The sequence below is a fragment of the Hyperoodon ampullatus genome, assembly GCF_949752795.1.
Source record: "Hyperoodon ampullatus genome assembly, chromosome: 6".
Lineage (NCBI taxonomy): Eukaryota > Metazoa > Chordata > Mammalia > Artiodactyla > Ziphiidae > Hyperoodon > Hyperoodon ampullatus.
Window position 1 is genome coordinate 39,146,454 of NC_136919.1, and position 144,179 is coordinate 39,290,632.

Genomic DNA, 144,179 nt, shown 5'->3' on the forward strand with positions numbered 1-144,179 from the left:
GTGTGGTTTGTCTCCTGAGTGGGACTGACACACTAGTAAAATTGAAGTTGTACATGTATAACATATATGACCCTGCAATCACACGTATGTGTGTGTTTGTGTGTGTGAGAGAGACATGCACACGTGTGGGAAAATACAAATACAAGAATATCCATAGCAATGTTGTTTAGCATAATCTAAAACTGAAAACAAATACAATTGTTTGTCAACAGGAGACAGATTGGCTGCAGGATGTGAGAGAAAGAGAGGAGTCAAGGATACCTCTAAGGTTTTTAACCTGAACAACTGGAACATAAGAGTTGCCATGTTCTGGGATAGGGAAGTCTGCAAGGGGAACAAGTTTTGACATTTGCTGGTAATATCAGAAACCAGTACTAGACTTAAGCTTGAGATGACTATTAGGCATTCAAATGGAGGTGTTAAGTAGGCAGTTGGAAATGCAAGTCTGGATGAGCAGCCTGGGTTACCACTGAACTTATACATTTGGGGGTCCTCAGTGCACAGCGTCCTTAAAGTCAAGAGATTGGGTAACATCACCAAATGAGTAAGTGTGGACAGAAGGAGAAGGGGGCCAAAGGATGAACATGGGGGCACTCTTCTCAGATGACTGTCATAGTCTTCTCGCTCCCCCTGCTTCAGTGTCATGACCACTCTCCATCCCCACCTCCAAAAGGTCATCTTCTCTCAGCATCCAGAGTGACTCGGATTAGGTAACACCATTGTCTGAGTCTCTTCAGTGGTTTCCTGTTGCTCATAAAGTCCAAACTCCTCACCAGGAGTATCTGGCTCCTCCCCATGCCTTCACCTTACTTTATTCTTTCTCTCCTTTGTTCTCTACAGACCAGTTCCTCTATGTAGTGCTGTTTATTCCTCAGATACATGTATCTTTCTCATTTCAGGTCACTTGCACTAGCTGTTCCCTCAGCCTGGAGGGGGAAACCTATCTTTGCAGGGCTGTCTCCTTTTCATTCAAATTTCAGTTCAAAATACCACCTCTTCACAGAATTTCTTCCTGTGCTCACTAGTCACTCTAACAAGTCACTCCGTAGCACTTTTTCACGGCACTGATATTTGACATTATCTTATTTATTCACACATTGACTGTGAATCTCAGCTCCCCCATGGCAGTGACTGGCCGTGTTTACTATTATATATTCCCAGCGCCTCAAAGAGTGATGCCACTTGTAGGCAGTCAATAAATATTTGCTGAATAAGTGAATGAATGACTTATAGGATTTTTACATACTTTTAAGTATCTTTTTTAGCTTCCAAATTCAGGGAGGGAATGCTGGGCTGCCATTTTTCTTTGTCCAGGCTTTATCTTTCTTTATGTCCACCTTTTACTTCTTCACCAACTCCCCTGTGTCACAAAAGCCCAACAGTGCTATAAAGATATTAGAAAGAATATTTTATTCCGCAGCCTGTGAATCAGAGGATTGTGTAAAGAAGTTACTCCAATCTGAATGCCTCGACACAGTGACGCGTTGGAATGTGCCCAGTGACTCCAGAAGGGGACTGACTGACACTCCTCCAGAGCAGTCACGCTCACGCCTGGAGGCTGTGAGGGCCCCAACCAGGTCCAAAACAGCATCTGCTGCGGTGCCATCATGGGGGAGGTTCTGGAACAGTTCTTCATTTTTGTAGGGCTGCTGGTGTGCCTGGTCCACCTGGTGAAATGTGTGAGATTCTCCAAATGTATTTTCCTGCACTTCTGGAAAGTTTCGCCAAGGTCTTTCTTGAGGTCAATGGGACAGTGGGCAGGTAAAGAAAGTTTTCCATCTCTTGTTTTTTTGTTGTTCTTGCTTATTATCACTTAGATCTCAAAAGATATATTGCATCTTTTCCTTGTGAGAGCAAAGATGTAATTCCTTTGGGTTATTTTAATTTGGGGGGCTGGAAAGCACGAATGAAATTAGGATTGTCTGAGAAATGAGACGTGGGGCATCAGGATGGTAATTAGGGAACAATGTGACTCAGTCCTTGCCTGTGTGCTTCTCCTCTCATTCTCACTAGTTGGGTTTTCTTATTTTGGGAGTTTCTGATGATACAAATAATAGATGCTGCAGAAAATTATGTATCCTCTTCTCCAGATTTTCAAAAGCCCAGGGTGCTTTCATTTTCTTAAAGGGTGTTTCAACCTTCTGAAGTCCAATAATTTAAATTCATTTTATTAAAAAAAATTTCTCTGAGCCCTTTCAAGAAGTGAGGGTAATACAAAATCAAGGCAATAAAGATCTCTGTGGAGACATGTTTTTTAAATGGTTATATATGGAATCTGGGTCTGGTTTGTGTCCCAAGTAGATTGATTAATTGCTGCCTCCCCATGGGATTTAGCTCCTGGAACTGCCATGCAGAATTTCAGCTCCATACTGAGTTTAAGGTGAAGGACGTGAGGCTATGGTTTCAGCATCTCCTTGAATGAAATGCTAAGTTTGCATTTCAAAGTTGGTGTTATGTGCTGGTGTCAGTCTATCAATAACCAATATTGTGGTCGGGCTGGCCCTTGTGGTTCTTACTGTGATTGCAAGATTGCAAGATAACCATCAGGACACTTTAAAAAAAAATAAAGGTTTATTACTTTCAGGACCTGGAAATTATGTAGGACACCTGGTGCCACATAGCAAGGTCATGGGCGCAAAGAGAGAGAGAGAGAGTGAATGGGCCTGGAGTTCTGCTTTTACTTTATTCTGGGGTGAGGGCCTAGGGTTTCACAGGCTCACTCTTTAATGGTGAATTTAAAACATAAAAGCAGGAATTTAAAGCACAGGAAGAGAAAAAACAAGTGGTCCAAATGGTCAGTTATTGAAATCAATCAAGATTTTTAAAACAAAGGAACCTCATTTGGGGGAGATGGCCTGGCTCTTTACATGATCGTGTGGCCAGCATAGCTTTTATTAGAAATCACCATCTTTAAAGTTGATGCCTCTTTGAAGTTGATGCCTCATTGGCAATCAAAGTCAGGCACTTGTATTACAAAAAAGAAAAAAACAAAAACAAAAACCCAACTGTCAGGTTTTACACTACAGTTGGGCACCAAGAAATCCAATGATTTAAAAAAAAGTAAGAATTTGTGTGGCTTTAGAAATACAATGCCAGGCTAAATAGGAATGATTGTAAACAACCTTATAGGGCTGCCAGATAAAATACAGGATACTCAGTTATATTTGAATTTCAGATAAATAAAGAATAATTTTTGACACCCCCAATATTATGTGGGACATTCTTATACGAAAAAATTATTTGTTGTTTACCTGAAATTCAAGTTTAACTAGGCATCCTGTATCCTTATTTTCCAAAGCTAAAAAAATTGCTATATGAAAATTGTTTGGCATGAAAAAAATGCATTTTTAACTGTTGCTTGTTAATCTGGGGAGAGAGAGAGAGAGAATATGTGTGTGTGAGCACTCCCTCTCAGGGCAGTATGATGTCTCCAGTGAACTTGCTAAGCAGTTTGAACTTGAGTGTTCTGGATCCAAATACTCTGCATCACACAGATCCAAATGCCTGTGCTCTGAGGGGCTTAGAACTCTGCCCATCAGTGTACGGCAAAGCCCTTCTGAGAACACACATTCTAAAAGAAGTGCATATGCGGTCATATGTGGTTGATTTCCTAATTTTGTCACTGGTATTCCTTTTTTTTTTTTTTTTTTTTGGCAATGCTGGGTCTTCCTTGCTGCATGCAGGCTTTCTCTAGTTGCTGCGAGTGGGGGCTACTCTTCGTTGTGGTGCGCAGGCTTCTCATTGTGGTGACTTCTCTTATTGTGGAGCATGGGCTCTAGGCATGAGGGCCTCAGTTGTTGCGGCACGTGGGCTCAGTAGTTGTGGCTCGTGGGCTCTAGAGCGCAGGCTCAGTCGTTGTGGTGCACGGGCTCAGTTGCTCCACAGCATGTGGTATCTTCCTGGACCAGGGCTCGAACTCGTGTCCCCTGCATTGGCAGGTGGATTCTTAACCACTGCTCTACCAGAGAAGTCCCATCACTGATATTCTTAATAGATTTGTGTCTCCAAAGTCAGAGCCTGGGTTCAAATCCTGTAGTCATCATTTTTAGCAGTGTGGCCTTGATTGGGTTAAGAACTTTCTCTCCCTTAGCTTCCTCAAGTATAAACTAAGGAAAATGATGTTCCCTGAATTATAGACTTGTTTTGAATATCAGATGAGACAGTGGCTGTGGGGTTGCCCATCCACATGCTCTTTCTGCATTTCTGTAAGCCAGACACGGAAGAGCTTTATTGGACGTACAATGCCTTTCTCCCTGAATTCCATCAGCCTCATCTGTCACCCTCACCTAGACAAACTGATGCTTTCACATTCCCACCACCCACCATGAAGAAGCTGCTAGTGGAAGCCCTGGTGTTCTGGGGTGTCAGAGCCAGAACCTCATTTCTGGCTTGGAAGCTGTGTTCCGAGGCCTGATCTGGACACTGGGACAGAGGCAGCACTGAAGACTTTGCTGCGCACCGAGGAGGGGGTGGAGGTGGCCAGGAACCTCAGGAGCCAGCTTCCTCCCCTCTTCTCCCTCCTGTCCATCTCACACTGTGTAATTTAACTTGTAAATAATAAGGTCTAAGTGACTAAAAACAAAACCCAAAAATATAGTGCACGGCAAAAAGTAAACACTCAGTAGGTACCAGCCACTTATTGACGTTATCTTGACTATAGTTCAGGCCTTGTACTGGGTGATTTTGAGGATGCCTGTAATGGAGGGGAAGGTGAGGCAGAAGACAACAACCCTGAGCAAAGTAGCTCTACAGAGTAAAACAAGTCATATTCGTGGAGTCACTTAAAAGTACCCAAATAAACAAGTAAAATCACTGGTAATTATTAAAATGAGGGTGCTTCTGCCAGTGTGCTGCCTGAAGCTTTTTCAGCTTGGTCTGCTCTCCCTCTCAAGTAAATTAAATGTATACATAGCTTTTGTACACACTTTTGGAAAGCATGTCCTCCGATTGTTGGTGCAAATGTAAACTGCAGATATGTATATACTGAATTGTACTGTTTTGAAATTGTGACATTCACACGAATGAAGTTTATCCTAGAGCTCAGTCATTAAATATGTATGTGCTGCTGGCTATAAAAGGACTAGAAGGTCCATCTCATTGTTATCTATTAATCAATAGATCCAGTGAGCACAGGTTCTTTAGGTTCCTTCATGTCATTGCGTCCTCTTTTTGTATTTCTGTATTTTCCTCTTTGTTAAGTTCTCTATCTTCAATGGGCTTTGATTGCTGCTGTCCTGTGAGAGTGAGGATAGGAAGTGGGGAGAACTCAACTTTTAATAGGAACCTTGAAATGTCCTTACAGTGATAACTGGGTGTGTGGGTAGAGAGATAATAGCATACACTGCTTGTCCTTGATGAATTAAGGCTTAGAAATACACTGCTTGTCCTTGATGAATTAAGGCTTAGAAACGTCTAAACCCTTATGGGGTCTGAATAAAATGTTCCCTGGCTAATGTTCTTTGTTTCATTTTGGAACATGTTTTTCATAGCCTCACCAACCCTTCCCCCTCAACCCCATCCAAAAAAAAAGAAAAAAAAAGCTTCATTTTGAACATTTAGTGAAGGGAGTCAAGGCTGGAAACTTCACAGTTGAGTGAGTAGGGCTGGAGAGCAGAAAGGCAGTACTTTGGAATATTGTGTCCTAGAGAGTAGGCCTGCAAGAACATGTAGCCAGCAAGAAAGGGGTTTAAAGATTAATTCTATCCTTTAAAACCATTTCTGCTTTTTGCAGTGATCACTGGAGCAGGAGATGGGATTGGGAAAGCTTATTCATTCGAGGTAAGTTGTGTCCTTGGAGACTTTCTCCTCCCCTTTTATTAAACACATCATAGTCACATGACTCCCACCCCAAACACTAGTTTTCTGATTATAAAAGCAGTGGACATTCCCTTATGAAGGAAACTAATTTTTATAAAAAAGGAAATTTAAAAATCATAATGTCACTGCCTGGCTACCTTTTAAAAAAAATACAATGATATTCAAAGGTGGCAGTATCTCCCCTTAGGAGTTGTTTTAGGAATTTATGGGGGCACTGTTATTTTCTAGGGTAATTGTACCATAAGCATTTATATACTTAAAGCAATAAAAAAATTATAAACTACTTTCCTTTTATTTACCCTTTACATTATAGCTAGGGCATATGTTGATTTAAAAATCATTTGTGTAGGTAGGATATATATATATATATATATACAACTTTCACTTCAAGAAGATTAATGGCATTAAAAAATATAATATAAAGAGAGAATCTGATAGGGCTGAGAGTCACTGGAGTGTGATTAGAGTCCTTGAGTGTTTCCTTCCAGGGTTTTTGTTTCTCTGTAGATAGATAGATAGATAGTAGGTAGTTACACTTTTCTAAAAATGTGTTTACAGCATATGTAGTTTTGTATGCCATTATTATTATTACAAGTTCGACATTTTCACTAATGAAGTATTGTTTCCTGGAATTCCTATATATTTTCTTTCTTCCTTGTGCCTATCATACTAACCTATAGAACCATGTAAAATACAGTAGAAGAAATAGAATCCTAGAAATTATGAGAATGGCTGTTAAAAATCAACACCTTAAAAACATAATGAAAATCACTTCAGTTATGAAAACTACATTCAACAATAGTGTAGTACTCATGTGTTTTCTTGTTCCTAAAGGCCTATGTCATGAGAGAGGTCAAACCGTCTTCTGTGAAATGAACATTGCAAGGTATATTGGAGATACCTGATAGAAACTTTTGGTTTTCTTTTTAGTTAACAGAGCTGAACCATACCACTTAAAAGCTCCTAGTGTTGGTCTTTTGGGTCTACCCCCCATCCTCCATGCTCTGAAGATAATTTCTTTGGTACTGACATTCTACTTCAACTCTGTTTTTGTTTTTGTTTTTTTCTTCCAGCTAAAGAGTTCATCTTTGCTCTTATCCTAATTTGTATATAGCAGCTTTCTGATGATCAGTAATGCCCAACACTCAGTAGATGAGTGGTTATATTTGAGTGTTGAGGTTGGAGAGACCATGTGCCAACCCCTTTCCAAAGCCTTGTATCTTCCATACCCCAAATCAGAAGGAAAGCTTTTCTAGCTATTTGTGTTAAAACTATATCACCTCTTATATAACTGTTTTTTCACCTTAGACCAGTTTTCTGGAAAGGGTCTTATCTTTCATCCACAAGACCCAAGGCCTTACCTCTCAGTTCTCTGGAGAACTCAGGTTATTTCTTCATGATTTTCCAGATTCTTTCCTCAAATTCATGCTGACCTGATATACCTGTGGCCCCCTTGATATCTTAAGACTCAGACACTTTTCTTTCTTCTTAGAGGAGACGCATGTGCGGATTCTCCTTAGCAATTCATTTCCTTACTCTTTCCAAAAGCAATGGCCTGGGGGTCAGGAGCTATGAGTTCCAGTCCTCATTCAGACACTAACTGTCTGCAGGTTTTGGACAAGTTACACATCCTTTCTGGGCTTCCAGGTCTTTATGAGCACAAAAGATGTCTCCTAAGAACCTTCAAATTCTAAATTCTATTTCTCTCCTAGACTAATTCTTGCTTTGCTCTTCTTGTAGAATCTTATTCTTTGTTTCCTTTTGTTCTTTTCTAAGGCTGTGTTAAACAATTTTCTGGGATCCCTACCTTTCTTTCATGCAGGATTCCCTCTCTCCCAGAAAGCCTGTTCTTGTCTCCCTGCTAATTGCTGCTTCAAGGAAAGCAGTTCAGAGTCTGGAATGCTATGGATTGTAATGGTTAAGAATTCGAGGTTGGGAATGGATCAGATGTCTGTTCAAACTCTGCCTCCAATATGCTCACTGCAGAATTTCCACATCAATAAACTGGAGGTGATGATAATTCCATCTGGGCTTTTGTAAAAGTTAAATGGGATGAGACAGGCAAAATGCTTTGCATAGAGTAAGCTCTCCAAGTTTAGCCACTATTATTATTGGATATTTAATCTGTGTTTTCTTTCCCATATATTGCTTGTTTTTTCTCTTTTTGAGAAAGAAAATGTGTTGTACTTACCCATATTTTTACTTTGTTGTTCTTTCTTCTTCCCTGATGTTCCAAGATTTTTTCTTTTGTTATTTCCTGTCTGTTTAGAGAAGTTCCCTTAGTTGTTCTTTTACAGTAGCTCTGCGGGTGACAAATTCTCTTTGCTTTCCTTCATCAGAGACTGTCTCCATTTCCCCTTCATTCCTGAAGGATAATTTTGCTGAATATAGGATTTATAGTTGACAATCCTTTCCTTTCAGCACCTGAAAAATGTTGTGCCGCTTCTTTCTCACCTCTATGATTTCTGATGAGTCTGATGTTATTCAAATCATTCTCCCCCATAGGTAAAGTGTTGTTTCTCTTTCACTGCTTTCAAGATTTTTTTCTTTGTGTTCAGTTTTCAGAAGTTTAGTTATGTTTCTTGGTGTGGGTTTCTTTGGGTTTATCTTGTTTGAGATTCACTCAGTCTCTTGAATCTGTAGGTTTATACCTTTTCACAAATTTGGAAATTTTTCATTCATTCTTTCTTCAAATATGCTTTCTGCCTAGCTGCCTAGCCCTCTTCTCTTCTTCTGGGACTCTAATGACACAAATGTAAGACCTTTCTTATAGTCTAGTGGGTCTCTGAGATGCTGTTCATTTTTTTTCAGTGTATTTTTTCTCTGTTTAGATTGGGTAATTCCTGTTGTTTTACCTTTAAGTTCATGGATTCTTTCCTTGGTCTCGCCATTCTGCTATTGAGCCCATCCGTTGAGTTTTTAATTTCACTTTCTGTATTTTTCAGTTCTAAAATTTCCATTTCATTTTTCTTTATATCTTCTATTTCTTTGCTGAAATGTCCTATTTTTCATTTATTTTAATTGTGTTTGCTCTCTGAAGCATTTTTACGATAGCTGCTTTAAAATTCTAGTCAGATAATTCTAACATCTGTGTCATATTGATGTTAGCATTTGTCCATTGTTTTTCTCTTACTCAAATTGAGATCATCCTTATTCTTGGTGTGATGAGGTTTTTTTTTTTAATTGAATCTTGGACATTTTTGGTTTTATGTTATGAGACTCTGGATCATATTTAAATCTTCTGGTTTAGGTCTGTACTGACATTGCTTCAACAGGGGTAGGAGGGGGTGCTTTTTTCTACCAGGTGAGGTAGAAGCCCAGGTTTTCGACTTGGCCTCCTTTGGGGGGTGCTGCCTCTTTGTTACTGCTGGATGGATGTAGGAGTTCTGGCGTCTCATAAGCCACTCTGGATTTATGGGGCAAGAGTGCATCCTTACTGCTCCCCACAAGCAGTACTTGGAGGAGGTGGTCTCACTATCATTGAGGTGATGGTATAAGTCCTGAATCTCCGTTAGGCTTCCTCTGTCATTATCCCAGGGGAAGGAAGAGGGGAGAGAGCAGAAGGGGTGCTCTGGCACTTTCAGGTGGAAGTGGAAGTTCAGGTCTCTGCTGACATGGTGGGTGGGGTGGCTGGGATGAAAGTCCCAGCTCCCTGCTCATCCTTCTCTGATGCCAACCAGGCAGGAGGTTGGAGTCCTTGTTAGGACTCAGCCTCACCAGAGTGGAAGTGTCAGCTCCCCACTCAGCCTTTGGAGGCAGGGGTGGCAATAGGAACATAGATTTTTTTTTTTTTGAGTTGTTTGTCTGGAGTACGACAGTTATTGTCTAAAGTTTTCTGCCTTGCTAGGCTGACATTTTTTGGTTCTTTGGTTAGAGAGAGCAGGCTTTTATTGGGACTTTTTATGTCTGCACTGTTAGTGTTTCTGAATATCCAGCTTCTCCAGCAATAAGTCTGGGATATATGAGGCAAAAAGAAAACCCAGGAAACTCACCACCAGTTTCCTCAGGTCTCAAGGCCCATAGCTGATCTTCTCACTATCTTTTGGAGTCTTCTTGTATTTATTTTATGTATTATGTCCAGGTTGCATGTTTTAGTTGCATTTCATGGTAGAAATAGGGACTTTTACTCCAACTTTCCAGTAGCCTATTCTATATTACATTTTAACCTAATCTGTATTTGTATTTAGAGTGGCAATAGTGACTTTGCCACCTTTTAAAGGAATTTCAAGCATTATTGGAAGCAGGTGAAAAAAATTGTGGCGAGGGATGGGCTGGAGGAGGAGGGACAAGAATGGGCCTGCTCTTCATGCCTCTGAAGCCTATGCTTCACTCTGTATTTCACACCATTTCCATTCTTTTGGCACCTGAATTCAAGCCCTTTCTTTTATTTACTGCCACACAGAAGAAGCCCTGTCTTCCCTGGCATTCCCACCACCTGTTATAGATTAGCAGCAACAAGAACCTTCCTTGACCTAGGCCCTAACACACAGTAGAAGGAAAATGGTCTATTCATCACAGCAGCAGCCATTCTTCTTTAGCACAGTGCCTGGCAGGGAATTCTGGGAGAGGGTGTGCTTCTGGGGCTTAACTCCCTGAAGGGGGTTGGTGGCAAAACCCACGTATGGAGCCTGTCAGCCTGGACATTCTAGAAAGAAGATTGAGCCCTGCTCAAAGGGACAAAGGGAACATGCTGGCCCAGACAACCAAGTGTTCTCCGTGCCCCCCTCCTGGCTCAGACCACTTCACATGAAACCTTTAAAAAGTCTATGGCTCTTGAGAGAAATGGCACAATTCAGGAGAGGCTGGAAGCACACAAGGCAGAGAGCATCCTTTGTGTTGAAAATGCAAATTGTTTTCCATTTAATGGACAATCTCCCCCTCGGGAGGCTGATGAAGTGAATTGTGAGAGGAAGGTGCTTAATTCTTTAGCCATCCTTTGATAGATTCCCAGACTGAAAATGAGGGCTGGAGGTGGGGGTGAGGAATTTTCCAGGAGAGAAAGAGAAGACTTCATGATATCACTAGCCTTAAAATGGGACAGTTCTTATTTTTTTATCTTTTAATTTTCTATTTATTTTTAAAGTTGTAAGATAGACTTTATTTTTTAGAGCAGTTTTAGATTGACCACAAAATCTTGCAGAAGGTACAGCGAGTTCCCATATACCCCTGTCTGCACACACACTCCAGAGTGGGAAGTTTGCTACAGTGAACATACACTGGCATGTCATTATCACCCAGAGTCCATAGTTTACCTTGGGGTTCACTCTTCTTGGTTTAGTTTTTCCGTGGTGGTTGTTTTTCAGAGGAAAGTGTGTTACAGGCCCAGCTGAAGATGAGTTTCTTTTAGGGAACCTGCTTCCCACCTTCTCCTTTGCTCAGTCTGGTCTTAATGAAGCTTTCTTTACCTAGGGTAAGTCAAAATTGACACAAAAGTCTTTGAGACATTTTCTGTGGCTTATTTCTTTTCCATGGCTGTGTTCCAGCCAAAATGTCTGAGTAAACTTCTTTTTATGTCATTTAAAAATATACTAGGAAATCAACTATTTAAAGGAACAACAGATGCAGAGTATCACCCCTAATTACATTCTATATATGTCTAGATATTGATTGATTGTCTTTTTACAAAGTGAAACTTCACTATATAGGTTCCAGGCCAGGGGTGGGACTTGTTATAATACTTTATGGCTGAAGATCAGCTGTTAGACTGAATATAATTTACTTTAAAATACTTCAGCATGCATAATATGATACGCACATGAATCAGTTTTTTATTTTAAACAGCTTGTTGAGATATAATTCATGTACCATAAAATTCACCCGTTTTAAGTGTATGGTACAATGATTTTTAGTAAATTAACCAAGGTGTACTCCGTCGTCACCATCCAGTTTTAGCACATTTCCATCATCCTAATAAGATCCTAATGAGATCACTCACAACTGGTCACAGTTAATCCCCCATTCCCATCCCTAGTCCTAGGCTGCCACTAATCTTTTCTGAACATTTCATATGAATTCCACCACACAATATGTAGCCTTTTGTGCCTGACTTCCTTCATTTAGCACAGGATTGTTGAGGTTCATCCATGTTGTAGCACGTGTCAGTGGTTCTTTCATTTTTATTGCAGAATAATATTCCATCGTATGGATATACCACAATTTGTTTATTCATTTACTAGCTGATGAATGTTTGGGTTGTTCCCATTTTTTGGCTATATAATATGCTGCTGTGAACATTCTTATATGCTTGTTTTCATGGACATATGTTTCCATTTCTCCTTTTTTTTTTGGCTGCATTGGGTCTTCGTTGCTGTGCATGGGTTTCTCTAGTTGTGGCGAGCAGGGCTTACTCTTTGTTGTGGTGCACAGGCTTCTCATTGCCATGGCTTCTCTTGTTGGGGACCGCGGGCTCTAGGCGCACGGGCTTCAGTAGTTGTGGCACACAGGCTCAGTAGTTGTGGTGCATGGGCTTAATTGCTCCACGGCATGTGGGATCTTCCCAGGGCTCGAACCCATGTCCCCTGCATTGGCAGGCAGATTCTTAACCACTGTGCCATCAGGGAAGTCCCTCCATTTCTCTTGGGTAGATTACCTAGGAATGGAAAACACCACCACACCAAGAGGTGGTGTGTGTTGAATTTCTTCTACTTGCCCCTCGGGATTCACCCTCTGCCCTTCTTCACCCTGCTGTATGCCCTAGGAGGCTGCCCTGCACCAAGGGCCTCAGATGGCTTCTGGTTTCAGTGGGGTTTGGTGGGGGTTGGGGGATACTGGCAACAGGTAAGAGAGAGAGAGGAGTGTGAGGTTGGGTTCCTTTCTGCTCTCTCCCTGTGGGCTGGCTGTATCCCTCTGCTGAAGGCCGCACCTCTGTCAGGCAGACCTCTCCACCCTCTGGTTCTGGTAACTGTTCATCCCCAACCCTTTCAGGTTCACAGGTGACAACAGCTCTGCCCTTATTAGCTCCAGAATCTCGTGGGTTCTCTACACATCAGTCACACTTTGTAAATCATCCTTTTATTAAACTCTCTTCTAGTTACCCAATTTGAGTGTGCTGTTTTTGCCAGGACCTTGGCTAAATCCAGGTTTTAGTTAATTTTTAAAGATGCTAAATTAGAGTTCATCTATATCTGTGCTTTAGCTAACTTGACTTTCATTAGAGGGTTTGCCCCTTAGCCTAAGAGAGGTTATAAATAATTTTCCTGAGGAAGTGCCTTCCAAGATATGAGGATTAGCTAGAAATATTGTACAGGCACTTCTGCCCTCCTATGAACAAGGATGTAATATCTGTGAGCATCGCAGAGTGGTGTTCTTGGCCTTTAACCGATTTGGCCCCATGTCCTGCTGATAGTGGAGGATTCTGTCACCCTACCAGCTAGAAGTTTGACTGCACCCTGCCCCCAGAACATTATCATATCTACCTGAGATGAGCCTTCACAGAGTGTCTAAGGGGCAGAAAGCTGGGACTCCACTGAGCTATAAGAATAGGTTCATGCCTAGGGGTAAAACAGGAATAAAGACACAGACCTACTTGAGAATGGACTTGAGGATATGGAGAGGAGGAAGGGTAAGCTGTGACAAAGCGAAAGAGAGGCATGGACATATATACACTACCAAACGTAAGGTAGATAGATAGTGGGAAGCAGCCGCATAGCATAGGGAGATCAGCTCGGTGCTTTGTGACCGCCTGGAGGGGTGGGATAGGGAGGGTGGGAGGGAGGGAGATGCAAGAGGGAGGGGATTTGGGAACAGGTGTATGTGTATGACTGATTCACTTTGTTATAAAGCAGAAACTAATTAAAAAAAAAAGAATAGGTTCATGACTATTTTGATGCCAGCTTACTAATGAATGTTTCTGTTGGTAGGATTTGGTCTGAGGCTTGTTTAAATTTTATAACACACCATCTGCTGGCTGGTTGTTGGGGAGGAGATCTGTAGCCAAAATCTATCTCTAATTACTGGAGGCAACAAGAAAACCCAGTGATTATGAACAACCAAACAGGCTTAGGTCAGAGAAAGACATAATATTTAATGCCTCCCAGGGTTCCAGCCATTCAGGGTTCTAGTCAGCTCTGCCCAGTCCTTAGGAGCATGTGCAGCTGCTCTGGTCTGTACAAAAAGCAGCCCAGCTGGCCCCAAGCAGTGCCAGCCCCTCTGGCCTCCCAGCTCATCTCAGCCCCAGCTAAGCACCATACAGCCCCATACAGCATCTACTCACTTTACATCCCCAATTCTCTTTTAAAAAGCACTGTTACCTAATTTTCCTGTATTTATTTAGCTTCCTTTAGCTTCTTTTTTAAAATTAAACTTTTAATATTGAGATAATTATAGATTCATATGCAGTTGTAAGAAAGAATACAGAGAGATCCCATGTACCCTTTACCCAATCTTGCAAAGCTATTCTACATCACACTCAGGATATCAACATGGATATAGTCAAGATACAGAACGTTTCCATCAACGCAAGGATCCCTTGTGTGGCTGTTTTATAAACACCCCCACCCCCTCCTTCCTTCCTTCCTTCCTTCCTTCCTTTCCTCCTTCTTTCTTTCATTATTTCTTTCTTGACATATAGTTGATTTACAATGTTGTGTTACTTTCTGCTGTTCAGCAAAATGATTCAGTTATACATATATATACATTATTTTTATATTCTTTTCCATTATGGTTTATTACAGGATATTGTTTCCAGTTTTGGGCAATACTTATAAAGCTTCTATAAACATTTGTATATAAGTTTTGTGTGAACATAAGACTATTTTTTCTGGAATAAATGCTCAGGAGTGCAGTTGCTGGCTGGTGTGATAGTTGCATGTTTAGTTTTTTAAGAAACTGCTAAACTGTTTCCCAGATTGTTTGTACCATTCTCACCAGCACTGTATGTGTGGTCCATTTTCTCCACATCTTCACCAGCATTTGGTGTTGCTATGTTTTATTATAGCCATTCTGAGAGCTGTGTAGTAATATCTCATTGGGGTTTTAATTTGCACTTCCCTGATGGCTACTGATGTTTATGTATACATTTTTAATTCAAAGAAGTGTAAGGAAGAAAACAGCAAAAAGGCCATCATCTCTTTGCCCAGATAATTCCTGTTAAAGATAAAGTAATACAGGCATAAAATTAGAAAACTCAAGCAGCACAGAAAAGCATACAAAGGGAAATAAAGACCTCTCCTCCCTCACCCCTGCCCTTACCTGGCCCTTCTCTGTAAAGGTCACCAGTGTTCACAGTGTCTTGAGATTCCTTTCAGAAAAGGTAAAGGAAAACCATGGCTATATTCATACTTACATGTTGACATGGATGTTGATAGTACAGAGTAACTTCAGCGTAGCAATCCAGAGACTTTCCTGATTAGTGGGTGGCTCTGTCCAGTTCCTTCTGTCTTGCTTCTTGTCTATCTTATAAGCCTTTGCGCTACTCTTCAAGGTTGGAGCTGGGTCATAAGCACATCTGTGTCCTGCAGCCCACTGACAGCACTCAGTCCTATGGCCAGACATAGGGCAAGAAAGGCCAGGAGTGTCATCTAGTCACATACCCAGAAAGAAGGAAAGTAATTTATAGTCTCCTAGCAGAATTTACACCTGTATGTTTAGTTTTTGCCCACATGAGCACAGATGGGATCCTGCTTCACACAACCATAAACCCTCTTCTAAACTTTGCTTTGTCCATTAAATAATGTAATATGGAGATCTTGCCACAGCAAAGGCATACAGATGGCCTTCATTCTTTTTAATGGTTTCAGGGTTATCCTATCCCAGGGATGTACTATGTCTCTTTTATCGGCCTCTTAGGGATGGGCAGTAGGGTTACTTTTTGTTTTTGTAGTTACAAATAATGTTTCAAGACACACCCTTGAAGATAAACTTACACATATCCAAGTATACATCCCTAACAGTAAGATTACTGGCTCAATGGGTATGTGCATTTAAATACTGGATACCATTGCCAGATTGTCCTCTATATGATTGAACCAATTTTAACCCATCTTATATTACTATAAATTTTAATACTGATATACATATATATTTAAACATTATAAAACTTACTTTTTGTCACTTTAACATATATAAACATACATTCTTGGCTATTAATGCCTACAGAATGCTAGAAGCAAAATATATGACTAAAGATTATCTGGTTTAATTTCTCCATATCTGGGCAATTCTAGTGCCACCCCCAACGTCTGGGATGGTATGGATGCTACAAGCTCCAGTGTGACAGGCAAGGCAGTTAGAATGCTTCTCAAGACAGCGCTCCTGTCAGTTACAGGTAATGGCACAGTGTGGCCCCTTGGATTAAAATCCCTTGGCTCAGCCCAACCCAAGAAAAACCAACTGCTTTGCTCTATTTTTGAATATTATCACACATTTACTGTCAATATATGATGGTGTCTTATGCCATTTCAGCAAGGAAATTCTTCCTAATGTCTAAATTACTCTAGTCTAAATTACTCCAGCTGCACTCTAAGCTTATTCTCTTTCATCTTCCCTTAAATGAAAGCATCAGCTTTTAATTATTTTTATGTTTCCTTGGATTCGTTGCTTTGTTCCTTTGTGTCTTCACTTCAACCCTATACTTTCTGAACCAGGCTTTAAGTATCCTAAATTCATTATAGTATGTCATGTTTGTATGTGCGCGCACATGTGTGTGTGTGTGTGTGTGTGAGAGAGAGAGAGAGAGAGAGAGAGAGAGAGATGTACCAAACAAGAGTGTACATAATATCTAAGTGTGGTTACAAAAAAAATTAAAATGAGTACAGTATCTCTTATCACCAAGCTTAAAAAATAGGTCATCACCAGTTTCCTTGAAGTTTGTCATATAGGCACATATGTCATGCCTTTGTGTTTCCCCTCCTCACTCCCACAGATGTAAGCCCTATCATGAACGTTGTGTTAATAATTTCCTTACTTTAAAAAAGTTGTTACACATGCGTGTATCCCTCAACATTTGGTTGCATCACTTGTTTTGAACTTAATATAAGTTGATTCATATGTCTTCATGTAATCTGCTTCTTACTGATCAATATTGTGCTTTTGAAATTCATCCATGCTGATGTGTGTAGAACATGGTTCATTCATTTTCAGTATTGTATACTATTCCATTATATAAATTGACCCAATTTAGTTATCCATAGTAATTTAATTCACAATGGCAAAAGATAAACATAGGATATTGGTGGCAGGGACAGCTAAGTTTTCCCTCAAATCCCTATTCTCCCATTGTATAAAGTTGTAGCTAGTAAGTGGCTATCCAGCCAGGGAATTTCCCACACTCCCTTACATATAGCTGGGGCTATGTGACATGTTTCCAATGAAATCAGGCAGAAACGATGTGTGTCATTTCTTGGTCAAGGTGGTGGAGGGAGGGGATATATCTTCTCTACCCTCTTCCGATCCTTGCACTGGCTGGATATCAACAGCCAGGGCAATCTTAGAAACCTAGTGTTGAAGGTGGCAATGCCTTTCTCAGCTGTGGGTCCTGAAGGACTATGTGGAATAGAGTCTGTTATACAAGACAAAAACCAAACTTCATTGCGTGAAGCCACTGAAATTTTGGAGTTATTTGTTACAGCAGCTTAAGTTATCCCAACTAATGCAAACTAACAAGAAATGTCCAAGATTTACATGAAGAAACTTCTAAAAGTTTTAGAAGAATGCGTAAGATTTGAATAAATAGATAGCATATTACGGATGAGATAACTGATTACTGCAAAGATGTGACTTTTCCCTTAAATATCTCTAATTTCAATATAAAACGTTAAAAAATATAATCTTATCATTTACTTGGAAAATTAAACTAAGAAGATAACACAAGAACATTTTGAAAGAAAATCATAAATCATAGAGACTTCCTCTATGAGACACCAGATATCAAAGCCTATTATAAGATTATCAGAAGTGGCACTGGCACAGAAGTTAACAAATAGGCCAGTGGAACAGAACAGATAGATTAGAGACAGGTCCACATACATATGAGAATTTGGCATAAGCATTTCACATCAGGAAAAGATGGACAAATAGAAAAATGTTGCCAAGACAATGAGCCACCCATTTTGAAAAAAATAATGCTAGATGATTTCAACCTCACACTATTCTCAAAAATAAACAACAACAACAAAAATAAAAAAACTACAAGTGTTACAGGAAAATGTATTTATATCCTTGAAGTTAGGGAAAATCATAAAGGAAATTCTAAAAAAAATAAGGAAAATATTCACAAACTTGGTAACATTAAAATTAATATTATGTAATGTATGGAAAGGACACCATAAACAAAGGAGAAAATAATTACTGTATATATAGTAGGCAAATAATTAATACCAAGTATATGTAAAAATAAAGCTCCTACAAACTTATAAGAAAATGACAACCCAACAGTAGATTGGGCAATGGGTATATTCTGGTTATATCCAGACAAAACTATAATTCAGAAAGATAATGTACCTCTATGTTCATAGCAGCACTATTCACAATAGCCAAGACATGGAAACAACCTGAATGTCCATAAACAGATGAATGGTAAAGAAGGTGTGGTACATATATACAATGGAATACTACACAGCCATAAAAAAGAATGAAATAATGCCATTTGCAGCAACATGGATGTGTCTAGAGTTGCAACATACTAAGTGAAGTAAGTCAGAAAATGACAAATATACGATATCACTTGTATGTCTAGAGTTGCAACATACTAAGTGAAGTAAGTCAGAAAATGACAAGTATCATATGATATCACTTGTATGTGGAATTTAAAATATGACACAATGAACCTATCTATGAAGCAGAATCACGGGCATAGAGAACAGACCTGTGGTTGCCAAGGGGGAGGGGGTTAAGAGAGGGATGGATTGGGAGGTTGGGGTTAGCAGATGTATGCTTTTATATACAGAATGGATAAACAAGGTCCTGCTGTATAGTACAGAGAACTATATTCAATATTCTATGATATGTACCATGTCTTCTTTATCCATTCCTCTGTCAATGGGTGTAAATACAATGGAATATTACTCAACCATAAAAAAGAACGAAATAGTGCCATTTGCAGCAACATGGATGGACCTAGAGATTGTCATACTGAGTGAAGTAAGTCTGACAGAGAAAGACAAATATCATATGATATCACTTATATGTGGGATCTAAAAAAAACGGTATGAATGGACTTATTTACAAAGCAGAAATAGAGTCACAGATGTAGAAAACAAACTTATGGCTACCAGGGGAGAAAGGAGGGTGGGGGGGATAAATTGGGAAATTGAGATTGACATACACACATTACTATATATATAAGATAGGTAACTAATAATGACCTACTGTATAGCACAGGGAACTCTACTCAATACTCTGTAATGACCTATATAGAAAAAGAATCTAAAAAAAATAGTGGATATATGTATATGTATAAATGATTCACTTGCTGTACAGCAGAAATAACACAACATTGTAAATCAACTATACTCCCATAAAAATTAAAAAAATAAACATACTGGGAAAATTAAAAAAAGAAGATGCACTTAAAGGTTCATTGATGATGGATGAATAAACAAAATGTGGTGTATGCATACAATGCAGTATTATTCAGCCTTGAAAAGGAAAGAAATTCTGACACATGTTACAACATGGATGAGCCTTGAGGACATTATGCTAAGTGAAATAAACCAGTCACAAAAAGAGAAAAACAAAAAACAAACGAACAAAACATTCTATGATAAGCCATAATGGAAAAGAATATAAAAAGAATTTATATATATATATGTATAACTGAATCACTTTGCTGTACAGCAGAAATTAGCACAATGCTGTAAATCAACTATACTTCAACAAAAAATTTAATAAAAAAGGGTATATGCTGGTAATTCACATATAAACATACAAAAAAAAATCAGTCCCACTGATAGTTGGAAAAGTGCAAAGCAAAACAGTAAAGAGATGTAATTTCTTGACTTTTAGTTTGAAAAATTTGCTAATATAATATATGGGCCAGAGTGTGGAGAAGTAGAAACTGTATTTTTGATGGTACAGTTTGAAGGGAGGATATTTTGCCAATACTGTGAAAATTTAAAAAGCATGTACCTTTTAACACAGCATTTCACTTCTCCTTGGCTATCTACTCTAGGAATTAATTCACTTGTATATACAAAGAGCAGTATTGAAGGGTTTTCACTGTAGCAATATTAGTAATAGGAAAACTTCAAAACAACTTAAATGCTCACCCAAAAGTGAACTATAGAGCACTATGAGGCAATAAAAATGTGGCTCAGCATGGACTGACGTAGAAATAGATACAATACTTAGAGATAAGACACATCATTAAGCTAAAAAGACAAGATTATAATGCCATTTATAAAGTGTGAAAAGAAAGAAATCCCACAAAACAAACTTCCATTTCTGTATGTACTTATAGATACATGTAGATGCAGAGAGAAAGTTAGAAAGGAGGATCAACACCAAACTAAAGACAGCGGGAGCCTAGCGGTGGTGGGGAAATGGAACCGTGGGTGTGGCTTAGTGACAGCTTTTACAGTGAGAATGTGCTTGTGTATTTAATAGTATAATTTAATAAATCAAAATAGAAAAAGATGTAAATGCTGAGGCTTCAGCTCCAGAGATTCTTAATTGGATGGTTTTGGTGGGAATTGGTGTTTATTTTTGACGTCTTCCTGAATGATTCTGATACCACAGGTTTGAATATTGGCTATTGGAGACTATATAGTAAAGTCTTCAATTCAGCTTCTTATGTGTTTTCTATAATATAACTCCTTGTTAAAATCTGGCATAGTGCTTGTTTTGGCAGCATATACACTAAAACTGAAGTGACACAGTGAAGATTAGCATGGGCCCTGTGCGAGGATGACACACAAATTGTGAAACATTCCATAATTGTGAAACATTCCCTATAGGTAAATTTTATGTCATGTGTATTTTACCACAATTTAAAAATATAACAGTTTCATTTAATTAAAACCATAGAGAAGGATTTCAATTAACTGGGCTCTTTGTCACTAACTCAAATGTTGTCTGTCTCTATTTTATTTTATTTTTTAAAATTTTTTTGTCTTTTTTTTAACATCTTTATTGGAGTATAATTGCTTTACAATGGTGTGTTGGTTTCTGCTTTATAACAAAGTGAATCAGTTATACATATACATCTGTTCCCATATCTCTTCCCTCTTGCATCTCCCTTCCTCCCACCCTCCCTATCCCACCCCTCTAGGTGGTCACAAACCACCGAGCTGATCTCCCTGTGCTATGCGGCTGCTTCCCACTAGCTATCTATTTTACGTGTCTCTGTTTAAATGAACATTGGTTTTTCCATTTGTCTTCAGGCAAAGCTCTATCTTTTCTCACCTGTAGCATTTTTGGTGTGAGGAGTCTGGGCCTGTCCATGACAACTCAGCACACTGCGTTTACCTGTCTCCTATGCTATGTTCAAGCACACCACTTCTGCACACTGTCGCTCAGCTCCCATGAGTCGAAGCAGTATCCAATCTGAAGAGAGTTCCTTCTGATCTCAGGGAAGCATCTATTTACCCTCCAGTTTCCTATTCCATTTTCTGTCCTGTTGGGAGCCAGAAAACAGAAAGAAAGGGCTCAGGTCCATGACTGTGCCCAAGTGAATAGAACCACAGGAAGAACGTTCTTGTGAATAGGAAGCAGCTCACAAGTTGCTGCAGAAATAGTTTTTTATTATGGGATGCTACTCTAGACCCTGTTACATAAATTATAGTATAAAATCCTCCAAATTCTGAATTCCACCACACATCTGATCATAGGTGGTTTAGATAGGAGGGCATTCAGATTGTGGATCTGTACAAAAAAGCACTTAGAATAATAGTTCCTGGCACATAATAAACACATGCAAATAAACTACTGTTATGTCACATTTAGCCTGGCCCAGTGTGGCTGTTTTACTCATAACCCACAAACCTTTGTCACATTCTGCATATTTAAACTCAGGAGAAGCAAGCACATCACCCTGTGACCAACTGAGTGATGCCCCAACTCACCTTTAATGTAACAAGCCTTCCCTGTCTGCTTATCATCTCCTTTTTGGTTTTCCTGTCCCTACCCTCAGTTAGCAAGACAGGGACTCAATGTCGTGCTTATCAGCCGGACACCGGAAAAACTACAGGCCATTGCTGCGGAGATTGGTGAGTGACCCCAAGAAATAAGGGAGATGTTTGTGGAGCCCACCAGCCAAGTCTGCTCCTGTCCTGCCCATAGAGACATCTGTCAGCATCCCTACGTCTGCTCTCTGGAGTCTGGGGTACCAGCCTCCTTAAGGGAGCCCAGTTTACAAAGTTAAGTGCAGGATATAAGTGGCTTTAGTTCACTTCAGTTTAGTTCACCAGGGGCTCTTCAGGCTGCATGAAGCAGGGGCAGACTCACGCCACAAATAGGTCTACTCTCTTCTTTGGTCTAGCGTCTCCATATCTAGAATCAGACTCCCTCATCCAGGGGCCTCAGCTGTCTGATTGCTTCTGCTACTCCCTTCAAAAGCAGGATCTGTGTTTGGGACTTGACTTCCCTATGTCTTTGCTGTGCTCCTTGCAGTAGGGTGAGGGACAATGCTTACTGCTAGTTGTTAGATTTAAAAAAAAAGATTTGATCCAGGGCTGCCATGTATGGTTTTGAAAGTTGTACACTATACAACCCCAAGAGACAGCATTTATATTATAAGGCTTTATTATTATGATCCACTCTGACATGTTCTTAGTTAATAATGATCATCATATCCCTTTCTGGGCATTTGCATTTTAATAATAATTACTAATTTAGTAATTGATAAATTCCTTAACTCAAAGGAGTGAGTCTTCAATTATGAAGACTCATGAAGACCATAGCAGGCTATCTGGGGGAGGGCCTTATTTCTCTGGAGAGAATTTGGGCTAAGAGAAGGCCGTGGGAGGTGTGGGGTTGAGCAGTCACAACGAGGAGGCTCAGTGCCCTTGAACCAGTGAATTCTGCTTTTGTTTTCTGTCTGGATATCAGAAATAACTTTGACCCAGGACTAGGACATTCTTCAGTGTTTCCCTTACAGTGCTAAATTGTACTTTTCATCATCCTTTTGAAAAGCAAGTAGTGTCTTTGAACTGCCCCCAAACTTTGCCTTAAGATCACTTGCCCCAGAAATATTGGGTCTAATTCCAGAGCTAAGCAGGCAGCAGTTGGGAGATCTGCCCATTGCTTTTATATCTAAGAGAGAGCTCCTGCACAGGGCAAGTTCACATAAAACAGTGGAAAGAGGATTGAACTTGGAGGGAGCAGAGTTTGGGTGCCCTTGGTCAAGCTAGTACGCTTCTCTGAGCCTTAATTTGCTCCTCTGAAAAATGGAGAAAATACCTACTTTACAAGGTTGTTGAGAGGGTTAAAAAATATATTGTGCATGTAAATGTTTTATAAATGCTAAAGTGTTGGACAAATACAAAGGGTTTCTGAGTGTATGTGACGAGGACCTGACACTCACTGAGCAGAGGCATTGCACTTTGCTCTTACAGCCCTTAGTCCAGGGGTCTGAAACTTGAGCATGCACCACAGTCACCCCGAGCACATGTGAAAACAGATCACCAGGCCAACTCCCAGGGTTTCCCGGTTCAGTAGGTCTGGGGTGGAGCCTGAGATTTTGTGTTTCTAACAAGTTCTCAGTGATGCTGATGCTGTGGTCTGTGGACCTTGCTTTGAGAACCACTGCATTAAATCTGTTATAATGTCTTTGTCACTGTAGTGACTTTTAGAATCACACAGAAACCATCATTCACAAATCTTTTAACACATCCCAGCATTTATCCGAGGCTATTTCCTGTTTCGCGTTAAGGTGATGGGCTTGTGCTCTTAAGTGTCTGTTCAGGTAGTATAGGAGCACTGGGAGAACATGGGCAAAAGGGGGATTTGGATTCCTGTTCATTAAAAAATAACTGTTGTCTCTAATGCAGAGTGGACGATAGGAAGTAGTGTGAAGATTATACAAGCAGATTTTACCAAAGATGACATCTATGAGTATATTAAAGAAAAACTTGAAGACTTAGAAATTGGAATTTTAGGTAAATAAATTACAAAATGCAAAGCTTGTTGTAATAAGTCAGTGAAACAATTATCTTAATGATACTTGATTATTCAATAGTAGCTTAAACTTAACCCATGACTGTAAGCTGTAGCATTAAACCAAATATTAAAGTTCAGTTCTTCAAGAGGAATTACTGGATTAACAAATTTGTATATGACTTTGGAATGTAGCAAATCTACATATTTCAATCTTCCCAACCATATTTCCTAGTATTAAAATATTTTTTGGGCTCCCCTGGTGGCACGGTGGTTGAGAGTCCGCCTGCCGATGCAGGGGACACGGGTTCGTGCCCCGGTCCGGGAAGATCCCACATGCCGCGGAGCGGCTGGGCCCGTGAGCCATGGCCGCTGAGCCTGCACGTCCGGAGCCTGTGCTCCGCAATGGGGAGAGGCCACAACAGTGAGAGGCCCGCGTACCGCAAAAAAAAAAAAAAAAATTTCTTTTTCTTTCACTGAACTGATATCGACATTTGGCAGGAAGAGGGAAACTTTGGCCTAAAGGAATTAGTTTAGCAAACAAACATCGCTGCAATTGATCCATGAAATAGTGAGTCAGTGTGGTTATCTGAGGACTGACTTTCTCATTTGGGAAATGAGATACAATTTTTTTCTGAGATAATTTATAGACAATCTGTTTTGTAACCACATCACAATACCGTGTTTGTATTGTACATATAAAGAAGATTTTGATTTCTAGAATAATTACATTTTTACTAATAAAAGTGTAAAACGTGTTGCAGGAAAACTGGAAAGAACAGATGAGCATGTAAAAGAGCTATGAATTTCTTGAAATCCTGACAGCCTGAGATAGCATCTTGGTATATATCCTTCCAGATACATACACACATATTTTCAAAATCAGGATTAAACTTACGTACTGTTTTGCAACATTAAAAAAAAAAAATCATACATCACTAATGTTCTCCCAGGTTTTTAAAGCTCTGAGCAGTCATAGTTTTGAATGACTCCACTGCATCCCACCACCATGATTCATTTTATGTGCATTATATTATAGGACCACAATTTCTTTCTCTCCAATTTCCTGTTATCAAATGATGTTGCAATGAACAACCTTGTATATAAATCTTTTGTACATGTTTCCTTGGAAAACTTCCCAAGAATTCCTGGGTTGAATATGACAATTTTTAAGGCTTTCAATAGACATTTGCCATGGGCTCTTCTGACATCTTTTTGTTTTGCCTCTTTTGGTCAGTCAACAATGTCGGCATGCTTCCAAACCTTCTCCCGCGTCATTTCCTTAACACACCGGATGACATCCAGGTAGGCCTATACTCTCCTGTGGATGTTTTCCTCTCATGTGGTCCTGAGCCCCCTGGCTGGTTAATCACCAGGGCCGGGAGGGGATAATGGGATTGTATTCTGTATTCCAGGTGGCTGACTGGAGGTCTCCCTTTCTTTTCGCCTGAGTACTTGATACACAGTCAAGGGTACCGCTGTTCATGACTATCTCTAGGATAAGGACATCTTCCCTCTTCTCCACACACCAAAATTTACCTATGCCAGTCTTTCGGGGCTCTGCACTTTCCTTTCTAAGAGGGTAATTCTGCCTAACAAATTCATAGCTTTGTATTCATGGCTTTCTTTGTCTTCCCAGGTAATAAGATTCGTTCCACTTTCAGTGTGATAGAAGCCCCTCGCACAGACTCTGTGGTTGGGGTTGTTGTCAGTTCAGCCAGCTTGACTCGGACCTATGACTGCCCTTGCTGGCCATGAGCAAATTTACTACGCATTTAACAGTCTTCGAAGGCACTATATTTCAACAGTTCCCCAGGCCCTGACCTTTGAAGTAATGGGGTTATAACAATTCTGAACAGGCTAGCATGCTTCTACTCCCCGATCCCACAAGTATTCCTAAGGTTCTGTGTAGGCCCCACGTCTACTGCATGGACAAATAATGCCAGATTGCTTGGACCCTGCTGAACATCCTCACGGGCCACACGTCTAACTCCACGGTCCCTGTTTCCGGCACAAGTTGGTGTCTCTCCATTAAGCAGGTTCCGTTCTTGCTTCTCTTTATTTATGTCTGCATTTGTACTTGTCTATGTGTCTGACCCTCTTTTCCTCTCTGTCTTGGGTGATTCTAGCAGTTTCTTTAACTGCCCTCTGTAGCCCGGAACCTGTATACCTTGTGTTATACAACCATTCACCTTTCTAATCTCTATGCTATTGTCTTCTAGACCACATATACTAACCTCCCTTCCTTCAGCTGGAAATTAACCATCTCCCTTTGAAAAACTGTTTCCGTATTCCTGCCGAAATTTTCAAGGAAACTCTTAATTGACTTCTATTCGAGATCATATTCTTATAGAATCATAGTGTGGATGTCAGATGTTTCCCCATTCTAGTGCATTCTGAATATCAACTAGGAGCCTGATTTGCAGGCTGAGGCAACCACTCAGACACACACTTTTGCCTGCTTCATGGTTGTTTAGCACTGAATACTTTTCAAGAGAATTTCTCAAATGATCTGGCTGATTCATGATTGTGATTATTTATTACAGAGCCTCATCCACTGTAACATCACCTCGGTAGTGAAGGTATGTGATCAATGTATGTGCTCAGTGCATTAAAATGTAGTAGCTGTTGGATTTGGCAACTCAGGAGAATTGGCCCCTTCCCTGTAGATGCAGAATTCTTTAAAATTGAACTGTACTTTAAAATTGAACTGAGAGACCATGTAGTAGCCTTTTAATTGTCTTGTCTGTTTTCATCAAGAAAATACAGTGGATTCACTCTCCCTAGCATCTGAATCCTTTTTCTGCATTCAGTTTTGTCATATGTCAGAACATATTAGGCCTGATGATGATGAAACTTATTCAGGATTCCAAAGCAACTTAAAACAAATTAGTATCTTCTTGTGATTTTAGTCTTTGTAAATAGAGGAAAGCTCACTCAGTTTGGAAAAAGGACAGAGGGTGTGGTTTGGATTTTATAGACTCTTGTTGTTCAAAAACTATTTGTTGAAGTGAAGTTCAAGTTCATATGTATTCTGATCCCAGATCAGTTACTGGACAGCACTGGGCATGCTATTTAGCCCCTTTGAACTTCAGATTCTTCATCTGCTATTAAAAGAGTATTGAACTAATTGATGTGTCAGGTGCCATTCAGCACTCAGGTCCTTTTATTAGAATTAACTGCATACACATTTATAGGCATGAGTACCACAAAGCTATCCTATGCTGTGTCTTTGTGTGAATAAGAAAAAGGGAGACAAATTGTCTGGGCAGACAATTTGGAGAAAGGTGCTGCTTAAGAGTGGACATAGCCCAATGCTTGGTGAGTAGATGATGCTTTTGTGTGAACACAATATTTCCCTTCCCTCTGAATGATGAGAGCCCTCTAAATGGCTTGTGAGTGAACCCTGGGCTTTCAGCCCACACTCACCCCCACAGCTGGGCACCTTGCTCAGTACACAAAATTCACAGCTGTGCCTGGCAGCCCTCATAACCACTCTGGATGGTCCAATGGAACTTCAGCAATGAATCAGATATGACTGATTTCATGGAACTGGGACCCTTATTGGGGAGCAGCAGGGGGCTGTCTCGTCTTCACAGCATGGACTGGCGGGGAGAACTGGTTTCCCAGAGGAAAATAGGTTCCTATCAACACAAAAAGAGGAGATGGATGTTGAACAGACCAAAAAAATTTTTTTTCCTGTGGCTGCAGTTGAGCTGACAAAAATTATTTTCATCATTGGTTGTTTTTTTTTTTTGTAAGTATACTAGTATTTTATAGTTTCCTGCTCAGTTTTTATTGGTACATACATTCTTTTTATGCTGAGCAATCAATGGCTTTTTAAAATCCCCAGCTGATGTAATTGAAGGTTTTATATGTTCCACTGTTGTCTGCAGTCTTACCACTAAAATCTTTCACATTAATGGATACATTGATCTTTCAGTCTTGGTCCATTTGATCACAGGGTTTCCCAAATGTATTTGACAACCCTCTGACTCTTTTAGCAGAGAAATGCTTTGATTTTCAAAAAAATTATTTTATATCTTTGTAGACACTAACTTCCTTAAGTAACAAAGAAAACAAATTGAAGTTTAGCTTCTAAGTATGCAATGCCCAAGTTGGCCACGCTGGTTGGAAGCATGACTAGTATCACTTAATTATTCCAAAGGAACCATCTGGAAACACTAGAGTTCTCTATCAAGGGCAGAGATGGGAGAATGAGTTTGAGGGCAAAGGGAACGTGGGATAAGAGACTAAATACTGGAACCTTTGAGACAGGGACCCACAAAGTCCAGTGTTGTATCTCTAATTGGGATCATTCACCCAGTCAGGCTTTTGGGAGACTGAGAAATGCTGTCCAACAATGCTCCAAGTATATCCTTAATGAAGTTGGGAGAAGCAAGGAAAGGGTGTTGACATGATCTAGTCCTCATCCATCTCTCACCTCCCTCAAAATCCAGGGTTTCAGAAGGCAGTCCAGTCTAGGAAGCTCTCCCTGCCGCTTCTCCAGAGCAGTGAAAACATTATCTGGAGGCTCCCAGGGATGAGCTTAGGGGCCTTCCTAGGAAATGCAGGGCCCCAGACAGCATGAAAAATTAGGCAAACTTGTCTTCTGGTCCCCAGTGTCCTCTATTTCTCTGCCTCTCCCCATCTGTTTGGATCCTCTCTGTCTCAAACCTGCTCCCAAGACAAGGCCTGATTCCACTCAATTGTACTTTCAAGAACATTTCAGTCCATGGGTTTGCCTCTTTCTTAATTCTTAAAATGGGTGCCTTAAAATTTGACATGAAAAGCTTTCTTAATGAAATATTTAAGCTCCAGAACCGTCAGGGAGGACTTCTTCCAGGGACAGTGGGTTGGGGTGGGGAAGGGATTTTTCAACGCTGTTGTAATTCCAACAGACCAGCAGACATGTTGTGTCTAGGGAGCTACTTCACAGACCACCTGCAGGCTGCCAATGAGGCTGCTGTTGAATTGAAGAGATGTCCTTCTCCATCTCATACCTTGTATGTGAGACACTCATGGACACTTGTTAGGTTTCCTGACAGTCCCCTAATTCTAACTCCTGTGTGAGTTTTGTAATGGCCAAACTACTTTTGCCTCTCTCCCAGAATGAAGGGTATCTGGGGAGCCTCAGTGTTGGTCCCACAGACATAAGCCAATTTCCATAGTTTTTCATTCCCTTCATTTTCCAGGAAGACTTCAGTTTTATGAAGAAGAAACCAGAGGCCTCTGAACTGTTTGCCATTTGTCTAAGTTGCCTTTTATGGATTCCAACCAGACTCTAGTGTTGTCAAAATTACTTCCAATGAGTGTCAGCAGATTTTCAAGGCCATCTGAGAGGATGAAGCTGTTTCTCCAGTTTCCTCCAGCACCTACTTCCTAAGTCCCCATGGCACATTGCTACATAGTTCCTTTGTCAGGGCTTAACTTTGCCCTTCTCTTATAGATGACGCAGCTGATTCTGAAACACATGGAATCAAGGTAAGGTCTTTCATTGGAAAAGCCATGGTCTGCCTGGCCTGGCAATCAGCTGACTTGAGGATCAGGGGGATAGGGTTCATCTGCTGCTGCTTTAACAAATGATAAAACTATGATGAAAGGACATGGAGATTATGGTTGGACCAGGCCAGCTTTGCAAGCAGATAAGCATATTTGCAGGTCAAATGTAGCATATACTGGAAGGAGGAAGAGAACAGCAGTTTCAGCAGACATTGTGTTAAAAAAATTAACTCACAGTGAGTATAAAAGAAACTTCAGAAGTTGGCCTGAGACCAAGACCATCTCTTTGTTATTATGCATTTCAGCTCTTATCAGAATGAATACTCCAGTTTTGGGGTAAAAATCACCACCCCATCAGTGTCTCTATTTATTCCATGTTTTAAATCACTCTATTACAATGCCCATTTGGGAGCTGGTTTTTCTCAGGTGGTATTCACTAAAAGCAAATGGTTAATAGTTTTATCTTACCTAGAGAAAGAAGGGGCTTGGCCTTGTATTCCTATTTGCAGTTTCTTGATTTTTCTGGATTGAATCCATCTAGTTGGGAAGGATTAAGGATATTGAATTTCAAAAGGGTAAGTAAGAATCCCAGAGACTTGTGTAGGAGTGCCTGTGTGAGCAGATGATGGACTGTCAAATTCCACCCAAGACAGGATTCTGCATATGACATCTGTCCTGTTGTGGGTCATCTTTATGAGTCAGAAGGGACCTTGAGCTCATGTGGTCACATTTGAGAGAGAAGGATCACTTCCCCCTTGAGTCTTGTCTGAGCTGAGTTGGTTCTTTGCATTTTGGTGGTGGATCTTTGCTGTAGCAGAGCCCCTGTTTCCAGTCACAAGCTCTTGAAGTCAACTGACTGCAGAGTGGCATCACAGTGTGGTGTAGTTCATGACTGAGGTGAAGTTCCACTCACAGTTCTTGAAAGCAGAACACTTAGCACACATGGAAACCTAGAGAGGATGGAAGTTTCCCAGCGTTCACATGAGCCCCTTTATTTTTTTCCTTCTCAAGGTGTAATCAGGCAGCAAAGCAATTGAAACTTTGTTTCTTGCCCTTTAGGCGGAAAGGTCTCATCTTGAACATATCTTCCGGGGCGGCCCTCTTTCCCTGGCCTCTGTACTCCACATATTCGGCTTCCAAGGTGAGTGACAGGTATAGTCCAAGCCTCCTTCTCCTTCTTCCTTTTGTTTTTCCCATTTAGCATTTTCCTTTGGATCATCTGGCAAGGCGATGGACTGATTTGCCTAGAGGCACTCTCTAGCTAGTATCTGGGTGCAAATTGGAAAAAGATGCTGCCCCTGGGCTGATGAAGCCTTACAGCAGCACAGCCGGGCAAGCGCAGCCCCCATGGAATTCCAGCTCCCACTCACTTCCTTGCCTGTGAGCCCTGCGCTCCTCTGGCTAGCAAGTAACATTGTAGTTTCCTTCCATCCCAGAGGCCTCATCAGGTGTCCTCTTGCCCTAGCCATAAAACAAATCTTTGGAACTGTGGGTGCTCTAGACAAGGCAGAGCTTCCCCCGGGAAGGGTATCTATATGCAGTGGCCCTAGGTATGTATTTATTACAAAACTTATGTTCCTTCTCATTGTGGGAGCTCTTCCCAGACCAAGAAATGAAGTTCTAACTCACATCAAGACAAACTGCTGCATTTTAAGGTGAAGAAGATAAGCTCCCTGTGGTGTCCTTTGAAATCTGAGTGAATTGGCTCTGACAGAGAATCAAGTCCTTAGGTGTTTCTCCTTCTTGCTCCAGGCTTTTGTGTGCACATTTTCCAAGGCACTGCAAGCAGAATATAAAGAGAAAGGAATCATTATCCAGGTGAGGTCAACAGTTCTGAGTCCGTGGGAATGGGAACTCTGGATCCTCATGGAGCCTGGGCCACTGCTTCCTGCAGGACAGGCTGTGCATGTGTGACCAGGAGAGGGGGTCTGGCTGACACCATGTGAATTCCTATGACCATAGAGGTGGCAACGGAGCCACCGTGGTTCTGCCTGCTGCTGCCCTCACCATGCTCTGGGTGCTGGAGAAGGAAATGGGGTGGGATGAGTGAGTGCTCAGAAACACTTGCTACCCAATGCTGCATCAGGACAGAAATAGGTTCTTGTCTAAGCATCCTTTACTCTCCGACCTAGAGAGAGGAGACAGGCTCATGTGGGAGGAATTGTGGAGAAGGAACAAAAGAAAACTGGACACTTGGTCCATGTTGGAAGAGGGGAGAGGGTGCTTCACTTGGGGGCTGTTCATCTGTGATGGAACATAGAGATCTCCACTCTTTGGTTCTTGAGCACTTGGGGAAGAGGCGCTCTGCTCTCCATTTCCCCTACAATGGCAGAGTGGTCATGGAGTTGACCTTGTCCTAACTGTAAACAAAGCTGGGTTGTCACTGCTGTCTGTAGGCTGAGCAATAGGACCTGCTTCCTTCAGCAACACAATTAACTCTAAATGGTTTCTGGAACCTGGAATAAACAGTTTACAGAGGTTTTTGGTTAACTGTTTGGGAAGAAGTTCGATGACGTACTATTAGGAATGAAAAAGGCACACTCCGTTATATTTTTAAAATTACTGCTGCACATACTGATTTTCAATTAAAATACCCAGGTGAGAGTATCTCAGTATAAATTAACCAGCAACAGGATGAAGCTTATTCAACAGGCAGATATGAGTTAATAGTAGGAGCTTTGTAAATAACATCAGATTCCCAGTTGTAGTGAGTGATTGTAACAGACTTGTCACTAGACTACAGTCCCATCCTCTGCCCTGCTGAACTAAAGTCTCACCTAAAAGAGACTCTTCCCTTCTATCCATTCTCCAACTCCCAGGTGAGGACGGATTCCTTTTGCAACAGCTCCACCTTATATATGCTAAGTTTTCTGCAGTAAAAAAATAATCCCTAGGGCTTCCCTGGTGGCGCAATGGGTTGAGAGTCCGCCTGCTGATGCAGGGGACACGGGCTCATGCCCCGGTCCAGGAAGATCCCACATGCCGCGGAGCGGCTAGGCCCGTGAGCCATGGCTGCTGAGCCTGCGCGTCCGGAGCCTGTGCTCCGCAACGGGAGAGGCCACAACAGTGAGAGGCCCGCGTACCGCAAAAAAAAAAAAAAAAAAAAAAAAAAAAATCCCTAAAATCTCATTGGCTTAAAACCACAAAGATTTATTTCTCATTCATGCTACACATTCACTGTGAACTGTCAGAGGGGAGTAGCTCACTGTAGTGACGCAGGGACCCAGGCTGATGGAGCAGCCGCCATCTTGGATATTGTCAGTTGACATGTCAAAGAAAAAGTGGCAGAAGAGTAGCCCCCATTCGCTGCAACTAGAGAAAGCCTGTGCACAGCAACAAAGACCTAACGGAGCCAAAAAAAAAGTCACATGTCACTTTTGCTCATACTCATTGGTCAGATCTGGTCACATGGTCCCACCCAACCATAGGGACCCGGGAGGTGCAATTCTATCATGTGTCTGGAAGAAAGAAGAACTAGAAATATTTGGTGAACAACACTAAATATTAGTGTTGAGTATCAAGTCTTAGCATCATCTCGATCTTGATAATTGAGGGCTAGAGATGCTGTAGCTGCTAAGTTAGTGGGTTCTGTGGGGCAGAAGGTGTGGGAGGAGGTGAGGAAGGGGGAGGGAGCCCCTTCCCTCATGCAGAAGCCTCGGAGCTGCTCCAAGTCCTGGAAGAGACGCTGTGACATTCTGAAAACCAGCTGGTCTCTCCAAACACGCATGTAATTGGTGCTGAATAAATATTTGTAAAATTCCTGAGGAAGTATGTACTGTACTCTTGGGTTTGATTTTCAAATCCCAGTGCTGCCATTTATCATCTGAGTGTTTTGGACAGCCTGCTTAAACTCTGTGAGCTTGTTTCCCCATCTGTAAAAAGAGGTTTATAATAGCTGCTTCTCTGGGTTACTGTGAAGATCTAATGAATAAATAAGTATGCAAATTTAACCAATATTTATTGAGCCCTTGTTTTATACATAAAGGTGTTTTGTCAACCAAAACTCACTGTAAGGATGGAAACACTTTTTATTATTTCCCTATCTGAAAACTGGGTTTGAAAATACAAGCTTCTTATATTTTTCTAAGAATACACTTTGAGATCTTTGGAAGAAAAGTGTTATGCAAATTAATAACTGCATTCATTTCCATGAGAACCAATTGAATTGAATTGACTGACATACATTGGATTAAATTATGAAAACGTAATTTCAAGTGTGATGAGGAAAAAAAAAGTGATGTGACAAAAATTTCAAAGGTGATGTGAAGAAAAAGAAAACAAGCATGGATATTTTTTCTTTTCCCTAAAGATGCCAAGGCCTCTGTGTCTGGGAATAAAGTAAGAAACACCATTATGAAACCTCATGCCAGGCCACAGGGTGGTGAGACCACCAGTGGAAACATGGTATTGGGTTTTCAGGGTACAGTGTGCTGTTGTTTATTTTTCTTACCATGACAGGAAAGATTATGAGGTATGTGCCACTCCTGGCTCCTAACCGAAGTGTGAAAGTGGGAATCCAAAGTACCTGAAAATGCTCCAATTTGGTTATATGTGTTAGAAATAAACTTCTGTGATAGGGTTACCAGATAAAACACAGGACATCCAGTTAAATTTGAATTTCAGATAACAAATAATCTTTTGAGAATAAGTATATCCCATGCAATACTTGGGATATAATTAAACTGAAAATTTTTCCATTGTTTATCTTCAAATATAACTGGGTGTCCTGCATTTTCACTTTCTAAGTTGGGGAACCGTGCTGTAAGACAGAGCTCCTCATTCACCCTGTGTGCATTTGAACCACTTGGTGTTGTGTGGCTAAGGCCTCATCCTGAGTTAGTTGCCACGTTAAGCCAGAAACTGGCCTTTTTGATTCCCAGCTCTGTGCTCGTTCTATACCTTTAACTGTTCTATTATCATATAGTATCCTGAGACTTTTTAGGGGGAGAACAGAGTTGAAACATGAAGGGATGGTAAAATGGGTATTAGTTTCTCAGGGCTGGGCAGACTGCTCCCGTGTTACAGTCTTTATTTCCCATTGTAGGTGCTCACCCCATATGCTGTTTCAACCCCGATGACGAAGTATCTAAATACCAACATGATAACCAAGACTGCTGATGAGTTTGTTAAAGAATCACTGAATTATGTCACGATTGGAGACGAAACCTGTGGCTGCCTCGCCCATGAAATCTTGGTAATTGATAACTTCTCCTTTCTTGAAGCAAGAGAGGACAGACAAGCAGGGGGCCCTAGCAGGGCTTAGCCAGCTCTTCCTTGCTGTTGGAGCTTTCAGCCATTCTCGGTCACGCAAGGATAGTGATGCCAGAGGTATGCTGCTGAGGGTAATCCAGCCTGTGAAAAGGTGTATCTAGCAAGGGGAAGGAGAAGCTGAAGCGCTGGGTGCCCAGCCTATAGATAACTCTGAAGTTGGCAAATCTCACCCTTGGCTGCCTCACCTCTGACCTCAGAAAGAAAGGCGGCTCCCAGAGCTTTGTGAAGGTCAGGCCAAAACACAGGGTGCTTCCCTGTAGGGGCTGTCGATGTCCTTGGCCCTCTGTGCCAGTAAATGTTTAACTATCCAGGAAAAAACCAAAAATAAAACAAAACACCTTGATTTGTAGCGTTTGCTGATTTCCATGACTGATGTTAAGCTACCAGTGTGTTGTCACTGCACATGAATTCAGGAGGAGAGCTCACAATTGGCTCTCGTGAGAAAGTACAAGCTGGTTCCTGTACACCACGGACTTCATCAAACATGGAAATAAAGTCTGAAGTATATGGCACGAGGAGTTCTTACCATCCCTGGGCTGCTTTTAGGAAAAAACACAAACGTGAAACAAAGGTAGACTTGAGTTTCACACTAATACTGAAAACAAACAAACAGTGTCAGGGTAGTTCTGTTTCCATCATCACCAAAGAATTTTAGACAGATCTTTACCTTCCCTTCATATGTCAACTTTCTCCTCTGCCTCATATGTTTTTCTACCATGGGAATTAGGCTTCTTTATTTCTCTCTTTCTCTCTCTGATGCTAGAGAGATTCATGGGTCACTGCACTAAATCCTCCCAAAGCATTCAGCTGTCTCCTGGGACTCAGTACTGAGACTCTGGCAAGAGATACTGAATTGTCTTAGCTGATTACTTGCTACTTTTACTGTAGAATCTCAACAATGTGCAGAATCACCATTTGAGCACACAGTGCAAAGTGGACAAGCAGAAAGAATATAAGATCTTTATTTTGCCTATTGCTGATCTGGTTTTTCTTCAGACCACTACTTGCTGCGTGGCACGAAAACAAATTAGTGGAATGTCTAATGAGTTTAAACTTAGCTTGATCTGATAATCTAAACTGTCCATTTAAGAAATATGCTGTCCATTATTTAGAGAAAAATGTTCAGTCTTGCCTGAGTGTCCCTTCTTCTGGCCTCTCTCACTAAAATGACACTGGGGAGAGTCCCTATGATCTCCTGCTGGTCCTTAAGTGTGTGTGGCTGGTGTCCCTAATCTAGCTGATGGTTGCTCACCTTGCTGGTTTATGTCTGTGGGGGGTGTGGGGATAACTCCTTCTGTCCTTTTGGCTAGGCCAATGCATTCCCCAGCAACTGACGGCTGAACATGCCTGAATCTCTGCTACCTCCCTCATCCAGCTAGAGGCCAGCTGTCCATCTGCAGCTTTGGTTCACAGAGGCCCTCTGGCTCTCTACTCTGCATCAGCACCAATTTGAACCTGAGGGATGCTGGAAAACCAAGTCTCAGCACTTACCTCGCCACGCTGAGATAATATTCTGTGGCTGAACTCCAGAAGAGTGGAGGCAATAAACCCTCCTTTGCTGCCATTACTTATTTATCACACTTTCTTATCCTTCATCCCAGGCCCCCAGCCCTCCAGTGTAAGCTCAGAGGACACACATATCAGAGGACACACATCTGGCCACGTCTTCCTCTTTCTCTCTTGTACCTCCCACCATCTTCAGGGCAGAAAATGTACAGGCTTTTTGTATGCTTTCCCAGGGTCACATCTTGTTCATCTCAGAGGGATTTAGGTAGCTCCAGTGGATAAGACATCCTCTCCTCCCCTTAGCAGAACTCTATACTTCTAGTCCTCCAGGATATTGATGTTTTAAATGGAATCCATTAGCATTTAGAAAATGTTTTCTTGAGACAATAGCATGACTTGCAAGACTATTGTCTTGCTACATACATACTTTAATTCAATTCTAGATGTCAAAAGTTGAATTTTTTTTTTTTTTACTTTTCTCTTTGATTTCTTATGTAACAAATGCTAATCTCTACTGGTCAACAGATGCCAAAAACAGTAGGAAAAAGTCTTTGTGCCGGGTGAAGCAAAAGAGAAAACAAAGGAAAACACATAAATCATTAAAACCATTAAAACCAATTTTGAATTTGCCAGGGTTTAGAAAGATCGTTGAATCTAAAGTTATGGGTAATCGAGTGGAATCAACCAGTAAACAAGCAAGTCTTCCATTTCAAAGAGGTGAGGCAAAGACAGGATGCTCTCTACCCTCAAGGAGTTTTGGGGCAGCAGTTGAGGTGGGACTGGAGCCTCTACCTAAGAATCCGTGTGGAACTTGGGGCTTCATAGTTACCTCATTTGATTCTCCTAAACATCTTGTGAGACAGAACATTTGGCTCCCCTTTTACATTGAGGAAACCAAAGCTCAGAGCTGGATCAGATCAGATGAAGCTCAGATGGATCAGATGGCCCAAGACCACCTGGCTGGTAAAGGTGATGCAAGGGTTTAAGTCCATTTTTGCCTGATGCCAAACCTTTTCTGTTTCCTTCTACATGGCGTCTCCAGGTTGGAAGAAGGTAGATAAAGATGGGGATGGGAGAGGGGGCCTTTTAAAACATTTTCGGGGGACCTGGGGTTTCAGTTAATTTTATTTATGGCTGACTTCAGTACGCCAAAACATTTAGTTCAAGACAAAGCTAATGGAAGGGCTCGACTTTGATGTGAAATTAAAAAAGCTCTGTCTGGGAGAAAAAGGAAGTTCTTGAAGATGTTGCATTGATTCATAGACTTGGCCAGTGGAAGAAGAGCTCTACTTTGGCTCCCAGGAACCACCTTTAGTTTCCTGCTTTGGGATACCTCAGAGGACTGCAAAAATCTGAAGGTTCAAGCTGCCTACAAGGCTCAGGTTTTCCTCTAGTTGAACTTCTGTTGTTTTGTAGGTAGATTGAGGAATGTTGGATTAACCGGATCACACTGTGGACAAAATGATTACTTCTGGGGGCCTGGACCTGCCTTATAGGACACAAGTGTAATTTGAGGGCAAGAACCTTCCAAGGCCTGTACCTCTTGCCTGAAAAGCATTAGGTATTTGTGCCTCAACTTGAGGCTTCCCCGCCTTTTCAAAGCAAATACTCCATGATGATAATTTACACCTTGCTATGACTCATTTCCATTCATTAACTCTTTAAAAGAATTTTTTTCTTCCAGTTTTATTGAGATATAATTGACATACAGCATTCTAGAAGTTTAAGGTGTACATCAAAATGATGTGACTTACATGAAATGATTACCACAATAAGTTTAGTGAACATTCATCATCTCATATGGATACAAAGTTAAGGAAATAAAAAATTTTTTTTCGTTTGATGAGACCTCTTAGGATTTACTCTCTTAACAACTTTCGTATATAACATACAACAGTGTTAACTGTATTTATCATGTTGTACACTGCTTCCCTAGTACCTTTTTATCTTTTAACTGGAAGTTTGTACCTTTTGACTGCCTTCATTCACTTCCCACTCCCCCAATGACCCACGCCATACCCTCATCTTTGGTAACCACAAATCTGATCTCTTTTTCTATGTGTTTGTTTGTTTGTTTTTGAAGAATAATTGACTTACAATTTTATGTTAGTTCCTGTTACACAACATAGTGATTAGATACTTCTGTACATTTTAACATGATCACCATGATAAGTCTAAATTTGATTTCTCACCCATACAAAGATATTACATAATTATTGACTATATTCCCCACACTGTACATTTCATGCCTGTGACTCAATTGTTTTGCAACTGTAAGTTTGTACCTCTTAATCTCCCTTGTCTATTTCTCGCCTCCCCACACCATCCTCCCCTCTGACAACCACTGTTTGTTCTCTGGATCTATGTTTATGTTTTGTTATGTTTGTTCATTTGTTTTGTTTTTTAGATTCCACATATAAGTGAAATCATACAGTATTTGTCTTCCTGTCTGACTTATTTTACATAGCATAATACCCTTTAGGTCCACCTATATTGCCACAAATAGCAAAATTTCATTCATTTTTATGGCTGGGTAATATTATATATATTATACATAAATTATTACATATACTAATTATTAATATACAAATTATTACAATTAATTATAAATTATATTACATATATATATCACATCTTCTTTATCCATTCATCTATGGATGGGCACTTGGGTTGCTACCATATCTTGGTTACTGTAATGGTACTGCAATGAACATAAGGGTGCATATATCTTTTCAAATTAGTGTTTTCATTTTCTTCAGATAAATACCCAGGAATGGAATGGCTGGATGGTTTGGTAGTTCTATTTTTAATTTTTTGAGGACTCTCCATACTGTTTTCTATAGCATATGAGTGTTCCCGGTTCTCCACATCCTTGTCAGCTCTTGTTACTTGTTTTTTTCATAATAGTCATTCTGACAAGTGTGAGCTGCTATCTCATTGTGGTTTTGATTTGCATTTCCCTGATGATTGGTGACGCTGAGCATCTTTTCATGTGCCTGTTGGACATCTGTATGTCTTCTTCGGGAAAATGTCTATTTGAATCCTCTGCCCATTTTTTTCTTTTTAATTTTTAATTTTTTATTAATTAATTTTTTATTGGAGTATAGCTGATTTACAATGTTGTGTTAGTTTTTGTTGTACAGCAAAGTGAGTCAGTTATACATACACATATATCCACTCTTTTTTAGATCCTATTCCCATATAGATCATTACAGAGTATTGAATAGGGTTCCCTGGGCTATTCAGTAGGTTCTCATTAGTTATCTATTCTATATATAGTAGTGTGTATATGTCAATTCCAATCTCCCAATTTATTTCTCCCCTTATTATTGCCCCTGGTAACCACAAGTTTTTTTTTTTTTAACACCTGTGACTCAACTTCTGTTTTGTAAATAGGTTCGTTTGTACCATTTCTTTAGATTCCACATATAAGTGATATCCTATGATATTTATCTTTCTCTGACTGACTTCACTCAGTATGACAATCTCTAGGTCCATCCAGGTCACTGCAAATGGCATTATTTCATTCTTTTATATGGCTGAGTAATATTCCATTGTATGTATGTACCACATCTTCTTTATCCATTCCTCTGTTGAGGCATTTAGGTTGCTTCCATGTCCTGGCTTCTGCCCATTTTAAAATCAAGTTGTTTGGTTTTTTGATGTCAAGTTGTATGTGTTCTTTGTGTATTTTGGATGTCAACCCCTTATCAGATAAATCTTTTGGAACTATCTTCTCCCATTCAGTAGGTGACCTTTTTGCTTTGTTGATAGTTTCCTTAGCTGTGCAAAACTTTTTAGTTTGATGTAGTCCCATTTGTTTATTTTTGCTTTTGTTTCCCTTGCCTGTGCAAAAGTATTATTAAGACTGATGTCAAAGAGCATATTGCCTATGTTTTCTCCTAGAAATTTTATGGTTTCAGGTCTTACATTTAAGTCTTTAATCCACTTTGAATTTAATTTTGTGCGTGATGTGAGAAAGTAGTTCAGTTTGATTCTTTTGCATGTAGTTGTCCAGTTTTCCCAACCCCATTTATTGAAGAGGTTGTCTTTTCTTCATTGTATATTCTTTTCTCCTTTGTTGTAGATTTATTGCACATATAAGTGTCAGTTCATTTCTCAGTTCTCTATTCTGTTCCATTGATCTATGTGTCTGTTTTTGTGACAGTACCATGCTGTTTTGATTATAGTAGCTTTATAGTATAGTTTGAAATTAGGTAGCATGATACTTCTAGCTTTGTTCTTCTTTTTCAAAATTGTTTTGGCTATTCAAGATCTTTTTTGTTTCCATGAAAATTTTAGAATTATTTGTTCTACTTCTTTGAAAAAATGCCATTGGTATTTTGATAGAGATTGCACTGAACCTGTAGATTGTTTGGGTAGTATGGTCACTTTAACAATGTTAATTCTTCCAATCCATGAGCATGTTATATCTTTCCATCTCTTTGTGTCATCTTCAATTTCTTTCATTAGTGTCCTAGTTTTCTGAGTACAGAAATACCTTAGTTAAAAGGTATTTTATTTATTTTTTTGATGTGATGGTAAATGGGATTGTTTTCCTAATTTATCATTCTGATAGTTTGTTGCTAGTGTATAGAAATAAAAGATTTTTCTTGTATTCTTTTTCATAGTATTTCTGTATATTAATTTTGTATCCTGAAACTTTACTGGATTCATTGGTGAGTTCTAGTAGCTTGCCTGGATCTCTTTAGAATTTGCTATGTATAGTATCATGTCATCTGCAAACAGTGATAGTTTTACTTCATCCTTTCCAACTTGGATTCCTGTTGATTCTTTTTCTTATCTGATTGCTGTGGCTAGGACTTCCACTAATATGTTGAATAAAAGTGATGAGAATGGACATCCTTTTCTTGTTCTGACCTTAGAGGAAATGCTTTCAGATTTTCCTCATTGAGTATGATGTTAGCTGTGGCCTTGTCATATATGGCCTTTATTATGTTGAGGTATGTTCCCTTTATACCCACTTTGTTGAGAGGTTTTATCATAAATGGATGTTAAATTTTGTCTAAAGCATTTTCCACATCTATTGAGATGATTATATGATTTTATTCTTGAATTTGTTAATATGGTGTATCACATTGATTGATTTGTGGATATTGAACCATCCTAGCATCCCCGGGATAAATCCCATTTGATCATGATTGTATAATCTTTTTAATGTATTGCTGAATTTGCTAATATTTTGTTGAGACATTTTGTATCTATGTTCATCAGTGATATTAGCCTGTAATTTTCTTTTTTGTGCGTGATATCTTTGTCTGGTTTTGGTATCAGAGTGATGCTGGCCTCATAGAATGAGTTTGGAAGTGCTCCCTCCTCTGCAATTTTTTTTTGGAATAGTTGGAGAAGGATAGGTGTTAATTCTCTAAATGTTTGGTAGAATTCACTTGTGAAGCCATCTTGTCCTGGACCTTTGTTTATTGGGAATTTTTATTTTTTAATTAAAAAAATTTTATTGAAGTATAGTTGATTTACAATGTTGTATTAATTTCTGGTTTATAGCAAAGTGATTCAGTTTTATACATATGTATTCAGTTATATATATATATATACATATATATATATACATATATATTCTTTTTCATAGTCTTCTCCATTATGGTTTATCACAAGGTATTGAATATAGTTCCCTGTGCTATACAGTAGGACCTTATTATTTATCTATTTCGCATATAGTAGTTTGTATCTGCTAATCCCAAACTTCTAATTTATCTCCCTCCCCCTTGCTATCCCCTTTGGTAACCATAAGTTTGTTTTCTACATCTGTGAGTTTATTTTTATTTTGTAAATAAGTTCATTTTTTTCACTTTTCTAAGATTCCACATATAAGTGATATCATATGGTATTTGTCTTTCTCTGTCTGACTTACTTCTCTTAGTAGGATAATCTGTAGGTCCATTCATGTTGCTGCAGATGGCATTATTTCTTTTTTTTTATGGCTGAGTTATACACACACACACACACACACACACACACACATATACCACATCCTCTTTACCTATTCATCTGTCAATAGACATTTAGGTGCTTCCATATCTTGGCTATTGTAAATAGTGATAACTGTGAACATTGGGGTGTATGTATCTTTTCAAATTAAAGTTTTCTCCAGATATATTCCCATGAGTGGAATTGCTGGATCATAGGGTAACTCTATTTTTAGTTTTTTAAAGACAATCCATACTGTTTTCCATAGTGGCTGCACCAATTTACATTCCTACCCACAGTGTAGGAAGGTTCCCTTTTCTCCACACCCTCTCCAGTATTTATTATTTGTAGACCTTTTAATGATGGCCATTCTGATTGGTGTGAGGTGATACCTCATTGTAGTTTTGATTTGCATTTCTCTAATAATTAGTGATGTTGAGCATCTTTGGCCATCTGTATATCTTCTTTGGAAAAATGTCTATTTAGGTCTTCTGCCTATTTTTTGATTGGGCTTTTTTTTTTTGTTATTGAGTTATATGAGCTGTTTGTGTATTTTGGAAATAAAGCCCTTATTGGTTGCATTGTTTGAAAATATTTTCTCCCAGTTCATAGGTTGTCTTTTTGTTTTGTTTATGGTTTCCTTTGCTGTGCAAAACCTTATACATTTGATTAGGTCCCATTTATTTATTTTTGCTTTTATTTCTATTGCCTTGGGAGATATTGGGAATTTTTTGATTACTGATTCAACTTCATTATGGAAATTGGTCTGTTTATATTTTCTATTTCTTCCTGGTTCAGTCTTGGGAGATTGTACATTTCTAGTAATTTGTCCAATTCTTCTTGGTTGTTAATTTTATTGGCATATAATTGTTCATAGTAATATCTTATGATCTTTTGTATTTCTGAGGTGTTGGTTGTAACTTTTCCTTTTTCATTTCTGATTTTATTGATTTGGGTTCTCTCTTTTTTTCTTGATGAGTGTGGCTAAAGTTTTATCAATTTTATCTTTTGAAAGAAACAGATCTTACTTTCACTGATATTTTCTGTTGGTTTAAAAATTTTTTTAGTCTCTATTTCATTTATGTCTGCTCTGATCTTTATTATTTCTTTCCTTATAGTAACTTTGGGTTTTGGTTGTTCTCTTTTTTCAGTTCCATAGGTGTAAGGTTAGATTATTTATTTGAGATTTTCCTTGTTTCCTGAGGTAGGCTTGTATCACTATAAACTTCCCCATTAGAACTGCTTTTGTTGTGTCTCATAGATTATGCATCATTCTGTTTTTGTTTTCATTTGTCTCCAGGCAGTTTTTGATTTCTTCAGTGACCCACTAGTTTTTTAGTGACATATTGTTTAGCCTCCACGTGTTTGTGTTTCTTGCAGTATTTTCTTGTTGATTACTAGTCTTATAGTGTTGTGGTTGGAAAATATGCTTACTATGACTTCAGTCTTCTTAAATTTCCTGAGACTTGTTTTGTGGCCTAGCATGTAATCTATCCTGAAGAATGTTCCATGTGCAGTTGAAAAGAATGTGTATTTTGCTGCTTTGGGAGGGAATGTTCTATATATACATATTAAGTTCATCTGTTCTACTGTGTCATTTAAGGCCTGTGTTTCCTTGTTGATTTTCTGTCTGGATGGCCTGTCCATTGATGTAAGTGTGTTGTTAAGTTCCCCTACTATTATTGTGTTACTGTCAATTTCTGCCTTTATGTCTGTTAATATTTATGTACATATGTGCTCCTATGTAAGGTGCACATATATTTACAATAGTTATATCTTCTTCTTGGATTGATCTCTTGATTATTATATAATGTTCTACTTTTTCTCTTATTACAGTCTCTGTTTTAAAGTGTATTTTTCCTTTTTTTTTTTAAATTGGAGTATAGTTGTTTTACAACATTGTGTATTTTTTCTGATGTATGTTTTGTACCCTGGCTTTCTTTTGATTTCCATTTGCACGGAATATCTTTTTCCATTCCCTCACTTTCAGTCTGTATGTGTCTTTAATTAATTAATTAATTTGTCTGCACTGTGTGGCTTGTAGGATCCTAGTTCCCCAACCAGGGATTGAACCTAGGCCCGTGGCAGTGAAAGTGCTGAGTCCTAACCACTGGCCCACCAAGGAATTCCGTGTATGTGTCTTTAGATCTGAAGTGAGTCTCTTGTAGGCAGCATATATACTGGGCTTGTTTTTGTATCCTTTCAGCCACTCTATGTGTTTTGATTGGAGCATTTAATCCATTTACATTTCAAGTAATTATTGATATGTATGTTCTTTTTGCCATTTTGTTAATTGTAATTGAGTTGTTTTTGTAGTTCTTTATTGTTCCTTCCTACTTCTTTTTCTTGCTTTCCTTGTGATTTGATGATTATCTTTAGTGTTATATTTTGATTCCTTTTTCTTTTGTGTGAACATATCTATTATAGGTTTTTGGTTTGTGGTTACCATGAGGTTTATATATAGCAATCTCTATATATCCATGATTGTTTTAAATTAATGATCTATTAAGTTTGAACACATTTTAACAATCCTGTATTTTTACTCCCTGCTCTTCATATTTACTGTTTTTGACATTATAATTTTCATCTTTTTGTTCTGTTTATCCCTTAACTGCTTATTGTGGATATAGATGATTTTACTACTTTTGTTTTTTAACCTTCCTCCTGTCTTTATATTTGGCTTATTTACTACCTTTACTCTATGTTTGACTTTACTGATGAGATTTTTTCCTTTCATACTTTTCATATTTCTATTTGTGGCCTTTTCTTTTCTGCCTAGGGAAGAAGTCCCTTTAACATTTCTTGTAAAGCTGGTTTCATGGTGTTGAACTCTTAGATTTTGCTTGTCTGTAAAACCTTTTTACTCACCTTCAAATCTGAATGAAAACCTTGCCAGGTAGAGTATTCTTCATTGTAGGTTTTTCCCTTTCTTCACTTTCAATACACTGTGCCACTCTCTTCTGGCCTGCAGAAAAGTCAGCTGTTAGTCTTTTGGGAGTCCCCTTCTATGTAACTGTTGCCTTTCCTTTGTGGCTTTTAATATTCTCTCTTTATTTTTACTATTTTAATTACCATGTGTCTTGGTGTGGTCCTCTTTGTGTTCATCATGTTTGGGACTCTCTGTGCTTCCTGGACCTGGATATCTGTTTCCTTTCCCAGATCAGGGAAGTTTTCAGCTCTTATGTCTTCAAATATCTTCTCTGTTCCCTTCTCTTTCTCTTCTCCTGCTGTGACCCTTGTGATGCTAATGTTAGTACTCTTGATGTCACAGAGGTCTCTTAAACTGTTCTCATTTTTAAAAATTCTTTTTTCTTTTTTCTGTTCAGCTTCAGTAATTTCCACTACTATGTCATCCAGTTTGCTGATACATTTTTCTGTATCATCTAATCTACTGATTCCTTCTACTGTATTTTTATTACAGTCATTGTATTCTTTAGCGCTGTTTGGTTCTTTATATTTTCTAACTCTTTTTAAAAAAACTTCGAACTTCTCACTCATTCATCTTACACCATTCTTCTCCTGAGTTCTTTGAGCATCTTTCTGATCATTACCTTGAACTCTTTATCAGATAGATTGCTTATCTCCACTTCACTTAGTTCTTTTTCTGGGGTTTTATCTTGTTGCTTCATTTGGAACATATTCCTCTGTTGCCTTATTGTGCCTAATTTACTGTTTTTATTTCTGTGTATCTGGTAGGATGGTTACATTTCCTGATCTTGGAGAAGTGGTCTTTTGTGGGAGATGTCCTATGTATCCCAGAAGTGTACTCCCCTCTGGTCAACAGAGCTATATGCTCTAGGAGTGCCCCCATGTGGACTGTGCAGGCTCTTCTGTCATGGCGGGCTGATTACTGTGGGTGGTCTGGTAGGCTAGGTTGGCCTCCAGTTCTGTCTTTTGCGGAGGCTACTGACCACTGGTGGGTGGGACTGGGTCTTTAGGTGGCTGGCTATGGAGCCCCAGGGGGTCCTGGGGCTAGTGCTGGCTCACTGGTGTGTGGGACAGACTTCAGGGTGGCTGGTTACAAGGCTTGGGATCCCGAATCTAGTGTTGACCTACTAGAGGGTGGGGGTGGTTCCTCACATGGCCGGCTGCTGAGTCTGTGGTGTCCCAAAGCTGGTGTCAACCCTCTGGTGAGTGGAGCCTGATCCCAGGGCAGCTGTGAGGCCTAAGGTGTCTCAGCACTGGTGTTAGTCTGCTGATGGGTGGGCTAGGTCCTGACATGTCAGGCTGTGGGACTGTCATGTTCTTGGAACTGGTGTCTGTCTGCTGGTAGGTAAGACTGAGTTCTGGGGCTAGTGACATCTCACTGGTGGGCAGAACCAGGTCTTGGGGTCTTTGGCTGCAGGGCCCATGGGTCCTGGAACCGGTGTTGGCTTGCTGGTGTTCAGGGCTGGGGCCCAGTGTGTCCTGGAGATAGTGACAGCCCCCTGGTGAGCAGAGCCTGGTTCCAGTGTCTCTGGCTGCAAGGCCCTGGGAGTCCTGGAGTTGGTGTTGGCCTGCTGGTGGGCAGGTTTGGACCTGACAGCTGGCTGTGGGACCTTGGAGGTCCTGGGGCCAGTGCCTGTACCCTGGTGGTTGGGCTTTTGCCTTGGTTCCCAGAGTGTGTGAGATTTTGTGTGTGCCCTTTAAAAGTGGAGTTTCTATATCCTAATGCCCTCTGACTCTACTGAAAATAAGCCAACTGACTTTCAAAGCCAAACGTTCTGGGGCCTCATCTTCCTGGAGCAGGACCCTCAGGCTGGGGAGCCCAATGTGGGGCTCAGACCCCTTGCTCCTTGGGGAGAACCTCTGCACTTGTAATTATCTTCCCATTTGTGGGTCTCCTGCCTAGGGGAATAGGTCTTGACTATACCACATTCCTCTTACTCATCTCTTTGTGGTTCCTTCTTTATATCTTTAGTTGTAGGAGATCTTTTCTGCTAGACTTCAGGTCTCTCTCATCAGTAGTTGTTCTGTAAATAGTTGTAATTTTGGTGTTCCTGTGAGAGGAGGGGAGCTCAGCATCTTCCTGCTCCACCATCTTGGCCACTCTCCTGTTCATTCACTCTTTTATGCATTCAGGTATTTGCTTAGTGCCTACTATGCCTCAGGCATTGTGCCAGGTGATGGAAAGCATTTCTGATTCTTTTCCTGGAATCTCATTTTAGTAGAATCTTGCTAGAAAGAATATGAAGACACTGGGAGATCAAGCCCCAGAAAGAGAAAGTGCTCACTAAGAGAAAGAAGAAAGGGAAGGTGTTACTATGTACAGAGTTCTCTTAATTTAGAAATACCTCACGACTGTTCTGACAAGTGACTGCTTTGACTGTTCTGACGTCCCTGAGAAAACCCTGTTTGCTGAGAAAATGTCACAAGACATTTAAACTTTAACAACTACTTAAAAGATTTGGGACTTAACTTCAGTCATCAGATACACATTTTTAAAGATGATGAATATAAATTGAGATGTTTTCTTGCAAATTCCTTGCTCTTCTTTTCTCCCAACTTCCTTGCTCTTCTTTTCTCCCAGACACTTATGTTTTTGTCTATTAAAGGCAAGCATTCTGAGCCTGATCCCATCATGGGCCTTCTACAGCAGCATGTTTCAGAAGATGCTCCTGACTCGCTACATGGACTACCTCAAGCAGAATGCCAACATCAGATAGTCCTGGTGGGCTGATGTGCCACCCAACATTGCCTTCTTCACCAAGTTCTACGTTGGCCACAGAGGACCCAGGAACAGACCAGTACCTGTCACCTCCCTGAAGCTGGAGGGCCCATGTCACAGATCCAGTACTTAAAATTCAACTTTGTTTTGCAATTTTACTCAAGTCTGGAGATCTTCGGGAGAGCTGTGATGTAAAAACATGTGTTGTGCAATGGGATTTTAATAGTTAGAGAAGGTGAGGGTGTCTATAGGTAAAGCTGGAAAATTTTCTGTATGGGATTATAATATAATGTAGTGAGAAGAAAGCCTCTGATTCTTTGAATATTGGGAACAATTATACCTAATAATCTACTTTTTTAGCTATATTAAAGAAATGTCTGAAATTACTAAACTTTATCAAGACAGCTGTAGTCCTAGGGCACTCACTGGTTCTCAAACTGGCTTCCTCAGAGACCCAGGAAACTGTCTAGGAGAAGGGGTGGGGGCAACAGCTACATCAGGACAGTTTCTGGGGACCCCTCATTTCAACTAATGCAGCACCAGATTTATCTATTTCAATTTTATTTGGGGTTCTATGGAAGACTGTGTTTATAAAAATAAAAACAGAAAATATGTTGCTAAAAGTAGTTTAAAAAACCATTGATCGGGCTTCCCTGGTGGTGCAGTGGTTGAGAGTCTGCCTGCCGATGCAGGGGATACAGGTTCGTGCCCCGATCCGGGAGGATCCCGCATGCCGTGGAGCAGCTGGGCCCGTGAGCCATGGCTGCTGAGCCTGCACGTCTGGAGCCTGTGCTCTGCAACGGGAGAGGCCACAGCAGTGAGAGGCCCGCGTACCGCAAAAACAAACAAACAAACAAACAGCAACAACAAAAAAAACCATTGCGCTAATACAGGAGTTGGTATCTGTAGAAGTGAGTTTTTACAGGTCTCCAGCCCTTGGGTTGCTGGACTGAGGGCTTTAATTGTTAATGCATATGAGGTCGTGTATTAGGGAACTACTATCCTTCGACTCTTGAGGGAGTTGGGGGAGGATCATGCCAGCTGGTGACCCTGCATTGTCTGGCACTGGTCAAGAATGCTTCCCCAAGACATCATCGTGTTCTAGGCACTGCCAGTGCTTGGTGGCATTTATCTTTTCTGAGGATGTCATTTGCATTTATGGTGTGAGCAAAGATTATGTGCTGCTGCTCCAGTTTTAAAAGGATTCTGGGAGATTTGGTTGGAATTTATGGGACATTTTGATGTTCTGTAGGAAAGCAGAGGATAGAACATTTAAAACCTTGGTAAGCTTAGAAAGTGGACTATATTATCATAGCTCTTATTAGACCTTCTCTGAGGAAAAGACTGGGAAAATTTATCCATTTTAAAGTATAGATATCTACTTATATTTTCTCAGTTATGGGTAACAATAACAACTATAATACAGGATGCTTTTATGTACTGATTATTAACCTGGTGTCTTTCAGTCCTAAGCTCCACCTTTTATACTCTGATCTATGGTGATGGTCTGGGGAAGCTTCAAACTCGAGTCCTAAGACATTCACACCAGCTGGCTTTGGGTTAGATTCTGCCTAGGGGAGGCAAATTTGGGAAAGTAAAAGGAGGTAGAAGGGGCTGGGAAATTTCTTCGTGTTTGTACTTCTGTTGCCATCACTCTGGAGAGAGAACAGCTTTAGCCAGACTCAGCACCAATCAAGAGGCAGCCTGTAAGGATCTGAGCACCAGCCCCACAAAGCCCTCTTTAGGTATCTGAGCATTACCATGCAGGGGTCCCCCTCTAAGCATCCAGTTCCCAGAAGCTCCACCTCCTTTTTGTTCCACTAGTCCTGCAGTTACTGATATCTGGGTTACTTAGTATCCTCTTTTTGCTCTTTCAGCCTTTCAACTTTGGTGTTACCAATTCCCTCTCTTAAATTCCCTCTGTTTGAAATACCTAGTGTGCTTTTGTTTTGTTTTTGTTTTTTGTGACTGGACGTAACTGAGCCTGGACCTGACATAATCTGTCACATTGATTATCTTGCTCGATCTCTGAAGCAGGCTGGATGGGTGGAATCTCCGTTTTACAATGAAGAGTCAAAAACTCCTTATCAGTCAGTATCCCAAGAGGAAACAAAAGGCATGTTTGAGCAATTAGAGGAATTAATTGCAAATGTGTGGGAAGGGTGTAGGTAGGTCATCAGAGCTAGTGATAGAGGGGTGCTTTTACTACCCCAAGGCCTGAAGGGGCTGGGAAAGGACCAAATACTAGGAGAGAGAGAGAGAGAAAGGGAACTGTGTAAGAAGCACTGCCTCAGAGGAACTGCAACCTTTGGCTGAGAGATGCTGCCAGGCGGTGGCCACTCCATAGAGAGGCAGAGGGGAATTGCGATACTGTGGTTTAGAATGAGAAATATATATTTCATTTTCATTCCCATTCTTTGGAATTTCCTAAGTGATAAGAGCAAAAAATGTGTCCATTTTTATTCATAATGAGCCCCTTTCAACTGCACTTGAGTTTAAGTTAATGAGGTGGCTTTTAGAAAGCCCCTAAAGATGACAGTTGGTTGCCAGGGGAACCAATCATGTGATTAGTGTTGGAACTTTTAGCCCCACTCTTCAACCTTTGGGGAGGGAAGAAGGGTGGAGATTGAGTTCAATCACCAATGGCCAATGATTTAATCAATCATGCCTATCACGAAGCCTCCATAAAATAGGAACTATAACTATGGGGCTTAGAGAACTTCTGGGTTAGTGAACATGTGGAGGTGCTGGGAAGGTGTTGTGCCCACAGAGGGCATGGAAGCTCTACACCCCTTCCCACATACTTTAACCTATGCTGCTCTTTCCTCTGGCTGTTCTTGAGTTGTATTCCTTTATACATAAACTGGAAATCTAGTAAGTAAACTGGTTTCCTCAGTTCTGTGAGCCATTCTAGCAAATGACCAAACCTGAGGAGGGATTGTGGGAACTTCTGATTTACAGCCAGTTGGTCAGAAGCCCAGATAACAGCCTGGACTTGCAATTGACATATGAAGTGGGAGCAGTCTTGAGGGACTGAGCCCTTAACCTGTGGGATCTGATGCTATCTTCAGGTAGATAGTGTCAGAATTGAGTTGAATTGTAAGACATCCAGCAGGTGGCCAAGAATTGCTTGCTGTGGGAAAATCTCCCTGCACAGTTGGTGATCAGAATTACTTGAGAGTAGAGAGAGCGTTGAGTGGAAAAACAGGGGTGTTTTACCTTTACTGGAATGATACCCAAACTTCATTCTCCTGCTGTCTTCCTGGCCTCCTGCTGGTGCCTCCCATTGGTCACATCCAACTGGAAGCTCACTGATGTAAATCATAAGGTTAATCTCCTGAGATACCAAGTTTGGGGTGGGAATGGGGAAGGGTAGAGGCTGGATCTGGAGAAAACGGATGCAACATAAGCCCCACATATTAGGTGATTTGTCCAAGTCGTACCATTAATAGTTGGTAGCACCTGGATTGGGACATTGGGTTTCTTTCTTACCACACTTCACTCTATGTTTCAAAAGGGGTAAAACTTTAAGCCAAAAGAGTAAGTATCTCATTGTGGAATTTATGGTATCAGCAAAGTGGGGGGTATTTTACAGACATTAAAGGCTAATCTACTTAAACGTGAGACAATCATGTTTGCTTGCTGTACCAGTTATTACTTCTGTGTAATAAGTGATGACCAACTTAGTAGCATAAAATGACAACAATTTTCTTGTGCTTACAGATTTTGTGGGTCAGAAAGGGCACAGTGGGAAGGTTTGTTTTGCTCCATGATACCTGGGGGCTCAGCTGGGAAGACTCAATGACTGGAAATAATTCAGCTTCCGGAGCTAGAATCATCTGAAGGGTTGCTTAGTTACGTGTCTGGCAATTGATGGGAGTTGCTGCCTGGGACCCCAGATGGGGCTGCAGGATAGAAACCTACACATGGCTTCTCTAAATGCAGCTTGGTTTTCCTCACAGCATGGTGGCTGGGTTCCAAGAATGAGCATTCCAAAGAAAACTAGGAGGAAGCCATACTGTTTATATGACATAACCTTGGAAGTCACATGGCATCATTTGAAAGCCCTCCCAGATTCAATGGGAGGGAACACAAACCCCACCTCTTGATGGGAGAAGTATCACATGTAATAGGAAATATTGTTGTGACCATCTCTGGAAAATACAACGAGCCACACTAATTAATCTTGTTTGTCCTGGCCTATATCAATTATGGAGAGTTACTTGGCATTTCAACTATTGATGGAGCAACTTATAAAAGTGTAGATATTGTGTTTCAAAACATTTACTTCAATCCCTGGTAAATTTGCCTTTGGGGAAGAACTTCTACAACCAGCAGCTTAGGTGAGAACAGGAATGCAGTTCAGCTAATAAAACCTGGGGCAGATGTTAGAGATAAATTTTTGGTTGTGTGATATAGGGGTTTTTCCAATGTATTAATCCTGGGTAGATTTGAATGATTGATTATCTAACAAGCTTTTTGAGGGTCTTTAAGAGAGCATTTCCTCATAGGAAAAGCCCTAAGATGTTGGACTGGATGAAATGAGGGTAGAAAAATTCTGTATTTTAAGATCTTTATTCCCATCACCACTAGCACTAGATAATAACTAACATTTGTTGAGTACTAATAATGTGTCAGGGACTATGTAAGTCCTTCCTATATAATAACTTAGGAAGTAGGTAGGTAATCATATTATTATTGCCTTCATTTTACAGATGAGGAAACTGAAGCACAGAAAAGTTGAGTAACTCATACCGATTCACCTGACTAGTGAGTGACAGAGCTGGGATATGACATGCGTCCTCTTCCAGCATCTGTAGGCTAAAGCACTATAGTATAGCCCTAACTGTCTGGATAAGGTTCTTTAATTGGGAGTAATGGCAAGGGGTGAACACTATTGCCCCCAACTTTGTATTTTTCACTTTCACATGTCCTGGAGAGAGGAGAAGAATTGGGCTTTGCAACCAGGACCACGTGTCTCGATTTCAACACTGACCATTTTCCAAATTTACCATCATCTGGGAATCATTTGGGAACAGCGAGGCTTGCCAAACTTCACAGAACTTTTGTTTCTGCTGAGGAGTACTGAGCTCTTGTTTCTTGCCTGATTCTCTTCTTTTTGTTTGGAGGTCTTGGGAGCCTGAGGCACAGCATCAGCAGCTGGTCATTCTTCCAGCCTTCCATCTGTATTACCTCCCTGGATGCCAAAGGCGGAAGAATCCCTCTGACAACACTTGGAGCAGGAAAATGAGGTGATTATGGGCTGCTGCTCTGAAAAAGTTGGGAGCTGTTGCTGGGGCAGTTCCCTGAGGTATCATCCATTTCTTGTTCTTGTGGGATGGGAACCAGAACGCCCCACTTCAAAAAGACTTTTTTAGCCAGAGCTTGCCAGAGAAAGCTGAAGACGGTCATCCCAAGGTCAGCATGATTTTAATCATGTTTGTCTGCTTCCGATGCCAAAAAAGATGATTATTCTCATTGTAGTTTATCCACTGTGCTTAGGGCACAGTCTGTTTTAACTTGTGACTGCCCTCTAATGGTCTAGGACAGAGATTGTTGGGTTTTTTCTTTATAATCCTATAGGACTTTTAGAACAGAATTCAATTTGGGGAAAGAAATCTCTCGAATTATTTTTAGTTCTTTTTTTTTAAAATTAAGGTATACTTGACATATAACATAATATTAGTTTCAAGTGTACAACATAATTCGATACATGTATATAAAATGATCAGCACAATAAGTTTAGTTAACATTCATCATCACACATGTTTACAAAATTTTTTTCTTGTGATGAGAACATTTAAGATCTACTCTCTTAACCCCTTTCAAATATAAAACACAGTATTGTTACCTTTAGTCACCATGCTGCACATTATATCACCAGGACTTGCTTATTTCATAACCTTTTGACCACCCCCACCCCCCCACCACCCCACACCATGCCTCTGCTAACCATCAGTCTGCTCTCTGTATCTATGAATTTGGGTTTTTAAAAAAGAGTCCACATGTACAGGAGATCATACTGTATTTATCTTTTCTGTCTGACTTGTTTGTCTTAGCATAATGTCCTCAAGGTCCAGCCTTCAATTCTTTCTTATTTTGAGCTACTTTTGTGAGTGTGTGTGTTTGTGTATCTGTGTACGGCATCATCAAGAGAGAAAGAGGAGGAGAGAAGAGGAGAGGAACTGTTTCAGTTTCACACACTCTGACAAGATGGCCAACAATGGGCCAAGGCACTTAGCCTCTCCAGTAAAATTACCTCAGCAGTAAAATTAGAAGATTTTATCACATGATCTATAATTTTCAATTCAGCTCTTATAGTCTATGCATCTCAAGTAAGTTTTGCAAATAAACTTTCTTTCTCAATCCTTAAAAAATAATTTTCCTGATTATAAAATACATGTAGTGTAGGAAATATAGAAACTATAGAAGAAAGAGAAGAAAACAAAAACCACCATTTATCCCACCACCCAATATTAGCCATTCTTCATTGATTATGGATTTTCTTTTATAAATTTTCTCTGTGTGTGTGTCTAAGTGCAGATTTTATATTCTGCCTCTCCCCTTAAGATTATAGCATGAGATTTCTTTGTGTTAATCATTATTCAGAAAATGATTTACATTGGTTACTTAAATGACTCAATATCGTTTATTTTACCTTTTTTTTTTTTTTTTTTGCTTTGCATTTAGGTATTTTCTTATTTTTAAAATCTTGAAAATAACTTACACCAATATACATCCTTTTTTTTTCTTCTTTTTTTTTTTTTTTTTTTTTTTTGTGGTATGCAGGCCTCTCACTGCTGTGGCCTCTCCCATTGCGGCATGTGGGATCTTCCTGGACCAGGGCATGAACCGGTATCCCCTGCATCAGCAGGCGGACTCTCAACCACTGTGCCACCAGTGAAACCCCACCAATATACATCCTTTATATGCATCTTTTTTACAGTTGTTGATGTTGATGTTTTGAGTATTTTTATAATGGCTTTACTAATTCACATACTATACAATTCACCCATTTAAAGCATACACTTTGATTGTTTTTAGTATATTCAAAAAGTTGTGCAGCCATTGGCACAATTAATTTTAGAACAATTTTTTTACATTTCATCACCCCACATAGGAACGCCATGCCCATCAGCCGTCGCTCCCCATTCCACACGCCCCCTCCCCAGCACCACACAACCACTAATCTACTTTCTGTCTCTATGGATTTGCCTATTTTGGACTTTTAGTATAACTGGAGTCATATAATATGTGGGTTTTTTTATTGGCTTCTTTCACTTAGCATAATGTTTTCAAGGTTTATCCATGTTGTAGCAGATATCAGTACTTCATTACTTTTTAGTGCTGAATAATATTCTATTGTATGAATAATATCACATTTTGTCAGTTGATCAGTTGATGGACATTTAGGTTATTTCTACTTTTTAGCTATTATAAATAATGATACTATGAACATTTGCGTACAAATTTTTGTGTGGACATATATTTTCATTTATCTTGGGTATATACTTAGGAGTGGAATTGCTGGGTGGTGTGGTAACTCTATGTTTGAACTTTTGAGGAACTGCCACACTGTTTTCCAAAGTGGTGATACCATTTTTACATTACCACCAGCAGTGTATGAGGGTTCCAATTCCTCTACATCCTCACCAGCACTTGTTATTGTCTATCTTTTAAATTATAGCCATCCTAGTGGATATGAAGTGATACCTCACTGTGGTTTTGATTTTCATTTCCTTGGTGGCTAATGATGTTGAGAATATTTCTAAGTCCTTATTGACTATTCATTTTCTTTGGAGAAATATATACTCAGATTGCCCTTTTTTTAAAATTTAACATATTTATTGGAGTATAATTGCTTTACAATGGTGTGTTAGTTTCTGCTTTATAACAAAGTGAATCAGTTATACATATACATATATCCCCATATCTCTTCCCTCTTGCGTCTCCCTCCCTCCCACCCACCCTATCCCACCCCTCTAGGTGGTCACAAAGCACGGAGCTGATCTCCCTGTGCTATGCGGCTGCTTCCCACAAGCTATCTATTTTACATTTGGTAGTGTATATATGTCCATGCCACTCTCTCACTTTGTCCCAGCCTACCTTACCCCCTCCCTGTGTCCTCAAGTTCATTCTCTAGTAGGTCTGCGTCTTTACTCCCATCTTGCCCCTAGGTTCTTCATGACCATTTTTTTTTTAGATTCCATACATATGTGTTAGCATACGGTATTTGTTTTTCTCCTTCTGACTTACTTCACTCTATATGACAGACTCTAGGTCCATCCAACTCACTACAAATAACTCAAATTTCATTTCTTTTTTTTTTTTTTTTCTTTTTTTATTAGTTTCTGCTTTATAACAAAGTGAATCAGTCATACATATACATCTGTTCCCACATCCCCTCCCTCATGCATCTCCCTCCCTCCCACCCTCCCCATCCCACCCCTCCAGGCGGTCACAAAGCACCGAGCTGATCTCCCTGTGCTCTGTGGCTGCTTCCCACTATCTATCTACCTTACGTTTGGTAGTGTATATATGTCCATGCCTCTCTTTCCCTTTGTCACACCTTACCCTTCCCCTTCCCCATATCCTCAAGTCCATTCTCAAGTAGGTCTGTGTCTTTATTCCCGTTTTACCCCTAGGTTCTTCATGACATTTGTTTTTTTTTAAATTCCATATATATGTGTTAGCATACGGTATTTGTCTTTCTCTTTCTGACTTACTTCACTCTGTATGACAGACTCTAGGTCTATCCACCTCATTACAAATAGCTCAGTTTCGTTTCTTTTTATGGCTGAGTAATATTCCATTGTATATACGTGCCACATCTTCTTTATCCATTCATCAGTTGATGGACACCTAGGTTGCTTCCATGTCCTGGCTATGGTAAATAAACCTGCAATGAACATTGTGGTACATGACTCTTTTTGAATTCTGGTTTTCTCAGGGTACAGCCCCAGTAGTGGGATTGCCGGGTCTTATGGTAGTTCTATTTTTAGTTTTTTAAGGAACCTCCATACTCCTCTCAATAGTGGCTGTATCAATTTACATTCCCACCAACAGTACAAGAGGGTTCCCTTTTCTCCACACCCTCTCCAGCATTTACTGTTTGTAGATATTTTGATGATGGCCATTCTGACTGGTGTGAGATGATATCACATTGTAGTTTTGATTTGCATTTCTCTAATGATTAATGATGTTGAGCATTCTTTCATGTGTTTGCTGGCAATCTGTATATCTTCTTTGGAGAAATGTATATTTAGGTGTTCTGCCCATTTTGGGATTGGGTTGTTTGTTTTTTTGATATTGAGCTGCATGAGCTGCTTGTAAATTTTGGAGATTAATCCTTTGTCAGTTGCTTCATTTGCAAATATTTTCTCCCATTCTGAGGGTTGTCTTTTGGTCTTATTTATGGTTCCCTTTGCTGTACAAAAGCTTTTAAGTTTCATTAGGTCCCATTTGTTTATTTGTGTTTTTATTTCCACTTCTCTAGGAGGTGGGTCAAAAAGGATTTATGTCATAGAGTGTTCTGCCTATGTTTTCCTCTAAGAGTTTGATAGCGTCTGGCCTTACATTTAGGCATTTAATCCATTTTGAGTTTATTTTTGTGTATGGTGTTAGGCAGTGTTCTAATTTCATTCTTTTACATGAAGCTGCCCAGTTTTCACAGCACCACTTATTAAAGAGGTTGTCTGGGCTTCCCTGGTGGCGCAGTGGTTGAGAGTCCGCCTGCGGATGCAGGGGACATGGGTTCATGTCCCGGTCCGGGAAGATCCCACATGCTGTGGAGCGGCTGGGCCCGTGAGCCATGGCCGCTGAGCCTGCGCATCTGGAGCCTGTGCTCCACAATGGGAGAGGCCACAACAGTGAGAGGCCCGCGTACTGCAAAAAAAAAGAGGCTGTCTTTTCTCCATTGTATATTTTGCCTCCTTTATCAAAGGTAAGTTGATCATATGTGCGTGGGTTTATCTCTGGGATTTCTATCCTGTTCCATTGATCTATATTTCTGTTTTTGTGCCAGTACCATACTGTCTTGGTTACTGTAGCTTTGTAGTATAGTCTGAAGTCAGGGAGCCTGATTCTTCCAGCTCCGTTTTTCTTTCTCAAGATTGCTTTGGCTATTCGGGGTCTTTTGTGTTTCCATACAAATTGTGAAATTTTTTGTTCTAGTTCTGTGAAAAATGCCAGTGGTAGTTTGATAGGGATTGCATTGAATCTGTAGATTGCTTTGGGTAGTAGAGTCATTTTCATAATGTTGATTATTCCAATCCAAGAACATGGTATATCTCTCCATCTGTTGGTATCGTCTTTAATTTCTTTCATTATTGTCTTATAGTTTTCTGCATACAGGTCTTTTGTCTCCCTAGGTATGTTTATTCCTAGGTATTTTATTCTTTTTGTTACAATGGTAGATGGGAGTGTTTTCTTAATTTCACTATCAGATTTTTCATCATTAGTGTATAGGAATGCAAGAGATTTCTGTGCATTGATTTTGTATCCTGCTACGTTACCAAATTCATTCATTAGCTCTAGTAGCTTTCTGGTAGCATCTTTAGGATTCTCCATGTATAGTATCATGTCATCTGCAAACAGTGACAGCTTTACTTCTTCTTTTCTGATTTGGATTCCTTTTATTTCTTTTTCTTCTCTGATTGATGTGGCTAAAACTTCCAAAACTATGTTGAATAATAGTGGTGAGAGGGGGCAACCTTGTCTTGTTCATGATCTTAGTGGAAATGGTTTCAGCTGTTCACCATTGAGGACGATGCTGGCTGTGGGTTTGTCATATATGGCCTTTATTATATTGAGGTAAGTTCCCTCTCTGCCTACTTTCTGGAAGTTTTTTTTTTATCACAAATGGGAGATGAATTTTGTCAAAAGCTTTCTCTGCATCTATTGAGATGATCATATGGTTTTTCTCCTTCAATTTGTTAATATAGTGTATCACATTGATTGATTTTCATATTTGAAGAATCCTTGCATTCCTGGGATAAACCCCACTTGATCATGGTGTATGATCCTTTTAATGTGCTGTTGGATTCTGTTTGCTAGTATTTTGTTGAGGATTGTTGCATCTATATTCATCAGAGATATTGGCCTGTAGTTTTCTTTCCTTGTGATATCTTTTTTTTTTTTTTTTTTTCTGTACATGGGCCTCTTGCTGTTGTGGCCTCTCATGTTGTGGAGCACAGGCTCCGGACGCACAGGCTCAGTGGCCATGGCTCATGGGCCCAGCCACTCCACCACTCCACGGCATGTGGGATCTTCCTGGACCAGGGCACGAACCCGTATCCCCTGCATCGGCAGGCGGACTCTCAAACACTGTGCCACAAGAGAAGCCCTCCTTGTGACATCTTTGTCTGGTTTTGGTATCAGGGTGATTGTGGCCCCATAGAATTAGTTTGGGAGTGTTTGTCCCTCTGCTATATTTTGGAAGAGTTGGAGAAGAATAGGTGTTAGCTCTTCTCTATATGTTTGATAGAATTTGCCTGTGAAGGCATCTAGTCTTTGGGTTTTGTTTGTTGGAAGACTTAATCACAGTTTCAATTTTAGTGCTTGTGATTGGTCTGTTCATATTTTCTATTTCATCCTGGTTCAGTCTCAGAAGGTTGTGTATTTCTAAGAATTTGTCCATTTCTTCCAGGTTGTCCATTTTATTGGCATAGAGTTGCTTGTAGTAATCTCTCATGATTCTTTGTATTTCTGCAGTATCAGTTGTTAATTCTCCTTTTTCATTTCTAATTCTATTGATTTGAGTCTTCTCCCATTTTTTTCTTGATGAGTCTGGCTAATTGTTTATCAAGTTTTTTTTTTCTTCTCAAAGAACCAGCTTTTAGTTTTATTGATCTTTGCTATTGTTTCCTTAATTTCTTTTTCATTTATTTGTGATCTGATCTTTATAATTTCTTTCCTTCTTCTAACTTTGGGTTTTGTTTTTTTTTTTTGTGGTACGTGGGCCTCTCACTGTTGCGGCCTCTCCCGTTGCAGAGCACAGGCCCTGGACACAAAGGCCCAGCGGCCATGGCTCACAGATCCAGCCGCTCCGTGGCATGTGGGATCTTCCCGGACCAGGGCACGAACCCGTGTCCCCCGCATCGGCAGGCGGACCCTCAACCACTGTGCCACCAGGGAAGCCCTAACTTTGGGTTTTTTTGATCTTCTTTCTCTAATTGTTTTAGGTGTAAGTTTAGGTTGTTTATTTGAGATGTTTCTTGTTTATTGAGGTAGGATTGTATTGCTATAAACTTCCCTCTTAGAACTGCTTTTGCTGCATCCCATAAGTTTTGGGTCATCGTGTTTTCATTGTCATTTGTTTCTAGGTTTTTTAAAATTTCCTCTTTGATTTCATCAGTGATCTCTTGGTTATTAAGTAGTATATTGTTTAGCCTCCATGTGTATGTATATTTTACAGATTTTTTCCTGTAACTGATATCTAGTCTTATAGTGTTGTGGTCAGAAAAGATACTTGATCCAATTTCAATTTTCTTAAATTTACCAAGCCTTGATTTGTGAACCAAGATATGATCTATCTTGGAGATTGTTCCATGAGCACTTGAGAAGAAAGTGTATTTTGTTGTTTTGGGATGGAATGTCCTATAAATATTAATTAAGTCCATATTGTTTAATGTATCATTTAAAGACTGTGTTTCCTTATTTATTTTCATTTTGGATGATCTGTCCATTGGTGAAGGTGGGGTGTTAAAGTCCCCTAATATGATTGTTTTACTGTCAATTTCCCCTTTTATGCCTGTTAGTATTTGCCTCATGTATTGAGGTGCTCCTATGTTGGGTGTATAAATATTTACAATTGTTATATCTTCTTCTTGGATTGATCCCTTGATCATTATGTAGTGTCCTTCTTTGTCTCTTGTAATAGTCTTTGTTTTAAAGTCTATTTTGTGTAATGTGAGAATAGCTACTCCAGGTTTCTTTTGATTTCCATTTGTATGGAATATCTTTTTCCATCCCCTCACTTTCAGTCTGTATGTGTCCCTAGGTCTGAAATGGGTCTCTTGTTGACAGCATATATATGGGTCTTGTTTTTGTATCCATTCAGCCAGTCTATGTCTTTGGTTGGAACATTTAATCCATTTACATTTAAGGTCATTATTGATATGTATGTTCCTATTACCATTTTCTTAATTATTTTGGGTTTGTTTTTGTAGGTCTTTTCCTTCTATTGTGTCTCCTGTCTAGAGAAGTTCCTTTAGCATTTGTTGTAAAGGTGGTTTGGTGGTGCTGAATTCTCTTAGCTTTTGCTTATCTGTAAAGGTTTTAATTTCTCCATCAAATCTGAATGAGATCCCTGCTGGGTAGAGTATTCTTGAGTGTAGATTTTTCCCTTTTATCACTTTAAATATGTCCTGCCACTCCCTTCTGGCTTGCAGAGTTTCTGCTGAAATATCAGCTGTTAACCTTATGGGGATTCCCTTTTATGTTATTTGTTGTTTTTCCCTTCCTGTTTTTAATATTTTTTCTTTGTATTTAATTTCTGATAGTTTGATTAGTATGTGTCTTGTCGTGTTTCTCCTTGGATTTATCCTGTATGGGATTTTCTGTGCTTCCTGGGCTCAATTAACTATTTCTTTTCCCATATTAGGGAAGTTTTTAACTATAATCTTTTCAAATATTTTCTCAGTCCCTTTCTTTTTCTCTTCTTCTTCTCGGACCCCTATCATTCGAATGTTGGTGTATTTAATGTTGTCCCAGAGGTCTCTGTGACTGTCCTCAATTCTTTTCATTCTTTTATCTTTATTCTGCTCTGCAATAGTTATTTCCAGTATTTTATCTTCCAGGTCACTTATCCGTTCTTCTCCCTCAGTTATTCTGCTATTCATCCCTTCTAGAGAATTTTTAATTTCATTTATTGCATTTTTCATCATTGTTTGTTTGCTCTTTAGTTCTTCTAGGTGCTTGTTAAACGTTTCTTGTATTTTTTCCATTCTGTTTCCAAGATTTGGATCATGTTTACCATCATTATTCTGAATTCTTTTTCAGGTAGACTGCCTATTTCCTCTTCATTTGTTAGGTCTGGTGTGTTTTTGCCTTGCTCCTTCATCTGCTGTGTGTTTCTCTGTCTTCTTGTTTTGCTTAACTTACTGAGTTTTGGGTCTCCTTTTCATAGGCTCCAGGTTCATAGTTCTTGGTGTTTTTGGTGTCTACCCTCAGTGGCTAAGGTTGGTTCAGTGGGTTGTGTAGGTTTCCTGGTGGAGGGGACTAGTGCCTGTGCTCTGGTGGATGAGGCTGGATCTTGTCTTTCTGGTGGGCAGGTCCACATCTTGTGGTGTGTTTTGGGGTGTCTGTGACCTTATAATGATTTTAGGCAAACTCTCTGCTAATGGGTGGGGTTGTGTTCCTGTGTTGCTAGTTGTTTGGCATTGGGTGTCCAGCACTGAATCTTGCTGGTCATTGAGTGGAGCTGGGTCTTGGTGTTGAGATGGAGATCTCCTGTAGATTTTCGCCATTTGATATTACATGTATCTCTGAGGTCTCTAGTGGACCTATGTCCTGAATTTGGCCCTTCCACCTCAGAGGCACAGCCCTGAGACCTAGGTGGAGTACCAAGATCCTGTCATCCACACAGCTCAGAATAAAAGGGAGAAAAAATGAAAGAAAGAATGAAAAAGATAAAATAAAATGAAATAAAGTTATTAAAATAAAAAATAATTATTAAAAAAAATTAAAAGTAATGAAAAAGAAAAAAGAAAGAAAGAAGAGAGCAACCAAGCCAAAAAACAAATCCACCAATGATAACAAGTGCTAAAAACTATACTAAGAAAAAGAGAAAGAAAAAAAAACGGACCGACAGAACCCTCGGACAAATGGTAAAAGCAAAGCTATACAGACAAAATCACACACAGAAGCATACACATACACACTCACAAAAAGAGAAAAAGGGAAGAAAAAAAATATATATATATCATTGTTCCCAGAGTCCACCTCCTCAATTTGGGATGATTCGTTGTCTATTCAGGTATTCCACAAATGCAGGGTACCTCAAGTTGACTTTGGGGATTTAATCCGCTGCTTCTGAGGCTGCTGGGAGAGATTTCCCTTTCTCTGTTCACACAGCTCCTGGGGTTCAGCTTTGGATTTGGCCCCACCTCTGCATGTAGGTCACCTGAGGGCGTCTCTTCTTCGCTCAGACAGGACGGGGTTAAAGGAGCCACTGATTCGGGGGCTCTGGCTCACTCAGGCCAGGGGGAGGGAGGGGTATGGATGTGGGGCGAGCCTGCAGCGGCAGAGGCCAGTGGGACGTTGTACCAGCCTGAGGAACGCTGTGTGTTCTCCCGGGGAAATTGTCCCTGGATCACGGGACCCTGTCAGTGGTGGGCTGCACTGGCTCCCATCAGGGGAGGTGTGGTTAGTGACCTGTGCTTGCACACAGGCTTCTTGGTGGCAGCAGCAGCAGCCTTAGCATCTCATGCCCGTCACTGGGGTCTGCGCTGATAGCTGCGGCTTGCACCAGTCTCTGGAGCTCCTTTAAGTGGCGCTCTTAATCCCCTCTCCTCGTGCCCCAGGAAACAAAGAGGCAAGAAAAAGTCTCTTGCCTCTTTGGCAGTTCCAGACCTTTTCCTGGACTCCCTCCCAGCTAGCTGTGGTGCAGTAGTCCCCTTCAGGCTGTGTCCACGCAGCCAACCCCAGTCCTCTCCCAGGGATCCGACCAAAGCACGAGCCTCAATGAGGTTGTCTTTTTTATTCATGTGTGTATAACTGTACTGATTATTTTTTTGAAGTAGGGTTTCTGGAGGAAAAGGTCTAACCATTAAAAGAACTCCTAATGCTTATTTCCAAGTCATTTGTAGAAAAGTTGTATAAATTTATACCTCCATCTTTAGCAGTGGTTGTCAACCGTGGGTGTGATTTTCTCCCCAGGGACTTTTTGCAATATTTGGAGACATTTTTGGTTGCCTGAAGTCAGGGAAGGAGGATACCCCTGCTATATCTCATGAGTAGAAGCCAGGGGTGCTTCTAAGCATCCTAAGCGTGCACAGTATAGCCCCTTCCCTCCACCCAAGACAGAGTTACCTGGCCCCAAATGTCAATAGTGCTGATGCTGAGGAGCTCTGATTTTTGGTTTATGAGGTTGTCTATCTCATTGTACCCAGGTTCCTGCCAGCTTATTACTACTCTATTTCTAAGGTGTCCAAGACGGTGGCTGAATCTCCAGCCATCACATCCACACTTAGGTAGCAAAATGGAAGAAAGGGATGACAAAAAAGGAATAAGTGTATGCCAGTTTTGTTTTAAGGAATATTCCTAGAAGCTGTCACATGATATATTCTTTTCTTTCTCATGGGCAGACCTTAGTTTCAGGGCCACACTTATCTGCAAGAAAGGCTGACATTCTGTGTCACCACATGAAAATCTCAAGACTTGTATTACTGTGAAAAAACGGTAACCAAAATGGAGAGACAACAGCAGTCTGTGCACAGTTTTTGCCCTCTTTTTACAGGTAAGGATATGGAAGCTTAGGGACATACATAAATGTCAGACCTGAGATTTGACCCTAGCTCTGTCTGATAACAAAATTCATGTTTTTTTTTTTCTGTTATATCATATCACCTTTCACTTAAAGTTTTAATGATGTATCAAGAGATGAATCAATTATAAAACAAGGCAGATATTTTTAAAGTGTTAGAATATGGGTCAGAGAACAGTAGGCCCCCAGTTCTGGCTGTGATTTTAAAAGCTCCCCTGTGCCAACCTCATGCCAGTGCTGTGACTCAGCCTTTGGAGAGAGCACATAGGAATCTGTGCAGCAGAGGCCCCCGTCTGGGGCAGGGAGTTGGGCAGCTCATCAAAAAAGTTGGTTAAACCTGGGAATCCTGGAGGATAACACATATCTTAAACATTTTAACTTAAAAAATTATTATGGAAAATTCCAAACACACACAAAAGCAATCACAATAGTTTAAGGCACCCTCATTATACTTTTCAACAGTTATCAACATCTTGCTTCATCTATAACTTCATTTTCTTCCCAGCCCCTACTTGAGTTTTAAAATTCCATTTTCTTTAGGTTAAATTTACATAATTAAAATATATAAATCTTAACTGTACAATTTTGAAAATGGCAGGTGTGTGATCCACAATCTTATCAAGATATCAAACATTTTCATTACCCCAGAAAGTTTCCTGAATTCCATCACTATAGATTAGTTTTGCCCGTGGTAGAATTTTATATAAGTGAAATCATACAGTCTGGGTTCTTTTGTGTCTGGCTTCTTTAACTCAGTATCATGTCTGTGAGGTTCACCCGTGTTATCTCACTCACTCCTTTTTACTTTTGAGTATTATTTCACGTAGGAACTTATCACAATTTGTTTATCCACTCTTCTCTTGACAGACATTTGGCTTTCCAGTTTGGGTTATCATGACAAATGCTGCTATGAACATCTTTGCCTAAGTATTTTTGTGAACATATGTTTTCATTTCTCTTAAGTTTATATCCAGGAGTGAATTTATTGGGTCAAAGGGCTGCCATATTAAACATTTTATTTTAACTTAAAACATATAAAAGTGTATTTCTTTGCCAATCTTTTGATGTAGGGCCAAGTCCTTTCTTTTAAATATGGGTCCACTGATTGGAATTGCAACTTTACTTTCTTACATAAATCACACAATATAATGCGTCAATTACAGCATATATATTTTATTTCTTTAAAGGGAAATGAGAACTTGACATTTAAAAGCAATCTGAATGCAGAATCCTTTTGGAGTTTCAAAATCCCCCCAACGATATTTTACAGTTATCTTGTCCGCAACGAATTCTACTGTAGTAATTTTTACTGATTTCCTCTTATTGAGTCTTTTCAAAGCATTAACATATTCATATAATAATTCATAATAATAATAATGCTCTTTCTTTTTATACCAAGATTTTGTTGGTTTATATAATTTTTAATTCAATTGCATAATTATAATAATAAATATAACTGACATAAACAGGTTTGGGAACAACACAATGCGTCTTCATAAGCACTAAACTCAACTGGTAGGAAGAAATGAAAGGGTACATAGCAGAGAGGAGCTTTATACCTGGTAGTAAATGTTTAGTAAGCATGCTTACTGATTTGCAGTCAGTATGTTTTTCAGAGAGAACTAAGAGTACCCGTTTGCTCTGGTTACTATTGCTGTGTAATGAATACCCCAAAACTTAGCATAAAACTATTATGCTTGTGGATTTTGCAGGTTTTGAATTCAGACAGGATATAGTGGAAAAGACGGTATCTGCTTCAAGATGCATGAAGCCTCACCTGGGCGGTTTGATGGATGGAAGTGACAGCGTCTAGCAATTGGCTGGGACCTCAGCTGGGGCTGTAAGTTGAAGCCTCCCCATGTGGCTTGAGCTTCCTCACAGCACAGAGATCTTGCTTGGCAACTTAGGGTTTCAACAGTGTCCCAGTGAATTTGTAGAAAATGCATTGTTTTTTGTTTTCGTGTTTTTCGACCTAGTGTAGAGTTACTTTTGTTCATTACAAATAGATGATATTGAACACCTCTTTATGGACTTTTTTGACCATCTATATATCTTCTTTGGTGAAGTGTCTGTTCCAGTCTTTTACCCATTTTCTAATTGGATTTTTTTCTTATTATAGAATCTAGAGAGTTTTCTATGTAGTCTGTGTGCAAGTCTGATATTTGCAGCTGTGACTTGCAACCCCGTTCCCCAAGTCTGTGTCTTGTCTTTTAATCCTCTTAACAGGGTCTTTTGCAGAGCAAGTATTTTTAGTTTTGGTGAAGTCCAATGGATCAAAAAAAATTCAAAAATGTGAATTGTGCCTTTGGTGTCATATCTAAAAATTTTATGCCTAATCCTAGGTCACAAACATTTTATCCTGTTTTCCTTTAGGAGTTTTGCAGTTTTACATCTCAATTTATGATCTATTTTCAGTTAATTTTTGTATGATGTGTGAAATTTAGGTTGAAATTCATGTTTTTGCCTATGAATGTCCTATTGTTCAAAAACCATTTGTTGAAAAGACCCTTTTCTATTGAGTTGCTATTGCATCTTTGTCAAAAATAAGTTTACCATCCTTCTGTGGATCTATTTCTGAAAATTCTATTCTGTTTCATTGATTTATGGGTCTATGCCTCTGCCAATACCACATTATTTTTGTTGCTATAGCCATAGTAAGTCTTTTTTTTTTTCTTTTCTTTTTTTGTCTGTGGCGTGCAGGCTTCTCTCTAGTTGTGGCTTGCAGATTTTTCTCCCCCTAGATGTGGCACGCAGGCTCCAGGTTGTATGGGCTCTGTCGTTTGTGGCACACGGGCTCTCTCCTTGAGGCGCGCGAGCTCAGTAGTTGTGGCGTGCGGGCTTAGTTGCCCCGAGGCATGTGGGATCTTAGTTCCCTGACCAGGGATCGAACCCACGTCCCCTGCATTGGAAAGTGGATTCTTTACCACTGGACTACCAGGGAAGTCCCCATAGTAAGTCTTAAAATCAGGTAATACTTAAAAAAATCATTTTAGTGATTTAGTTAATTTGCCTTTTCATATAAATTTTAGATTTAGCTTGTCTGTATCTACAAAGAATCCTGTTAGGATTTTTTAATAGGAATTGTGTTAAACTTGTAGATCAGTTTAAGAATTTACATCTTTACTGAGTTGAGTCTTAATAATCTATGAACATGTTATGTCTTTCCAATTATTTAGATCTTCTTTGATTTCTTTCATTACAGTTTTGCAGTTATCAGCATACAGACCCTGTACATTTTTTTTTTTAGATTTATACCTAACTCTCTCCTTTCTCTTTTCCCTCCACCAGTTATAAATGGTATTATGCTTTAATTTGTTTCCAATCATCCATTGCTAGTATAGAGAAATGCAATTAAGTTTTGTGTGCTGATCTTGTATCCTGCGGATTTGCTAAAGCCACTTATTGGTACTAATAATGTTTTTGTAGATTCTTTGGTATTTTCTACAAAGACAGTCATGTCATTTGGAAATAACAGTTTTATTTCTTCTTTTCTAGTCTAGTCTAGTATGACTTTCTTTTTCTTGCATTATTATACTGTCTAGGACTTCTGATACTATACTGAATAGGAGTGATGAAAGCAGACATCCTTGCCTTGTTCCTGATCTTAGGTGGAAACATTCAGTCTTTATCATTAAGTAAAATGTTAGCTGTGGATATATAACATCTCTTCTAATGCCTGCATAATATTCTGGTACATTTAGCCAATGCTTCTTTTGGCATTTAGCTTGTTTTTTATTTTTTGCTATTATAAACAATATTTCAATAAATACTTACTGCAAAAGCTTTATGCATTTCATAGTTGCACCCTCCTAAATGTCCACACTCTCTATTTTCCTCCTTTTACTATGGATGAAAGGTCCCTGCTCTTATCCAAGACCACTGGTCCTCTGGTTTCCATCCCACCTTTCCTATAATTATCTCCACTCCTTTCTTTACCATCAGTTAATCTCCCACTCCTGGATCACTCTCATCAGTGTACAAACAAGCTCTAGCATATGCCATTAAAAAATATTTCTTCCTTGTCTCTATGTCATCCTTTGGCTGCTGCCTGCTCTCTCTGTCCCCTTTCACAGAGCTTCTCAAAAGAGTTTTCCTTTGTCACTGTCTCCACTTCCTCACCTCACATTTTCCCTTCAACCCATTCCAATCAGCCTTTGCTCTCACCTCTCCAATGAGACTATGCTTGTCAAGGACAGTATTGACCCTTATGTTGCTAATCAGTTTCTGGTTCTTATTGTGATTGTCACCCATATACTCTTCTCGGAACACTTTCTTTATGTGACTTCATGACACCACACCCTAGTTTTCTTTTACCTCACTGGTTGCTCCAGCACATGTCTGCTAATTAATCCTCCCACCAACCATGGCATCAGGATTGTGTTAATTTAGTAAAATGAACCTGGAAAATTTTCATTTGTTTTTAGCCTACAGAACAGTTTAAAAACCAAAGGCATTTTCAATTCCTTGAAGGTTTGAAAGAACTTGCCTCTGAAACTGTCTGGGCCAGCATATTTTTTTTGGAGATGATTCTTAGCTAATAACACTCAGCTTGTTCTATAACTATTGACTCATCGACATTTTCCTCTTTTTCTTTTGCCCGATTGTTCCCTGCTTGTTCGATAATGACTTAAAACGTGGACTACTAGATTAGAAGATTTTATTTATTATTTTTACATTTAATAGTCCCTATTCTTTTAATTCTAATTTAATTTATTTCAGATAGGTCTAGAGGATGTTGTTCTATAAGGAGAATGAGGACATTTGTAAGGTTAAGCAGTGAATTTGTCCCACACAGACTGTAGAATTAAGGGAAATAAGACAGTTGAAGCATCTCCGTGGTCTTCTTCTCTCCTCTCCCACCTGGCACAAGTTGCAGAATTGTTCAAAGTGACCCTAAGACTCTGCTCTGCTTTGCCTGGACAATGAGCTCTCTGGGATCTCTCCTCTCCTGGCAGCAGGTGCTGCATCAGACTTAGTCTCCCACAGGATCCTTAGCCTCTTCCCCTCTACCGGTTGGAATGGCTACAACTTCCCAAGGTCCCTAGGTGTTGGGCAGTTGGCTTTCCCATATAACTCTGGCACCCAGATCCATACTGGTGCCCAGGTTGTTTGCACATCCCTTCGTTGAGCTGGTTCCTCTTGTGCTTTCCCTATAACACAGGGCAACGAGGTGGGAGACCTTCCCCTGGAATGCAAACCCACACCATGTCTCCAGCAGACAGCATGGCCCTGGAACCCACCTCATGGGAACAATGCTGCTCTTTCCTATTGAGTTTCCTCAGCGGTATGGGCTCAGTTGTGTCTTCCACATTTCACGTGTGGAAGTCTTAATCCCTAGGAACTCAGAATGTGACTAGAGATAAAATCTTTAAAGAGGTGATTAAATTAAAATGAGGCCGTTATGGTAGGTCTTAATCCAGTCTGACTGCTGTCCTTATAGGAAGAGGAAATTTGGACACACAGAGACCCCAGGGGTACTCACAAAGAGGGAATGACCATGTGAGGACACAGGGAGAAGGTGGCCATCTTCAAGCCAAGGAGAGAGGCCTCGGTAGAAAACAAACCTGCTAACACCTTGATCTTGGACTTCTAGCTTCCAGAACTATGAGAAATAAATTTCTGTTGTTAGTTGCCCAGTAGGTGGTATTTTGTTATGGCAGCTGAGGAGACTAAGACACCCAGTAAAGCCTTTTCCTTAGCCCATAGTATAGGGTGTGTGGAATTTATTCTAACCCTGGTGCTTGACAGGTTGGTAGTGTCTGAAATGGGCCAGATTTGCATGACCTGAACCTAAACTTCTGCCTACTCCCACAGTAATGAAGCAAAACCGCTGATGCATATCAAGAGTTGTCAATAGAAGATGTCAATATTATGAAGGTAGGAGGAATAGCTGAGGGAGAGGGAGCTGCCACACTAATAGCATCAGTACTTTAAGGCAGCCAGCCCAAAAGGTCTCATATTAAATTTATAGATAAGAAAACTGAAGCAACAGAAGTTAAGCAGACAGCCAACGTTCTACTCTAAGTGTTAGAACCGAGACCGGAACTATTACAGCATGGTCTTGAATATGAAGGTGCTTTACTGAACACTCCCAGTAGGATCACATGTGCATGCTGGGAAGTTTACTATAGCTGAGAAAGATCTATAGAGATCTAGTCATTACCCGCCCTGCTGGCCAATGGGTGCATGTTCAACAAGACTAAGAGATAATATGGGCAGGGTCCCAACATGAACTAGCTGGGGAAGGATGTTTTATTTCCCAGATGACTTATGGTCATGAACCACTGTGCAGTGAGTATGGGTAGCAGTGTCAATCAGTGGCCAAGGCATGAGTTGATTCCTAAAGAGAAGAAAGGACTTTGTGGCTGAGAATTTCTATTTAAGAGAAAGGCACTGGATGCACCATTATACTTAGATTGTATGTCCCTGGGGTGGTTCAGGATGTGGATAGATGGCGTTTTTGAAAGGTTCACTTTCCCACACTGCCTTCTACTGTTTCCCTGTTTGGTGTTGCTTGTCAGGGAATGTGACTGTTGATTGTCCCCAGACACTTCTGAGAATTCCTGGGTGTGGACGACGGTGCTGGGTGTCAACGTTGGGATCTGCCCTGTCCTCTTTGGTCCACCTAAATCATTTGTTTCCAAACCTGACTCTGCACTAGAGTCATTAGGACAAGTTGGAAAAGTGAGATTTGCAGGCTCTACTCCTGACTACCCGAATTAGCCTGTCTCTAAGGGGTACAGTCCAGGGATATGACATTTGTTGCTGTTCTTTAAAATAGCTTTATTGAGTTAAAATTGACGTACAATAAACTTGTTCATATTAAAAGTGTGTAATTTGAAACTGTCACCACAATCAACCACAACCACCACAATATTGATTGCCACCTGTTAAACTGTTGTTTTAGGCCACCCAGTCTGTGGTATTTTGTTATGGCCATTCTAACAAACTAGGCCCCTCAAATTCCTTGTGCCCTTTGTAATCCACCCCTCCTGCCCCATCCAACCCAGGAAACCATTGATCTGCCTTGTCACTATAGATTAATTTGCATTTCCTAGAAATTTATAGAGATGGAATCATACAGTATATATTCTTTTTTGGTCTGGCTTCTTCCACTCAACTATTTTGAAATTCATCCACGTTGCTATGTGTATAGATCATTCGTTTTTGCTGCTGAGTAGTATTCCAGGGATTGACTGTACAACATTTTATTTATTCATTCACCTGTTGATGGGCATTTGGCTTGTTTCCAGTTCGGGGCTATTACAAATGTAGGTGTTATGACCATTTATGTTCAAGTCTCTGTATGGACATATATTTTCATTTCTCTTGGGTAGGCTTGGGTAGCCTAGGTGTAGAGGGGCTGGATCATATGTTAGGTATATGTTTAATTTTTTAAGAAACTGCCAAACTGTTTTCCAAAGTGGCTACACCATTTTATATTCCCACCATCAATGTGTGAAAGGCCAGCCACTTCACATTCTTGCAGGATCTGAGTTTTTTACTAACCCCTTCTTCCCCCAGCAATTGTGAAGCAGCAGGCCCTCTACCACCCGAGACCATTCTTTGGCCACTAGATCCAGGCAGTGTTTCTAGGGACCCCATCAGCTGGGAGGAGGCGGGAAGGGTTTGGACATAGAGTGAAGTGTCTCAGGCTGAGACATGATGAAACATCACATTACACACGAGCTGTAAGCTACTCTAAGACCCTGCTGTTTTCTCGTCGGACATCTCTAACATCTATGCCAGTAGAAATCCTAACATCAAAGCCTATCTCAAATTCTCTCTCTCTTCTCACTCAGAACCTTCTTATCGCTTGACACCTCTTCTATATGATGCCACACAAAAATATAAGGTTTAGAGGTAGGTACGTGTGAATTTTAAATAGTATCTAGTTTCTCATACTCAGTTATCAGCAAAATGAAGATAAGAAGACGTGGCAGTAGGATTGTTGAGAAATAATGCAGCCAGGTGAAGCCTCCAGAACCTGGTTCATCACAGGCAGCCAACAAATGCCATCTCTTTCCTCTTTTCTACTCTAGACATTTATACACTTGGCTTTTTTCCCCTCAAGGGCAGAAACTGAGTCCACTCAACTTTTTTATATACATAAGACTTTGTGTTCCCACAACATGTGCTCCATAAACATGTGCTAGTTGGAGGAATATATCTGAGGAAACTGCCTGGTCTTTCTCTCTTGGCAAGGACATTTTGGGTAACATTCGTTTGGGGGCCATTAGAGTCACCGAATGGGGTCTGCCCTCCTGGGAGTCGCAGTGTCGTGACCCTGACCCTACTCTGGAGGCTTTGTCATCTTGCTGAGTTTTTCTTTTCTTTTTTTCATTCAATCAACAAGTATTTATTGTGTCTAATATATACCTGGCAGTAAGCAAGGCACTGGAGATCCAGTGTAAGTTGTTCTGGAGCTGATGGTCCAATAGAGGAGACAGACAACCAAATCACTACAGAAACTAAGGTAGAATTACAGCTATGACAAGCACCGCAGAGAAGAGGGCCCGGTGCTGTGAAAGTCTCCTGGAGATTTCTGCTAGTCAAGGAGGTTGAGAAGCAGGACTGGGACTAGAGCGAGGCAAGTGAGGCGCCCAGGGTACAGAGTGTAAGGAGTCCCCACTCTCAGTCGTGGCCTCACCGGCCTCTGCTCCAGGTGCTTCTTTCACATCTAGTTGGAAGTAAAGGCCAGCCACTGTTTGGGCACAGAAGAGCTTGCTGATTTTCTTTATGTGTGTGTGTGTGAGCGGAAAAGATATGGAAAGAATGGGATTTAGAAAAACTTCTTGATGAATCGGAATCTTTTATCCGCGGTGAATACATGCAAACTGCAAGGGGCCGAGGGTTCAGGTCTGGTTCTGGGGGGCTGAGAAGCTGGGGCTGAGAAGCTGGGTCTGTCCTCTCACCTCCCTGGCGGGGCTGAGAACGCACCTGGCTGAGCTCTCTGAGGCGCTGCTCCTCTAGGGGGCGCCGGAAGGCAGGCCCGCCCCGCTCCCCGCTATCAAAGCTTCCCCTCTGCCCACCGCGCTTTCTGTTCCCAGGAAGGTGTCTGTCTCTCCGAGGCTCACAGAACTTTCGTGAGGTGCAGCGGAGCCCCATCTTTCACAGTCATGAAGCTTTGCTCTCAGGGTGCCTTTGTAGCTCCTGGAACTCAATGAAAATCAAAGTAAAAAGCTTACAACGTTAACATCCAAGAAAGGGGTGAGGCCTTCACCCTCCGCACCTTCTACCTGAGTCTTGGCCCAAGTCACCCCACTGTTTGGCTCGTGGTCCTGCAGAAAGGCACAAGCATATTTTATGCAAGGTCACACTATTTCTCTGGTCCTAGATGTGGTCCATCTGTAGGCTGGTCAGTGAGGCCAGTGGCCTGGCTCTAAAAGATGAGAGGGGCTAAACACATTTCTCTTTCGGGAGTGTGGGGATTGTACACGGAGAGGCTGAGGATAGTGGCAGTGTTTTGTTATGTGTGAATGTGAACGGGATAGGATACTTTGAACTGAGACACAGCTTCTATAAGCCAGAAGCCAGGAGCACAACAAAGCAGTGAGTCAGGTGGAGGAGGGCCACTTGGCAGAGGCCATGCTGTGGTACAGGCCCCAGTGAAGTGGACTCTCAACAGAGGCTAGGCCTCCACTGCAGCTGAAGGACCGGGTCTGTCCTTGGATTTCACCAGCGCCCACTGCAGTGCTACAGCACAAAACCCCACCCTGTCCAGGAGCCTCATGGAGGTGAGTAGAGAGACCTTACAGCCAAAAGATTCCTGGTGAGCCTGAGAGCTGGAGTTGGAGAAGTGTTTTGTTGAAAATCCCTTTGAAACTGGACAGTTACTATCTTGCTGTGTGTGTGGAGCGGTAAAGCTGATACCAGACACATTACCTTATGTAATCTTTACAACGACACTGTGATGCAAACAGCACAGCTTTAACTTATTTTCCTCCCTTTTCAGAGAACAGAGAATTCCAGCACCTTGTCCAGAGTTCTAGAGCCAGACTTAAGCCTATGGCTTTAAATCCCCATTTGGAATGTTCTTTCTAGCTCCAGGTTGACCAGTTGCCCATACACCAATCTTAGTTGTGATATAAGCAAGCTATGGTTACAGTTTAACTTCCATACCTTAACGAGGCTGAGGCAAGGAGCGAGAGGCCACGGTGGGCATGCTGGCCCCGAGGGTTGTGCCCAGAGCCACCGCACGAGGGCACTGTGTCTCCACGCTAGCGCCCCAGCGGCCGCCTCTCAGAGGCGGCTCACTGGCAATAGAGACTTCTTCAGCTTCAGCGTTCATTCAATTCTTTCTCAGGATGATTGCAAGGTATTGGAATGGGTTTGATTCATTGGTACATCTTCCAGAAGTTAAAAACAGAAGAAAACAAAACACCTCTGGGCTGCATAATGAGGGCCCCCAATTAAAGTGGGGGAGAGCAGCATCTTGTGTCTGTTGTGATCATGGAATCTGTTTGCCCTTACTGATCCAGCTGGGGTCTGTCTGTCCAGGGTCCCACCTAGATGTCAAGCTCCAGCTTCTGCTTAAAGCGGGACCAGGCACAGACTTGATAGTGTTTCAATATAACACTTCCCTGGGACAACTACAATGTGGTCAGCCTGACCTGGAAAACCATTCGTGGTTGATATGGAGAATTTGGTCCCCAGGCAATCAGTCCTCTGTTCTATAGCAAGCAGCGTCAGAGGTCAGTGGCCACTGAGCAGGCTGCAGCATCCACCCAGGCCTGGTGGGCATTGCCCAAAGGCTGGCAAAGGAAAGGTTCTCCCAGGTCCACTCTGCACTGGACTTGATGAGAGAGATGCAGGTTTAGGCCACTGGTTAGTTTTTGTAGCTTATCTTTCTACTAAAAGTGATGTGGGGATTTTGTTCAGTTTCCCGAACAGATCCAAACAGAATGCCATCCCTGTAAATCAGAAGGAGACTCTGGCTGTGACCTCCTGGCCTCTCTGGGAAGGGGCGCCAGCAGTGCCCCCACTCTGGCGGGCACCCCGCTGAAGGGCTGCTCATACCCAGGGGGGAGCACCAGCTGCAGCTTTTGACTTGAAAGAAACTTGCTCTGCTCTGGCTTATGTCGGACAGAGCTCTGGAAGGGCTGGCCTCCTCTCAGCTAGCTGGGCGGCCAGCGGCTGACGAAGATGACCTGCAGGCCTTATCAGCACTTATCTCTCAGTAAAGCCCCTCAGAGCCAGCTTTGTGTGTGTCTGGCACTCTGACAGCTCCGGAGAGCAGGGTGGGGCTTTTGTTCCTTGTTCTTCCCCAGCTGTTGGGAACTTTGCTGACAGCAAAAATCTATCCCATGGGTTCATAGCACAGGCTATGAATATCGACACATTTTCTTTCTGAAAAGTTCTTAAAAAATTTTTTTAAAGTTAATGCGCATTTTATTTTTTAACTTACTATTTTGAATTAAGTTTGGGCTTATAAAACAGTGGAAAAATGATACAATGTGTTCCCTTCACCCCCTCAATAATAGCATTTGAGAGTGAGTTGCAGACACGATGCCCCTTTACCTCTCAATGCTTCAGTCTGTACTACCTAAAATTATGACCAATCTAAAGATCAAATCGAGAAGTTAACACTGATACAGTACTATTATTTCATCTACAGACCTTATTCATATTTCCCCCATTGCCCCACTGATGTCCTTTTCTGGATCACACCTTGGGTTAGCTGTTGGGTCTCTAGTTTCCTCTAATCTGGAATAGGTCCTCAATCTGGCTTTATCTGTTATGACCTAGACATTTCTGAAGAATATAGCCCAGTTATTTTGTAGGAAGTCCCTGAATTTGGGCTGCTTGACATCCTTTCATGATTAGACAGGGTGGGATCCCACAGGACTCTACCCAGGGCATCCCATCAGGAGGCAGATAAGGTCTGTTTGTGCCATTACTAGAGCAGTTACTTTATCACCTGATTAAGTGGTGTCTGCCAGGTTTCTCCACTGTAAAGTTATGGTTTCCCCTTCATAATTAATAAGTATCTTAGGGATATCCTGTTTTTCATATACATTGTACATTTTAGATAATTTGAAAAGGAGACGCGGGGGGAAATCCCTCACAGGTCCCCACACAGAGCTCACCACTATTTTCCTGTTGAGTGTTTACTCTTCTTGCTTTCACTGGTGTCTCTGCTGCCAATCCTCTAATCCAGCCAGAAGTGGTGGATTCCTGTGGCTGATGAGCTCATGTGCCCTGGCCCGGGACCCTGGTCCCATTCCTCTGTGGGCATTTGGAGACTACCTGAAACAGAGGTGTGATTCTATTGAAGTTTTAGGTCTGGCAGTGGGAAGAGGAGATGTTTTAAGTGGGTGAAGCTTTTTGTTCCTCCAGAACTGGGGCATCCTTCCAGGTGGAGAATGAAGGCAGCCACTCAGGCGATCTGGGCCCTCATCACTTGAGGACTACAGAGGGCTTGGAGTTGGCCTTGTGTCCAGGGGAAGGTGGCCAACAGCAGGTGAGCACTAAGCACAGTGGAAGGTTGGAGCACAGTCCCATGGGGAAATTCGGGACACTCACATTTCAGAATTAGCCAACCCAGGGTGCAAGGGAGCCAGGGGACTGACGTGTCAAACATAAGAGTAACTAACTTAGGATCATTAGTGGAGGTGGCAGGGTTCTATTAATTCCCCAGGCCTTCCTGCCTGCTGTAGGCACATGGCAGGGTGACTTCTAAGGTTCTGGAGGAAAAGACTCAAGCCAGAGATGCAGATACTGGCAGTGGGAAGCCAGAGACCCTAGGGATGTGGCTGGGGCAGTGAGATGTATATTGTTTACCAGCACGTCCAGTGAGCTCTATGTCCAAAGTATATCCTTGTCCACTCATTTCTCTCTAGTTCAACTGCTATGAGGGCCACTAGCCTAGCCCAAGGCTCTGTCCCTGCAGTAATCTCTTAATGAGCCTCACTCCCATGGATCATTCTCCACACAGTAGCCAAAATAATGTTTTTGTTTGTTTGTTTGCTTGTTTTTTTGGCTGTGCCGCACAGCTTGTGGGATCTTAGTTCCCCAGCCAGGGATCAAACACAGGCCCTTACCATATGACCCAGCAATCCCACTACTGGGCATATACACAGAGAACACCATAATTCAAAAAGACACATGCTCCCCAATGTTCATTGCAGCACTATTTACAATAACCAGGTCATGGAAGCAACCTAAATGCCCATCCACAGACGAATGGATAAAGAAGATGTGGTACACATATACAATGGAATATTACTCAGCCATAAAAAGGAATGAACTTGGGTCATTTGTAGAGACATGGATGCATCTAGAGACTGTCATACAGAGTGAAGTAAGTCAGAAAGAGAAAAACAAATATCATATATTAACGCATATATGTGCGACCTAGAAAATGGTACAGATGATCTGGTTTGCAGAGCAGAAATTGAGACACGGAAGTAGAGAACAAACATATGGACGCCAAGGGGGGAAAGCGGCGGCGTGGGTGGTGGTGGTGTGATGAATTTGGAAATTGGCATCGACATGTATACACTAATATGTATAAAATGGGTGACTAATAAGAAAAAAAATAAAAAATAAACATAAACAAACAAACAAACAAAAACACAAGCCCCTGGCAGTGAAAGGCCAGAATCCTAACCACTGGACCGCCAGGGAATTCCCCCAAAATGATTTTCTAAGAATATGGTTCAGACTAGCTATTTCCTTGCTTGAAACCCTCTGCCAGCTTTCCATGGGATCAGGGTGAAGTCCAAGGCTTTGTCCTAGTCTTTTGTCCCTGTATGATCTGCCACATTTGACTGTACTTTCAATGCAAGAAACTTGGGAGTGTTTGGATACCATTGTACAGAGAAGGAAAGGAAATACAAGTTTACTGAACATGTGCTAGTGCCAATGCCCAAGCTGTGTTTTCACATGTATACATCTATTTAATATTGAATCTTGTTCTCCTGCCACACCTCCCTCATTCACCCCCATCCAGGGCACTGGCCTCTTTTATGTTTCTTGGACCTCCTAAACTTGTCCCTACCTCAGGGCCTTTGTACCTGCTTACTGTTCTGCCTGGAGTCCTCCTGCCTTAGATTTTTGCATTCAGGTCTCACCTGAGAGGTTAGCAAACCTAGCATAGATTCCCTCAGTTGGGGGAAGCGTTAGAGTGATGGGCCAGGAGCTCAGCCTGGGTAGAGAAATCAGTTAACGAGAGGTGAAGGGGCAGGGTATGGAGTACACAGTCGCTTCAGCAGTGGGGAGGTAGAGGGCCCTGAGCTGCAAGGGGACGTCTGGAAGAGACCAGGGAGCCCTGCTTGGTTCTGAGAGGTCGAGGGGTAGTGGTGCCATGGGTGGTTGACTTGAGTGCTGGTGAAAATTGTCGGGGTCAAGAAAATAGAGGGACTATGAGCCAGACCTCACGAAGAGAAAATGGTTATTCAGAAAAGAGTGTCAGTATCTTGAGGAAGATAAAATGGTTTTTGATCACCATTAGCCAAGCTGGTCAGATTAGCAAAAAACTCATTAGTTTCCATGTAATGAACTTTGGCCAGATTAATCTTGAGGGTATCATGAATGAGGGGAGCCTTCCAGGTCTTGGGGCACTAAGAGCAGGCTCTGGCAGGTTACTTAAAGAAAGGAGGTGGGTCGATCATTCACGGAGCAGCAGAGGATGCTGGCTGTTGGAAATATAAGGAACGTGGCAGCTTCTCTCATGATTCAGGTGGGAGTGAAAACAGCAGGGGAACAAAGAAAGGGACAGAAGAACCTCCCAAAGCACATCTTTAATTTTCCAGCAATTTTAAATTTCAGGGAATCAAGCTACCTGTCGACCAGTGTGAATCTGTGTGTTAGGGACAATTCCCTGTTCTAATGCTCTGTTCTTTTTTTGGCTCAGATGTTCTCAGGTCTTGGTGTGGTTGGATGTGGTCCATGTGGCTCTTCTGTAATAGACCTTGTAGGCTCTAAACGAAAGCCTGGAAACTTTTGTTTCTGCTGCCTCTCACTCATGATGCCTTTGTCCTGGTGTGCTTGGTTATTTTTTACTGTGTTACTTTTTGCCCTTAGAAAAGTATCTGTGGGAATTCTTTGAGGCCTAGAATGAGGGAGTTTCATCAGAGACCATCTGTACTTTTCTCTGCCATCTGAGGCCACTCCATCTGGAGCACTTTTTAAAAATTAATTAATTAATTAATTATTTTTGGGCTGTGTTGGGTCTTTGTTGCTGTGTACAAGCTTTCTTTAGCTGCAGCAAGCAGGGGCTACTCTTTGTTGCAGTGCCCAGGCTTCTCATTGCGGTGGCTTCTCTTGTTGTGGAGCACGGGCTCTAGGAGCATGGGCTTCAGCAGTTGTGGCGCGTGGGCTCAGTAGTTGTGGTGCACTGGCTTAGTTGCTCCGCAACATGTGGCATCTTCCCGGACCAGGGCTCGAACCCGTGTCCCCTGTATTGGCAGGAGGATTCTTAACCACTGCGCCACCAGGGAAGTCCCTGGAGCACTTTTAACTAAATTCACAGCTTGACGTTTTACATGTTTGGCTGCAAACACTGCTGAGGGCAGGCTTGTTGGTACAACTTCTCCATGATGGTTCTCCCTCCCCCTGCTCTGCTCAGCACAGAGGCAACTTTTCTTTGATGGGAGAGGAATGGGGCAGCCTCATGGGTTACACTTTTATACCAGACTTCCCACCTTGGGTGGTTCCTAGGTGTCATCTTCTTCCCCAGTGCTTCCTGGGGCTGTAAAAATTGGAGCTCAAATGTGCCAGTTCAGCAAATGCCCCCAAAGCCAAGAGCTTCAAATCACAGCTCTCTCTTGGGTTTCTGGTTTCATTTAGATTTAGCCTGATAATGATCAATTCTTTGATGCTTTTAAAAGGTAAAACAGTCTTCAGCATTTTGGGATGTTTTCAGGGTGTCTGTGTGTGTGTGGGGTGGTTTAAATACTAGCCAGCCATAGTACCAGAAGTCTTAGCAACTCCACCTTGAGACCTTCATGCTGTTCACCTTTTACCCCTGGGTCTTGCACTCTATCAGTAGTGTGGGCAGTGGCTATGAAGCAAAATTATGCTGCCCCAAATGGATTTAGCCTTCTACCTTCCACATCTTGATGCCTTTCACGGTAACCCATGAGCTGAGTGATTCCTAAGTGCTCAGCAGTTTGGGGCAACCAATGTGTTGGGCCTGGTAGTTGTGGGAAACAGCTTTCTTTTCCCTCCACCCCCAACCCTGAGATGTTGTAAGTGGCTTGTTTGACACCCAAGGGGCTTCCACTCTAGGGATTTTATACAAAGCTCAAGACAGACAATGTTCGTTTCCTGGGGCATGAGACAGGCTCTAAACAGAGGACTTTATACTCCAAGGTTTTAAACAAAGATTCCGTAAAGCATCTTTCCATCAATCTTACTTTAAAACAGATTTAAAGAACTTACTCAGCTCATCCCCAGAAAGGAGGATTTCATTTTATTATTACTGTTTTGTGCCTGTCACAATTATTCCTGGAGCCATTGGGTGGTGATGGGTCCTTTATGTTTTGTATGTTTGTGTGTGTGCATGAGTGTGTCTGTTATAGATAATGGAAGACTCAGAATTTCCCTGTCCATTTGATTTCTCACCATAGTCCCTGGTTAGACAAATTCTTTAGTCTTTGGTAGATGATGAACAAAATTTAGGACTCAGAAGTGCCCTACTAATTACTGAGTGAATTTTGAATGATTCACTTAGCTTTTCTGTAAATTGAGAGGATTAACACACACCTCTCTGGGTTGTTGTAGGTATAATGAGATAGAGTATGTGGAAGGACTCTGATGCTCTCTGCCCTATGTTGTTGCCATTTTGACTGACTGTATTTCTGCCTGTACCAAGCATCTTCTGTGTTAGGTTCTCTGTTCTAGGTTCAGGGCATTCTGAGCTGAGTGGGAGATTGTTTTATATGTCAGGACACAGGTCAGCCCAGTGTGTTATAAGGCCTTGTAGTGTGGCATGGGTACAGCGTCTTCAAACCATGTAAGGTTTGACAATACAACTTCTCACAATGATCATTAGACTTCAGGAAAACTCATAGACAATAAGAAGATAATAATACATTGCATTTGTTTAATATTTTAAAATTTTAATAGTATTGGATTTTAACTCAGTAGATTCTCATATTAGTCCTGAGTGATGGGCAGGGAACTGTATCTCCATTTTACAAGCAAGGAAACTGAAATTCAGAGGAAACCAGGGATTTATGTGACAAGTGATCACCCAGGCCTGTAACTCAAGTTTTAAGTACTTCCCAAGAGAGACTGCTGGTGTACCAGTGAACATGCTATCCTGGGTTAGCCTGGCGATCCAGTGTCATTTCTAACAAGAATATCAAGTATTCTTTGATGAAAGAATGTGACAGTTTTCTTCTGCCATGTTAGCCATGAAAGCTTAATGGCCCTTTCACTGTAGTCTCGCGGAGTCCATCTTTGGTTCTTCGGAGTTGGTGTAGTTGAGGATGCTGTTCATTACGTGGGGTCTCCATGAAAACTCAATGCATGAGCAGTCATTATTCTCCTGACTATGGGCAGAGGCTGATAATTTAACTTTCTCAAGGTAGATTCTGTCATGGTGGGTGCTCATATTTGAATAAGTGAACTAGTTTCCCCATTTGTATTGACTACTAGAAAACTCAAGCCAGTTTTAAGGTCCACCCATCAAGAATGTAGGACTCAATACATGATGGTATGCGCTCTTATACTGGTTCCACTTTACACGTCTACTCTGACTTTTCCCTTTTCTTTCCTATACTCTTGTAATGTGTGTTAGTTATAATATTAGTTGTATTATAATGGTTAATTATATTTTATTCCCCCTAATAAACCACCTAAAAAACTTTTAGAAACAAGTTAAAGAATGACTGCCTAAATAAGGAAATAAATAGGGTTAGAATATATGGTACAAGACATAGATGTTAGAAGAATTTGAGAACAAATGTTATTATGAGCTGAACCAGTCACTGAATACTTCATGAGGACAGTGATATTTGAGGTCAAATTAATTCAGTAAATATGGAAGTGATACCAAGTGAAGAAAGCAATGTGACCAAAAGAATGAAGTTGGGAATGGGTGTGGCATTTGCTTAGAGTTAAAAGTCTGTATGACTAGATAGTGGGAAACAAGAGTGGGTATATAAGTGGGGCCAGTTGATGGATAAAAGCTGTGTAGAGAACTTGAATTTGATTTTAAAAACAAAGGTGTCTTATTAGACATGGTGAATTTGGCCATATGCGTTTATCTCCTATCCCTTCAAAAAACTCACCAAGGTGACAAAAAAGGAAATACAACCTACAAGGGTCAACATAAGAGGAGAAGAGAGATTTGGGGAAATCTTTGAAAGACAGAGACCTGCTAGAGAAGTAATAACAGACAGAACAGGACCCAAAATATCCATTCTAAGCGTCAGCAGAGGGGAGACAGGTGAGAAGAGAGCTTACGTATCACCCAGAATCTGTCAGGTCTCAAAGGCATCAGGAACTGTGGAAGGTGAGAAGCCAAAAGCTAAGGGTTGATAGAGGTCTGGATGAAGTTGCCCATACACCCAGCACATATGGAGGCTTATTTGTAGAGACATTGAGCCAGATCATCTCTGGGGTAGAAGACACCAGGCACAGCAGAGAAGAGAAGAAGGGGCAGATGTGGGTTGAAAATGGGAGGATATGGTGAAGGCCTTCATACAGAGAGGTGGGAGCTCCAGATTTCTTAACCTTCTTTGTTCTCAGAACATGAGAAAACAGACACAAACCACTCGCTCTGGCCGATCACAGGCAAGAGACTAAAGGAGCCTTCTCTTAGGAAACCAAATGGCCTCAGACAAAAGAGCTCCCAATACTGACATGAAGGATTGCCATCAAAAACGTGGGCTTGTCACCTAATGACCCAAAGGGAGCTCCACCAGTTGAGATGCTCTGGCCTCACAAAAAGCTTTCAGTCAGATTTTAACACCTAATTTTAAATATAAGCAAATAGCCCTGGATCATCAGACATTTAAGGAATATCGCTGACATAACAGAGGCAGAATCAAGGAACCTAGAGGAAAGAGAGAAAATGCACAGGACACAAGAAAACTTAAGAAAAAACCCACCAAAAATCCTAGGAAAAAAGTAATACAATATGTCATAAACCAAGTATAGGACTCTTTTTAAAAGAAACAATACAAAAACCAGACAATAAGAAGAACTTCTGAAACTTAACCAAAAAAGCAAAAATATTAATAGAAAAGTTAAACTAGAAAATAAATGTCCCAAAAGGAAGAACAAAGAAACAGAGGTGGAAAAAAAGAAGATAAAATATAAGAAACTTAGGAGGATCCATCAATGGTGTTAAAAAAATGAAGAAGACAAAGATGGAACCTGAAAAAGAAGAAATAAAAAATAAAAAGACATTTTATCAGAATTTATGGATGAATCTCTAGAGCTACACTGTCCAATATGGTTACTGTTAACCACCAAGGCTAAGTAAATTAAAATTCATTGAAATGAAATAAAATTAGGATTTCTGTTCCTCTTTCACACTGGCAACATTTTGAGTGCTCAATGGCCCCGTGTGGCTAATGGCTGCCCTATTGTACAGTACAGGTTTCCATCACTGTGGTAAGTTGTATCAGATGGTGCTGCTCTAGACTAGGCATCCAGCTCAATGAATGAGAAAACACTTACTCTAGGTTTTATTGCATAATTTCCTCTAACTCCAGGGATAGAGATAATATATGAGGCCCTCTGAGGGTGAGGGCCCCTTCTGGCTGCTGATTTACCTAGCCCCATCTGACCACACCAGCCACAGGAGAGGGAAGTGTGAAAGCTCTTTTCCCTGGCTTAGTTACATCCTCTCATAAAAGGCTTCACATTTAAGGAGAAAAGGAGCTCAGAGCTCACCCAACCCTCTCTAGGGGCCAGGCAATGCTGATGAGCATGTGACATACCTCGTGCTGTTTTTCTGTCATTCTAAGCCCAAGAAGTTGGTTTTTCTGTGCTCATTTTCATTAAAAGAGAAGGAAAATTAAGTAACCTGCCCGAGGTCACACAGCTAGGCCTTCTGCTTCTAGGATCTTCTACCCTAACCATTGGACTCAACTGCTGCCTGTAGGCTGTGTCTTGGGGTGGAGGTGGAGGGGTGTCTTTTTTTTTTTTTTTTTTTTCGGTACGCGGGCCTCTCACCGCTGTGGCCTCTCCCGTCGCGGAGCACAGCCGCCGGATGCACAGGCCCAGTGGCCATGGCTCATGGGCCCAGCTGCTCCATGGCACGTGGGATCCTCCCGGACCGGGGCACAAACCCTCATCCCCTGCATCGGCAGGCGGACTCCCAACCACTGTGCCACCAGGGAAGCCCCAGAGGGGTGTCTTTGATTTGACCTTTGACTTATTACAAGTTTTCCTAGTGAGGGGGATAAGAGCATAATAAAAGCAGAAGCCTCAAAGGAATGACCCTTCCCCATGCATAAATGTCAGACTTGCAGTTCTAGAGCATTTAAGGAAAGATTTCCCTAGTAATGCCTCAAGGCACAAACTACAGGTTGTACCTAATCCAAGTGACTCCCCAAACCAGGTCCTATCATAGGGGTGCCTCCTACTGGCCCCACTCGTGGTTCTGTCCCTCAGCAAAGCAAATGAGGGCCCTGAGGGAGAGTGGGGACCCCGAGGGAGGGGTAGAAATGATGACTCCTGCTTTAAACTCACAAAACCTCACTGCTTTCACTACCAAGGGTGCAGAGGGAAGAATTAAGGCCTGAGACCCCTTTCAGTAAAATCTACAAAGGAGGCCCCAGCTGTGGCATACAGCAATACAGCAAGCCTTGTGGGAGGCTTCGACTTTTTTTTTTTTTTTTTTTTTTTGCTGTACGTGGGCCTCTCACTGCCGTGGCCTCTCCCGTTGCGGAGCACAGGCTCCGGACACACAGGCTCCGCGGCCATGGCTCGCGGGCCCAGCCGCTCCGCGGCATGTGGGATCTTCCGGGATCGGGGCACGAACCCGCGTCCCCTGCATCGGCAGGCGGACTCTCAACCACTGCGCCACCAGGGAAGCCCCAAGGCTTCGACTTTTTAAAACCTGTCTGTACCTGTTCTGGTACTTGCCCTGAGTATTTCAGAAGTTCCTTCCTTCTCTTTCCCTTCATTTATTTGTGCTTCAGTCCAAGGTGTTTCACAGTGTGGTGATAGTGCACACTTTTTCTTTACAATCTACTCCTTTTTATATGCTTATTAACTCATTTCAAAGACAGCATTAGATTTTGATATCGGTACATTTTTTTTTCTGCTATAAAATTGAGGCTTATTCATGGGCAAACTAACAAGACTACAGGAGCAGTTCCAAGTTGAGGAGGCAGGAGGGGGTGTGGGGTTGTGTCTGGGGTGAGGATGGGAGTGGGAGGGCACACGATGGCCTCAGATGCCGATACTGGGAGGGGAGGAAAGGAAAAAGAGAAAAAAAAGAAAAAAACAAGAAAGAAGAAAAAGATTGTGCCGCCAGATGATAGTTTTGTGGCAAGGCAAACATCTCCCTACTCCAGAGCCACTTGCCACTCGTATGGGCCATCCTTGCCTCTGTCACAGAATGCTGTCATTGGGGGTAGAGACGTCCTAGGTATCCTGGGCTGGCATCTGAAACACATTGTAAGAACCCTGTCCTTGTGGCAGAGGGAGTGTTGCCATTTGACACACGTAACCATATGTGTTTGTGTAAACAGCACGAGTGCCCCCAATTCATGTGACTTTCACCTGTGAGAAGCGCACAGTTGTTAGCTGAACACTAAACCAGATGTGGGGTTTTCAGAGCCTCTTTTAGATGGGGGTGAGCCCACTCTTTTGTTAACTGACAACACAATGGAAAATGTGAAGTTCAGTTCTGAGAGCCAACTCGGGCATCTCAAGGGAACAGCTCATGAGAAAGATGTTTGGCTTTTTAGCAGCCAAACTGGAAATGTCCTTGTAACCAAATGGGAAGCATCCTGGCTGCAGGCAAGTCTCTGTGTTCTCAGCCAGGGCTCTGGGGTATGCAGGTAATCCTCACACCAGAAAGACACACCGATAAGCTTGGAACTGATTCAGAGGAGCAGAATTCTTTTTCTTCATTAACCAAAATAGACACTATTGTTAAAGTTTGATTTTTACCAATCCATTGCCAGAAAGATTAGATCACACACCAAGATGAAAGTTTTGGAGATATAGCCAGATGACAAAAAAAGCTTGCAGGTGTGTAAGGCAGAGAGATGTTTAAATAACCCACTAGTACATTTTGTCCAACCCCCTCTCCTTGCCCTAAATTGCCATCTCATACCCTTACACCACGATACCATTTGTGGGGAGATTTGAGACTATTTTGTCTGGGTCTACAACTTTTATTTATTTCTGTCACAAACACAATGCTTCTTAAGCGACCTTCTTGTGGTTCCAGGCCTGGTGCTCTTCTAAGTTGTGAAAACCTAATGTGCAATTGGCTTTAATTAAATCGCCTCCTCCAGTTTTCCCTCTAAATTTTGTTGCTGCAGAGGAATTTTTCCCACTGCCAATTGAAACTTCTGATACCTCACAGGTGTGTGAAGGGCATGGTGGTGGTGTGGGCTAGAGAGCGTATCAGGATACACTAGGTTTTGCTGTACAAACAGACCCCAACTCTCAGTGGTTTAAAAAACCCACATCATAGGGCTTCCCTGGTGGCGCAGTGGTTGAGAATCTGCCTGCCAATGCAGGGGACACGGGTTCGAGCCCTGGTCCTGGGAAGATCCCACATGCCGCGGAGCAACTGGGCCCGTAAGCCACAACTACTGAGCCTGCGCGTCTGGAGCCTGTGTTCCGCAACAAGAGAGGCCGCGATAGTGTGAGGCCAATGCACCGCGATGAAGAGTGGCCCCCGCTTGCCACAACTAGAGAAAGCCCTCGCACAGAAACGAAGACCCAACATAGCCATAAAAACACAAATAAATTAATTTAAAAAAACCCCACATCATAGTGTTATTATGGGTTGGCTGCCACTTGACTCCATGTTAGCTGCACTCTGGGATTCGGGCTTAAGGATCATCTGTGTCTGGAACTTGCCAGTGTGGCAGAAGGAGAAGAGATACAATCAACCACATATGGCTTAGAATGCTTCTGCCTGGAGCCAGCACATTTCAGTTCTGCCTGCATTTCATTGACCAAAGAGGGTCACTTGGCCATTCTTGCATTCTATGGGAAGGGAATATCTAACTCTTCCTGGAGGAGGGTCACTGTAGGGGAAACCAGAATACTCCATGGAGTCAGCAGGGGCTGGTACTGAAAAGGGGCTTTCTGTCCTTTCTTGGTCTGAGGCCTGAAATTACTGTGTATCTAGGTATACACATTTTCAGGAAAAGCCTAAAGTTGATTATTCCATTGCAGGAGGTGCCCTGCAAACCTGACATTACTGTTCCCTGAAGGATCATTTGGAGCAGGGGTAATGTGTGAAGAACATTTTCTTTCAGTTCCACCATTGTCGTTGAAGCTGAGCCACTCATAAAAGTCCCAGCTCAGGCCTAGGCCTGCTCAGCCTGGGCCAAGCCACACTCTCCTCCCAGCCCTGGAGAGCCTGCCTGCATACCCTGGGTGGCCCAGACCTCTGGAGGCACCTCCCTCAGGAGAGCAGGGCCCCTCCATCCCATCTGGACCCCAGAGCACAACCGTCTTGGCCGAGGCTGCCCAGAGTGTCTGTCAAACTCAAGAATATTCTTTTAATCCTGAATTACCATGTAGGGCTGGCAGGGTTCCCTCTGCCTGACAGATGGGGAACACATGCCTCGGGCAGCCCAGCTCTCCACATCAATCTCTCTCTGCTGGCTTTCAGCACATCCTTTCAGCCAAAGCCTCTTTCTAGCTAGCTCACGGTTGTAATGCAGAGTATCTTCTGAGGGCTGGGGGTGGGGTGGGGCAGGAGGGTGGAGAGGTTTTTTGGAGGGGGGGTAGGAAGTTTGGGTGCTGCTATCGGATACTGTTAGGTAGATAATCAGATTTTCCTCTGGCCAGATCTGGCTGGTTGTCTGCTGATTGGCCACTGTAACAGCTCCTGTGTGGGCAGAAGGGCCTGCAAATCATGCCAGCAACTGGGAACCATTTTGGGTTTGTAAGATCAGACCCTTCCCATTATCACTAGGCTTTTCTTCTACTTTGGATTTCAAAAGCAATCTTTTTTCACATCCCTTTAAGAAGCTTCAAGCATGTTGGAAAAGACAGCTTGTAACATTTCTCAATGATTGGGTAAGAGAGAGGGGGATTTCTGTGAGCCTGTTCAGTAGGGCAGTAGAGCAGCAAGCTCAGTTGTGGGCAGGGCATCTGGATAAGGTCCTAGCGTCTGAGCCCCCAAACTGTTCCCACTCATTCCCACGGCCAGAAGGACCATCTGCACTAGCAACTTCCAGGTAACTATCTCCAGGTCAGACGTTTCCACAGAACTCCAGCTCCACTCTTGCGTGGCTAACTGCCTTCAGGATGTCTTCATTTGGATGTCTCATGAGCATCTCAAACTTCCCATATTGAAATCCAAAGTCATGATTTTTATCTTGAAACTCGTTTCTCCACCAGTTTTCATGATCTCAGTAAAGCTTGCCACCTTCTTCCTCTGCTCAGGCTGAAAGCTGAGAGTCGGTCTCGGTTTCCTCCTTTTCTCTCCTCAACCTACCTTACCCTTCACACATCTGTTTCACCAGTGAATGCTTTCCAGTCTGCCTCCAAGATATATCTTGAGTCTATTCACTTCTCTTTACCTTCATGGTTGCCAGTCATGTGAGCCTTCATCCCTTCACCTCAGACCATTACAATAGTCCTCACTTCTGCTCTTGTCCCATCCCCACCCTGTCCAGGTTTATTTTCCATGCAGTAGCCATTGGGATCTTCCAACATGAACTAGGCCATTTCAGCATTGGTCTAGGAGCCCTTAGAATGACTGAAGAGGCAACCCTTCTCTGTGGCATGCATGACCTGGTCCTTGGCTCTCATCTCCACCCCATGTTGAGCTGCTGAACCCTCCCACCCTTTTTTTATATATCATCCCAACAATACTGGCTTCTTGCAGTTTGTTGCTCTTGCCCAAACTCTGTCTGGCCCCAGGGATTTTGCACACACTTTCTCTAGTGCCTGGAATGCTCTTGCTAGCTCTCCACTTGATCAACTCTTTTTGGCCATTTAGGTCTTAGCTCAAAAGTTTGTCACTTGGGAGAGGCAGCCAAGATGACAGAGTAAAAGGACCCTAAGCTCACCTCCTCTCAAGAGCACACCAAACTCACAACAATCTGCAGAACAACCATCATTAAAAAGACTGAAACCTACCAGAAAAGATCTTCTACAGCTAAAGACATGAAGAAGGAACCACAAGACTGGTATGAGGGCTGGACTCATGATATAATGAAATCCCATACTCCCCCAAGTGGGTGACCCACAAACTGGGGAATAAATATATTACAGAGTTTCTCCCAAAGGAGTGAGAGTTCTGAGACCCACGTCAGGCCCCCAGGCTGGGAGTACAGCATCAGGAAGAGGAGACCCCAGAGCATTTGGCTTTGAGGGCCAGTAGAATTGATTGCAGGAGCTCAACAGGACTGGGGAAAATAGAGACTCCACTCTTAAAGGTTGCATACAAAATCTCACATGCACTAGGACCAAGGACAAAAAGCAGTAATTTGATAGGAGCTTGGGCCAGACATAGCTACTGGTCTTGGAGTGTTTCCTGGGGAGGTAGGGAGTGGCTCTGGCTCACCCTGGGGACATAGACACTGATGACATATATCAGGGAGCATTCATCTGTGTGAGCTCTCCTGGAGGCTCACATCTTGACACCAAGACCTGTAGGCTCCAGTACTGGGATGCCAAACAACAAATTGGGCAGGGACACAGCACTACCCATCAGCAGACAGACTGTCTAAAGATTTCCTGAGCCCACAGCTACCTCTAGACATGTCCCTAAACACGGCCTTGCCCATCAGAGGGCCAAGACCCAGCTCCACCAACCAGGGGGCAGGCACTGGCTCCTCCTGCCAGGATGCCTGCAAAAGCCTCTAGACCAGTCTCACCCACCAGGTGGCAGACACCAGAAGCAAGAAAACTACAGTCTCACAGTCTGCAGACTGAGTCCGCAAAGGCAGGCCAGACTCTACCCTGGGATCAGCTGGCCCCTGGCTCTTGGGTGATGAGAGGGGAGTGCACTGCTGGGACACACAGAACATTTCCTACAGAAGGCCAATCCTCCAAGGTTGAGAAACGTAACTAACCTACCTGATATGTAAAAATGCAAAGAGCAATTTAGACAAAATGAGGCAACAGAGGAATATGTTTCAGATGAAGGAACAAGATAAAACCCTAGAAGAAGAACTAAGTGATGTGGAGATAGGCAATCTACCTGAGAAGGAGTTCAGAGTAATGATCATAAAGATGATCAAAGAACTCGGGAGGAGAATGAATGTACAGAGGGAGAAATTAGAAATTTTTAACAATGAATTAGCAAATATAAAAAAACAATCAAACAGAGTTGAAGAATACAACAACTGAAATGAAAAATACACTACAAGGAATCAATAATAGACTAAGTGAGGCAGAAGAATGAATCAGTGAGCTGGAAGACAGAGTAGTGGAAATCACTGTTGCCCAACAGAAAAAAGAAAAAAGAATGAGAAGAAATGAGGACAGTTTAAGAGACCTCTGGGACACCACTGAGCACACTAATATTTGCATTGTAGGGGTCCCAGCAGGAGAGAGAGAGAAAGGGCCTGAGAAAATATTTGAGGAGATAATAGCTGAAAAGTTAGCTAACCTGGGAAAGGAAGCAGTCACCCAAGTCCAGGAAGTGCAGAGTCCCATACAAGATTAACCCAAAGGGGAATACACTGAGACACATTGCAATCAAAATGACAAAAATTAAAGGTAAAAAAGAGAATTAAAGATAAACAGAGAATACTAAATCAACAAGGGTAAAGCAAAAATTAACATACAAGGGAACTCCCAAATGGCTAGCACATGATTTTTTTAGCAGAAACTCTGCAGGCCAGAAGGGAGTGGCAAGATATATTTAAAGTGAGGAGGAGATTGGGCGGTTGGTGCAGCAGATGCTGAATGACTTTGGGCCATAGTGCTACATTGCCAACCTGGGCCATGGACTTTACCCTGACAGGGACCCAGAACATGTGGGAGCCTTTGTGGATGCTGTGCACAAACACGTACGCCTGCTTCGACAGAAAGAGAAAAACCTGTAACCAAGAATACTCTACACAATGAGGCTCTTGTTCAGATTTGATGGAGAAATCGAAAGCTTTACAGAGAAGCAAAAAAAAAAAGGAAAAAAGAAAAAAAGCTAAAACTATTCAGCACCTCCAAACCAGCTTTACAACAAATGCTAAAAGAACTTCTATAGGTGGAAAAGAAAAGGCCACAACTAGAAACAAGAAAATTACAAAATGAAAAAGCTCACTGGTAAAGGCAAGCATACAATAAAGGTAGGACATCATCCACACACTAAGCTAGTAGGGAGGCTAAAAGACAAAAGTAGTAAAATAATTTGTATCCACAATAAGCAGTTAAGGGATACTCAGAACATTTAGATGTAAAATATGATATGAAAAACAGTAGTCATGAGGTTAGGAGAGTACAAATGCAGGGTATCTAAAATGCATTTGAAATTAAGAGATTAGCAACTTAAAACAAGCATATATATATATATATATATATATATAGAGAGAGAGAGAGAGAGAGACAGAGAGAGAGAGAGACAGAGAGAGAGAGAGAGAGGGACTGCTATACAAAAACCTCATGGTAACTGCAAACCAAAAATCTGTGATAGATATACACACAAAAAATAAAAAGGAATCCAAACATAACACTAAAGATAGTCATCAAATCACAAGGGAAGAGAATAAAAGAAGAAAGAGGGGAAAAAGACCTACAAAAAAAAGTGTAAAACAATTAATAAAATGACAATAAGAACATACATATCGATAATTACCTTAAATGTAAATAGAATAAATGCTCCAACCAAAAGACATAGACTGGCTGAATGGATACAAAAATAAGACCTGTATGTATGCTGCCTACAAGAGAGTCACTTCAGATCTAGAGACACAAACATACTGAAAGTGAGGGAATGGAAAAAGTTATTCCACACAAATGGAAATCAAAAGAAAGCTGAAGTAGCAATACTCATATCAGATAAAATAGACTTTAAAATAAAGACTGTTACAGGAGACAAAGAAGCACACTACATAATGATCAAAAGATCAATCCAAGAAGACGATATAAAAATTGTAAATGTGTATGTGCCCAACATAGGAGCAACTCAATATACAAGGCAAATGTTAACAGACATAAAAGGAGAAATGGACAGTAACACAATAATTGTGGGGGACTTTAACACCCCACTTACATTAATGGGCAGATCATCCAGACAGAAAATCAATAAGGAAACACAGGCCTTAAATGACACATTAGACCAGATGGACTTAATTGATATTTATAGAGCAATCCATCCAAAAGCAGCAGAATACACATTCTTGTCAAGTGCACATGGAACATTCTCCAGGATAGATCACATGCTGGGCCACAAAACAAGCTTTGGTAAATTTAAGAAAACTGAAATCATATGAAGCATCTTTACTGACCTCAATGCTATGAGACTAGAAATCAATTACAAGGAAAAAACTGCAAATCCACAAACATGTGGAGGTTAAACAATATTCTACTAAACAACCAATGGATCACTGAAGAAATCAAAGAGGAAATAAAAAAATACCTAGAGACAAATGAAAACATGATGATCCAAAACTTATGGGATGCAGCAAAAGCAGTTCTAAGAGGGAAGTTTATAGCGATACAAGCTTACTTCAGGAAACAAGAAAAACCTCAAATAAACAACCCTACCTTACACCTAAAGCAATTAGAGAAAGAAGATCTAACAAAACCCAAAGTTAGTAGAAGGAAAGAAATCATAAAGAGCAGAGCAGAAATAAATGAAATAGAAATGAAAAAAAAAATAGAAAAGGTCAATGAAACTAAAAAGCTGGTTCTTTGAAAAGATAAACAAAACTGATAAACCTTTAGCCAGACTCATCAAGAAAAAAGAGAGAGGGCCCAAATCAATAAACTTTGAAATGAAACAGGAGAAGTTACAACTGACACCACAGAAATAAAAAAGGTCATAAGAGGCTACTATGATCAACTACACGCCAACAAAATGGAAAACCTAGAAGAAATGGACAAATTCTTAGAGAGGTACAATCTCCCAAGACTGAACCAGGAAGAAATAGAAAATGTAAACAGATCAATTACCAGTACTGAAATTGAATCAGTAATTTTAAAACATCCAACAAACAAAAGTCCAGGACCAGATGGCTTCACAGGTGAATTCTACCAAACATTTAGAGAAGAGTTACTACCTATCCTTCTGAAACTATTCCAAAAAATTGCAGAGGAACTCATTCTATGAGGCCACCATCACCCTGATACCAAAACCAGTCAAAGATGTAACAAAAATATTTGTGAATCAATCAATGTGATACACTGCATTAACAAATTGAAAAATAAAAACCATATGATCACCTCAATAGATGCAGAAAAAGCTTTTGATAAAATTCAACATCCAGTTATGATAAAAACCCTTCAGAAAGTGGACATCACAGAGAGAAAATACCTGAACATAATAAAGGCCATATATGACAAACCCACAGCTAATATAACACTCAGTGGTGAAAAGCTGAAAGCATTTCCTCTAAGATCAGGAATAAGACAAGTATGCCCACTCTCACCACTTTTATTCAACATAGTTTTGGAAATCCTAGTCACAGGAATCAGAAAAGAAAAAGAAATAAAAGGAATCCAGATTGGAAAAGAAGAAGTAAAACTGTCACTATTTGCAGATGACATGATTCTATATACAGAAAATCCTAAAGACATTACCAGAAAACTATTAGATCTCATCAATGAATTCAGTAAAGTTGCTGGATACAAAATTAATATACAGAAATCTGTTGTATTTCTGTACACTAACAACAAAATATCCGAAAGAGAAATTAAGGAAACAATTCCATTTACCATCACATCAAAAAGAATAAAATACCTCAGAATAAACCTACCTAAGGAGGCAAAAGACCTGTACTCTGAAAACTATGACACTGATGAAAGAAATTGAAGATGACACAAACAGATGGAAAGATATATGTGTTCTTGGACTGGAAGAATCAATACTGTTAAAATGACCATATTATGCAAGACAATCTACAGATTCAATGCAATCCCTATCAAATGGTATTTTTCACAGAACTAGAATAAAACATCTTAAAATTTGTATGGAAATACAAAAGACTCCAAGTTGCCAAGACAACCTTGAGAAAGAGGAACAGAGCCAGAGGAATCATGCTCCCTGACTTCAGACTTTACTACAAAGCTACAATAATCAAAACAGTATGGTTCTGGCACAAAAACAGACCTGTAGATCAATGGAACAAGATAGAAAGCCCAGAAATAAGCTCATGCACTTACGGTCAATTAATCTATGACAAAGGAGGCAAGAATATACAATGGAAAAAAGACAGTTTCTTCAATAAGTGGTGCTGGGAAAACTGAATAGCTACATGTAAAAGAATAAAATTAGAATTTCTCTAACAGCGTATACAAAAATAAACTCAAAATGGATTAAAGACCTTAGTGTAAGACCGGATACTGTAAAACTCCTAGAGGAAAACATAGGCAGTACACTTTTTGACATAAATTGCAGAAATACTTTTTTGGATCTTTCTCCTAGAGTAATAGAAATAAAAATAAAGAAATGGGACCTAATTAAACTTAAAAGCTTTTGCACTGCAAAGGAAACCATAAACAAAACAAAAAGGTAATATATGGGCTGGGAGAAAACATTTGCAAATGATGCTACAAACAAGAGATCAATTTCCAAAATATACAAACAACTCATACAGCTTAATATCAAAAAAACAAACAACCTAATCAGAAAATGGGCAGAAGACCTAAATAGATATTTCTCCAAAGAAGACATACAGATTGCCAACAGGCTCATGGAAAGATGATCAATATTGCTAATTACTAGAAAAATGCAAACCAAAACTACAGTGAGGTATCACCTCACACCAGTCAGAATGGCCATCAATAAAATGTCTACAAATAATAAATGCTGGAGAGGGTGTGGAGAAAAGGGAACCCTCCTACACTGTTGGTGGGAATGTAAATTGGTACAACCACTATGGAGAACAGTATGGGGTTTTTTAAAAAAGCTAAAAATAGTTACCATATGATCCTGTAATCCAACTCCTGGGGGCATATATATGGAGGAAACTCTAATTTGAAAAGATACACATGCCCCTATGTTCATAGCAGCACAATTTATAATAGCCAAGACATGGAAGCAACCTAAATGTCCATCGACAGATGAATAGATAAATATGTGGTATATATATCTACAATGGAATATTAGTCAGCCATAAAAAGAATGAAATATTGCCATTTGCAGAAACATGGATGGACCTAGAGAATATCATACTAAGTGAAGTCAGACAAAAACAAATACCATATGATATCACTTGTATGTGGAATCTAAATAAAATGAAACAATTGAACTTATTTATGAAACAGAAATAGACTCACAGACATAGAAAACAAACTTATGGTTACCAAAGGGGATAGTGGTGGGGAGGGAGATAAATTAGGAATTTGGGATTAACATATATACACTACTATATATGAAATAGATAACCAACAAGGACCTATATTTTATAGCACAGGGAACTATATTTGATATCTTGTAATAACCTATAATGGAAAATAATCTGAAAAAGAATAGATACTTATATATGTATAAATGAATCACTTTGTTGAGCACTTAAAACCAGCCCAACATTGTAAATTAACTCTACTTCAATTTTAAAAATGGCTAATAAAAAATATAAAAGCTGGTACAAGGTAATATTGGATTAGTTACCAGATAAATGGCACATAAAATAAATGGTCAGGGGTCAAAGAGGAGAGAGGTCATTTAAAAAAAAAGTTTGTATTTTGAGGGAGATATGGAGATGACTCTGGAGGGGGTGATTGGAGGCTAAGTGCCAGGCAAGTATTTATAGAAAGGCTGCATACTGGGGGTGGCCTGGCTAAAGTGGCCCTATTAAGTATTAGCAGGGCATGTTAGATTGCAGACATAGTCCAGGCCAGTGGACCAGTTTGAATGGTGATGCAGTAATCCAGGTGAGAGTTTAAAAAGAGCCTGACTGGGGAGGTGGCCTAACTTCAGCAGAGTAACAGGGGACTAATTGCGGGTAGGTGGTGGGTATTGGTCCATCTGTGATTGCTGACAAAAAATTATCTGAGAACCTGTGTCTGAGGTAAAGGGAAACTCTTGTACTAATTGGTTTTCTTTTCTGAATCCCTCACTGAACAACCACCCTGGGGGCCGTGGGGTGGCTGGCATTTCCCATTTATATGATTCTAAGGGATCATTTTGCATCTATGGTTCTTGTTGGCTGCACAGCCTGCCTTGTCTGGGATTTGGGGTAAATTACCATTGCTTAAGTTAAGCAACTCTGGTGTCTTGCACATGTGCTTGAAGAAAAGGAATCTTCAAGGGTGGAAAGTGGCCAAGTCCCCTGCAAGGAAGGGCTGCAAGATTCCCATGAATATTGTTTGGGACACCCACTGGACAATTCAGGGAGCCTGTGTTCCCAGGGGCACCCTTGGTGAAACATCCTGGGACCATCTGTCTGACACTGCAGCCAAATAAAAAGCTTCCAGAAATCGTGTGCATCATTGCTTACCAAAAATAGTAATGGTGGGAAGAAAACCTAAGGCAAGGACCAGCCCTCCTTCGTGTGCTTTTGCACACCATGTATTTAAAGTCTGTTTCCATGTTGTTGATTGACACTGAATTTTGCATTTAGTGATTTCCCTCATTGTAAAGGCTTGTCTCAACTCAGTGCATTGACTGCCCTTTGTGTCCGTGGTTTGCCCACTGTCTGGATGAGTAACAAGCTACTCCAGGTTAGTGCAGAGGCAAAAGTCTTACTTATTTTCTCCCTTAGCTTGAATCAATTTACTAAGGAGAGAGTTTCACTACTTTATAATTCTTCATTCACTCTTGAGCATGCAAAGCCATGTTTAGTGGGAAATGAAAAGAAAATGATAGTTTTGAGGACTAGACCTGAGGCCTCTAACAAGAGATAGAGATATAGGGATGGACAAGGAGTCCCCGGCTGCTGTCTGGATCACAATCCACTTAAATGGTTATAGAAATGCAGAGTTTAGGGCATTTTAACTCTTATGATGCTTAGACATGAAAAGAAACCACAATTAGATACTATGAAAAAACTAGGCACAGTGGTACTTTCTACAGATAATTTTTGTAGACAGTGAATGAGTTATTATTCCAGAGGACATGCCCAAACCCTGAGTAAATTCACATTTGAGCAGATCATTTTATTTTATATAATGCAAGCTAAGATTTGCCCCCAAGAAGATCAAAGGAAGGAGGCTGGGGTCGATCCATTTGTGGTATCATACTCTCTCATCTTGTGGCTCATTCTGTTGAGATTTGGAGATAATGTGGGGGATGTAGGGTTTTGAATGAGATTTACTTTGTAGATTCCACCCCCCCAACACACACACACACATACACACATTTTAACCTTTGTATGAAGCTCAGAAAATATTCATGAGTTTTTTCAAGGGCTTAAAATATTTTATCTATACTTTTCCTCTATCTCTATTTTTTTTAATTGAAGTATAATTGATTTAATAGGTAATAAGTATAATATAAAAAATGCACTGTTTAAAAGGGTATACAATGAAGAGCTCTCCTAACCCTGTACCCTAACCAACCTCTGTTATCAGTTGCTTTTATCTCCTCCAAGAGATGACCCCCACACAGACATATGTGCGTGTGTGTGTGAATATATGTGTCTCTATATGTGCTAAAGAATGTAGCTAGTAGCATGCTATAGCCACTGTTCTGCACTTTTCATTGTTTACCTAAACATATTTCTTTGGGATTGAAATTGAACTATTAAATAAATGAGCCCAACTAGGAAACTCTCTTCTGTGAACTACGTTACTAGTAGCAGCTAGTAAGGGCGTGGTTTACTCTGCATGTTACATATTTCAGTTGCTGAAGGCAAAGAACTGTTATGTGCATATTTCCCAACTTTCTTTTAGCTTTTTTCTTCAGCTTCTGTCTGTTATTACCTTCCATGTTCCTGTGTTTTTCAATGTCTCTCATCTTTCCTTCTTTATGCTCCCATGGCTATTTGGCTTCTCCCTCTTTCTCTCTTGCATACACTCTATCTTTATTTCATCTTGGCCCCCTAAAAGCTGTTCTTGCTCCCTCTGACATGTTCTCATTTCTTTCTGGTGATCTTCCTTCTCCGTAAAGATTTAGTCCAGCTTTGCATGAGGCAGCCCCTTCATGTCAGTGATTGACACAAGATGCTCTTTTTGGCAACTGAAGGTCTTTCCTTTTGGTAAAATATATTAATCCAAGAGGGTTCTGCTTGGAACTGATGTTGTTTCTGGTGTGTAGCGAAAGGTTGCTCATCCTTGCAGCTTTCCAGCTGTGTGGAGCGGAAAGAGGTTGAAATGACTTATCCAGCATGTCAGAAAGGGAGTTAGCGATTGAGAACAGTATTTGTCACCATCCTGTCCCCCTTATGCCAACAACAAGCAATGGTCTGTGAGAGACAGAGAGACAGAGAGAAGGGAAAAGCAAATAGAGGAGGAAAAAGCAGGGAAGATGAGAGACGCTGAAAAAACATGAGAAAATGGATGCTAGTAATAGAAGGAAGCTTCTGCAGGAAGGTCCAGCAGGCAGGAAGAGGTCGCTGCAAGTGGAGATGACTCAGCATACTCCGCGTTTAGGCCTTGAGCAGAAAGGATTTGCCCTCACTGTCCTTGCAGACAAGTGGAGGAGGCCAGCTGGTGGAAAGTGGCGCAAGTGGGAGAAGCAGGACCCTGGGGCGGGAGGAAAGTCGGAGGGGGTGATTCTATAATATTGAAGGCAGGGCACTGTACTTGCTGCTCTACTCAGGATCTTCCAGAAGGCAAGAGGTGCTGGGTGGATGTGGATACTTCTTCTCCCCTTGGGTGTAGCCAGGAGAGAAACCAAGGTGTTCCACAGAAGTGGTTTGGGCACAACATTCAGGCTTTGCTCAAAGGTCTCCTCCTCACTAAGGTCTTCCCTAACCACCCTGCTCCCCACACCAATATTCCTGACCCAGTCACACCCACTCAGCATTGTTTTTCTCCTTAGCACTTGTTACCTGCTAACATGCTATTTTCCTTGCTATTTTATTTTATTTTGTAGAACTTTTCATTTTCCCCCATTAGAATATAAACTCCACCAGGGCAAAGCTTTTAGTCTGTTTTAGTCTTTTTTTTTTTTCTAATTCCCATTTTGTTCACTGCAGCACCCCTAGTGCTCAGGACATGGCCTGCACAGAGCAGGTACTCATTAAGCATTTGTTGAATGAATGAACAGACAGTTAATATGAGGACACTTTGCGATATAACCAGGGCAGGGACAGCATATTCCCCTAGCAAAATTATGCCAGGCTTATTATGACATAGGAAATATGGCTAACATCACATTAATGAAGGAGCATGAATCTCTAGTACAGATTAGAAAGGAGCATCTTAAGAATGAAATCAATCCTCCCTGAAGCATGACATGTTTGCTTTTGGAAGTTTTGAGAGCAAACCAGCTGCAACTGAATGGAAGCTGCTGGCCATTCCCCTGGGCTTGTTCCCCTACCCAGAGCTGTATCCGAGGTGCCTCAAGGCCTGGGACTTCCTCACCATAAGGGAGGGATGACTCTTCTCAGGGAAGAAGAGAGAATGGGGCAGGGAGTGGGGAACAGCTCAGAAGTTCTGCCTTCCTCCCAGGAGTGAAGCCTAAGGGGGCGACCCCCACCTGATCACACCCACTGTACTCACCACTCCTGTGTGGCCTTGGGCAAAAGCCTTCTTGAGAGCAGACTTCCTCAGAGGAAAGCATTCTGGGTCACAAGTTTGATTTTCTCATCTTCCTCCCAGACCCATGACAGTCTTCATATTCTGTTTACTTCGGGCACCGCAGCCTCCTCAGTCATGCTCAACCTCCAAGGCTCCAAGCCTTCTCTCCCCCACACTCTGGGGGGCTCTTGGTCTGGGATGATCTGATCCTCCCACATCCCCAGTCCCCTCCGAATGCTGTCCTGGCATCTGGCCTTTGGGGGTGCCAGCTTACCACAGAGTGCTGGGTGTCACACTTGTTGTGCTGGAGCAGCTTTTCTCCTATATTCTGGGCCCTCAGGGCAAGAGGTGGAGCTTGTGGCCTCCTTATTCCCTGTTTCTGCCTCTCGGATGTCTCTGTCCCTCTTCCTGCCAAAATCCCTGCTGCTTTGAAGATCAAGCCTCGCAGTTATGTCTCCTCTGGCTCCTCCTTACAGGGATGTTGGGATTCCTGGTACTGGCCTTCTGGTTCCTCCTGCGTACAGATGGGGGCCCATAATCTTCTCTTTCACCTCAGCTCATGCTCTTTCTCAGGGACTTCAATATCCACATAGATGACTCATCTGACCCCTTGGCTATTTGTCCTGACACTTCACTGCTAATGAGCCTTTCTTTACCTCCACTTTAACCATCCACTCCCAAGGTCACACCCTGGGGTCTTGTCCTTTGCAGAAGCTGTTTTGTCCAAATCTCATTTTCAAACTTCCCATTCTCTGACAAGCATTCCCTATTGTTCTAGTCTTCTTGCTGCTAAAATATCTCCTTCTCACAAGACTTCTAATCCATCACACCATATACTTTCTACCTAAAGTCTGCTCACAGGCTTTACTTAACTCACTACCTACTTAGATTTCATGGTTATATGTGTAGTCATTCCCTTGCTCTGTGATAGCATCCCTTTGGAATGCTCTGAGAGACAGATTGTATTTTCCAATCCAAATAGCCCTTCCACATGCTCTCCTGTAATGTGACCTTGTCATTGCCAGTTGAGAGCTGGAATCTAATTCCTTGCCCTTGAATCTAGACTGGCTCATGACTTGATTGTAACTGAAAGGCTGCAGTAGAAATACTGAGTAAATTCCAAAAGTAGCTTAGAAATGGCCATGCAGCTGCCCCATGGTTCTTTTGGGATCCTCACTTTGAGGAAGCCAGCCAACCAAATAAGGAGTCCAATTACCCTAAAACCTCCATGCTGGAAAGACCATCTATGGCTCTTGAATCAGCAGTCCCTGTAGACCCAGCCTTCCAGATACCCCCACCAAGGTGCCAGACATTTGAGTGAAGTGGTCATGGATGCTCCAGACCAGCCTATTTGCCAGCTGAGTACCACTGAGTGACCTCTGTCATGCCCTGAGGAGCAGAAGAATCATCCATCTGAGCCCTGCTTGAATTCCTGACTGTGAAACACAAAAAAATGATTGTCCTTTTAAGCCACTAGGCTTTGCAAGATTTTTCATGCAGTAATTATAACAAGCTTGAAAACTGCAGGCTTGGTTAAACCCAATCATATGCCTCCTGTGTTCCTATACCTGAGCCGCTGGAGAAAATTACAAAGTAGGGATGATTGGCTTCACTTTAAGCATCAAATGGACACCATGTTTCACCATGCTCCCAAGCTCTAGTGAGCTTGTCCCTCCCAGAGCCATCAGTTCCATACATTCCTTCTTGCTTCAAATCTCTTCCACTTCCTTCTTCTTCCCCAAATCATCAGAGGAGAGATGTCAAAGAGGCAGCTGGATATATGAGTCTGGACTTTAGGGGAAGGGTTGGGGATAGAGATAAAAATTTGAGAGTCATCAGGGTATAAGTGACATTTGAAATTACAAAACTGGATGATATCACCAGACGAGAGAGTGGATGGGTAAGAGAAGGGAGTCCAGCTCTCCAACATTTAGAGATCCAGTAGAGGAGGTCAGCAAAATGGACTGAGAAAGATGGCCACAGGGGTTAGAGTAAAACTAAGAGAGGGTAGTGTTCTAAAGATGGAGAGACGAGAACTTTTTCACAAGGCAAGTCCCGAGTAGGTGAAAAGAGATAAGGGAAAGAATGGAAATGGAGGGATTGGTCTTTGACATCTGGAGCTTCCTGCATGGCCATGGGAAGTGACAGGGAGGTGTGTACAGATGCTTCTGGATTCTAGATTAGATGGTGGGAAGGTGAGAGCGCTCCCAATTCATCTGTTTAATTTCTGTGAAAGGATCCATGTTTAATAGAAATTTCAGCCCTAATATGTTTAAAACACAATTCCTTCCTCACCTCCAGTCCCTCTCCTACCTCAGCCTTTCTCAGCTTAGTTAATGGTACCACCATCCACCCAGCTGCTTTGACTAGAAGCACTTGTTTCCTCACTCTCACTCACACCACTTATTCAATCCAACAGCAAGTCCTTCTGGCTCTATCATACAAATATGCCTCACATCTGATCCCTCCCCACTGTTTCTGTCACCCTTGTTCAAGCCTCCCTTGTCTATCACCTGATTACTGCTCTTGCTTATCTCTCTTCCTTCTCCAAATCCATTATCCACAGTGCTCTTAAAAGGGAGAAATTTAAAAACCATAATTCATATTTAACAGCCTCCACTTAAAACCCTCCAGTGGTTTCCATCACACAAAATAAAATCCCAACTCCATGGGCATGAATAGGCATTGGTTTTAGATTTGGTAAATAGATGACTCAGCAGGAGAAGTAGGAGGCTGAGACCCTGATAATCACCTCCCCAGAATGGATAGGTCTTAAAATCCAGGTTACAATTGGAGTTGTTTTTGAAGTTGTGGCTATAGTTTAGGGCTGTTCCAGCCACATGAATGAGGTCTTGTAAGACAATGGGACAGGCTCACACTGAGAAAATAGTCCTATGGCCTAGTAGTAAGGCTATCACCTACCTCCTCCCATCATCAGGCCTATGTGCTCACCAGCATAGGCCACGGAGTCTCTGGCAGGATAAACTATATTTAAATTTCAAAATGTAGGCTCCCCACTAGGCTTCCACTGATACCACCCTAGCTGGGGAGTGTTGCCTTGTTACTGCTCTCCACATAGCCTCCACTGACCATTGGGGCCATGACCTTGTAACTGCTGAGCGGTGGTGAAAGCCCTGACTCTCCACTGGGCCTCCAGATACTACCCCAGTGAGGAGGGTTACTGCCGGTGGGGGCTGAAGTCTAGGCTCCCCACATGGTTTCCACTGACAGGGTAGATGGTATGGGGGTGTAGGAGAGGGGCTTGTTACAACCCAGTAGGTTGAAAGTCTGGACTCCCCTCTTGGCCTTGTCTGACATCCCCCTGGTGACAAGGTTGGGCACCTTGTTACAGTTTGGTGGGGATGGAAGTCTAGGCTATTCAGCCTTAGCTGGCAGAGGTGTTAGGGGGTCTCGTTTTTTTCTGTGGTGTTGGCTGGAGGAGAGCCATTGTTGTCTAAAAGTTCTGTCTTTGTGGGCTGCCCCTTCTGGTCCTTTGACTAAAGACAGAAGACTTGCAGATTGTTTTTGTATGTGCCCATTAGCATTTTTGGATTGGAAAAAAATGCAGATATCCACTACAAAATTAAAAACTTGCTGATGATGGAGGCAGAAGCTCAGACACGGACATTTTCAAAATAGTTTTAACCCTTACCTAAAGGTATTGAAAAAGAAGTATATTAGAGGCCCTGAAAGATACTTAAGTATAAGAACAGAAGACTGCCCTAATTATCCATGGGTATTCAGAAAGTTTTGATGAATTTGATGTGTAGGGTATCTACACAACAGGGCTCCCAGTTTGCGATCATGGCAGTAGGATTCTGACCACAGATTAATTTTGAGAGGAGCAAGACTGTAAAAGGAAACTTCCAAGGACCTTCCAGGGATGTCTTAGAGTAAGTTGTTGTGCTGCTGAGCAAGTGATGCTCAAAGAAGAGGACACTGAGTTTAGCAGCAGTTCTAAAATTTTAAAAACATGTATGAAAATCAAAAAACAAAAAACACCACCAGTTATATGCTAAGGCAGTTGCCCAATTCCACCAACCGCGTTTTGCCTCAGAATATTCCAACCACACTCCTGTTACCTATTAAGCCTCTGTGTCCTCAAGACACAGAGGATACTCCCTCAACAGAGAAGCCTCTGCATGGCTGTGGTCTCCCAGTCATTCCCCAAGTTAGCACTTCTTTCTTGAGTTCGCAGCTGGCTGTCCAGCTGTTGAAGCTTCACTTGGGGATTATAAGTATTTCTTTTTATAGGCTCAGACTGTTGGGTGGTACGAACTCTTTGCCTCACCAAATCATATGAACCCTTTTAGCTTTAATTTTTAAAATCAGATAAGTGGAAATCCTCGAGTCAAGAAATTGACAGTAAATATAATATATTTTCCCCACCCTGAGGATGAATTCTGGGAGGCTGGCTATTTAAAGATAGATTTTGGGGTCTTTGGAGCTGTCAACATGAACCTGTTATTTAAAGACAATCTCTTCTGATTGGACTTGAAATTTTTAATGGACCTTAAATTTTACTAAGGCTATTTGTCCAGTTGTGCCTAAAACCTACTGGACTAATCCCAGGTAGCGATCATGGCAATTCCAGGATGATGGTCCAAGTGCCCACCTTCTAGCAGGTCCAGTAGCAATGTTCTCAAGGGGACTTAGTCTAGCCAAGGAGGTAGGACCTCATCATATAAAAATCTGAATGACAATAAAAGATTTAAATAATTTGAAACCAATGGGTGCCACATGATTAATCAAACAATGACTTGTACATATCATGCTTAGCAGAAAGGACAGAACTCTTTCCCGTCCTGAGGGGTTGGAGTTTGAGCTAGTTCAGGGAGAAAACAAAGGTGGGATTTGGAAATGTGGAATAGCCAGAGGAGTCAGCCCTAGGTATGCAGGAGGCATATTCCCAGCAGGGGCAAAAACATAGATGTTGGGACCCACATGGGGCCTTCTCAGGCAGTGAGAAGACCAGTCTAGCTTGGGCAAAGGGTCAGCTAAACTGAGCGAAGGAGAGATTTTTATCAGTGTAGGATGGGGGCTTGGTTGTGAAAGGCTTTGAAAATCAGGTTAATAATCAGTTGATACTTATTGATCACATCCCAGGTGCCACAAAATATTCTAAGACTTTTACATGTGTTTTAATTCTCCTATTATTATTATTGTTATTGTCAACACCAATGTATAGCTGAGAAAACTGAAAAACAGGGAAGTTAAATGACTTTCCTAGTTGGAGTAAGTGTGAGAAACAGGTGTGAACAGAATCCAGCTCTGCTCTACTGCCTCTTGTTACCACTGAGCAGTTTAACCAGCCCTCTTGGCGATAGGGACCCATTGACCAATTTGGTGCACAGGTTCTCAGCAAAGGCCACATTCACTATTAGATTACGGTGCATATTCACCTTGGAGTGCTATTGGATGCCCAGACTTTTCCTGGGACTGCATTTGCATCTTGTTCCTGTGGGACCACCGAAAGGCATTACCAAATCACTCGGATATCTGAGTCCAGGCATCGCAGGAAGGGTGAGATGGGATGACCAATTCCCTACAAGTGATTTTGGAGGTGGAGGGCTCTGATCCATTTGTGCAGAATCTCACATTGAGCCCAAAGGAGACTGTGTCCTGCCATTGGAGTTGAGAAGTCAGTCAGGGGAATACAATTCATTTATTCTTTCCTTTATTCACTCAACCACTACTAGTTAAGTGCTGTCCAAGTGTCAGGAACTGAGCTGGGTGTAACAAATATAGGCAATCCAGTCTTATGTAGATTAACATTAATTAATGAGATAATCTTAGATGTCTGCATGAAGTCAATAGAATAGAGTGATGAATAAGGAATAAAATAGCTGATGGGGAAAGGCCTGAATTCATGACATGTGGGATGGACCTAAAAGATTCAAAGTGGACAGCCATGTGAAGAGTGGGAGGAAGACATTCTCAGCAGAGGCAACAGAAAGTACAAAGACCCTGAGGGGAGAATGAGCCTGGTGAGGCGGAGAAAAGAAAGGCCAGTGTGACTGGAGAGGACAATTGAGGAAGAGCTTGAAGAGAAATGAAGGCTTGGAGAAGTGGCAGGTTCAGGCCAGCTAGGGCCTTTAGAGTCTGCAGTAAGGAGTTTAAATTTTATTCTGTGTGTGATGAGAAGTCACTGAAGTTAATAAAGAAGACTCATTTCATTAACATGTGTCTGGAGAGGTTTGAACAAGTTTTGTCAAATTGCCCTTCTGAAGAAGAGCTTGGCCCAGGTCACTGGTGACACATACCTGCTGTTACAGTTAATGGTTGGGTGGGAGGTGAGCACACTCCCATGAGATGTCCTCTAAGGTGGGAGAGAGGGTGGGTAGTCCTGGACTCTCTAGGTACTGAGAAGACCAGAGAAACCAGAATTCTGAGGAAGCAGCTCTCAGGAATAGCAGAAGAGGCCTCCCGTAGGTTTTGGGCATACCTCACATAGAGAGGTGGGATCTGTGTCCCCGTCCCTTGAATCTTGGCATGTTTGTGACTGTTTGGGCCAATAGAATGTGGTAGAGCGATGCTATGAGACTTCTGAAGCTGGGTCATAAAAAGCAATACATAAAAAATGTTCTTGGAGGCCTGAGCTGTCATGCAGGGAGTCCAGCTTTCTTTAGTTCCAGCCCACAGGGGCCATATGGTGACAGTCTCAGGTGAGTCCAGCCTTCCAATCATCCCTGCCAAGGTGCAGGGCATGACAGTAAAGCTGTCTGCCAGCTGAATACCATTGAGTGACCTTCGTGGCTGCGTTATGAGACTGAAGAATCGATCTTCTGAGCCCTGCACAAATTCCTGGCAATAAAACCTTACCCATAAAATCATGTGATGCAATAAAATGGTTGTTGTTGTAAGCCACTAAGACTTGGGATAGTTGGTTAAGGAGCAGTAGTAAGGATCGTATGAGGACAAGAAAGAAGAGCCAGACCTTGGGGTGCCAGGCATTCAGTCTGCAGAAGGCCGGGTTCTTCAACCATGGCTGACATGTGGGTTTTACCAGTCCCCAGGGGAGGCCAGAGACGTGCCCAATGTCCAGTGGCTATTCAGGAGGGACCTCATACACATCTTTTTTAGGATCATTTCCTCAGGGACTTGCCATGAAAACACAGCTCACTGTGTTTAAAAAAATCCTCAGCTACCTTTGGAGGCTAATGCCTTAGGCCACAAATCAAAAACAGCAGACTACTAACTCCAGAGCTGCTGAAAGGCCTCAGTTCTGGCTTCTGTGTCATCTTGGTTTTGAGAACGGAATCCATTCTGAGACAAATATGGGCATTGTTTCCAAATAAAAGAAATCAAGATTCATAGTCTTTCTTCATAATTAAAGTTTCTGAAAAGAAAAACTGTGTTGGTCTCAGGTCTCTGGGTTGGTAGGGTCACCTCTGGTTTGGCTTCTTTTCTGTGTGTCACAAAATGAATTTATAAATGAGTGCTTAAGAAAAGCCCAAAACAAAAGAGAAAAACTTCTTTGGAAAAATGATAGTGAGAATGGAGCTTTCTTGCTCTGGAGCAAACTTCTTATGAGGATTCCATGTGGCTATCCCTAGTCGCAAGGTGAATTGGGTTTTCTTTATTTCATTTATGTTTTATAAATGGTTCTTATTGGCCATGGGGCCTTATGCTCATTTCCAAAGGTGAGGAGCCTGAGGACAAAGGCAGGATGACTGACTTAAAGTCAGAGGTAAACTGTGTCCACACAGTTCTTCCCCCGGTAATTGGTTAAGAACCACAGGAGATATAATTCAGCCCGTCTCAGACCCTGAGTTCCATAGTCACTGTAGGTCACTCCACCATATTTCTAACAAGAATGAGGTAGTACCAACAGGTAAAAACTAACAATGGGAATGCAGATTTCCACTCTGTAGAAGTCATTGTCTATACTTTGGTCTTTTTACATTTAATCTCTCTTGCACACTATTTCTTACTGTTGAATACTTTTGAGAACATATTTCAGTTATGTCTATTAAATTAGCTTTTCAAGAACATTCATATATATATATATACACACACACACACACACACATATATATATACACACACACACATATGTGCATGTATTCCTATCTAATTTTTATCTAAATTTTATGTTGTTCACCGATTCTAACTTGGAATCATTTATTTAATAGTTAATCATTTATTTAATAGCAAGTGTCTACACTATGAGGATTCTTTGTAATTAAAAAAGATGAAACTAATAACACGGGTTTCCTATTTCTTGAGTCCATGCTTATCATACTCCCTTAGGGGATTACAGTTATTATCAACATGTGGATGCAAATAGTTTTAATGTAGGCAGAACATCTTAGTTAAAAGAATAATTCTGGACACTGAAAAACAGAAAAATCAACAGAATGTTAATTGTTCTTATGTACTGAGACTTAAATTGTTAATCTTCTTGTGATTCATATAATTCCATGAATCAGAAACCCAAACTCAGAGATGGAAATCTAATTTACAAAATGTTCTTCTTTAAGGATTTTATATGAGGAGATAATGGATCTTTCCTCTTTCCTGCAAAAACTTAATGAAACAAAAATTTAAATTAAAAATACTAAGTATTTGAAAATCAATTTACTTAGAACAGTTGTGCTGAGAGTTAACACACATCCTGAGTAATTTGCCTTCATTTTCATGTTTTAATATTTTGGTTCTCTGGGTCACAATTGTGAGAATCCATCCTTTTTTCATTTGCCTTCCCATTCCTGATGCTCCATCACAATGCCACTACCTTGTACACAGTCTCACCAGAAATGCAGTATTTGATGTACCTTTTTATGAAGCCACCTGGAACCTGCTTTTGCGGAAGGGTCAGCATTCCCTTCCCTGGACAGGCGAAGCTGCTGCACGTAAAGGTTAAACGTATTGGACAGATTCAGCCAGGCTGCTGCCTCCTAAGCTCCGCATGTTGTTTCGTTTATTATTTCTCTTTATTGCCTCTGTGCTGGCAATAAAGTTAGGTTATAAAATTAGAGTGCGGTCACCACGTCCGGTTTCCCAGATTTCCATGTCATCTTGGGAAGCCCCAAAGTTCCTCATCGGTGCCACTGGGTGTTTTCATCTGTCTTAATTGAAGGTTGTGGAGATTGACAGAGCATAATTTTTAAAAAACGGGGACAGGGAAGCAAAGCTAAAGTTGATTTTTTGGAGCAAACTTGTGCCTCGTATGAAATAAAGATTAGTTATTCAAAGCAAATTCGCCACCTTGAAGGCCCTTCTCTTGCATGAGGACCATGTAGGTCGCAGGCAGCCCCAGGAACCCCCAGCAAAGTCCACACAGAAAGAGCCCACGACCAGCGGGGTGACCACCCACAGAACCCAGGGGAGTGCCAGTCTGCTGGCCGCCCTGAGAGCGCGTGCGCGGGAAGCTCAGGTTCTGGAAGGGTGGCCAACCATCTCTGTCCCAGCACAGCCTCCCCAAGCCTTCAGCTAACCTGCCGGTCATTTGACTTTTGTCTCCACTGCCACTCCTTTCTAAGTGACAAGGAGTGGCTCTCTTTGAAGAGGGGAAACTCAAGGAGGTCTAAACACAAAAACTATCCTCAGAGAAGTTTTCTTTGCTTTCTTTCTTCTAAAGCACGGAATCGATTTAAAAAGGAAAAGGAAAAACAAACAAGCAAACACTCCCCGTGCCCCTGCAAATATTCTCGCGAGACACACAATCTAAAAAATATATGTTTTCTTGCGAGGAAAATAGCTAATGGTATTGATAACTACCTTTGGATGAGGCCTACTTGTATTTGATCTCCTGTGATTTTTACAACCACTCCATGAGGTAGGAACTGCAATATCCCCACGCTACACAGAAGAGGATCTGGACCTACTCACCCAAAGTACACAGCTGCTGACTCCAGCCTGGGTCTGGCTGACCCTGGAGCTCACGCCCATGACCCTCAAGCAGTATTTTGCCCTTGAACTTAATGCTCCTGGCTGGGCGACCATAGCTGCCTCCAGGGAGGAGCTCCCCCAGGGCAGTGGTTCTTAATGGGGAGCGAGTTTACCCCCTAGGGGACATTTCGCAACGTCTGGAGACATTTTTGATTGCTGAAACTTGCAACTGGCCAGGGATGCAACTCGACATCCCATACTTCAAAGGATAGCTTCCACAACAAAGAATTATCTGGCTGAAAATGTCAAGTGTCCAGGTGGAGAAACCCTGCCATAGATGCTTCCTTCTATTTTGTGACATTTAAGTTTAATGTGGTTTACTATGTTGTGAATAATTGGAAAGAGAGGAAACTGTAGGGTGAAAATGAAACTGTTCCCATAAATCGTCACCCATGGCAATATCAGCCCATGCCTTTATGCGCAAAATGATTCAGAAATCACACCAAAGCCACAATATTTTCTCCTTAAAACTTGGGCAAGATGTGCACACCTATGAGACTCAGTGTAATGGACAATTGATGGTTGCCGTCCTGCTATTGTTGAATCCATTCTTTGCTCCCTCTTTGGCACAGCTGCATCTGGATCTCCAGGGGATTCTGAAGAGCCAATGTCACCCCAGATCCTGGGGTGGAGATTGTTGCTGAGAGGTGGGCATGTGACCAAAGCAGAGAGAACATCTGGCTGTTTTCTGGGAATCCTGGGACAGAGCTCTCCTCCTAAGGGTGATTGGAGTGAGAGTCGGAGGTCAGGAACAGCTCTGGCCATTTTTCTACCACGAGGGAAGTTCTGGCACGGGTGACAGTCCTGTAGCTGGCTGGTACCCGTGGTAACCAGTGGCTCATCTTTGTCAGTAGCAGCCTGCTTCCTTCTCAACCTCCAAGCCTTCGCTTAAGCAGTTCCCTCCGCCTGGAATAGCCTCCCAGGGCTGTTTCCTGACCTCCTTCAAAGCTCAGCCCCATAGCTTCTCCTCGATGAAGGCTTCCTTGAATACTCTAAATCTGAGTCTGTTTATTGACTGTGAGAGATGAGTTATGTTGTGTATTTTCATGATCTACCCAAATAGATTATAAGCCCCTGGAAGGCAGGCTTGTGTCCTATATTTCTCTATATTCTGTGCTTATTGTCTAACAGGCCTGAGGGCTGCAGACAGAGAGCCACACAGGCTGTGTGACTTGAGGTCCCATTTTGCCTGGCTTTGTTTGGAAGATGAGAACAGACAGGTGGTTGGGGGAGACAGGCTTTGTGATGCTACACTTCTAAGTCCCCTCTGCCAACCCGGGACCCACACGTTTGTGTGATACTCACGTCCTCAAATGGGTCTTGCCGGCTCAGCCTATTGCCTCTGTCCTCTTTTCTCCTCCCTCCTTTATGATCATTTCTTATGCTTCATCTGCTCCCCCACTTCTCAGCTAGGGAACAGCCAGCTAGTTTTTCACTTCCTGTGCCTCTTTTCCTCACCTGAACCTGGCTTATAGGGAAGTTATGAGGCTTAATGGAGCCGTCCCATGCACTGTGTGTACTCATTGAATAGTAGGTGTTATGAAGAGCCACAGGGTGGGTGAATGCAGAGGAAGAAAGGGAAACAAGCAGTTTTATCAGCTACTTATGCAGTTTGTCAGAGTTGGGGGTGTCTTTTTTTTTTTCTTCAATTTTCTATTTTATTAAAGTAGAGTTAACAAGTTTTGAGTTTTCTACCTAGGAAAAGACTGGTCAACTTTGGCTGCTTCATAAAAAAGTTATCATTCAAAAAAACAAATAAAAATCCATAGTTGCCTTTGCGACTTAAAAGAAACAAACAACTATTTTAAAAGTTACCAAAACTCCAACCATATCTGAGACCATTATAAATTTCACACAGTAGACTTACCACACATATTACATTTTCAAATTCTAACATAGCAAAACATAAACACATAATTTGGCTACATCTAATTATTTCAGAAAAGTTCAAAAAGTAACAAAGTTATGACTATAAAACTTTGGTAGTTCTTTTCTTTACAAAGTAAAAAACCTTAAATTTTTTATAAAGGAACACAAAACAATCCTTAAATTTCTTATAAATAGCTCTCAAGACATATATTACCCATCTGCTGCAAGCTTTCTTTACATGACAGAATTTCCCAGGATACTTCACCACAAAGGATTATTTTCAAGAATTCTTCCAACATTTTACTCACATAAATATGATTAAACACCTGCAGAAGTAGATGTGGATAAATGCATTATTTTTTTTAACATCTTTATTGGAGTATAATTGCTTTACAATGGTGTGTTAGTTTCTGCTGTATAACAAAGTGAATCAGCTATACATATACATATATCCCCATATCTCCTCCTTCTTTGATCTCCCTCACACCTTACCTATCCCACCCCTCTAGGTGGGCACAAAACACTGAGCTGATCTCCCTGTGCTATGTGGCTGCATCCCACTAGCTATCTATTTTGCATTTGGTAGTGTATATGAGTCCATAACACTCTCTCACTTCATCCCAGCATACCCTTCCCTCTCCCTGTGTCCTCAAGTTCATTCTCTACATCTGCGACTTTATTTCTGTCCTGTCCCTAGGTTATTCAGAACAATTTTTTTTTAAGATTCCATATATATGTGTTAGCATATGGTATTTGTTTTCCTCTTTATGACTCACTTCACTCTGTATGACAGATTCTAGGTCCATCTACCTCACTACAAATAACAGTTTCATTTCTTTTTATGACTGAGTAATATTCCATTGCATATATGGGCCACATTTTCTTTATCCGTTCATCTGTCTGTGGACACTTAGGTTGCTTCCATGTCCTGGCTATTGTAAAGAGAGCTGCAATGAACGTTGTGATACATGACTCCTTTTGAATTATGGTTTTCTCATGGTATATGCCCAGTAGTGGGATTGCTGGGGCATATGGTAGTTCTATTTTTAGTTTTTTAAGGAACCTCCATACTGTTCTCCATAGTGACTGTATCAATTTACATTCCCATCCAACAGTACAAGAGGGTTCCCTTTTCTCCACACCCTCTCCGGCATTTATTGTTTCTAGATTTTTTGATGATGGCCAATCTGACTGGTGTGAAGTGATACCTCATTGTAGTTTTGATTTGCATTTCTCTAATGATTAGTGATGTTGAGCATCCTTTCATGTGTTTGTTGGCTACATGGTATATCTTTGGAGAAATGTCTATTTAGGTCTTCCACCCATTTTTGGATTGGGATTTTTTTTTTTTTTTTTTTTTTTTGATATTGAGCTGCATGAGCTGCTTGAAAATTTTGGAGATAAATCCTTTGTCAGTTGTTTCATTTGCAAATATTTTCTCCCATTCTGAGGGTTGTCTTTTCGTCTTGTTTATGGTTTCCTTTGCTGTTCAAAAGCTTAGAAGTTTCATTATATCCCATTTGTTTATTTTTGTTTTTATTTCCACTTCTCTAGGAGGTGGGTCAAAAAGGATCTTGCTGTGATTTATGTCATAGAGTGTCCTGCCTATGTTATCCTCTAAGAATTTGATAGTGTCTGACCTTACATTTAGCTCTTTAATCTATTTTGAGTTATTTTTGTATATGATGTTAGGGAGTGTTCTACTTTCATCCTTTTATATGTACTTGTCCAGTTTTCCCAGCACCACATATTGAAGAAGTTGCCTCTTCTCCATTGTATGTTCTTGCCTCCTTTATGAAAGACATGGTGACCATATGTGCATGGGCTTACCTCTGGAGTTTCTATCCTGTTCAATTGATCTATATTCCGATTGTTGTGCCAGTACCATACTGCTCTGATTACTGTAGCTTTGTAGTATAGTCTGAAGTCAGGGAGCCTGATTCCTGCAGCTCCGTTTTTCCTTCTCAAGATTGCTTTGGCTATTTGGGGTCTTTTGTGTTTCCATACAAATTGTGCAGTTTTTTGTTCCGGTTCTGTGAATAATGCCAGTGGTAGTTTGTTAGGGATTGCATTGAATCTGTAGATTGTTTTGGGTAGTATAGTCATTTTCACAATGTTGATTCTTCCAATACAAGAACATGGTATGTCTCTCCATCTGTTTGTATTGTCTTAAATTTCTTTCACCAGAGTCTTATAGTTTTCTGCATACAGGTCTTTTGTCTCCTTCTGTAAGTTTATTCCTAAGTGTTTTATTCTTTTTGTTGCAATGGTCAATGGGAGTGTTTCCTTAATTTCTCTTTCAGATTTTTTGCTGTTACTGTGTACGAACGCAAGAGATTTCTGTGCATTAATTTTGTATCCTGCTACTTTACCAAATTCATTGATTACCTCAGGTAGTTTTCTGGTAGCATCTTTAGGATTCTCTATGTATAGTATCGTGTCATCTGCAAACAGTGAAGCTATACTTCTTCTTTTCTGATTTGGATTCCTTTGATTTCTTTTTCTTCTCTGATTGCTGTGACTAAAACTTCCAAAACTCTGTTGAATAATAGTGGTGAGAGTCGACAACCTTGTCTTGTTCCTGATCTTAGAAAAAATGGTTTCAGTTTTTCACCATTGAGAATGATGTTGGCTGTAGATTTGTCATATATAGCCTTTATTATATTGAGGTAAGTTCTCTCTGTGCCTACTTTCTGGAGGGTTTTTTATCATAAATTGGTGTTGAATTTTGTCAAAAGCTTTTTCTGCATCTATTGAGATGATCATAGGATTTTGCTCCTTCAGTTTGTTAGTATGGTTTATCACATTGATTGATTTGCATATGTTGAAAAATCCTTGCATTCCTGTGTAAACCCCATTTGATCATGGTGTATGATCCTTTTAATGCGGTGGTGGATTCTGTTTGCTAGTATTTTGTTGAGGATTTTTGCATCCATGTTCATCAGTGATATTGGCCTGTAGTTTTCTTTCTTTATGACATCTTTATCTGGTTTTGGTATCAGAGTGATGGTGGCCTTGTAGAATGAGTTTGGGAGTGTTCCTCCCTCTGCTAAATTTTGGAAGAGTTTGAGAAGGATAGATGTTAGCTCTTCTCCAAATGTTTGATGGAACTCACCTGTGAAGCCGTCTGGTCCTGGGCTTTTGTTTGTTGGAAGATTTTTAATCATAGTCTCCATTCCAGTGCTTGTGATTGGTCTGTTTATATTTTCTATTTCTTCCTGGTTCGGTCTCAGAAGGTTGTGCATTTCTAAGAATTTGTCCATTTCTTCCAGGTTGTCCATTTTATTGGCATATAGTTGCTTGTAGTAATCTCTCATGATCCTTTGTATTTCTACAGTGTCAGTTGTTACTTCCTTCTCATTTCTAATTCTGTTGATTTGAGTCTTCTCCCTTTTTTTCTTGATGAATCTGGCTGATGGTTTATCAATTTTGTTTATCTTCTAAAGAGCCAGCTTTTAGTTTTATTGATCTTTGCTGTTGTTTCCTTCATTTCTTTTTCATTTATTTCTGATCTGAATTTTATGATTTCTTTCCTTCTGCTGACCATGGGTTTTTTGTTCTTCTTTCTCTTATTGCTTTAGGTGTAAGGTTAGATTTTTTCTTTGAGATGTTTCTTGTTTCTTGAAGTAGGATTGTATTATTATAAACTTCCCTCTTAGAACTGCTTTTGCTGCATCCCATAGGTTTTGGGTCATCGTGTTTTCATTGTCATTTGTTTCTAGGTATTTTTTGATTTCTTCTTTGAGTTCTTCAGTGAACCCTTGGTTATTCAGTAGTGTATTGTTTAACCTCCATGCTTTTTATTTTTTACAGATTTTTTCCTGTAATTGATATCTAGTCTCATAGTGTTGTTGTCGGAAAAGATACTTGATACGATTTCAATTTTCTTAAATTTACCAAGGCTTGATTTGTGACACAAGATATGATCTATCCTGGAGAATCTTCCATAAGCACTTGAGAAGAAAGTGTATTCTGTTGTTTTTGGATGGAATGTCCTATAAATATCAATTAAGTCCATCTTGCTTAATGTACCATTAAAATATTGGGCTTCCTTATTTATTTTCATTTAAGATGATCTGTCCATTGGTGAAAGTGGGGTGTTAAAGTCCCCTACTATGAGTGTGTTACTGTCGATTTCCCCTTTTATGGCTGTTAGCATGCATTTGCCTTAAGTATTGAGGTGCTCCTATGTTGGGTGCATAAATATTTACAGTTGTTATATCTTCTTCTTGGATTGATCCCTTGATCGTTATGTAGTGTCCCTCTTTGTCTCTTGTAATAGTCTTTATTTTAAAGTCTATTTTGTCTGACATGAGAATTGCTACCACAGCTTTTTTGGATTTCCATTTGCATGGAATATCTTTTTCCATCCCTTCACTTTCAGTCTGTATGTGTCTCTAGGTCTGAAGTGGGTCTCTTGTAGACAGCATATATATGGGTCTTGTTTTTGTATCCATTCAGCCAGTCTATATCTTTTGGTTGGAGCATTTACTCCATTTATATTTAAGGTATTTATTGATATGTATGTTCCTTTTACCATTTTCTTAATTGTTTTGGGTTTGTTATTGTAGGCCTTTTCCTTCTCTTGTGTTTCCTGATATAAGGGATTGGGCTCCTTTAATTCTGAGGAAAACACTACTGGTTTTTCAAATCATTTTCCAAAAAGAACTTAAATGAGGAAAAATAATATTTAGTTCCCACAACAAGAGATGTGGAAAAGCTACCAGGACTGTCACATACTGTGGGGGCACTCAGAATTGCCTCTGTTTCTGGGGCCCGAGTCTTGGGAAGACTAACTTCAGACACGATTCCGATCCTTAAATGCAATTCCACTCTCTCCCTCTCCCCTCTCTTTAAAATTATCTTCAAGTAAACTAGCTCAATTATTTTTTTCTTTTTCTTAATTTTTTTTTGAGAATATGAAAGATGACTGTCTAGCACAGGGAATTCTACTCTGTAATGACCTATATGGGAAAAGAATCTAAAAAATAGTGGATATATGTATATGTATAGCTGACTCACTTTGCTGTACACCTGAAACTAACACAACATTGTAAAGCAACTATAAACCAATAAAAAAACAACAAAAAAACCCCCAAAACTAAATACATATGTATAAATAAATAAAACACACACACACACACACACACACACACACACACAGAATATGAAAGATGATGAGAAAGCCTCTTAGAACAGACCTTAATCTGAGGGAGAATTACTGAACTTAGCTTCCTCACTTCATAAAAAAACCTTGAAGGAAACTGCCCTTGTTAAAATTCCTTTTGTTAAAAACCTGTGAAGTCAAAAATGTTGTTGAACAATAGTTTTTCACACAGAAGGGAGCTTCTGTCTGTAGTTCCCCTCTGAGCCCTGCTGTTCCCTCAGGAACAATCAGGGCCGAATGAGGGCTCTGCTGCTGGTCCCCTCTGTTGCATGTCCTCTCCGACTTCCCATTTGGTCTCAACACTATTATCTCCCTCTTTGTCCTTTCATTTTTCCTGTCCATTAGGAAGGCTATGGGAAAAGTGACTTTTATAACTTCTAGTTAAGACATCTCTTTTGAGGCAAATGTTGTCAGTGCTGTGATTGGAGTTTTATCTAAACTCCGATACTTTGCTTGAGAACATTGACTGAGATCTACATCAGAAATATATAGGTACAGTGTTTGTTTCGTTTCATTTATTTACTTTCAGAACACTGCTATGAATTCCTAAAAGGAAATGAAAGGTTTTCAGTAATTAGAACTTGAAAGGAATAGGTCCCTGTCGGTAGGAAATTTCAGGTGGCATTAGTTTGTGTCATCCTTCCTTCCTTCCTCCCTCCCTGTGGAGACTGTGGCCTCCAACTTGGCCCATTTGACAACCTCAGTTACAGTGGTCCTGCTCGGCTGAGAGGTCAAAGGTGAAAAAGATTCAGTCCCTGCCTTCAAGAAGTATTCAACAGTTATTTTTGCAGGCTGGATGCTGGTCGTAGGTACTTGCTAGTATCCTGTGTGCTAAATGCTCTCCCTGTCATGTCCATTTTTCTGATAATATTTAGTGCATTCTGACGAACCTCCAACAAACTACACCTGTGTCTAAGAGCTCGTTTCCTACCAACACTGTCTCCCACTGCACAAGACCATGCAGCCTGCCTGTGGCCCACAAGATGTACCACAGAATGAATACTCCCTGGAGTGGCCGTCAGCCATGAACCTAGGGAGAAGTGTATAAGTCCCCCTGGGGGATGACTCTGAGGTACGGGGTGCCCAATTTCTTAGGGCTGCCCACAGGCTTAAGTTTCAGTTGCCCACTGGGAGTGGCAGCTGGCTTGATGGAACACCCTTTAATGTCCTCCCCATGTCCCTTCAGCACTCTCTTGCCAGAGTCCCAGTGCCTCCACTTGAGTCCTTTCTCCAGATCAGTTTCTGGGGGAACTGAGAAGTCACCTGGATGTAGCTGGTCACAAAAGTGAATGATATTGGGCATCAAAGAAGGGGGATGTATAAGTATGTTTGGAACATAAATTTTGCTGTTTATGTATTTTGACTTACAAAAACAAAATTTCCCTCAAATGCTCTTTATTCTACTAGGATTTCCCATATGCAGTCAGGAGATCTTGGACTCTCAGGATGTGTGAAAGCATGTGGGTGGAGAGGAAACTCGATGGCAGAATTTTCTGGAATGTGTCAGCTCTGGGAAGGGTATATAATAAAATATAATTACCTGTGGATCTATTTATTTTCATATATATATGTGTGTGTATATATATATATATATTTTTAAATCTTTATTGCAGTATAATTGCTTTACAATGGTGTGTTAGTTTCTGCTTTATAACAAAGTGAATCAGTTATACATATATATATGTTCCCATATCTCTTCCCTCTTGCACCTCCCTCCCTCCCACCTTCCCTATCCCACCCCTCTAGGTGGCCACAAAGCACCGTGCTGATCTCCCTATGCTATGCGGCTGCTTCTCACTAGCTATCTATTTTACGTTTGGTAGTGTATATATGTCCATGCCACTCTCTCACTTTGTCACAGCTTACCCTTGCCCATCCCCATATCCTCAAGTCCATTCTCTAGTAGGTCTGTGTCTTTATTCCCGTCTTACCCCTAGGTTCTTCAGGACCTTTTTTTTTTTCTTAGATTCCATATATATGTGTTAGCATACGGTATTTGTTTTTCTCCTTCTGACTTACTTCACTCTGTATGAGAGACTCTAGGTCCATCCACCTCACTACAAATATCTCAATTTCGTTTCTTTTTATGGCTGAGTAATATTCCATTGTATATATGTGCCACATCTTCTTTATCCATTCATCCGATGATGGACACTTAGGTTGTTTCCATGTCCTGGCTATTGTAAATAGAGCTGCAATGAACATTTTGGTACATGACTCTTTTTGAATTATGGTTTTCTCAGGGTATATGCCCAGTAGTGGGATTGTTGGGTCGTATGGTAGTTCTATTTTTAGTTTTTTAAGGAACCTCCATACTGTTCTCCATAGTGGCTGTATCAATTTACATTCCCACCAACAGTGCAAGAGTGTTCCCTTTTCTCCACACCCACTCCAGCATTTATTGTTTCTAGATATTTTGATGATGGCCATTCTGACCAGTGTGAGATGATATCTGATTGTAGTTTTGATTTGCATTTCTCTAATGATTAATGATGTTGAGCATTCTTTTTTGTGTTTGTTGGCAATCTGTATATCTTCTTTGGAGAAATGTCTATTTAGATCTTCTGCCCATTTGTGGATTGGGTTGCTTGTTTTTTTGTTATTGAGCTGCATGTGCTGCTTGTAAATCTTGGAGATTAATCCTTTGTCAGTTGTTTCATTTGCAAATATTTTCTCCCATTCTGAGGGTTGTCTTTTGGTCTTGTATATGGTTTCCTTTGCAGTGCAAAAGCTTTTAAGTTTCATTAGGTCCCATTTGTTTATTTTTGTTTTTATTTCCATTTCTCTAGGAGGTGGGTCAAAAAGGATTTATGTCATAGAGTGTCCTGCCTCTGTTATCCTCTAAGAGTTTGATAGTGTCTGACCTTACATTTAGGTCTTTAATCCATTTTGAGTTTATTTTTGTGTATGGTGTTAGGGAGTGTTCTAATTTCATACTTTTACATGTACCTATCCAGTTTTCCCAGCAACACTTATTGAAGAGGTTGTCTTTTCTCCACTGTATATTCTTGCCTCCTTTACAAAGATAAGGTGACCATATGTGTGTGGCTTTATTCTGGGCTTTCTATCCGGTTCCATTGATCTATATTTCTGTTTTTGAGCCAGTACCATACTGTCTTGATTACTGTAGCTTTGAAGTATAGTCTGAAGTCAGGGAACCTGGTTCTTCCAGCTCCGTTTTTCTTTTTCAAGATTGCTTTGGCTATTCAGGGTCTTTCGTGTTTCCATACAAATTGTGAAATTTTTTGTTCTAGTTTTGTGAAATATGCCAGTGGTAATTTGATAGGGATTGCATTGAATCTGTAGATTGCTTTGGGTAGTAGAGTCATTTTCACAATGTTGATTCTTCCAATCCAAGAACATGGTATATCTGTCCATCTATTTGTATCATCTTTAATTACCTTCATCAGTGTCTTATAATTTTCTGCATACAGGTCTTTTGTCTCCTTAGGTAGGTTTATTCCTAGATATTTTATTCTTTTTGTTGCAATGGTAAATGGGAGTGTTTTCTTGATTTCACTTTCAGATTTTCATCATTAGTGTATAGGAATGCCAGAGATTTGTGTGCATTAATTTTATATCCTGCTACTTTACCAAATTCATTGATTAGCTCTAGTAGTTTTCTGGTAGCATCTTTAGGATTCTCTATGTAGAATATCATGTCATCTGCAAACAGTGACAGCTTTACTTCTTCTATTCCGATTTGGATTCCTTTTATTTCTTTTTCTTCTCTAATTGCTGTGGCTAAAACTTCCAAAACTATGTTGAATAATAGTGGTGACAGTGGGCAACCTTGTCTTGTTCCTGATCTTAGTGGAAATGTTTTCAGTTTTTCACCATTGAGGATGATGTTGGCTGTGGGTTTGTCATATATGGCCTTTATTATGTTGAGGAAAGTTCCCTGTATGCCTACTTTCTGCAGAGGTTTTATCATAAATGGGTGTTGAATTTTGTCGAAAGCTTTCTCTGCATCTATTGAGATGATCATATGGTTTTTCTTCTTCAGTTTTTTAATATGGTGTATCACGTTGATTGATTTGCGTATATTGAAGAATCCTTGCATTCCTGGAATAAACCCCACTTGATCATGGTGTATGATCCTTTTAATGTGCTGTTGGATTCTGTTTGCTAGTATTTTGTTGAGGATTTTTGCATCTATGCTCATCAGTGATATTGGCCTGTAGTTTTCTTTCTTTGTGACATCCTTGTCTGGTTTTGGTATCAGTGTGATGGTGGCCTCGTAGAATGAGTTTGGGAGTGTTCCTCCCTCTGCTATATTTTGGAAAAGTTTGAGAAGGATAGGTGTTAGCTCTTCTCTAAATGTTTAATAGAATTCGCCTGTGAAGCCATCTGGTCCTGGGCTTTTGTTTGTTGGAAGATTTTTAATCACAGTTTCAATATCAGTACTTGTATTTGGTCTGTTCATATTTTCTATTTCTTCCTGGTTCAGTCTCGGCACGTTCTGCATTTCTAAGAATTTGTCCATTTCTTCCAGGTTGTCCATTTTATTGGCATAGAGTTGCTTGTAGTAATCTCTCATGACCCTTTGTATTTCTGCAGTGTCAGTTGTTACATCTCTTTTTTCATTTCTAATTCTATTGATTTGAGTCTTCTCCCTTTTTTTCTTGATGAGTCTGGCTAATGGCTTACCATTTTTTTAATCTTGTCAAAGAACCACCTTTTAGTTTTATTGATCTTTGCTATCATTTCCTTCATTTCTTTTTCATTTATTTCTGATCTGCTCTTTATGATTTCCTTCCTTCTGCTAACTTTGGGGGTTTTTTGTTCTTCTTTCTCTAGTTGCTTTAGGTGCAAGATTAGGTTGTTTATTTGAGATGTTTCCTGTTTTTAAGGTAGGATTGTATTGCTATAAACTTCCCTCTTAGAACTGCTTTTGCTGCATCCCATAGGTTTTGGCTTACCGTGTCTCCATTGTCATTTGTTTCTAGGTATTTTTTGATTTCCTCTTTGATTTCTTCAGTGATCCTTGGTTATTAAGTAGTGAATTGTTTAGCCTCCATGTGTTTGTATTTTTTACAGACCTTTTCCTGTAATTGATATCTAGTATCATAGCGTTGTGGTCGGAAAAGATACTTGATACTATTTCAATTTTCTTAAATTTACTAAGGCTTGATTTGTGACCCAAGATATGATCTATTCTGGAGAGTGTTCCATGAGCACTTAAGAAAAATGTGTATTCTGTTGTTTTTGGATGTGAATGTCCTATAAATAACAATTATGTCCATCTTGTTTAATGTATCATTTAAAGCTTGTGTTTCCTTATTTATTTTCATTTTGGATGATCTGTCCATCGGTTAAAGTGGGGTGTTAAAGTCCCCTACTATGAGTGTGTTACAGTCGATTTCCCCTTTTATGGCTGTTAGTATTTGCCTTATGTATTGACGTGCTCCTATGTTGGGTGCATAAATATTTACAATTGTTGTATCTTCTTCTTGGATTGATCCCTTGATCATTATGTAGTGTCCTTCATTGTCTATTGTAATAGTCTTTATTTTAAAGTCTATTTTGTCTGATATGAGAATTGCTACTCCAGGTTTCTTTTGATTTCCATTTGCATGGAATATCTTTTTCCATCCCCTAACTTTCAGTCTGTATGTGTCCCTAGGTCTGAAGTGGGTCTCTTGTGGACAGCATATTTATGGTCTTGTTTTTTTATCCATTCATCCAGTCTGTGTCTTTTGGTGAGAGCATGTAATCCATTTACGTTTAAGGTAATTATTGATATGTATGTTCCTATTCCCATTTTCTTAATTGTTTTGTGTTTGTTATTGTAGGTCTTTTCCTTATGTTGTGTTTCTTGCTAGAGAAGTTCCTTTAGCATTTGTTGTAAAGCTGGTTTGGTAGTGCTGAACTCTCTCATTTTTTGCTTGTCTGTAAACGTTTTAATTTCTCCATGAAACCTGAATGAGATCCTTGCTGGGTAGAGTAATCTTGGTTGTAGGTTTTTCTCCTTCATCACTTTAAATATTTCCTGCCACTCCCTTCTGGCTTGCAGAGTTTCTGCTGAAATATCAGCTGTTAACCTTCTGGGGATTCCCTTGTATGTTATTTGTTGTTTTCCCCTTGCTGCTTTTTTTTTTTTTTTTTGCTGTACATGGGCCTCCCACTGTTGTGGCCTCTCCTGTTGCAGAGCACAGGCTCCGGACACGCAGGCTCAGCGGCCATGGCTCACGGGCCCATCCGCTCTGCGCCATGTGGGATCTTCCCGGACCGGGGCACGAAACCGCGTCCCCTGCATCGGCAGGCGGACTCTCAACCCCTGCGCCACCAGGGAAGCCCTCCCTTGCTGCTTTTAATATGTTTTCTTTGTATTTAATTATTGATAGTTTGATTAATATGTGTCTCGGAGTGTTTCTCCTTGGATTTATCCTGTATGAGACTCTGTGCTTCCTGGACCTGATTAACTATTTCCTTTCCCATATTAGAGAAGTTTTCAACTATAAACTCTTCAAACATTTTCTCAGTTCCTTTCTTTTTCTCTTCTTCTGGGACCCCTATAATTCGAATGTTGGTGCATTTAATGTTGTCCCAGAGGTCTCTGAGACTGTCCTCAGTTCTTTTCATTCTTTTTTCTTTATTCTGCTCTGCAGTAGTTATTTCCACTATTTTATCTTCCAGGTCTCTTATCCGTTCTTCTGCCTCAGTTATTCTGCTATCGATCTCTTCTAGAGTATTTTTAATTTCATTTATTGTGTTGTTCATCATTGCTTGTTTCCTCTTTAGTTCTTCTAGGCCCTTGTTAAATGTTTCTTGCATTTTCTCTGTTCTATTTCCAAGATTTTGGATCATCTTTACTATCAGTATTCTGAATTCTTTTTCAGGTAGACTGCCTATTTCCTCTTCATTTGTTAGATCTGGTGTGTTTTTACCTTGCTCCTTCATGTGCTGTGTGTTTTTCTGTCTTCTCATTTTGCTTATCTTACTGTGTTTGGGGTCTCCTTTTTGCAGGCTACAGGTTCATAGTTCCCGTTGTTTTTGCTGTCTTTCCCCAGTGGCTAAGGTTGGTTCAGTGTGTTGTGTAGGCTTCTTGGTGGAGGGGACTAGTGCCTGGGTTGTGGTGGATGAGGCTGGATCTTGTCTTTCTGGTGGGAAGGTCCACGTCCGGTGGTGTGTTTTGGGGTGTCTGTGGCCTTATTATGATTTTAGGCAGCCTCTGTGCTAATGGGTGGGGTTGTGTTCCTGTCATGCTAGTTGTTTGGCATAGGGTGTCCTGCACTGTAGCTTGCTGGTTGTTGATTGGAGCTTGGTCTTGGCGTTGAGATGGAGATCTCTGGGAGATTTTCGCCGTTTGATATTACATGGAGCTGGGAGGTCTCTTGTGGGCCAGTGTCCTGAAGTTGGCTCTCCCACGTCAGAGGCACAGCACTGACTCCTGGCTGGAGCACCAAGAGCCTTTCATCCACACGGCTCAGAATAAAAGGGAGAAAAAAAGAAAGAAAGAAAGAAAGAAAGAAAGAAAGAAAGGTGATAAAATAAAATAAAATAAAGTAAGGTAAAATAAAATAACGTTATTAAAATATAAAATAATTATTAAGAAAAAAATTTTTAAGTAAAAAAACCCCCCAAAAACAAAAACGGATGGACAGAACCCTAGGACAAATGGTGAAAACAAAGCTATACAGACAAAATCTCACACAGAAGCATATACATACATGCTCACAGAAAGAGGAAAAGTGGAAAAAATAATATATCTTGCTCCCAAAGTCCACCTCCTCAATTTGGGATGATTCGTTGTCTATTCAGGTATTCCACAGATGCAGGGTCCATCAAGTTGATTGTGGAGATTTAATCCGCTGATCCTGAGGCTGCTGGGAGGGATTTCCCTTTCTCTTCTTTGTTGGCACATCTCCCGGGGTTCAGCTTTGGATTTGGCCTCGCCTCTGCGTGTAGGTCACCTGAGGGCATCTGTTCTTTGCTCAGACAGGACAGGGTTCAAGGAGCAGCTGATTCGGGGGCTCTGGCTCACTCAGGCCGGGGGGAAGGAGGGGTATGGATGCGGGGCGAGCCTGCGGCGGCAGAGGCCGGCGTGACGTCGCACCAGCCTGAGGCGCTCCGTGCGTCTCCCGGGGATGTTGTCCCTGGATCACGGGACCCTGGCAGTGGCAGGTTGCAGAAACTCCCGGGAGGGGAGGTGTGGATAGTGACCTGTGCTCGCACACAGGCTTCTTGGTGGCGGCAGCAGCAGCCTTAGCGTCTCATGCCCGTCTGTGGGGTCCGCGCTGATAGTCACGGCTCGCGCCTGTCTCTGGAGCTCCTTTAAGCAGCGCTCTTAATCCCCTCTCTTCGCAAACCAGGAAACAAAGAGGGAAGAAAAAGTCTCTTGCCTCTTCGGCAGCTCCAGACTTTTTCCCAGACTCCCTCCCGGCCAGCCGTGGCGCACTAGCCCCCTTCAGGCTGTGTTCACGCCGCCAACCCCAGTCCTCTCCCTGCGATCCCACCGAAGCCCGAGCCTCACCTTCCAGCCCCGATCCGTCCTGGCGGGTGAGCAGACAAGCCTCTCGGGGTGTTGAGTGGAGGTCGGCACGGATCCTCTGTGCAGGAATCTCTCCGCTTTGCCCTCCGCACCCCTGTGGCTGCGCTCTCCTCCGTGGCTCCAAAGCTTCCCCCTCCGCCACCCGGAGTCTCCGCCCGCGAAGGGGCTTCTTAGTGTGTGGAAACCTTTCCTCCTTCACAGCTCCCTCCCACTGGTGCAGGTCCGTCCCTATTCTTTTGTCTCTGTTTTTTCTTTTATCTTTTGCCCTACCCAGGTACGTGGGGAGTTTCTTGCCTTTTGGGAGGTCTGAGGTGTTCTGTCAGCGTTCAGTAGGTGTTCTGTAGGAGTTGTTCCACGTGTAGGTGTATTTCTGATGTATCTGTGGGGAGGGAGGTGATCTCCGCGTCTTACTCTTCCGCCATCTTCCTCAAGTCCCATGTACGATGATTCCGGCCCGTGGTCCCCAGGACTGTCGCGGCTTTGGCCGCCGGGGGCCCTCCAGAGCCGGCAGCCTCAGTGAGGCCGCCCTCCCCTCGGGCTCCGGGGCAGTTCTGTGACGGCGGAGGGAAGAGACCCCGAGCCGGGAGTTCCAGCTCTGTGGAAACGCGGGCTCGGTTCTCCAGATATATTTTTAGGGTTAGAAAAAAATATAGCACTCACCTAGCCTTGTTTTAATGCCCTCCTTTCCCTCTCCCAATTTTCCCCTGCCTCTAGCAGGTTCTGAAGTTTTGGATTTGATTCCAGTATCCCATGTTTTATCCTCTTTCCTTCGTATACCATTGAGATGTCCAGAAGTTTGAAAATATTAGTGTTCAAAGCACATCTCCCATCCTGTCTCTTGTAGCTGGAAGTTACCCCATGGGTCTGTGTTGAACCATGTATCCCAGTTAGGGATTTGAAAAGATGGTCATCGTATCCACTGGACCCTGCACTCACTCCCAGTGACTCTGGGAAATGGTGAGGGGAGGAGGTGGTGGGAGGAGGTGATACCACCAGCTGGTACAAGGAGAGGCCTGAGGCTGAGCTGCAGTCAGTCCATAAGCCTCTCCAATATCAGTGTGGCAAACGTGCGGCTTCTCCTCTCCTTTTCTACACACCCCTTGGGATGCGCCTAAGTTTTATTTTCCTAGGAAGGCTTTTTATAACCTCATTAACGTGATTGACTGCATATAATTGTGTGAGTGTGTCTGTGTGTGTACGTAGTATGTACGTGTATGTAGGTGCACACACACAATGGCCTCACCCGTGGCTTTGGAAGAATGATGCCACCACTATGGAGTCCAGTGCTCATGGGTGGGATGGAGAACTCTGGATGGATTTTCAGGACACCTGTGTTCTACTTAGTTCCTCCTTTGCCATCAACTTGTTTTGTGCAAATCACTGTGTCACCTCCAGTATCCTCTTTGATAAAGTTCAGAAGCTGGTCAAAATTATATCTGTGGCTCTTTCCTCTTGAAAACTTTAAAAGGGGCTATTTACAAAGATGTGGGCACACTGTAGGGAAACCACAAGGCATAGTGCAGGACTGAGCCTGGTAATGGAGACCTGATGTAAGAGGCTAGGACCTGGTACAAGAAACTAGAGTGCTAAAGAGGGGCCCTTCCTGACAGGAGGCTTCAGCTGTGGGGAGTAGACAGCCTGAAGCAACCCCATTGGGGGAAGGGGAGAAGGTGAGAATATATGCCAAAGCTCACTCTCTTCCCTCCTGCCAGTCCCTCTGGGGCTCCCCATTACCCAAACCCAACAGGAACTCTAAATCTTGTGTTGCCACAGGTCAGCCTCCAATGGAGGAGGCGCAGTGGAAGGGCTTGTGCCCAGCGCGCCTGTCACTTACTATCTATAAGTCCACTGGGAACTCAAGGTTGTTTTAGCTTCCTCACCAGACTCTGCTCACCGCCCTCCCACCCTTTTTTTTTTTCCTATCCAGAATAAAGAAGATCTGACTTCAGACAAATAGATCAATTTTAAGGTCCTCACTTTTGTATCCTCCTATATGCATGTACTCCTGTTAATAATCCACAGCTAATCAGGCTTCAGAATGTATTGATTCTGCATCTCATCCCTCGTTTTGGTCCCCACACCTAGGCCCCTAACTCAGATTCCCCTGACCTCTTCCTTTTACTGTGGCAAGAGCCTCCTAATTAACTTTTTTGATTCTGCTTCTGGAATCAAATTCTAAAGGCAGAACTCTAATCCTTTTCCTGTTCAAAACTGTTCCATGGGCCCTCTTGTCTGAGACTATCATCTGAAGTCCTGAGCATGGCCTCTGATATCCTATGATCTGGATGAGATTCCTCCTTTCAGTCTTATCCTTGGGCCCCCCTTATGGCCCTGTGTTCCTGCAAACCAAACTGTCCTGCAGCCAGTCCTGTCTCCATGAGGATAATCCCCAGTTATGGAGCACGTAGTGTGTGTCGGGAGTTCTCCTAGGTACCTCACCTACACCATTTCACTTATTCCTCACAGACATCCAATTAACAGTCCCCTCCTGCTGCCTAAATATAACAAATTTAACACAAGAATTTATAGGGAGCTCAGAAGTTTAGAAAGGGAAATCCCAGGTGCTAGAAGCAAAGCCAAAGTGGTGAGCAGGATCTAAATTCTGGGTCAGTGAGAGGACTGGAACCAAGAATGCTCCATAGTGGGGAGGGCCTTAGGTCCAGGCAGGGTTGGGAGCTGGAAGTGAGCCCCCTGCACAAAGCCAGACATCTCTAAGGATTGTCCTCCACCACTAGAGAAAAACTCTATTCCCTGGTTGAGGGCTGTGACAAGGAAAGGTTGCTCATTCAAGACGGGGGAGTAAAAAGAACCTTTGGCAAAAATTTAAATTCCAGTCTCCCCCTGCCTGTCCTGTTGGGCGTCCACATTATTCATGCACTGTGGGAATCCTGAACCCCTAAGTTAATATAAAATGTAGGCTAGACATGTACAACTGCATCATGTTTTTAACAGAGGCAGTCGTTCTCCTACTGAAAAATTCTTTCTGAAGATGATCCCTCACAAGAAACTTCCAGTTGCAGCAGAAAACAAGCACTCAGTGAAATAGTGTACAGAGGCAACCCCTAAAGATTTCACACCCTAACAATGCAAATAGTAGGACATTTTGAGCACCTGGCTAAGGGAGATGAGAGCAGTAACGACCCTGAATAAGGCAAAACTGAGGTTTTTATTTAAAAAATCACAGAAAAATTTAGAAAAAGAACCAAATAAAAATTCCAGAAATGAAAAAATGTGGTATTCATATAAGGATAAGGATTAAACAGGAGGCCAATCTCAGTTGTGAGGTAATAAATTAGAAGGCAGATCTGGGAAAATCATTTAAACCTCACAATAGCACTTCAAGGTAGGCGATTGTTTTTCCTTGTTAACACAGGAAGAGTTAAGAAACTTCATCAGGAGAGCCTGTCTTTGAACTCAGGTCTGTCTTATCCAGCAATATGCTGGGGCTGGTTTGTACCACCTGTGAGAGCCCTTTGTATGTATCTCTTCCCAACTCCACTTTCAGTGACATAACCTTAGTAGCTTGAAATTGACCATGGTGAGAGTATTTATGCCACAGAAATTGCCAAATACTACAATCGGGGCTTTTTTTTCCCTTAGAGAGTCTGTGGTTAAACATTTACCAGCATACCACTGGTCTGACCCGTGCTCACACTTTAAATTGGGAATCACAAGGTAATCTCCCACAGGGGACTCACGGGACCCATAATGGATGAGGTTGGCTGAGTGGGCTCACAGTGTGGGCTGTGTGACCTTTCTAAAGTGAGCAACTGCTGCAAAGCTTTTGGTATTATGTGAGCTGTGGACCCAGTGTTAACATCTTCTGATTTCTTTAAAAGCAGCTGCAAAATCCAGAATTTTACGTGAAATCTCAATTTTATGTGAAATCTCAATTTTATTTATTTATTTATTAGCATGATTTTTTTAAAATATATTTTATTGATTGATTGATTGATTGATTGACTGTCGGGTCTTAGTTGCGGCATGTGGGATATTTCATTGCAGCACGCAGACTCTTCGTTTCGGTGCGCGGGCTTCTCTCTAGTTGTGGCACGTGGGCTCCAGAGTGTGTGGCCTCAGTAGTTTCAGCACGGGTTTAGTTGCCCCGCGGAATGTGGGATCTTAGTTTCCTGACCAGGCACCAGGGAAGTCCCTGAAATCTCAATTTTTAAATGCTGGCAACAGATTCGAAACATTTTTAAAACATTGCTCAGGTCAAAAAATAAAATAAAACCCACATCTGCTGACTGAATTTGGCCATGGGCTGCCAGTTTGTAATATCTAGTTTTAACCAATAAACTCCATTGCTTTGTGTTATTGTTCCTTTCTCTAAACGCCCTCCTATTTGTCAAAATCCAGCTTAAATGACAGCTTCTCCATGTTTCATCCCTGAGCCGTCCATCTAAAAGTTGTCTTCTGAACACTAAAAAGATGGTTCTGAACACATAAGTATCTTCTTTAAGGGAAATGTATGTGTTATAAGTATTTTCCCTTAAAGAAAATAGTTATGTGTTTGATATTATTTGTGCACACATTTTTCTTCTCTGGTAGTTTGTAACTTCCCTGAAGATCAAGATCTATGTCTTGGTCATCTTTGTTTCCCTGGAAATGTTCAGCTAGTCTCTTGTATATAGTAGACATTCAGTAAGTATTTGGTAAAATTTAAAACCGGAAAATCAGTGCATGTTTATTTGAATCACATTTTATACTTGCCTTCAGAATTGTGACTTGTGTGTTTAACCAGGAAGACTAGGAATTTAGATAGGAAATTTCAAAGCCATTTTGATAGCACAGAGGATGGTTATCATTCCTAGTTTATGAGACATGCTCACGGGAAACTTTTATTTTCCTGTCTGTGTTGATGCACATGAATGGGTGTTTCTGCACTAAGCTCTGTGATTCAAAGAGAGGACTTACCATAGTCATGGTTGACTGAGATGTTAAAATATAGAGCATTTTCCTATTTAATTAAACTTTTTTCCTTAATCAAAATGAAACTTATTAAGACCAAAAACATAATGTTTACTAATATTTGTACTTAAAAGAATTTTCAAGGCTTTTAAATTTTAAAGTATAATGTATTACAGAGCAAAATTGAAAGGAATACAAGTACTTTGGTGCAAAACTCAAATTAAAATTTGAGAGTTACTACTTTCCCCCTTCACTTTCCTATGTTGTTTAAAATAAAGACTTTTTAGTTCTTTCTCTCACTTTCAATGCAATAGATTCATAAAGCTTGCAGCTCTTCATCTCTTAAAGTTCCCTTGGGATCTTCAAATGTCTTTAGATAATCTTTCCTTGACTGCTTGCTGCTAATTTTAGAAAAGAACTAATTAGTTATCTCTAAGTTCCAAGAATTACAAGGGTTCCTTTTCTTTCCTAGCTACATACCCTCTGTTTCCTTCTATAGTATTGTTTTCTAAGCAGGAAAAATAGAGCCTCCTGCTCTCAACTGGTTTCTGTTTTCTGTTAAAGAGCTTGTAATTAGGAAAACCTCAACCTTATCAGTACTCTATGTTAAAAATAGATTTAAACAAAATAGTAAAATGATATTAAAAGCAGAGCCAAAAGTTTTCTCTTCCCATTAATGCTTAACTTTATTATTTGCATCCTTTGGGACAAGGTGGTAAAAATGAAAGTATAGGCTGGTCATTCTTTTCAAACTTACTCACAAGTGTATTTTAAACATTGGGTGTACTTTGAGCTATTACACAATTTTTTAAATTGTAAAAATTTAGTCTGAAAATGGCATAGAAATAATCTATAAGTGTTGTTTAAATATAGGTTGACTTTTCTTCTCATAGTTCAGAAGTTTTTCACTATGCTAGCCACTCAACTTATCCTATTTCTAAAGCTTTGGAGAGTCACGTGCATTGTGCACAATTTTGTAAAAATAGGTAATGCATTCATTCAACAAATATATGTTGAGGATCTGCTCTGTGCAGGCACTAGCTACACAAGGATGAATGAAACAGACAGGCCTAAGCCCTACCCTGTGCTGTCAACAGCGTGTGGCCACGCAGGGACTGAGCCTACAATGTGGACACTCACTACCACATTCTAACTTCAATTGTTAAATAGCTTTGAGGTATAATGCATTTGCTTTCAATTGCCAGTGAGAGCTGATTGCCATCACAGCCAAGACCTAAGTTATTAAAGTTTGACAGGAAACTTCATCATCAGTGTCAGTTCACCCTGTCGGCTGAGGTCCCCAGTCTCTGCTCTTTACCCGTTATTTTCTGCTGCACGATATTGGACTGATCATCCATAAAACAAACAGACAAACACTGGGTGTGTGTGTTGGAGGCAAACCTGTCACCCCAATGGGGATGATTACCTTTTGCCTTTGCTCCTCTTAGGTAAGCACCTTGAACTAGAAGTTTGGGAAGTTTCCTTCATCAAGGCTAGAATTAATTATTTTTAAAAAATGTAAGTTAAATGATGAATTTTGTTGTCATTTATGTCATTATTGCCCACCCCCTCATGTACCTTCTCACTATTTAATATTGTCTTTCAGGACAGTCATTGTGTATACATAGCTCCAGAAAGTCAGACTGCAGTTGGGGAGGGACAGCCTTAGATGAACTGAATCCCATCCCCTCCTTTGACTGCTAAGGGATCTGAGGCTCAGACAGGTGAAATGGATTCCCAAGGGCACAAAGCTGGTCATGGAGCAGGATCCTACCTCTTGGTCTACATAAGAAGAATGATGCTCTCAATATCCCGATCCCATATTTTATGGTTCCTTATCATGTTACTCTATTACAGTTATAGTTGTAGAATATTAACTTCACTATGCAATATGTTTACCAAATATGAAAGTTTCAGGTTTTATTCCATGAAGGACACTTTTCTGCTCAGCTCGTGACTGGTTTTGAGTTGGCTTATCTTAATGGACAATGCTAGCCATTTGAGCATTAACCAAAAGAGGTATTCTGTTTACAGCAGTTGATTTTTCAGAGATCAAAGGAAAAGGGAAAACAAAAGGAGCTTGGAGTTAGGACATATTGTTTCTCACCTATGATCTGTGAGATAGCTGATCTAGGGCCATTACATCTCTTGCTTTTGTTCCACTGAGGAAATAGTGGTCACATGGCTTACAGGAAGTGGCTGGAAGTAGAACTTCCCAGATTCTGGGAAAGGGAATTTGTATATACCAGATGGGTAATAAGTCAGTTCTTCTCCTACCTATTAAGTTGAACCACATGAAATTGTCCATATTGCAGCACTTTTGATCTACAAAAATGGTAATTTTTTATGACTTAATCTAATACAATTTTTTTTCTCCTTTCCCCTCTTATCCTTCCAAGCCCTTGCATGTATTTTTCCTCGGCCTGGTGTAGGATCAGTTCTTTGACTTACTATCAAACTTGCACTTATTCTCTCCTCTTGTCATTAAAGACTTTCAGGCTCAGATTTGTTCCTTGAAAGGCACAACTGGATTCAACCTAGGTTGAACTGGTTAGAAAATCAATAGCTCAGTGCTATTTCATCACTGGAAATGGTTCAGCCCAATAATTGGGGTCAATATGGTTAATATAAACATATCTTGAGAGAAGATGCATCTCTCTTCTTGCCTGGGCAGGTGGAGACATGGCATCTCTGTCTTATTACCCAGAAGAATATTATGGTTGGATCTCTGCCACCCATAGGTCTGAATGGGGCACCCTATGTTTCATCAGAAAAACAGGATGCCTAGTTGTACGCATCAGGTAAACAAACTTCTGTGTAATTAATGAGCATCAGGCCAACTGTTGGGAGGATTATTGGTCATGGAGAGGCAGAAAATCCTACCACAGTCATGTGAGTGTTCAGTTCTTAGGATAAATCTCAAAATCTCAGTTGACTGCCTCAGTCCCTTCATCCTTAGAATAGAGGAGCTAAGGAAACTTGCCTAAAATCAGAAATGAATGCAAAGTTGTATGTGAAGACCCATAAGGCCTTGTAATGGAACTAGTTCTTGGTTTTAGAAATAGAACAGTAGGATGACAATTCTGGATAAGTACTCAGGGTCAACTAGCATTGGGAAAGGGAAAGCCAGGATGGATTGAAAAGTTACTGGATGCTCTTGCTTTTTTTTTATTGAAGTATAGATGATTTACAATATTGTGTTAATTTCAGGTCTACAGCAGAGTGATTCAGATATAAGCATATATATTTTTTCAGATTCTTTTCCATTACCGGTTATTACAGCATATTGAATATAGTTCCCTGTGCTACACAGTAAATACTTGTTTATCTGTTTTATATATAGTGGTGTGTATCTCTTAATCTCATATTCCTAATATATCCCTCCCCCCTCCCACCCTTTCCCCTTTGGTAACCATAAGTTTGTTTTCTATGGCTGTGAGTCTGTTTCTGTCTTGTAGATAAATTCATTTTTATTATTTTTTAGATTCCACATATAAGTGATATCATATTTGTCTTTCGCTGTCCAACTTACTTCCCTTAGTATGATATTCTCTAGGTCCATCCATGTTGCTGCAATTGGCAATATTTCATTCTTCTTATGGCTGAGTTATATATATATATATATATATATAGCATATATATATATATATATATCATATATATATATATGATATATATATATATACCAAATCTTTATCCATTTATCTGTTGATGGACACTTAGTTTGCTTCCATTTCTTGGCTACTGTAAATAGTGCTGCTATGAACATTGGGGTGCATGTATTTTTTCGAATTAGAGTTTTCTTTTTATTCTGGATATATACCCAGGATTGCTGGGTCATATGGTAGCTCCTATTTTTAGTTTTTTAAGGAAACTCCATACTGTTTTCCATAGTGACTACACCAATTTATATTCCCACCAACAGTGTAACAGGGTACCCTTTTCTCCATACCCTCTCCAGCATTTACTATTTGTAGACTTTTTCATGATAACCATTCTGACTGGTGTGAGGTGATACCTCATTGTAGTTTTGATTTGCATTTCTCTAATAATTAGTGATGCTGAGCATCTTTTCACGTGTCTGTTGGCTATCTGTATGTCTTCCTTGGAGAAATGTCTATTGAGGTCTTCTGCCCATTTTTTGATTAGGTTGTTTGTTTTTTTGATATTGAGTTGTATGAGCTGTTGTATATTTTGGAAATTAAGCCCTTGTCAGTTGCATTGTTTGCAAGTATTTTCTCCTATTCCATAGGTCATCTTTTCATTTTGCCGATGGTTTGCTTTGCTGTGCATTAGGTCCCATTTGCTTATTTTTGCTTTTATTTCTTTTGCCTTAGGAGACTGATCTAAGAAAATATTGCTATGATTTATGTCAGAGAATGTTTTGCCTATGTTCTCCTCTAGGAGTTTTATGGGGTCATATCTTATACTTAAGTCTTTAAACTATTTTGAGTTTATTTTTAATATGGTGTGAGGGAATGTTTTAATTTCATTGATTTACATGTAGCTGTCCAGCTTTCCCAACGCCACTTGCTGAAGAGACTGTCCTTTCTCCATTGTATATTCTTGCCTCTTTGGTCAAAGATTAATTAACCATAGGTGCGTGAGTTTATTTCTGGGCTGCCTATTCTGTTCCATTGATCCATATGTCTGTTTGTGTACTAGTACCATGTTGTTTAGATTACTGGAGCTCTGAAGTCTGGGGGGGTTATGCCTCCGGATTTATTATTTTTCCAGATTGCTTTGGCAATTCTGGGTCTTTTGTGTTTCCATGTAAAGTTTAGGATTATTTGTTCTAGTTTTGTGAAAAATATCATGGGGAATTTGATAAGAATTGCATTAAATCTATAGATTGCTTTGGGTAGTATGGCCATTTTAACAACATTAATTGTCCCAAGCCAAGAGCATGGAATATCTTTGCATTTCTTTGAATCATTTTCAATTTCCTTTATCAATGTTTTATAGTTCTCAGTGTATAGGTCTTTCACCTCCTTGGTTAGGTTTACTCCTAGGTTTTTTTGTTTGTTTGTTTTTTGTTTTTGGATGCAATTTTAAATGGGATTTTTCTTTTTTTTAACATTTTCTTTTGATAATTCATTGTTAGTGTAAAGAAATGCAACAGATTTCTGATATCCTTGATGCTCTTGTTTTTCTTTTAGGCACTGAATAGATTTGATAAATAAAACCTGGCCCTATGGAAATGTCTACCTTGGCTGTGGTTGGGCCAATGATCTTTAAGATTCTTCCTAAGTTCTAGAAACTCTGCAAAGCAACCCAAAGCACTCAGCCTTCTCCACCTTTCAGTGTCAGAAACACAATCCAAGACACTGCCTTTTCATGAAACCAGCACATATTTATTGAGGACCTGGTATGCACCAAGTCTTATTCTATGCCAGTGGATATCAAATGTGGTCTCCAGACAAGCAGAATTAGCATTACCCAGAAACTTGTGAGAAATCCAAACTCTCAGGCTCACCCATGACCTGCTGGACTGGAAGCCCTGGGAGTGGTGCCCAGTGTCTGTGTCCTAACAAGCCTTTCAGGTGACTCTGGAGCAACCCAAAAGATGGAGAAGGACTTTTCTGGGCGTGGGACATCCCCAAGCTAGCAACACTGTTGGGCATGGCTTCAGTGGCTTTGTTCCTGTGTAGTAAAGATCATAAAATGTGCCTGACAAACTGCTGCTTAGAAAAAATTCTTTAAGGTTGCCATCCAGTGAAAAGGAGGTCACATTGATGAAACAAAGAATTTATGTTTTGGTGAAATGTCACCATTTCCTCTGAAGCTAGGCCACATATTAGGAAATTCTGGAATTGTTTAGCTCTGATGTAATGTTGCAATTTTGCTGTGAACAACTTTGAGCCTTGATGAAGATTTTCCCTCTTTCCCTTGGTTCTTAACCATAGCCTGTAATAGAGTTTTGATACTAGAAAATAATACTCCTTGTCATTGCCTCCACCTAAAAACTGAGGGTATAGCTGAAAAACTCTTCTATCAGTGCTATTAAAAAAGCATGGCCAGTTACGTTTTGGGTTTCCTCCCTCCCTCTCTTCCTCTCTTTCTTCCTTCCTTCCTTCCTTCCTTCCTTCTTTCCTTCCTTCCTTCTTTTATTTTATATCAACAATTTTAAATCTGTTGAGATGTCTCTATCCTCCAGCACTCATCTAAATACCTGTTTCTTTTATAGAAAAGAAACAATAAAGGAATAAGTTTGTTGTATAAACATTCATCATAGTGAAGGAAACTTTATAGATACTTGCTTTCCACGTCTTCACAAGATATGCCTTCTGACTATTCCCCTTTGCATGTAGGACACCAAGGTTTCGAGAGGTAGACTGACCTGTCCAGGATCCAGTTGATAAATGGCAGTGGAATTGTAGTCAATATATTGCCCAGAATTTCTGCCTTCTAACCTCATGTGTGCCCACTAGGTAACATATGTGATACGCCATAGTTTCACATTTTGCTTGTTTTCATTTGTATCCAAGTAGAACTGGGTCTGAAGACTACTCCGAGGTAAGCCAGGTTTATTGCTGACCCCACCCCTTTACCCTCTTGGTGCTGCCTCCTATTCCATCTCTTCAGAGTCACCATCAAATATGCTGCTAGAGGAGGCTCTGAAGGTGTGCCCTGACACATTCATGGCATGGAAGAAAGCTCCGGTAGTAGAATTTCAAGTGTCAGTAGTCAGATAGGGCACTGGGGGCTCCAGGCCATCCTTCTTAGAATTGGGTGGACCTGGTAGACCAGCAGGACCTTTGTGCCTGAGCTTCCACCAATGACTGGGACCTGAACTTCCACTCCAAGTGATGAGGGCAGCATGTGTCTCATGCTTCCTTTCTGGGAAATATCAACTGCACTTATTCTAGCAATTGAAATAACTATTGCCCTTCTTCAAACCTTTTAAAGTTAAAGATTTGACAAAAAAGAAATTTCTCTCCTAATAGATGAGTAGCATATAAATGCCCAATAGGAGATACTTCATATACTGAACTTGATTCTCTTTGAAAAATAGAATTTATCTAGGTAGAGCACAGAGAGAATTTTTAGGGCAGTGAAATTATCTGTATGATACTATAATGATGGATACATGTCAGTAATGTCTATCAAATTACATCTGTCAAAACCCATAGAATGTAACAAATTCAGAGTGAACCCTAGTGTAAAGTATAGACTTTGGGTGATAATCATCTGTCACTGTAGGTTCATCATTGTAACAAATGTACCACTCTGGTGTGAGATGTTGTTAGTGAGGGCAGGCTGTGCATGTCTGGGGACACAGGGGGTATATGAGAAATCTCTGTACCTTTTGCTCAGTTTTGCTGTGAACCTGAAACTGCTCGAAAAATAATCTATTTAAAAAGTTGAATTTATCCTTAGAGTATGGAAACATGATTTTTAAGACAAACCTTTTCCCCTTCAGTCTGTGTAGCACACATCACCCTGCAGTTGAGAAATTATTAGAGCAATCTGGATATCAGTCAGATATCATTTTTAAAAACATAGCTGATTTAGTGGGTAAAGGATAAGTGAAATAGATAAGAAGAAAAGGCCAGTCAGACTGACCCATCTAACTCTGCACATGTCCATTTAGCTAAGTTGAGGAAGCTTTAGAAAAATGAAAAACAAACACCCAACCCTCCCTCAACTTTGCAATAAGAAAAAAATCTGGTCAGCAATTTCTTATTTAAGGCATTGGTGATCTGTCAGAAAGAAAGTAATCGTATAGGACATGCTAGAAAAAAGGGAAGATAATAAAAGGCTTGTTTTATTTCATCCCGTTTCAATGAGGTTTAAGGTTTCCAAAACCGCCTACTTTTTCACAGGCAGACCTGTAGGGTTTAGACTCCTGATCTAAATTACCGACGGTCCACACCCCCTCCCCTGCACACAGCCCCGGGCCCAGCCCTCCCCCCACCCCCGTCCCTCTGCTGCTCCCAATGCAGCCCTGTGGCCGCAATCGAAGGCTATTTCCAAGTCCATCTGGTTCTTTGAGAAATAGTCTTGTTTGTTGTCTTTTCAGTGACAAGAATGTCACTGTTTGTTCAACCCCCTTTTTCCCTTCTGCGGGAGACAGCCTAACATTTTTTTCTTCTTCTTTAAAAAAATGTTATCTGCTTTTCTTTATCAGCGTCGAGAAGAATGAAAACTCTGAAGGCAAAATAAAGGGAGACTTAAAACCGGGAAGAGAAAGGCGCGCCCGCGGAGGAGGGAGCCTGCCTCGGGCCACTGCAGCGGCTCGGCGTCACCCACATTCCTGGGCCGCCGCGACGCCCCAACACAGCTTGTCGTTTCCTCCGACGGAGGCCGGCCGTGAAAGCCTCCCGGCGACGTGGGTGGGCTGCTGTGAAGACGCAGCGTCTCGTCCCATTCAGGAACTGCCCCGGGCCTGGCCCCGCGGAAGGCGGGCTGCGTGTTGTTTAAGTAAATAGACTGGTCGGAGGCCGGGCTGGCCGGGCCCCCACCCTCCCTCGCCGGCCCTGACCGGGAAGGGCCACCGGCGGGAGCCACCGCCGCCACCCACCGCGCAGGCGGGACCGCGGGCCTTCCCTGGACTTTCCAGTAAACAGAGAAGCTCTATCTTTGTCCCGTGCCACAGGGAGGCACTTGGGCCTGTTCATCTTGTGTTTTCAGATGTTCCCTTGGGTCCTCTTCCTGGCCCATCTACTGCCCCAGACACTTCCCAGCGGCCAGTTAGCATCTTCTGTGCGGAAGCGGGAGTCCAGGGCGGCTCAAAGGGTGGTCCTGGGACGGCAGCGCGGCCTCAGCTGGAAGCCTGTCAGGAATGCAGTTCTCAGGCCCTGTTCCGGTACCTGCTGAATCAGAAACTCCGGAAAGGGGGCGCAGCCGACTTTTCTACAACTTCTCCAGGTGATTCCATGCACACCCAAGCGTGTGAAGCAAGGAGCCTGGCTGCTGGCTGACCCTGAGCAGGGCTTCTATCTGTTCTGTGCGGCTGGGTCCCCAGGCCCTGGAAGGCTGTCCAGACTTGAACAGGTGCTCAATGCGCGTTTTACAGATGAACAGGTGATGCATGGGGTAGGGCCAGCTAACGGATTAGGATGGGTGTTTTCCTCTTTTCCTTCCCACAAGTTCACCTCTGACCCTGCCCCACGCAGCCTATCTATCTCAGCTGAGGGCCCAGGGTTTGTTACCGGGTTTTGCCATCCACTTGTCTTTTTGAGGGGATTAAGCACAGACGAGTTCAGGGATGGAGGGATGGGAGGGCTGTGGGACAGAGAAAACGTCTCTTCCAGGACTGCCTCCGAAATCTTACCTCCCCACAAATTTCCTTCATATTGCTGAGCTTACACACACACACAGACATGGCTCCCCTCCACTCTGTCTCAAAGCAGATAGATATAGATATAGATTTTTTTTTTTTTTTTTTTTCAGTACGCGGGCCTCTCATTGTTGTGGCCTCTCCCGTTGCGGAGCACAGGCTCCGGACGCGCAGGCCCAGCGGCCATGGCTCACGGGCCCAGCTGCTCCGCGACATGTGGGATCCTCCCGGACCCGGGCACGAACCCATGTCCCCTGCATCGGCAGGCGGACTCTCAACCACTGAGCCACCAGGGAAGCCCCATATAGATATTTTAAATGGAAAGTACTGCAAAAGTCCCTGACCATGTACAGTCAAGCATTCAGGTTGGCCCAGTTCACCTGATTACCACTTAGTGCCTGAAGACACCTGGACAGGATCCCCTTCAATGCCCTCCTTCTCCTGCCAAGTCTGATCCCGTGCAAGGCTGCCTCTGATAAGTACTGAGCACCTACTATGTGTCAGACACTGGGGGTAGATGTCTGTGGTCAACAAAATAGAGTCAGAGCCTATGCTCATGGCATTTCCATTTCATATTAAGGAACATAGATAATTAAATAATTTCAATAAAATACAATGTTACAAGTGTTAGGAAAGTGTTATTTAAGATCCTTTTAACTACATACCATCTTGTGACATCTCTTGTTATCTTGATCTGTTATTATTTAGCTATTTCACTGATTTAGCACGTTTACTTCTTTCTAGCTGGATGTTAAGTTTCTGGAGGATAAGAACAATGTCTTACATGCTTTTTCTCTTCTGCAGTTCTTAGCCCGGTAAGCTTGGTATACACCAGTGGTTCTAGCTTGGGCGATATTGCTGGGGCAACGTCTGGAGACATTTTTGGTTGTTACAACTTGCACAAGTCGGGGGCAAGGTCCTACTGACATCTAGTGGGTGGAGGTTCAGGATGCTGCTAACATCCTTGTGCACGGGATACTCAAACTTCTCATCGTCAAGAACCTTTCATCACACCAGTCTAGCTGAGGCCTCAGATGGAGCCACACTGGTTGATGCAGGCTGAACCTGGAGAGATATATATATATCTCCTGGACCTTGTGTGCTAACATACAGTGCACGGGACAGCCCCCGCCCCCAACACAGGATCAGCCAGCCCCAGATGTCAACAGTGAGAGGCCGAGAAGCCCTGGCCTAGAAAGACCCTTTGTGTTCTCCCCACAGCATCCTCTTCCTAACAAGCCAGTGCCTGGTAAACCAGAGGAGCTACAACAGCTCAGCATGACTGCAGGACTCTCCTCCTGCCTTCTTGTCCACCAGTCAGCACGGCTCCTCCTCTGCCTGCCAGACACCTCTGCTTGTCATTCCCTGTCCTTGTTTGTGACAATAAAATCTGACCTGACTTATGCAGATGGAGACATGGACGCACGCCTCATTTTCTTTAGCCTTTGAGACCAGATTTTTAGATACCAGATTCCAAGGTCCTCATTATTCTGATTATAATTCAGGTCATCAGTACTTAAGGTGTGTCCAGGGGCTCCAGGTCCAGCCTGCATCAGCCCGTGTGGCTCCGTCTGAGGCCTCATCCAGACTTGTGTAACGGAAGGGTCTTGACGATGAGAAGTTTGAAAACCACACTGGCTCTAACTTGGCTCTTTGAAAGTGGCAGAGTACGGATGTTCCTGGAATGGTGATGAGTAACTGCTACTCATATGACTGGTGTACCCCACTAGGATGATTCTATGGGGCAAAGATCAAAACTGGAAATTTCGTGGCTTTTTAGCCCCCTGGCATTGAAGTAATTAAAATGGGAAGTCGTGTTTTAAGGCTGCATCAACTTTGATTCTGGTCGCCGGTGTGATGCTGAGAAGGAACAAACCTGAAAGACCGAGCAGGGCATGCTGGCTTTGTAACCATTGCTTCATGCAGCTCATGAGACTTGGTCTTTGATCAGGAAGTTGCACCCGAAACACCTGCTCACTCCCTTTGTGGGAGTCCTGCCCAAGGAAGTGTCCAAATGCAGTTGTTTCACACATCAGGCTAGAATGTTCAGTATTTTGTTTAATGAAGGGCAAATGCTGGCCTTCACTGGGATGGGTGCTTCTCTGCAGGAATTATTGGCCCTCCTGGGGTGGGGAGTGGCAGTGGTAGGGAGGAATATGGTAGGCTGGTGGCTGAGAAGAGACCAGAGGGAGATAGTCCAATACAAAAACACAGTCACTGGTGTTTGGGAGTTGTGAGGGGTAATATCTAATGCCTATCCCCCCCCTTTTACCTTGTAAATTCTCAAGGTTGCTAGTTAACATCATTAAGCGTGACCAGCTCCTTCTATTATGGCTTAGAGAAGAGCCTGGCCCTGTGGTTGGGCTGAGTGACATTCTGGAACCGCAAGGCAGTAATAAGAGGGCTAGGGGAGAGTGGGAGGGCTGCTATCTGCAGAAATGCCCAGGAAAGGATATTCTTGTCATTCCTCAGGAAAGGCACTCAGATTACAACAATTTGAACATTAGTGGGGAAGGGCAAACTTGAATTGCTAGGAAGCTCAGTGACATCTGTAATACAGGTGTTTTCAGACATGCAAGAGTTTTAATATCTGAAGATTGTGTTGAGAGACAGACCCGGGGGGATGAGGTATGCCTGCTGCCTTGGGGAAAAGCAGCTCGAGGCCATCAGCACTGTCTGGGCTTCACCTGGCTAGGCCAGTGGTTCTCTAACAGGGTGATTTTGCTTCCCAGGGGACATTGGGCAACGTCTGGAGACGCACTTGTTTGTCACAGATGGGGAGGCGGGTGCTACTGGCATCTAGCGGGTAGAAGCCAGGGATGTTGCTAGATTTCCTGCAGTCCACAGGAAAGCTGCATGACAAAGAATTATCCAGCCTAAAATGTCAATGGTACTGCTGTTGAGCAACCCTGGACTAGAACAGGGAGAGAGAGAAGCTTCTTGAGAAAGACTTGAAGACAAGGTTCATGTGGGAGAGCCAGAATGGTGCAGGAGGTCTGCGTGAGATTCCATTCCGCTGAGGAAAGCATTGCAGACACAAGCCACCCGAGTCTGCTTGATATGTGCTGGCCTGTGTCCTACTCTGCAAATTTAGCATCAGGGGAGAGCTAAATCCTAGAATATTTTCATGCATGTGTGATTCTGAGCCAGTCTCTCCCAGCCAAGTCTTTTGAAGGAGGATTGGATGATTTTCTGTACTGAAGGGAAGTGAAAATCCCCACTACTTCCTTGAGGGACCTGGAAGAATACCTTAGCTGGAACGCTGCCAGACTCCTGCTGAGTGTGGCTGGATCTAGAGGCCTTGAGGATCAGTCCTCCCTTTGCCAGAAACATCATATTCAAAGCACAAAATAGCTCTGTCAGTGCCCCTAGTGGTGTGTTGCAGTGATAGCCAGGGACAAAGTGGATTGGCCTTTACTCAGGCTGTTCCAGAGGTCCAGCCTTCCAGCCACTAGAACTGAATTCAGAGGGGAGAGTTCAAGGGGAAGGCAGATGGGAGAATGCCTCACAAAGGGAGGGCTGGTCTAGATGAGCAAGGGAAAGACCAGGGGGGCCTCCTCCGAGGGAGGTGCCTTCTTCTATGTCTAGTCTGCCTCAGCATCTTTAGATGGCCTTGCCCACCCTATCCAGAGTCTCCTGAGATTCCCAGCCAACAAGGAGGTTTTTCTGTGCGAGCTCATTGGTGGGGCATCTGTGGACATGCTCTACCTAATCCCTTTAATCCTGCCATGAGACATGAGCACAAACACCAGCAACACAAGTTGGCACCTTCTTATGAATAGTTGCATAGGACTCAGTACCAAGCACACATGGAGCAGCAAGGTGACAACTATTAATTTGATTTATCTGCATTTGAAAGAGCTAAGGTCTTTGGAAATAAATGTGCTCAATTTGACCTCAGTTCTGAAGGACTTCTAATGATCATTTCATTTTTCTGAGCCTTGGATTTCTTATCTACAGAATTGTTAGAGGATTGAAAGAATCCATGTGACACAGTTAGTACATTATCTGGTCCAGAGTAGGTACAATAGGGAAGCTGCTTTTATTATTGCTGTTATTATTTCCCAGGATTAATTCAAGGCTGGGGAAGCCTGAACTGATACAATATTTTTGCAGCTGGTCAATAGGGTCCATGTAGTTAGTTACTGTTCCTTAACCACAGCTGCCTTAAAGCTTCTTAAAATTTTGGTAGTACTTTTTATATCTAATATAAGTAGAGGTGGATTAATCAACACATAAATTCAACTATTGCCTAAAATAAAATAAGATAGTTTCTTTAATAAGTACTTAAAAATAAATTCTCTTTGAAAAAGAAGGTACACTAAAACTCATACTCCTAAATATAGTAACATCACCTGAATCAAAGTGTTGCCAAAATTTTTGTCACTTGGTAAATGGCTCAGTGAATTATTTAAGATGTTATCACCATAGGTTGGTACCTAGAAAGGTAAG

The 144,179-nt window shown here is 41.4% G+C and overlaps 1 protein-coding gene across 1 annotated transcript; it reads left to right on the forward strand.

Annotated features, from left to right (window-relative positions):
* Positions 1-1,607: 1,607 nt before the first annotated feature.
* HSD17B3 (hydroxysteroid 17-beta dehydrogenase 3) lies at positions 1,608-47,985 on the forward strand (the record flags this gene model as incomplete). Its single annotated transcript, XM_079706440.1, has 11 exons — positions 1,608-1,761; positions 5,732-5,778; positions 21,884-21,959; positions 23,742-23,849; positions 25,085-25,152; positions 26,394-26,429; positions 29,297-29,331; positions 30,409-30,490; positions 31,102-31,167; positions 34,394-34,543; positions 47,607-47,985. 11 exons carry the CDS (start codon positions 1,608-1,610, stop codon positions 47,715-47,717), a joined length of 933 nt encoding a protein of 310 aa, XP_079562566.1. The 3' UTR covers positions 47,718-47,985.
* Positions 47,986-144,179: the final 96,194 nt, after the last annotated feature.